This window comes from Cricetulus griseus, chromosome 7 (assembly GCF_003668045.3).
Source record: "Cricetulus griseus strain 17A/GY chromosome 7, alternate assembly CriGri-PICRH-1.0, whole genome shotgun sequence".
Classification (NCBI taxonomy): Eukaryota; Metazoa; Chordata; class Mammalia; order Rodentia; family Cricetidae; genus Cricetulus; species Cricetulus griseus.
Window position 1 is genome coordinate 23,911,824 of NC_048600.1, and position 139,113 is coordinate 24,050,936.

Here is a 139,113-nt window from a genome sequence, read left to right on the forward strand (position 1 = left end):
GTGTTACTTTCCTACATCCTCCAGCTTGGGGAGTAAATCCTAGAGGATTGACTCTGCTTAAGTTATGGCAAATGGATGTTACTCATATTCCTGAATTTTGGACATTAAAATATGTGCATGTATCTGTGGATACCTGTTCTGGAGTGATACATGCTACCCCCTTAAGTGGGGAAAAAGCAAGGAATGTAATTGCCTAATGCTTGGAAGCTTGGGCTGCATGGGGCATGCCACAACAACTGAAAACAGATAACGGACCAGCGTATACCGATGTATCCTTTTCTGCCTTTTGCAAGCAAATTCATATAGATTTGAAGCATGGACTTCCTTATAATCCTCAAGGTCAAGGTATCGTTGAACGATCTCATCGAACCTTGAAGGAATGCCTAATAAAACAAAAAGGGCGTGCTTCCTCCTTCTGTGGCCTATCCGGGATTGCCAGATGGCATGAGCTGATTGGGCACTGAGCATCTACTTAAGGGCTTGCGGGGTCTGGGAGAGGGGAGAAGCTGAGAGAGAAGCTGATGTACAAGATTCCTGAATAAACTCCTTGAAGAAGAGTCGTGGTCGTGTTTCTCTTGCTGGTGGAGATAGACGCAACACCTTACTACCTATGTCTATCTTCACAAAGCTCCAGCTTAATTCTGATTCTCCTCTTGTGGTGATCTTCACCTTGGCAGGCCACATGTGGTCTTCCAGAGGGTCACAATCCCTGTCATTCAAACTCCCATCTCATATCTTCATCATAAATGCATTCACATCCACTAAAACCTCTTTTCCATGGAACAGGTACTGGTGGTTGAAACCTCTTCCCAAGGCTAATTCTCTTTCCATAAAGGAGGAGTTGGAGGAGGGTAGGGAACCCATGGCATTTTAGTGCATTTTTGTTTGTCAGGAAATAATAATTCTGCTTCACTCGAACAACAGTGGAACTTGAAAGGTTGGTGGGGTGGGTCCCAGTGTTTGAAAGGTATATTAGAAACAGTTTTAGCTTTGGGCAGGAAAACATGTTTGAGTGGTTTAGAAGTGAGTCAGCCTTGTGAGTAGTAATGAACTGAGCCTCTAGTTTTAAAAAAGCATCCATTCCTTCAGAGAAAATTCTGGTAAGGTTGCATGTTTTCTATCTTTCTTATATCTGACCGTGGGAAATGAAGATCTTCATAACTTCAGGGTCCTGGGATGAATAATTAACCTAGAAGTTGGGAAATTCTTTCACATTGCAAACGGTTGCATCCAGTAGGTCTATGGATGTTTTTTGGAATTTGCTGTAGAATTTTAATTTTTGTTAAGATAAAGCCAGGACTATACTGATGGCTGGTTCTTTTTCCTCTAACTTTTATATACATGGCTGTTAGCTCTTAAGGAAAGTTGTAGGATTATAAAGAACATGAGATTTCAATCAAGATGAGGTCTTTAGTCGATGATTTGCTATGGATTAACTCTGTCCTTGGGGCACATGTCTTTATCCTTTATGGATCTTAATGGTGTTAGTGACATTACTTTCTGCCTGAAAGACTTGCAAAGATCTAATGACATTATATTTGTGGGCTTTGTAAACTGTAAATTATGAAAATATTAACAATTATTTCCCCTTTTTTCTTCCAAAATCAGAAATATTTTGTGGTTTAATTTATAAATTGTTAGATATGCCTGTATTAGGCATTACTTGGGAGGCAGAGGTAGAAGGACCAGGAATTTAAGGGCATCCTTGACTCCATAACTAATTGATTGACAGTATAAAGTAGTACATGAGATGCTGCCCCCCAAAAAGTTATAAGCTGACTTAAATGTTTCTTTATTTCTCGTTTTTAAATTTTATATTTTGAGCATCTCATGCATATGCAATGCATCTGTATTATTATACTCTCCAACTTATTCCTGTCTCTTCTTCTCCCTCCCAAATTCATGACTTCTTTAAATTATTATCATTAAACTCATGTGTATACAATTTATTGAGTCCATTTAGTTGCTCATAAGTAAAGATGTCCAAGATAATCACTTTGGATTGATCCCTGGGGGAAACTGATCTTCTCTCTCTCAACAGCCACTGACCACCCATTAACTCTCCATCTAGGACTGGGACCTTAGGAAATTTCCCCTATCCACATTGATACTTCAACTGGTATGTTCATTGTAGTTATCCTGTCCAGGCAGCCATATTGTTGAGAGTTTATGGATGCATTTTTCTCTGTCATGTCTAAGTAATAATCTATGATTCTCAATGAATTAAATCAAAGTTTACTGAGATTGATTCATCTTTCCATTATATTTCCTGTGTTATCAAATCAGATAAGTTAATACTGTATACTGACTGACAGTGATATCGTAAACATCTGGATTTGGGAGTATGAATAAGGAGTATTAGAACTAAAGCAATCTCAAAGAGCATGGCCCAAAGTCACCCTTTCCTGTGCCTATGCCTTAAGGCCAGCAGAAAGAGAAACACTTGTTTCTAGTCACTAGTTCACACAGAGTGAACCTAGATATGTTCCTGTTGCTCAGTTTTACCCTTCATAAGTCCTGTGAGTTTTCAAAGCATGAGAATATGGACGACACACACAATAGTTGAAGATGGTACTTCTTTATGGAGAATCTTAAGTATTTCTGGCCCTTACTGCTTCACCACATATGCCCACAATTCATTCTTGCATATTTTGTAGATTTTTTTCTTTGAGATGGAGAGTGCTGTCCCAGACATGCACCTGATTAGCTGTCCTAGAAAGATCATTTTCAGTGATGTACACCTGCTGAAATTCATTGTTTATGAGTAAGTGTATTTTAGACGTGTGTGGTGTGTATGTGTGAGTACTTGTGTGCATGCATTTGTGCATAAGTGCATGTTGGAGGCTAGAGGTAAACTTTGGGTCCTTTTTTCCCCCATTTTTGAAACAGGGTCTTTCTCTCCCTTTCGAATTCACTGACTAGTAAGACTGATTGCGTAGTGAATTCTGAGGATACACTCGTCTTCACTCTCCAACACTAGCATTTTAGATGTGTGTTGCCCTCCCTGGTTTTTATGTAGGTGCTAGAGGATTTGAACTTAGGTCCTCAAGTTTGCCCAAACAGACACTTTATGAACTAAGCCATTTTCCTATCCCCTATTTATTTATTTTCAACTGACAGATTTCCAGTTCCTCTATGCCTCCTTTGAAAGAATGACTTACACCTAAAGGAATATTTCATTTCTTTCCATTTTGCCTTTATACCTAAAAGTAAGAATATTACATGTTGTCAAAGGTAATAAAGGAAAGACTTGAAGACCTATGAAAGTCTTCACTTCCTGCTAATCATGCCAAGCCTTACAAAGGTTACAAAGAATTACAAAGGACAGACAGGTGAGTTCCTGGCTGACCTGTGCCTGGCTACCTAACATCCTGTGAAAGGCAGGGCTGAATGATTTTTCTGCTTCTGAGTGATAAAAATACTCACTGCTCCCCCCCTGAAGTTTCAGCAGGCTTCTAACTCCCCTAAATGCTAGCTGACAATGCTTTGATAAGAGTAACAAAGTCATAATTGCACAGAAAAGGTCCCCAAAGGAGAGTTTCTAAGACATGCCTCCAAGATTCTGTGCTTCTGGCTAATGGGCTTCATTCAGGGTTTTCTCAAAATGAATAATGGCCTCACTCCATTCTCATGCTGACAGGAGGAAGGGCAGTATCTGGGAGCTAGACACAGCCACTAATATGGTGTGATTGCTCTCCTACCTGGAAAGGTAATGATGCCCAAAAAAGTATGGCCAGTGTTCAGAGTATTTGACAGGGAGCTTGGACATTTGTCAGCTGAGAGATCTTTTTAAAAATTTATTTAATTTATGTGTCTTTTACATCATGCATATAGATCCTTTGTCCCTTTGCATCTGCTTTCTGCACCTGCATACTCCCCCCCAACTAAAAAAAAATTAAGAGAAGAAAAGGAAAATAAAATAAGAAAGGGAAAACCTTAAAAATCCCATTCTGGAAGTTGCAGTGATACAGTGACTCACACAGTATACCCCTTTATCCATAATCTTTAAAATTTTTATTTAAATTAAAAACAATCTTATTTTACTTATCAAATCCCGGTTCCCTCCCCTGCCATCCTCCTATTACCTCCACCAATCCCCCATCAACCCCCTTCCACTCCTCAATGAGGGCGAGGCCTCCCATGGGGAATTATCAAAGTCTGTCACATCATTAAGGGCAGGACCTACACCCTCCCCCATGTATCCCTCCATAGGGAATGGGCTCTCAAAGCCCATTCGTGAACTAGGGATAAATACTGGTTCCATTGCCAGAGGCCCCATAGACTGGCCAGTGCCCCCAACTGACACCATGTTCATGGGGCCTGATTCGGTTTCATCCTGGTTCCCCAGCAGTCAGACTGGGGTCTGTGAGCTCCCACTTGCTCAGGTCAGCTGTTTCTGTGGGTTTCCCCAGCATGGTCTTGACCCCTTTGCTCATCACTCCTCCCTCTCTATAACTGGATTCCAGGAGTTGGATTCAGTGCTTAGCTGTGGATCTCTGCTTCTGCTTCCATCACTTACTGGATGGAGGCTCTAGGATAGCACATAAGGTAGTCATCAATCTCATTATCTGAAAAGAGCATTTAAGGTAGCCTCTGCACTATTGCTTAGATTCTTAGTTGGCGTCTCCTCTTTCTCCTATCCACCCCAATTTACTCAGGAGATCTTGTCCCTTGCCTTTTCTCCTGGGGGGGGGTGTCCATAATCTTCACTTGCAAGTGTTCATTGCAGAGTCATTTGTCTGGTTCATGACCTCTGATTTCTACTACCCTATCAATGCTCAGTCCCAACTAAGACTACTGGATATCCTGTTGTTGCCCTGTGTTGTGGAGATCCTGCAGCTTTGGGTCAGGTCCCTTCACATTCTCCAGAAGATCATAGATGGGGTGGATGATGGGGCAAGCCAAGTCATATCCTTGGGTCTGGGTCTGGGCAGCTGTGGTGTTGGTCTGCCAGATGTGAAATGGGGACAGCTCTTCCATGCTTACAGCTTTAGGACTGGCTCACCCACACCTGCACTAACAGAGTAGGCTCTCCATCTTTTATGACCACAGGGCCAGCTCTCCCACCTGCCCCAGACATTGATTGGCAGGGGGAGGGGGAATAATGACTGACTCTCCCCTGACCATGCCACCACAAGACAAATGGGTAATGGGGACAGCTCTCCCAGGGTCACAATTTCAGGGCTGGCTCACCCACACCTGAGCCAATAGGGCTGATTCTGTTGTACTGCCCTGGTGAGGTGCAGAGCCTCCTCCAGAGTGTTGCAGCTGGAGACAGCTGTGAAATCTTAACTTAGACATTTGGAATGTTTAATATTGGTTGTAAACTTGACTCTAGAATTCCCCATGAGACAACCTTGAGGGTATACCTGTGGTGACTTGCTTAGATTAGAACATCCTGTGGGCATACCTGGGAGGGATTTTATTGTTTATATTACTGAAATGGGAAGCCTTACCAGGAATACCAGTGGCGCTTTGTTCTGCTGGTTCACATACATAGAGGACCAAGGGAAAAGCTCTTGTTTGGTTCTGCTGTCTTCATGTCTTGTTTATGAGTCAATCCACTCTGTTGCTGTCACTACCAATGACATCAGAACCTAGCTGCTGACTTCCTCCGACGACATCAGAACCTAGCTTCTTCAGCCTTCCAAACTGAACTGAAGACTAGTGAGTGTTCAGGAATCCTATAAGCATTTAGCATCACAGTATTGTCACTCCTAAGATATCCAGACACCCTGGCTGAGCAGCAACCAGGTTTTCAGTCACTCTAGTTTGAAAACTGCTGCATTGTATGTCAATCAATCATATAACACCCCACCCCCAATATGTTTTCACTCCATTGGCTCTGGTCTAGTGAACCCTGACTAATATAACATGTTATTTAACATTTTCTGACTAATGTTCCTCATTTCTCAGGTGGCAACAGTTTGCATGAATGGATAGGACATAGAGTTCAGAAGATGGCCAAAGCCAAGGTCCTGCCTATAACTAGTAGAGTTGTTTTGGATCAGGCAAAGCAATATGAGCCATCTTTATCACTAAGTCTCCTCACAGTATCGATATCTAGGACTGTAAGCACACAATCTTAAATAGATACATTAATTACTGCTAGTTTCCCCTCTGCTGGGTGGAATAAAAGAATGTTTAGAAAGTAACATTTCAATCAATTACCTTTCCACAAAACAAAAAGAGTATTTTATACTTAGTATAACCATGTGATTGCTCTGGAGGTAACAATATTGGATTTTTCTTCTAAACAACAGAAGTATCATACATTTTGCAATAAGCCATCTTGAACTTCTGAAAGAATACCCCTTAAAGGATGAATGCCCTGTCTTTTACTGAGTGCAGCATCTTTGATGGGACTGAGAAGAGAACAAATGTCTCCCATTGCTCATGAGAACTCTGTGATCTTAGGAAATTACAGATACACTCCTGCAGGACTTGATCTATTGGGAGTTGGTGGGCCTAGCAATTCTTGAGGATTCCTGACTTTTTGTTTTTAAATCCAGGAACATGTAAACTAAGACTGCTAAAGGCTTTAAACTTGGATAGCCTACATTTCCTTTCCCTACTGTGTGTAGCCAATGGCACTTTACTTTCATGTCTATATAAAACTTTTCAATCTGGAACCTGAGGAGACTCACTTAGCTTTCTTACAGTTTACATTTGCTTAATATTACTGTGCATTTTTGACTGAGGAGTTGAATATAATAAAGGAAGAACAAGTTTACACTTAGCCAAATTAAACCTTTTTCCCATGTGAGATTAATTGCTTTCCTTGGCCAGGATTTCAGAACTTCAAAATTTTGGGCTAGAAATCTAAATTAGCATAGCCATGCTTTGAATCCTTAAACCAATCAAAAAGACAGCAAGATCACCATCAACGGTTAAGGTAGGAAAAGGTAGATAAAGAGCTTTCTACTAGTAAAAGAAATCTAATTTCATTTATTTTTGTTTTAACAAACAAAAATATTTTCTCTCTTTGTTTGGTCATGCTTTGTTCTTCCCTTGACTCATTTCTAGGACCTGGTTATTGGCTTGTGAGTTTTCATTTCTAATACAAGCATTTAGTGTTACACAGTTTTTCTTAGCATTATGTTGGCTCTATTCTACGAATTTGGTAAATTTTAATTTGACTTTCATATATATATATATATATATATATATATATATATATATGTATATATATGTGTGTGTATGTTTGTAAACATATATATATATATATATATATATATATATATATATATTCCAATTCTATCAGATATTTTTGTTGTTGTAAGAAATGATCATTTCCACTACATCCCATCTTCTCCTATGTCTCCCTCAACATCCCCTCTCAAATTTATGACCACTTAATATATACTACAACATACCAAGTTCAGTTAATATTGCCTTTATTTTGACTTTATTTGAGTATTTTGGGGATGATCACTTAAGAATGGGTTCCTTTTCCTGAAATGGGGTAGAAAGAGAGCTAGTTCTTCAACCCTAAGAAACAATTGGCTATCTTCAGGTCTTTCTCTAGGTTGGGGCCTTGTGAAAATTTCCTCCATCCATGATGGCATGTCTGTCTACTCATGTGGCTTTTGACAGTGTTGTGCAGGCAACTAGATAGTTGAGAGTTCATGGGTAGAACATTCTTGTCCTTTTGAGAAGAAATTATCACATAGGCTTGCTGGTTCTCTACAAGGTATTTCTTTATGATCAAGAGATGTATTAGAATTTTAATGTGTTCTAAAGTTTTTGTGCTATGGATTATTAATTGATTTCACATGTTTAGAAAATGCATTTAATCAATGCCCTTCAAATGTCATTGGTGCCTTGTTGGCTGGTGTTGTTGAAATTTTATGTATTCTTAAATATTTTGTTATCAGTGTATGTGTATAAAAAGTACCTCTGAGCATCACATACCTGTCAAGGCCATAAAAGGGTAAAATATCCCCTGGAACTAGAGCCAGAGATAGTTGTGAGCCACCAGGTGAGTGCTGGGAATTGAATCCAGGTCCTCAGGAAACACAATCAGTGGTCTTAATTGCCGAGACATTTCTCCAGCAGGGGAGTTGACATTTTAAGTCTTTATAAGTCCTTCTATTCCTTATCTGGGTTCTATCATAATACCATATGTCTTAGCTCTGGTGTTTGGTACACACATGTTTAGATGTGCTGCATCTTCTCAGTGTGTTGATCCTTTCATTACTCTCTAAGGCCCTGATCTGCCCCTATAATTTTATTTGTTCCTAAGTATATGATAGTGATGTAGCCAAGTGATATGGCCAAAGTATATCAATGAAATATCCCATGTGTTTTTTTAATTTTATCTATATCAACCTTCTCTGCTATTATTTGAAGTGGATTGTTGAGTCTCCAAATTCTTTCTAATTGGTGCACTGAGATGTTTGCATTTAATATAATTTTTGCTACACTAGAGGATATAATTTTCATTTTTGTTCTTTTATGTTTATCATTATCTTCTCTCTGTTTTGTTTTCATCCATTTTTCAGTAGTCAGTCATGTGACTGTTTTAATTTCACTTAGAGTTGACTTGTTGGAGGTTATGTGTTTACATGGCTGTTGGTCATTGTATGAGGTATTCTGTTGAAAAGAGATCCTTTGAATACAGATTTTCATACCTTTTTGCTCATCTGAAATACCTTTTTCTTTGTTTTCTAATGCTGGAAATCATACCACCAAATATGCTTGCTTGGGAAGTGCTCTGTCACTGAGCTTCATTTACTGCCTCTGAAAGTTTCCTAGCTATTCTTTTTCTTCTATTCATGTGTGTGTGTGGGGGGGGTGTGGTATGGGCACATGTGTATGTAGGTGCTCATGCATATGTGTATATGATATTGATATTTGGAATAGTCTGTTCTTCAACCTAATTCTTTGGGGCAGGGTCTCTCTGTTGAATGCAGAACTCAGTGATCTGGCTAATCTCACTTGGCAGTTTGCTCTGGAGATCCTCAATCTCTGTCTTGCAAATCTAGAATTGTAGGTGAAATCCCACACCTACATCAGCCCCTGCCATGTACTTTCCTGAGTTTTGGCATCTGAATTCCTTCTTTCATGGAAACTGCATTAATTTCTGAGCCATTTCTCCAACCAGTTTAAAAGCATGTGTTTATTTTTAACTTACCATGTATAGAATTCTGAGTTGTTCTTTGTTTAACAAAAAATATAGACTAATTTCCTTTTACTGTGTTTTCTTAGGAGAAATAAGATAATATTTGGTGTTTTTCTGTGTGAGAAGATATCATTTTTCTCATTTCCAATGTATTTTGCTAGTGGTTTGTTGTTGTTGCTGTATGTTTGTTTGCTCTTTTCTATAAACTGTGTAATCTAAAGAATAACACCCCTCCTCCCTGCCGTCTACATCATATTCACTGAAATCTGAATGTGACAAACACCTTTGCAGACCTGTTTAAGGATCTTCAGAAAGGAAGATTAACAAGGTTTGTCTGGGTGGATCCACATAAATAGCAAGAGTTCTTCTTAGCTAGGCAATGGTGGTGCTTGCCTTTAATCCCATGCCTTGGGAGGCAGAGGCAGGTGGGTCTCCGTGATTTCAAAGACAGCCTGGTCAACAGAGAGAGTTCCAGGACAGGCAGAGCTATACAGAGAGACCCTATCTGGGAAAACAAAAACAAAAAACAAACCAAATCAAATCAAAACAAAACAAAATAGTTCTTCTAGGAGGAGTGGGAGTGAAGTGGAAGATGCTAGATGCTAGACAGGAAATCTAGAAAGCATGAAGTGCAAGGTGAGAGGGAGGGCAGAGGAGGGGGACCAAGCTCTGGAAGAGAGAAAAGGGATGGAGCAGCTTCTGTGAGTTGAAAGGTCAAGGAAATAGAACCTCCCATAGAGCATCAGGAAGGTATACAGCAGGCTTGATTAACCCGTATTGGTGCTGGTGCGTTTATGTTTTTTTTTAGGACACCTGATCTATAGCATTTTTAAAGTCTTATGATAAATTATTAAAACAGAAATTGAATGTTATTGTAGCATAGTTTACATAATCTGTTAGGGTTATGCACAACTTCCTTAGGGAAAACTATTTTCTTAAACACAGTGTGTCCTCTAATGTCATCCCAGTCTCTCTCTCTCTCTCTCTCTCTCTCTCTCTCTCTCTCTCTCTCTCTCTCTCTCTCACACACACACACACACACACACACACACTAAAGGAGGGGTAGTATTTTTCTTTTGTAGTTCTGTGGATCTCTGACTATCTATAGCTAGTCTAGTTCCTCCAGATTAACCAAATTCTTTCTGTTGTTAGTTCCAAATTTCTTATTGTTTTCCTGATGGAGGAAATACTTCTGTGTATGTTTATCTTATTGATTGTTAAATAAAATACTGTTTGGCCAATGAGACAGGAAGTTAGACAGGACTAGGAGCCAGAGAGGATTCTGGGGAATGTAGTAGAGAAGTGGTGGTCCAGGCAGGAAGTGACATAGCAAGGAGACTCATATTTGAGCGAGGAGAAACAGGAAGTTCCCTCTTTTCCCCTCCGATCCTGCTCCAGTGGCACAATGTGATCCACCAGCAAGGAGGTACACCAATAAGGCATCCGATAAGATAAGTCTTATAAAATATATAGATTTATGATAATTAAGACTGAGCTAGCAGATGAGAAGTCCTAGTCATTGGCCAAGAAGCTTTGTACCTAATACAAGTTTCTGTGTATTCATTTGGGCCTAACTCGGTCAGGTGGCTGGCCTAAAGCGTACACATGGCGGTGGGGCTCAGCGGCTTTTGGCGGAAAGATTTATCATTTTCCTTTGATTTTTTTCTGTTATTTTGTTCTTGCTCTTTGCTGAGTTTTAAAAAATGTAGTTATTATATATAACCAAAGATAACTGTAAATATATTTTACATGGTCTATGGCTTTACTGAGTCTTTCTGTGTCTCTCTGCCTCTCTCAACTGATGTATGTCTATTTGTATGTGTGCACTGAATAATTTTTATGATATTTACTTGTCCAACAATTCTAGGATTACTATTGTCCTAAAGTTGGTGTCTATTGTGTTTTGAGTTGATTCATATTTTTGTATCAAAATATGAGCATTTTCATTAACTTGTGAGGTTATGGATTTTATTAATTTTCCTTTAGCTGGCTTCTTCTGCTATCCCTTCAGCAATGGCAGTGGGGCCCCACTTTATTAGTGCCAAGTGATGGTAGAAGTCTAAATTCTCTAGTTTTCATTCACAGATACCAAATGGTACAGAAGCTTATAACTGCTGGGCATGGCTGGCAGTTCTGGTTCTCTGGCTGTCCCTGCAGATACAATTCTTGTCACCACTCCCCATCTGGTCTCCATTGATACCATCTGGTTTCCACTGAATTCTGGGAGGTGATCAAAGCCCTCCCTTCTCTTTAGTCTTATATGTCATCAGCCCAAAGTGATGGAAGGAGGACCCTTGGTAATTCTAGGTAGGAATGGAGTTCAGGATCCTCACTTGATCCAGGAACACCATGGGAGATGCTGCTGCTGACATGACTGCCAAGCCTTGGGAGAAGCCCTGGTCCCTGCAGCATGATCTGCTCTATCCCAGGGGGAAGCACTGAATACCTTCATACAGACTATTGGGGTGGCGTTCCAATCTTCCCACACAGCCTTTTCAGGTATGAGTGCAAATAAGACAAATCCTTTGCTTTTCCATCGTGGTTTGGATTTTCTAGCCTGACTCTCCTCTTTACTATTTGAGTGGAGTGAATAGGCATTGGTTGAACTTCTGGCCTGCCTCCATTGGCATTTTCAAGTTGCAACATATTAGGGGAAAAAATACGGGGACTTTGCAATGTATTTTTCATTAGAACCTCAGGTTATTGCTCATCTGACTGCCTGTCTCCACTTCTCAAGTGTGTTACTTAGTATTAGTTTTGTATATGTAATACCCAGGGATTTGAGCTATAAAGTCAGGGGACACAGAAAATATATTTTCGTTTTTCTAAAACTAAAACTTACTCTCAGCGATTGCTTTATTGTCATGGCTAAGTTTATTGCTTTTCAAATCTATTTTGTTTTAGAATTCCTATTCCAATGTGTAGTTTTATGTTTGAGTGCCTCTTTGTTTTTCTGCTTCTCCCTTTAGCAGTATATAATTTATTTATCTCTACCAGTGAGATTTGCTTAGTTGTCAATGGTTCTTGGTTTACTCTTTCAATGTACCTGTTTTAAGGAATTGAAATGGACCCTAGTAATATATTCCACTTAAGTATCTGTCTTCAGAATTGTTGTACTATTGGAATTCTTAATTATAGTAGGCTAAGGCTAAAGGCTTTTGCTACTCTGTTTCCATGTTCCCACCTGCTCAGGTCTTGGCTCATGTCCAGTGGCTACAGCTACAGCTATTTGGGGAATATGACTAGTGATAATTTAAATTAGAAACTATTTTGTTTGAGCTTAGTTTAAAATTATGAGGTTCTCAGACTTCCATGGCTAATTGTAATTAGTTTAGTATATATGTGGATTTATCAAGGGAATGTAACAGAGGTTGAGGGTCTGAGAACTTACTGGGTGGACACTGTTCCTACTTGAAGGTGGTTGTCCCAGGAAGTAAGCCAATGATAGAGGGAAGGCAAGGTTATAATAGCTGTTACTGGATTAGGAAAAAAAGTAGTCTTCCAAATCTGGGAACTCATATTAAAATTGTCTTTGATAAAATACTTCTTAAAAAGTCTTTACAGTTTAAGTGACATTGCCAGTAATTCATTTTGAAGCTAAAAATAAAGCATGTAGATTATTAATAACAAAGAAAAATTAAATTCAGTCAACCATTGCAGAAGATTAAATTATCTTTCTATATGCTAGCCACAGGCACTACAATCTAAGCCCTTCTTTCTATCAAAAACAATATTGTAAAATTGTTGTCTTGTGAAGTCTTATAAACAATGAGTATGTGTCCAAAATGCATAGGATGCAAGCTTCATGAAGAGATGCCATACAGTTTTGTAACCAAACATTTTCTTTAGTTTATGGGTTCTCTGGTGTTTGTGGTAATATTTACCTTTTGAAAAGCTTGTAGCTTGCACTTTCATTCTTTAAAAAATATTCATGTCAGTGCATAATTTTATTACTTTAAAAATGTTTGTAAAATGACTCCCAAATAATAAGGCTTTAGGTTTTGTTAAACTGGTCTGTCTCTAGAGTCACCTTTACATCTGGCCCAACAAGCAACTAAGAGAGAGGAATATAAATTCTTCTAAAGAAAATAGTAAGGTCTTTAGACATTTTTCTTTGATCCATCACATTTCATTAAGTACAATATGTTATTAGTTATAAAATTTTTCTAATACCAGAGATGCTAAATGAGAATATGAGTTATAAATCAATAAAATATGGTATATTGATGTGCATAGCTCACAGACATATGGAGACATATTTCTTTAATTGGAAAAGATGTTTTAGGAACTATAATTTTGAAATGAATAGTTGAATGTATTTGGAGAATTTAAAGAAAATTTACTCTTAAGCATTGTCACTTCAGTCACTTTTAAATCCTTTAAGTAGGGTATAGTCATACATGTTCAGAACTGTTGATTGAGGAGTTTTATACTTCTATTTTTCCTTCAACATGTGAGTTATTCTTTCAAAGAAGGTTAAAAACTGTTGATTTTAAATATTAGTAGCAACTGGCATTAATTTCCTATTGCACCTCTAGTAAATCTCCATGAAGTCAATGGCTACAAACCACAAACACATTCAATGTGTTGCTTTATTATTTTCTTAGATATTGTTAAAATGTCCATTCCCAATTGAAATCATTGATCCCTTTCCTTACCAATAGTCCCAGAGGCACATGACTCCATCTGAGGAAGTTAAAAAACATAACAGACTCTGCTTTTTCACATGGTCACTAAGTTGAGAGAATTCTCTAGGACCTTGTCCAGGTGGCTCTAACTGCTCTTTTTGTCATAGTTCAAGATAAGCACCTCAAATCTAATTCCCTTCTCAAACCCTCTCTTCATCACTCTCTGCTGATGACCTAGCTTCATATTTCAAACTGAAAATTGAAGCCATCAGATATGAATTGCTTTATCATTTCTGACATGGAGGCCCTCTTATTATGTACTGTGTGACAGCTGGTGTTCATCTCTCAGGTGTATACTTCTAGGACCATAAATTCTAAAAGTGAGCACCACCTCTCTTCATACCTTCCAAGTTGTTTGTGTGTCCCTCCTACATTTCTCTTGGAATCAGTTTCCAAGGGGAGCTAAAGATGGTCTTTTGCCCAAACAAAGCTGTTCCCTCAAATTCCTGGTTAAGACTTCATTTTCTGGAAGCACCCATTTTCAAGAGGGAGATATTACAGTACACGAAGTCGACAATTGTCTGCACAGAGGTGCAAATGTGGACCTCAGAGGGCATAGCAGTGTAAGGCCATTAGTGCTTTTTGGACTCCCTTCTCTAACAAGCACCCCAACATATTATTATTTCAACTCAGCATCCTGTGACAGCATCCTGTGAGTCCCACCAGAATCAATTTCAGAGGCAATGATAGAAGATTCCAGCAGCTTCCGCTTTCACCGGAAACAAAGGCACGATGCAAGCTTATATCTCAACATCTACCAGCAGACTCCAAACATGATTTTCCAAACTGTATAAACCTGGCCCACATTTTCTTTCTGTTCTTGGTATATAACACATTTCCCTATCGGTGGCTTTACTGCTAAATTGAACCCGTTTCTCTCTTGCTTTTCCATACCACCTGTCATTGACTCGTCATTCTCTCACCTGAATCATAAAGTTTGCAAGTGAATTGTCCTCAGTTTCTCAGGAATGTTGCTTAGCATTAACCATCTGAAAAATAGACCCTTTGCCTCTCAACCACTCCAAGTTTTATTTTACAAACTGTACTATTTCTGTGGTCACCATTAATAAATTTTTCAAAGACATAGTACACATCTTGTTTACCAAAAGTTAGTACTAGAAACCCATTTACCTTATGTACAGAATCAATAAAAGACCTCACTTTTCCAATAATTATTATATTTCTAGAATACCAGTTATAATATGCTTCCTCTGCTGCACAATTTCACTTCTACATTTTCCCCTCAATGTGGCTAACTTGGACTTGCTTTTCCTTACATTCCACTGTGCTTCAAAGATCTCATGTGTTCGTTTGTATGTCACCCCAGAATTACAATTTAATATAAACAAAATTGTTAGCATATGTTAATTTCATAGTATTTTGCTATGCAAACTTACTTCATTATTTGTGCTGTTCTCGGCTCTTTATTACTTTTCTGAAGTTTTATAAGTTCAAACTTTGGGGCTGGATTTCAGTGGATTTTAGATGTATGTTTCAGTTCCTTCAAGTTTTTACTCCCCAAATTGGTTTTATAAATGTCAGTTTTATCAGTCATTTGATACATGCACAATAAACTCTCTTTGCTTCTGTACATATTTTAATGATTTCCCGTGAGTCAGTGAGATTTTCATATTTCTTAGTTATTTTGTCTTCTAGTATTGCAGGTAACCCTGTTCAGATACCCTCTGGGGAAGGGAGTGAGAAGGTCTAATGACTCAGGCACTGGGAGTCAGTGAGTAGCATAGTGTGCAGCAGACTAGTTTATTAAGGAAGTTAGACCTGCTTTTATACCCCCTCCCAAGGTTCTATTGGCTCAGGAGGCTGACTCTGCTGTGATGTCTTTTCCTCATTAGTGTCTCTGGTCAGGTGTCTTGTCAGCAGTCTCTGGTCATAGTGGCAAACTTGGCTCAGGGCAGGGCAACTGCAGCTTTTGTAGGCTGGTCAGTAGTTTCTCCAACATTCAAAGAATGATCTGTTCAATTCAGTTAAATCTTTTCTCTTTAAATTACTTTTTCTCTAAAATCTTGACTTGCTGGCAGTCTTGTTTTATACAGACTAAATTTCTTTGATATAAACTCATATATATATATGTATATGTATATATATACGTATATATATACATATATATTTATATATATACATATATATACATATATATATATATATATATATATATATATATATATATATAATCTTGTGCCAATTATTTTCTTAAAATTGACTGTGGACATGCTTTATTTTCTGTGTTCCATAATTTGTTTACACACACAAAATATCTGGTACAAATTTTGGACCATGTGAAACTTTGTACATGATAAAAATTTATATTATAAACATAAAATTGTTTCATGATCAAGCATGTCACTTTTCTTTTTTTACTATCTTTGAAAAAATTTGCTTCCACAGCTTCCTAGAGATATTTGGTTAGATGTTTCTAAAGCACATCACAGAATTGGTTTCCTAAGTTTGATAGTCAAAGTCTTTGGGGGTTGTTTCTTCTAGTGTTGTAAAACAATGTACTAGATTTTATTTTCCACGACTAGATAACTGAACCACATCTTTTTGTGTGTGAACTTTTCATCTCCACATTGCTCATACACCATAATCCCCACACGAATGTTTCTGGCTCTAGTCCATTGTCATTACTTTTCTGCTCCTCAGGTCCTATGTAAGTGCTACACTTACTGCAATCCTTTTGTTTGGGGTGAGGCTAGAGACAGGGTTTCTGTGTGTAGCTCTGGCTGTTCTGGAACTCATTCTGTAGTCCAGGCTGACATGAACTCAAAGATCCACCTGACTCTGCTTTCGTGTGCTGGGTTTAAAGGCATGTACCACCACTGTCTAGAGTTTATTACAACCATATAAAGTCCCAAGTCTAATAGGAAAATGTACCTTGTAGCTAGTTTGTGTTTTAGAATTAGTTTTGAAATATCAAGCAGCTATTGATTCAACTAATGTTAGAATTAATTTGTGCCAGGCGTTGGTGGCGAATACCTTTAATCCCAGCACTCTGGAGGCAGAGGCAGACGGATCTCTGTGAGTTCGAGGCCAGCCTGGTCTCCAGAGTGAGTGCCAGGATAGGCTCCAAAGCTACACACAGAAACCCTGTCTCGAAGAACCAAAAAAAAAAAAAAAGAATTAATTTGTTTAATTCCAAGAAAAATTATATTTTTTCTTGGAAACTAAATAAGGTTTTGCTATAAGTAGCACAAATATAGAAATTGTTCTTAGGGAAATTGATCATTTTAGAATGGTGAAATTTTATGCTTATGAATGAATTATATATATATATATATTATTTTATTTAACAACTATTAACAAAAAAATTAGTTGTATTTACTGTATGTGTGAATATTTATGTGTGTTGTCTGTTTTTTTTTTTTTGTGTGTGTGTGTGTGTGTATGTGTGTGTGTGTGTACATACCACAAAGTACTTGTGGCGGTCAGAGAACAACTTGTGGGAGTTGGTTTTTTCCTTCCACTATCTGCATCCTGGGGACTGAACTCAGGTTGTCTGACTGAGGGGTTGCTACCTGTACCTGCTGAGCCATCTCTCAGTCGTGAATTTTCTTTTTTGTCTTTCCATAACATTTTATAATTTTCTTTCTTTATTTTTTGAGACAGGATTTCTCTGTGTAGCTTTGTAGATCAAGCTGGCCTCAAACTCACATAGATCCACCTGCTTCTGACTCTGGAGTTCTGGGATTAAAGGTGTGTGCCACCACCATCCAGCTTCATAATTTTCTCAATATACCTCTTCTCTTTATTTTGTTATATTCATTTCTATGTACTTTATATTTGAGTTGCTTTTGTAAATTATATTTTAATGAAATTTATTGCTTTTTACTGAATACAGTTTGTCTCTGAATTCTGATTTTAAAGTTATCAGTGGCTCTAACTTCTTTCTAGTTTATTTTAAAATTTGCAAAAGATTCTGTGATAATATTTTCCCTTTGTTTTTGAGTTATGAAACTCTCTTTACTGATAAATAAAAATGTGATACGATTTTCTGAATGTTTAAAGTGGGGACAAGGATTTATAGAGATGCATAGCCTAAGCGATGGGCCTCCATGGATAAGCACAGAGAATGTGTGCGTTTGTGTTTCTTGTGACTGCTCATCAAAGGGCATCCACTGAAAAACAAAGCCTTGATAATTAAATGGACAGAATATCTCTTTGTGAGGATATTAACTTTTTTGCTTCTACCAACCCTATGCTTTTAAATGTTCATGTGAGGACTGTGGTGCAGAAATAGAAATAGGAGCTGTATATAGGTCAGAGGCATGAATTATCTCACCAAGGATGGTGTGGCTATTACCATTTCTGATTTCCTCACTTTCCAACAGCACAGACTGGTACTGGGATCTGGTAAGTGGAAATGTTCTCTAAGAGAACCAGATGGACATCTAGTAACAGCTTGATTGCAATGGATTCAATCCAGAATGGAGTGTGATTAGATTTCCTATTTGTAATAATTACTTTAGAAATGAATTGACCTTTCTAGACCTCTACATTATGCAGACCTTATCATATGGGATCTCAAAAAAGTCACACTTGTTTTGACCAAGAAACTAGGTTCAAATATAAGAAACACAGGTACCAGGCTAGAACTTCTAAACCACACTATCCTTTTTATATACTCTTTCACTCTACAGACCTTGAGATGAACAGAACATGGAATGACCCACCACAGGATTAACTATGACCAAGCAACAGTGATGGCCATCTTAGAGAACAGCTAACATATGACACCACTTCAAAAGCAGAAACATTGCTTAGGAAACAAGCAGCAGATGGAGGGTAACTCTCCACTTCTCGTTACGGCTTATTTATTTGTTTGTTTTTTTCTTTGTATTCTAATAGCTTCCAATCCCTTCTTGTTTCACCCCAGACTTCAAGGGGAAGAAACCCTTCTGACAAGAGACTAAACAATGGTTTCATTGGTTAAATTGTCATTGGTTAAATATGACCTCACATAGCGCTACTTGGGGAGGACTGATTTTATTTCTGATGAGTAAAATGGGTGAAGAGTTTACATATAAGATTCTTCAGGAAAAGAATCCTAAGCAGGTATTAATCAGGACAAGAATGAAGGACAAACTTAGTGGTAAAAGAAAGAAGTTATTCTTCACTAGGACTTTGTCAATAATTATGGGTGGGAAATGCAGCAGTATGTTCTTTCTTATTTGTTGTTTACATATATGTGTGTGTGATGCATGATTTTATATAATTATGTGTAACTCAATTGATTGGGTATATGTTGATTCAAGTTTTATCTGGCAGGTTTTGTTTTTCACTCTTTAATTACTACTTATATTTACATATCCATCCCCCTTCTAGCCCTTGCCCTCCCATCCTCCTATATTCCCCACCAACCTCCCCCCAGTCGATCCCCCAACTCCTCCCCAGGGATAGTGAGGCCCTCCACAGGGGACCTTCAATGTCGTCATATCATTTGGGGGAGGGCCTAGGCCCTTTTTGCTGTATCTGGGCTGCAATAGTATCCCTCCACAGGGAATGGGCTCCCAAAGTCTATTTGTGCTCCAGGGTTAAAGACTGGCTCCACTGTTAGAGGTCCCTTAGACTGCCCTGGCCTCCTAGCTGGCACCCACATGCTCATTAGGTCAGGTCAACTGTTTTTGCGGGTTTCTTCAGCACCATCTTGGCTCCTTTGCTTATACCTCCTCCCTCTCCACAACTGGTCACAAAAAAATAAACATAAGCCTTTATCTGGTAGCTGTTTGAAGCAGAGACAGGCACCCACAGCTGAGCACTGAACCATACTCCTGGTATCTGGCAGTTTTGAGATCTGGAAGATGAAATAGGAATTGATTACAATACTCACATTTATAGTATGCACACTAAAATTGGAAGGATATAGAGATTAGCCTGGCAAGGTAACAGGTTGTACTTTCATGTCAATTGTGTGATGGTGAGCTTTTATTGTCATAGGGATTGAATGAAGAAAGCACTAGTGTTATAATGAGGTGTGCTTTGGCGTGTGTCTGTGAGTTCTTTTTTAGAGATTAATTGAAGGAAAAAGATTCATCTTGAGTGTAAGAGACATCCTCTTATGGGAGGGGCTCCTGTACTGAGTGAGGTGGAAGAAGAAAGCCATCTAGGTGTTGGTCAGTTGGTCTTTCTCTCCCTCTTCCTTCCCTCTTTCTTTCCTTCCTTCCTTCCTTCCTTCCTTCCTTCCTTCCTTCCTTCCTTCCTTCCTTCCTTTCTTTCTTTCTTTCTTTCTTTCTTTCTTTCTTTCTTTCTTTCTTTCTTTCTTTCTTTCTTCTGTTTCATAATCCATCCAGATGACAGCTGGCAGCAATCTGAACCATGACAGACTGTGCCCCAAACCATGAACCCAAAATATCCTCATTCGCTAAAGTCACTTCTAGCCATACATTTGGTCACAGCCATGGGAAAAACAACTACAAAGAGAAGGGATTTTTTTATGTAACATCTTGTTTTCCATTATAACAGCTTTCAAGGGAGCAGGTGTGTAAAGATGTACTCCTATCATTATAAATTTTGTTATTTGCTTTTGGCTGGATTTCCAGTATCTGAACATTCTTTACAGAAAAATCCAACCCACCCTTCAAAACCCAGTAGGGATCTACAAATATCTGCACTGACAATACTCTCTGAGCTTGTGCCCTGCAGTGGCTCCGAAATGTGCTCTGTTTATTGACTATGATATCTTAAGTTTTTGAATTTCTAAGTATGGTCTTACTGCTTTTAGTTAAATATTGCTTGCTTTATAAACAAACATCATTGTATGATCAGCAAGTACATAGGATACTTTTCAAATAGAACTACTTTTTGATGTTAGGATTTGGGCTATGAGAGTCTAAAATAAGGCAAGTATTAGCTCTTTTTTAGTAAAACCTTAATAAATAAAAACTAACTCTGGGCATGGTATTAAGTTAATAATCTATAGTTGTGCCTGAAGCTGAACACAGCAGTATAAATCCAAGTTTTCCAGAGGAAGGAAAAATAGATTTACTACTGTCTGTGCTCCTATATGATTTAAATTTTCAAAATGTTAGGCTTCCTACCTATAGAGGACTTACATATTAGTTGGTTGTACAATTTGCTTCCCCTGGAGACAAAAGAGTTCTATGTAAATAAGTAGGTGATTGTAAAGTATGGCATGGCAGGACATCTCTCCTGTATTTCCAGACCTGGAAAGGGTAGGGCTAAGCATAGACTGTTTCATTACACCATGAAAGAACAATGAAGAACTATTGAATGTTTATATGTCTAAATAAAATTTTTGAATAAAGTGATTACCTGAAGGCAGTATTTGAAACCATTGAATGATGGGGTTTACCAATCCTCATATACTCAAAGCACAGAGCACTGTTATCCAGGAGGATAAATTGGAGACATATGGATGAATAAGTCTGAGTTACTGAGAGAATGATAGCAGGGGTATGAAATGTGAGAATCCAGTGTCCATGTGCTGATATTTCCCATTGCAGTCTGCGATACTCCTATAGAGTTGGAATGCTTGTGGCCATTTTATTAAAATCACTTCTAAAATATTACATTCTTTTCCTATTTTTAAAAGAGAAGCATAGTTATTAGTAGATAATGTGGGGAGGTCAGAAGAAAATAAAAGTTAGAACTCTGATTGTCCTTGGCCAGCATTATTTGTTTGTTTGTTTGTTTGTTTGTTTTGTTTTGTTTTTTTGCATGAACAATGTCACGGCATGTGGATCACATATAGTTAAAATTTGGGGAAAGTGATCCCTCTTACTCATCCTTATATCTCTAGTAATGGCAAATTTCTACTTGATTTTCTTATGGAATCTTTGCCTTATTTCTGTTACTTGAGTCATGCTGTTGGCTTTATGTTGCTAGCAAATATTTCATGGTGGAAAAAAAAAGGTTTGATGAATTTCTTTGGACATGACATTTTTCTCATTTTCAGATTGCTACACAGTAGTGAAATTACCCAGTCAAAGCCAGCCACCTCTTATCTGATGCACTGGCTGGCTCCTAGAAACTTAATCATCTCCAGCGTCACCTTTTTAATAATAAAATATATAATGCCAATCCATCTTCCAGTCCTGAAAACAGGTGCCCTCTACTTGTAAAGGACTTTCATGTTATGCATGGCATGGGTTAGCTGAAGCGATCACCCTGTTAACCCTCATGCAGGCAACTTGAACATAAACGTTTCATCTCTTCCCCCAAGGAGCCTTGCTTGACAGCAGCAACATGAGTAGATTTCTACCCAGACATTTCCTGGCAGTCTCTTCACTAGCAGAGATTGTAAAAGCAGTCGTGCATAAAGGGAAAGAAAAAATGACTCTATAATCTGAATCCCTTTTAAAAACTAGTATATAACAATTTTACACAATAGTGGGGCTCCTTATGACATTTTAAGACATGTACATAATGTATTTCAATTCTTATATTCTGATAAGTATATTGCTATCATTTTTCATACCATGTATTTTTTCAAACAAACCCTTTTATATTTAATATAAGTGTGTGTGTGTGTGTGTGTGTGTGTGTGTGCGCGTGCGTGCGTGTGTGTGTGTGTGTGTGTGTGTGTGTGTGTGTGTGTGTGTGTGTGTGTATGTGTGTGTATGTGTGTGTGTGTATGTGTTACGGACTTTTGTGAGTGGAAATGCAGGTATCCATGGATACCAGAAGAGGGCATTAGATTCCCTGAAGATTGTAGATGAATGTATGTACTTGATATTGAACTTGGGTCCTCTACAAGAGCAAACATTGCTTCCAACTGCTGGGTTGTAACTACAACCCTCCCCTTAGCTTTATCTATTTTTTTTGAAGTCTAGATTTCACATGAGAGAAATAGTCATTTGTCTTTCTTATTCATATGTATTTTATTCAATATAATCAAAATTTCCTTTCATTTTCTTATAAATATTATATATATTTCTCTATAATTAAGAAAGAAAATTTCATTTATTTATTTATTTATTTATTTATTTTGTTTTTTTGAGACAGGGTTTCTTTTTTTTCCAGATTTTTTTATTTGAATTAGAAACAAGATTGTTTTACATGACAATCCCAGTTCCCTTCTCCCTCTTGTTCTCCCCTACCACCATCACCCCCAACCTTACCGGATCACATATCCTTTCTGCTCTACAGGATTTCTCTGTATTGTTTTGGAGCCTGTCCTGGAACTCGCTCTGTAGACTAGCCTGGCCTCAAACCTCACAGAGATCTGCCTGCCTCTGACTCCTGAGTGCTGGGATTAAAGGTATGTGCCACCAATACCCGGCAGAACATTTCTTTTTTGAGTACTTATCTTTCATTTCTCCTGAATAGTAACTAAACTAAAAAAAAAAAAATCAAACTATTCGTAACTTTACTACTCTATACTGTGGGTTTAGTAAATTGTCTTTCTGTTTAGTGGTAAACCAATTCAGAACATATGGTAGGACATATGTGTATTTGTGATATATGTATTATGTATATCAGCTTTCCCAGTATCCAAACCAGTTTTCCCAAGTCAACCCTTATCATATTACTTACGGGGCTCTAAAATAACCAAGCAGAATCATGTTGACTTGTAATTTTGACACTTAGCAGTGATATATATATATATATATATATATATATATATATATATACTCTTCTACCGAATTCACATTTGTAATAACATATAGAACAACAGTAATAGCATCTCTCGTTCACTATGACCCCTGCATTCCAAGTTCTATCCAAACTAATTTTATTAAAATTGAATTACTTCATATTCCTCAAATTCACATTTTTAACATTGATATGGTATTAAGCCTGTGTTGTTAGTTTATTGATATTTTATGTTTCAAGGAATGAAAAACCTAGCTTTCCTCCTGTCACTCCTCTGGTCAGGCTTTGTCACATGTCCCTCCCTCACCATTATCTGACTTGATCTTAGGGGTGTTAAACATACCAGATTAGTATAAATACAAAATGTTGAATTTAAAGCCTCCTTCTGGCCTCTACTCCATTCTAGCCTGCAATTTAGAACTGACTCAGGCTTGCATGTTTTTAGTTGGAATATCCTGGGTCAGTTTATACAACCCCTAACATTTTATTATCTTTTATTCCTCTGCAATGCTCTGTATATTGAACTATTTGAAACAGAAGCAAGAATCACAAATATTGACAATTTTTTTCTTAAGATAGGCAGTTTGCTTGGAGCTGATGCTCACTGAGCAATACAAGGTTACAGATGCCACTGACAGGTTGTCTTATGTAACTGGTTTGTGTGTTCCTTTGAAGTCCTCTTACTAGACATCCATCTGGGAAATCACTCCTGAATTCCAGTGATTGACTAATGATGGCCTTTGCCTTCCTCAGTTTCAGCATCTAGAACACAGCTGCAGCTTCTGAAACCAACTGGCTTCTGCCAAGAGACATATGTGGATACAACTCCAAAAATGACTAATGGGGATTTTCCCACCAGATCCACTGGGCTCTCTCCCTGTCCTTTTCTTTCTCTTGCCACCTTTATGTGCATTTTGGGGTTCAAACTCAGGTCAATAGGCTTGTGCCACAAGCCTGTTATCTACTAAGTCATCTCACTAAACCCCATACTTGGATCTTATGTAAACTCACAGGTGATGATGCAGTTGGAGGATGGACTGAAGTGTTAGCACCATAGATCTCTCTGTTTAGCTGGTTACCTGAGCAGCCCCATTGAACTTCTTTGGCTCTGGACAGTAATGTTGGAGAAAGTGTGCTCCTTCCCAGAGTCTAGGTGACAGTGTATTCCCATGTCTCAAATATCACATGGTCCTTTGCTAATGTAAGTTTAAGTTGTATGCACAGAGTAAACAGGTAGAGAGGTGATGCCCCCAGAATTAAAATATGCCAGGTAGTTGTGATATTGTAAATCATCAACTTGACAAAAATCTTGAATCACCCACAGCATGGGAATTTGAGCATGCCTGAGTAAAATTATCTTATTTTAATTGAAGTAGAAAGAGTCATTTGAATTGTGGACAGTACTTAGGTTGTACAAGTGGATAAAGTGAGTGGGATATGAGTCTGCATTCATTGCTCTTTTCTGACCTCCACTCAGTGTGTGTGATTATAGTTGATTCAAACTTTATGCCCTGACTTCTCTAGGGTGGATGGTAACCCAAAACTATTAGCTAAATAAACCCTTCTGCAAATGGCTTGTGGCAGAGTATTACACTACAGCAGTAGAGAAGAAACTAAGGCAGCATGATGTCACTGAGAATGGACTAGGCAGAAGTAAAACTGAGTTTAAGTCTGGCCTCTACTGTTTTTGCATTTCATGATTTGAATGTTATTATTTAATCCTTCAGGCCTTGGTGTTCACAGAAGTGGTGTCATGCTGATTCCAAAAGAAAGGTGGCATAGGAGATACAGTCTCACAGAGACATGTTCTTTCACTATCTTGCTGGTATTTTCCTCCACCAAGTACAATCCACCTGTCTACTTCCAAGAAGGACCTTATCTTTTTATGAGAGAACCAGTTCTCCTCTTCTAGCTTTATCACATGCCATGTCCTCTTCTAGTGCAAGCACTTCTGTGGAATTGACTCAATGGGTTTTAACATCTGAGAATGAAGTCCCTCATCTGACAGTCAATGCTATCCAGGCTGAAGTCTCAAATCCTCATAACTTTGAACACAGAATAAAATGAGTGTGCTCTAAAATAAGTGTGAGGAGTCCTTCATCTGATAATGCAGCTTCTTTGGCATATTTGACATAGTTATTCCTTCAAACATTCTTCTTGGGACTGTTTAGAATTAATATCATGGAAATACGAAGTAGGAGGTTCCTTTCAGTATTTCACCCATCTCACAGGGTTGAAATTAAACTGTGGGTTTGACCAAGGTCGTTGGCAGTGCACAAATGAACAGAACCACACTCTTTAGAGTCAGAACATTTTATTTATGTAACCTCTAGTGATGAAGGACACTTTTGTCAATCTGTTTCATTAAGACTAGGCCTGTTTATCTTTAAACATATTTTCCTTAGTGCCTTGGTCTTCCTGTGCCAATCGGTGTTCACTGAGTATAATGAAGGACACTTAACAAAGGAAAATTATTCATCTATTCAAATGTGGCCTGTGTATCCTCATGTGTGTTCTTTTGTTTGCATCATTCTTTCTCTAGAATGCTTGGTCCATTATTCACTTATTTTTCCAATGCAAACGTATTAAGAATAGACTCTGTTACTGGCTTCGCTGTATCCAAATTCAATAACTTTTTTAAGAGACTGAAAACTCATTACTAGAATCCTAGAATCTGGGAGGCAGAGGCATGAGAATTAGAAAGTTGAGCCCTGCCTGGGCTACATAGTGAGTTCAGTCCTGCTGAGTGACATTATGTGATCCAGTCTTAACTAAAAACAAGAGCGACAGCTGTGTTTCACTGGTAGAACACTTGCTTTGCATCATGAGGTCATTGGTTAGATTCCAAAAGGCCAGTAAAATGGTTACCTCTTCTGTAAGTTTAATCTTTCCTGCTTAACTGGAATTAAAATTTCCATTTTGGCCACATGGAGGTGACACATGCTTAAATCCCAGCACCCAGGAGGCAGAAGCAGGCAGACCTCTGAGTTTGAGTCCAGTCTGGTCTTCAGAGCTAGTTCCAGGACAACCAGAGCTTAAGAACCCTGTCTCAAAAACAAAACAAAACAAAACAAAACAATACAAAAATTTCCTCCTTTGTTGTCCAGGTGATAGTTAGTCTCTTTATACAGTTGTGTGGTTGTGCCTGCAATATAAAAATACTCTCAAATATGATTTTGTTGGAATTTTCATTCTCTCCTTTTCATTCCAATGTAGTTCAGAGGTTACATCAACAAAATAAGCCTGCTCAAGATCTAAGCACAGCTTCTCTTGTCTTGCAGCACATAGACACAACTCTCATTTATTTACCACTATCTTGCAAATCTTTCCCATTCTGTAGTCCATAGGAGATGTGGAATACACCATGTTCTTTTAATATCTCTTTCTTCCTTCCTTCCTTCCTTCCTTCCTTCCTTCCTTCCTTCCTTCCTTCCTTCCTTCCTTCCTTCCTTCTCTCTCTCTCTCTCTCTCTCTCTCTCTCTCTCTCTCTCTCTCTCTTTCTTTCTTTCTCTCTTTCTTTTTTTGTTTTCCCAAGACAGGGTTTTTCTATGCACCTTTGGAGCCTGTCCTGGAACTAGCTCTTGTAAACCAGACTGTTCTCAAACTCACAGACATCTTCCTGCTTCTGCCTCTGAAGTGCTGGGATTAAAGGTATGCACCACTACCACCCAGCTGAAATACACCATTTTCTAATGAATGTGTATGAATGGATCTTTCATGAATTTGGGTTATAGAATATGCCAATATGATATAGGAATAGCAAAATGAAGAGAACCCACAGGATTTTCATAGTACAAGAAGAGGTATAAGAGACTGGTTATTATTGACATTGTTAGACCCCCTGAAAACTCAAGTATTCGGGGTCCCAGGCCACATTCGCGGTCACCCCAATCACCAGGCGGATTCGAGAGCTTGCTGCAAACTGCTCGAGGCTTTATTGTAATTTAACGAGCTAACCCCATGTTAGCTCGGGTCTTTCATCCAACCGCCATGGCGGATAGCTAGAAAGACGGTTTGAAGCCGCTGTGTACAGATCTTTATAGGGCAGCATAAGGGGAGTGTCTAGGGGTACGCACAGGCTCACGATTGGTGTGCCTCCAGGCTTGGAGGGCTTGCCCTGTGTTGATTGGTCAACTGGTTGTTATGGCTCATAGGCCCTCCCAGGGTGGTTGCTATGCTCTCTACGTCATTGCTGTGCACTAGTCCGTAAAGCACACCCAGGGTCGTAAAGCATAGCGCCACCCACCAGCTAACTTCTGATTGGTTTCTTGTCACAAGGCAGGCATCTGACTTTCTAGTGACTAGGTCAAGGTCATAGAAGCACATGTTCGGCTGTTATGGCTGCCGAAAGGGAAGCTGGTTCCTTCAACATCATCATCATCATCATCATCATCATCATCATCATCATCATCATTATGCCAACATACTCTTCCTTAAATCCTTGGTTAACATACACTGTAACACAGGTTGTTTTACACTAATTGTAAATTTTAATATGTATTGGTTTTCCCATTAGCTTTAACAGGCTCTATATAAATCACATTTTATATAAATGACAAACTTCCTAATTATTGACCAGTGTCTTGGCCTGGAATGTCTCAGCCCCAAACCACAGGAGCCACAAGTTCGGCCTGAGTAGGGGAGCATGGACTTGGAAACTCCTAGCAACCTAATGGCAATAAAGACCAGACACAGATATCTTGTCATCTTTAGAGAGCTCGAAGTTCCATGCTGCAAAACTGGAGTCTCTTCTTTATTCAGCATCTTCCTGGCTGTAATCTAACCATACTTCCATGACCACGAGGCCATTTCTCTCTCATCTTCCTAGACTCTATCAGCAGATCTCTCTATGGTCTCTCCTCTACTCGACCTCTCTGCCAGATACCTCCTAACTATCTGTTCTCACTCTCAAGTAGACTTAGCCCTGCACCCTGGTGCAGGCCTATTCAAATGCTTAGTTCTGTAGAGATGCAAACGAGGAGACATTCTCCACTGAGGCTATGCTATTCAATAGCAGATTAGCTAGCATCTGCAATACAATGTAGACTGAAGCTCCCCGTTACTGGAACTGGAGGTTTTTTGGACCCCAAGAAACTCTCTAAAAGAATAGTTCTTGGCTCCTGACAGACCAACAAACATATTTGATTGCCAATAAACTATTATGTCCGTTGTATTTCTAACAGCATAAATAGAGATCATATGAATTCTACCTGATTACTGTAGTAACAATCCTCTTAATTTGACTGACCAAAGAGGAAGCAATTGTACAAAATATTACATGGAGGAACTATGTTTTCACTGGGACATCTCTGTTCTATCCTCATACTTCAGTACATAATAGGTATTCAATAAAGTCAGTGGCTTTACTTTCATGAAGGATTTTCAGAGTATGATAACTAAATACCACACACCTTCTATGAATAGATATTACCAAGAATAACAGTCCTACAGTGCTGCCAAAATACTAAGCCAGGGACCTTGAAAGTTTATCAGCAATGATGGAGACAAAAACTGAAAGAAATATTGAAAACCAGATGAGGTCTATACATTGAAACCACAGCTTTAATTCTAAAACAGCACAAATCTGGGGGAGTAATTTTTAAAAGCTCTTAAAACCCTATCTGCTCTCTAAAATTAAGATGTGTCTTAGATTTATGGAAAGTAGCTTCAAAGTTCACTTAATATTATAGAAGATTTCAAGTCATTACCAAGGATAAACATACCAAGTCATAAAACAACTTGTAAACATTTCAGCTAAGAACAATTTAACACAGACAACAGTCTCTATAAACAATTTAAAAACAATAGAGGGTGGACAGATTATCGGGTCCTTTCCTGATAAACTAAAAATTTTGTTTTGAAGGGACCAGCTCCCTATTTTAGGAGCCATAACAGCCTAGCACGTGCTTGCCTGACCTTGCCTTGTTCACTAGGAGGTCAGATGCCTGCCTCCTGGCAAGGAACCAATCAGAAGTTAGCTGGTGATGCTATGCTTTACCGCTCTGGGTGTGCTTTATGGACAAGAGCACAGCAATGACGTGCAGAGCATAGCAACCACCCTGGGAGGGCCTATGGGCCATAACAACCAGTTGACCAATCAGCAAAGGACAAACCCTCCAAGCCTGGAGGCACACCAATCTTGAACCTGTGCATACCCCTAGATACTCCCCTTATGCTGCCCTATAAGATCTCTATGCCGTGGCTTCACCTCATCTTTCCTAGCCATCTACCATGGTGGATGGATGAAAGGCCCGAGCTAACATGGGGTTAGCTTGTTAATCAACTGCAATAACCTCTTGCTGTTTGCATCAAGCTTTTGCCTCCGCATGGTGATTCCGGTGGCCGCTTTCCTGGACTGAGATCCTAGGGGCCTGAGCCTCCGGGGGTCTTTCAGTTTTTGGATAACTCAGCCACTTAGACTCAACTACAAAGTTATTTAAAAATGCATGTTCTTTAAAATAAAAGCATATTTGCCCTTCCCAAAGCATACAGTTTTGCAGGTACATATCCCCCCACACTGTGCCTTAATACCATTTATCCTTAAAATGCTGTCTTTTTAAAAGTGACTTTTAATTATTGAGATTTGTTATAATATAAATTAGTTTTAATAAAACACTACTTCCTTGGTGACCTCTCTATCTAGTGTAAGTTCATGAGCTTACCATTACAGGGGACAGTGGTATGAGGGATTTTTGTCCTCAGAGAGATAACCAGGGAAATAAATACAGTTGCTAACATCTGAGAGATATTATGGCTTAAAACACACAAGTCTGTCCAGGTCCTCTTCCTATTAAATGAATGCAGATGTATGTTTATAAAAATCTTTTTAGATTCACACCTAAGTTCTTGTCCACAGAGAATGCATTCTGGAATTTGATGATGCAGAATAAAATGGCAGAGTGTTCTATCAAGAGGGTGACAGAACCAAAAGTTCGAGAAGTCAGGAGAGTGAGGCTCAGAGTTCAGAGAACAGACAATTGTTCATTGGGCAAGTAAGGATAACCAACAGAGTAAAAAGAAAAGTATGCAAGCATTGCTGGTGGGTATTAATTGAGACCCTGTTTTATAGAGATGTAAATGTTGCACTGGCAATAAATTTTTCTGTAAGGCTGTGTTTCAGTCTGACTTAATTAATAGATGGATCATTTAGTGGGCACCACCTAACTTGGGTCTCATTATGGCGGCATTCACTTTGAAGTTGCCTGCAGTGCTTGCTGGTGAGAGTACAGCTGGACTTTGCTCCTGGCTGAAATTGGCTCTGTGGTCCAGCATTACCCACCTCCCATGAGTGCAGCCCAGACTAGTTGTTGGTAAATATAGAGTGAAGTGTTATACCTGGCTTCTACTCACAGTTCTGGGCATCCAGATGCTTGTGTGATTGTCTACAACCTGTGGTGAGACAACATCCTTGTTGTCTCTGCCCAGGGTTGCTTTGCTCAGATCAACACAGGTGACAGTATCAAGGGCATCACTCGTCATCTGCATTCAAATCTCAGTGGCGTTAAGACACCAATAATAACACATTAAGACAGTGTTTATATATAATTCCATACATTTATCCAATGCATAATGATCAAATTAGGATAACTGGCATTTTCATCTCAAATATCAAGCATTTCTGTGTAGGGAAACATTAGTTCTCCTAGCTGTTTTGAAATACACATTATAGTGAACAGTGGATTACCAGAGTGTATTCCACCTACTTTGTTGAGCTTTGTCTAATTGCTTTCTGTCTATCCTCTCCTTTTGTATCTTACTCCATTCCAGTCCCTAGTGACCATTATTCTTCTCTCTTCTGAGAATGATTAGTTCCTACATGTGAGTGAGAACAGTGGTTGGTGTTAGTCCTTTGCTCCTCATCTATGTTGCTAGATAGGATGTTCTTCAATTTCCTGATGTCTCAAATGTATGTATTCTGTTACATACATTTAGTCTGTTGTCACATTTTAACCATCCATCCACAGATAGATGCCTTGGTTGATTCTGTGTATTGGACATTGTGAATACTGCTGCAGCACAAATACCAGTGCAAGCATCTTCTCAACTTGCTGATAGCATTTCTTTTGAGTATATATTTCCAGAGGAGTTGCTAGATCATAAATGATTTTCCCTTATTAACTTATCTGTGGTGCTGGAAATTAAACCCAGGGCCTTGCATACACTAAGCATGCACTGTGACATTGAACCAAATCTCCAGGTCCACTTACAAATATTTAAAAATGAAGTTCAACATTGTTTTCCATAACACTGAAATAATTTATATGCATTATCACCAATGTTTTATAGGAGCTCTCCCCTTTTCACATCAACACCAGCATTCATTGTGTTTTGTGTTTTTGATTATAAGCATTCTACCTGGGGTGAGACAGTCTATGTACTTCCCTAACAATCATGATAGTCTCCAGTTTTTCATGTGCTTGTTGCTATTTACATGTCTTCTGAGAAATACCTATTAAGAATTTTTGTCCTCATTTAAATTTGATTATTGGAGGTTGTGCTGTTGAGTTCTGTAAAAGTCATAAGTGTTCTAGATATTAATTCTTGTGTTATATGAATAATACATTTCAAGTTTGTCTGGCTTGCAGTTTCTTCCTCGCTTATTTTTTGAAGTGTGAATTCATCCTTATGTCTTCCTAGCAACTTATTGAAATTATTTAAATTTTTGTTTTATGGTCATAACATTAGACAAGGTAATCCCTGACATAAGTAAATTTTTTTTTCTGGGTTGTATTCTTCTATTGTTTTTAATGCTGGCTCTCCATACTTCTTTGCCATTGTTTGGGCTCTCAGGTAGTTTCCCACTTATTATTTTTATTGTTTTTTTTGTTAAAACTTAATGAAATGCAACCAAGGTGTGTGGTGTCTTCAATAAAAAGTCTTATTAATTCTGGAGGGCAATCTGAAGGAATGGTAAGACTTTGCACTGTTTTTGGGGACTCTGTGACCTCCCCAACAATCAACTACATATAAGGTATTTCTGGTACTAGGTATTTTATTTTAATAACTCACTACTGCTTTTCGGATCAGGTTTATCAAGGGTCTCTTGAAGGTATAGTCTTTAGTGTTTAATCTCTAACATACATGCTTTACTTCCTAACACCTCTACCATTTCTCCTATTTTATTGAACTTACTTCCTTCTTATTTAAATGTACTTTTTTAAAAGTTAAAACATCCATTTGTCTGTTGAGATAATAAAATATTTCCCTCACAATTCTTAGAAATCAGGACCATCGGCACAAACATGTATAAGTGAGATTTTATTTCAAAGTGAGGACAAGTTTTGTTTTGGGTGATCAGCTCTGCCATTATTCTTTTATGTCTTTAATAATTGCTTTCACCAGTTCCATAGTTAGCATCAGCTGTCAACTTGACACAAATCTAGAGTTACCTGAGAAGACAGACCTTCCTTCAACTAAAGAAGTTCTCAGGCTTTGTTTATGAGGCATTTTCTTAATTGCTCAATGATGGAATGAATAGTGCCCAGGACACTGTGGGTGGGGCCATCCTTAGACAGTTGGATCTGGGCTATATATCAAAGTAGTTAAGCAAGATAGAGGGAGCAAGCTATTAAACAGTATTTTGTTATGGTTTCTGATTCAAGTTCCCACCTTGGTGTCCCTAGGTGATGTTGAAATAAACCCTTTCCTCTCCAAGTTGCTTTTGGCCATGCTATTTATCACATAAACAAATGCATTTAATCCATTCTATTCTTTCAGAGTGCTTCCCTGAAGACAATGATTTCCCCAAGTCTGCCCATGATGTCTAGTCTTTTTTAGGGACTTGTGGTTTGGATAAGAATATCCCTAACAGACTCTTGTACTGGGACACTGCATCCCCAGTTGGTGGTACCTCTTGGAGAGGTGTTATGGCTGTGCTGGAAGTAGTACATTAGTTGGGCAGGATTTGTGAATCAACAACCTTGCCTCACTCCAGTTTTCTCCCTCTTCCTTGTGCTTTTGGTTTAAGACATGATCTCCCAGCTTCCTTCTACAGCCCCTGCTACCATGCTTTCTCACCATATAGACTCTTCCTCAGAAACCTTAAGCAAAAGTAAATTATTTCTTTCATGATTCACTTACAGTCATGATATTTTATCATAACAACAAAAAGCAATGATATAGGGTTCCTATATTTTTCCTCTTTGATAATAATGGCAGTGTTTGTTTTTCTCAGTGTTCATACTGTTATGTAATGAGAGGTAATATGCTGATTTTTAAATCAAGCTCTTTCTGTCAAGAAATCTTTGCTATAGCTGTTTATTCTCTTCTTAAGACCTACCAACAGATAGTTTAATCAATTCAGTACCAGTTTAAATGTTTTAAGGTAGAAAAGGCTGACATTTTGATGTTTTCCATTTAATTAGCTTCCCTTTCAGTCTTTTGAGTAAATATTTCCCTTCCTATATTTTTATATTTCTTGAATATTGTGCTATTCTTGTTATTAGTTCATGTCTGTATGGATCTGAAAATGCCAGTTCTGATGTCATTGTAGACTTTTTTAATTATAATGGGTCGCTATATTTTTGTGATAGTGATGACAGGGATCAGAGTAACCACAAACCTCTCCCCTATACAGACTGTTCAGAAGGGTGGGTGGGACAAATGGTCTACCTGTGTTCCTTGATGCAAGAGTCTGTTGGAACACCTAGCGTTAATGAACACGTTTTAATTTCTTCACTATCAGTTGGTCCTTTCTTTAGCATTGAATGGAAAGGTTTAGCGGCTGCAGCTGATGGAAACTGAAGGTTCTGGGTATAGGGTGGGAGTGGTGTAGATAGAGAATGTGCAGTTTCCTTTTCTCTGGTTCATTAAACTGCCTGTAGCATCACTGCTCTTCACCATGTCTTTTCTTTACAAGTTCTTTTTCATTCTCCTTAAATTTTCTCTGCCACCTCATAGTCATGTTATCAGCATTAACAGTGTGATGTGTTTTAGATAAATTTTAATTGCTGGAGAATTATTCAGCTTGCAGAGTTAAGTTGGCAAGATGTTAACAACAAACCATATTCCTTTGCAGCTGTGGGATGTGCCACAATTCTATCTTCATGGGACGAAAATTGAGGTAAAGAGAAAAGGCAGTACACTTTGGCCTTTTGTATTAATAAGAAAATTTCTTATTTTGTTTATTATTAAACAGTTTCAGAATAATTTGAGTTTGCAGGGGGAAAAAAACCTTCAAATGTAGTCTGCCTCCCCAATTATTAACACCTTCTGTTTGTGAGATAATGCATTTACAGTTAATGAACCAACATTGGCACACTCCTATTGACACATGTTCACACTTCATTCCAATCACCTTAGGTTTCCCACATGATCTTATTTCCCCTGCAGGATCTCATTCAAAATATCAAAGTAAATTTTAATAATGTCTCTGTAAAGTCTTCTCAGTTGTGACAGTTTTTCAAACTTCCTTTGTTCTTGTCACTTTGCCAGTTCTGAGGAGCTAGATATGTAGTCTTAGAAATTCCTAATTATCCATTTTTGCCTCATAGTGCTCTTGGTTTGACTGGGGTTGGATTTATGGAATGGGGAGCCCAAAGGGAAAGTGTTAAAAGCTCATACTTTGATTTGTGACTCTGGTCACATCGTGGAGGCAGAGTCTTTGTCAGGTTTCTCAGCTAGAGTTGCTTTTATGATGTATTTTGTTAGTAATTTTAATTTCCCTCTTTGTCATGTCTTTGTTGGAGAAGGAACTGTAACCAGCCGGTATGAATGAGGCCAGCAGTTCCCTTCCTTCACAAGGGTAAACTACTTCCAAGAAATGTACCGGATTTTTTTAGCTGGGACATTTATCTCTCCTCATTTGTTTATCCATTTATTCAATATTTTATTATTTGTATTGAATACGTATCTGTATTTTTAAACTTCAAGCTCTTTGACCCTCCCTACTTTCTTCTTCCTCACCCATTCTTTCTTAATTTCTTCCTTTCCTCCTCTCCCTTCCAAACTCTTTCCATATCCCTACTTTCTGGTACTTTGGAAATATTCCAAGCTCATTTCACATTTCTTTGTCTAGCCAAAAATCAGTCATTTCTCCATGGAGTTTTGGCCTTCTTCATTGAATTACTATTTAAAAACCAGGATCTGGGTGCTGAGTATGTTATTTGGGATTAGGGTATTGCTTCCAATATCTCTCATGTGATGAAAGGTTCTTAATTTTCATATGTAAATAATCCACATATAGTTAACCCAATTGTAAGATTCTGTAGCCTGCCGCGATTTCTAATTGCAACCAAGTTAATGCTCAGTGCCAGCTTAAGCTTCTTCAAAAATGAAGTGATACTGCAGATTTGTCCTATGAATTCAAAAATCTGCCCCATAGAGAGGAATAATATAAAATGTGGAAATCACCTTTCTCTGGCCATCTCAAATAAGTAAATTGGGACTCTGCACAAGCTTTCATTCCTAACTTCTTTTTCAGTATTGGCTTCCTTTCTGTGCCTCCAAGCTCCCATTTGCTACAATAGTTGCAAGTTAGCAACTTGAAATAGTGGCTTCTTTGATCCTAGAATATTCTTCATTTGCATACTGACCCTTCTCATTGTAGCTTGGAGTGATGCAATTTTGGATTGCTAACCTTCTGTTGTTTGTCCTTCCCTTCAACACCTCACCAGATGTTTGGGCTCCCATTTCCATCAGCTGTTTGTGGCTGTGCCCTTCTGAAGAGGTTGCCCAGTGTGGCACAGTTTTATAAGCCTAAGTTTAGCATCCTTTGAGTTCATGTAAAAATATATTTTCAGTGATCATGCATTTTGTAACAAGGGATTTTGAATTTATTCCTTAACTTTTATCCCTAAAGAATAAATACATCTTAATAGAAAGTTCTGATGGATAGCTGAGAATTTCTTTCTGTTGTTCACATCTCATTTTAAACCAAAATCATGAAAATTTGAAATGTACTGTAAATATTGAATCAGGCTTACATCAGTACTAGTTTCATTTTGGGTGTTTTTGAAGCAAGAATAACATCAGGATAATGATCTTCTAATTGTTTGTGTTTAGAAGCTTACTTGTGCTGTTGAAATATCCATGTGCTCCTACTAGGTCAGGTCAACTGTTTCTGTGGGTTTCTCTTTGGCTCCTTTACTCATCCCTCCTCCCTTTCTACAACTGGATCCCAGGAGTAGGTCTCAGTGCTTAGCTGTGGGTGTCTGCTTCTGCTTCCATCAGCTACTGGATGAAGGCTCTAGGATGGCAATTAAGGTAGTCATCAATCTCATTATAGGGGAAGGGCATCAAAGGTGGCCTCTCCACTACTGCCTAGATTCTTAACTGGGATCATCTTTGTGGATCTCTGAACATTTCCCTAGTGCCAGATTTCTCTTTCAACCTAAACTGTCTCCCTCTATTAAGGTATCTCTTTTGTTACTCTCTATTCCTCCCCTGTCTCAGTCTTCCTGATCCCTTTTCTTCTCCTCCCCCTCCTCTTTAAGACCATTTCAGATAGAGTAGTTCTCTGTCCAAATTGATATGGCTTTGAGATTTCATTCTTATGTTTGATATGAAGAAAAATGCTTGCATTGTTGCTGTGTATGTTGCTTGGTTTTCAATACATTTCTTTCTTTTATGCTAAATTTCACTTTTCTTTCAAGGTATTAATGGCTTCATCAAAGTCTTCAACTTCATAAAGAATAATAGGTCTGTGTAATTATACCTTTAAAACAAACCAATCTCTGATATCTCAGAATGCCTCAAACCCTATAGACTAGCCAAGATGAATCACTACCTCTGTAATCCAATGCAATGAGATTATTTTCCTGGCTAATGATTAAAAATACTGATAATTATCTTATTGTAACATCAGCTATATGATTCACATTTCTTTAAGCACAATAGCTTTGGTCTTACAACATAACCTTTGGTCTGATGTTGAAGCATTCAGCTAATAGCATTAGTGCAACAAGTATTACTTGCTCATCTCTCAAATCTCTTTGTTGATATACCCTAACATTTAGAATGTCTGAGACCCCATTAAGATATCTGTGATGGGAAATCTACTGTGTATGTTTATGTTCATCTTATTGATTGTTGAACAAAGTACTGTTTGGCCAATGAGGCATGAACTTAGATGGGACTAGGAGTCAAAGAGGATTCTGGGAAATGTAGTAGAGAAGTGGTGATCCAGGCAGGGAATGACATAGCAAGGAGACTCATATTTAAGCAAGGACAAACAGGAAATGGGCCCTTTTTCCCTTCTGCTCTTCCTCCAGTGGCGCAATGTGATTCACCAGCAAGGGAGGGCACCAATGGAAGGTGTCCGATAAGATAAGTCTTATAAAATATATAGATTTATGATAATTAAGACTGAGCTAGCAGATGAGAAATCCTAGTCATTAGCCAAACAGCATTTGTACCTAATATAAGTCACTGTATTATTTTGTCCATCCATGTGGCGGGCAGAACTTAGGCAGCTGGCAGAGACCACCCATGTGGCGGTAGGGCTCGGGTGGCTTTTGGCAGAAAGATTTATCCTAACATATCTGTATTCTTTTGTAAGATTTAAAATAAAAGTAAAAGCTATGTCCAATCAAATGCCGGCAAATTTTTCTATTTTTTACCCTAAGTCTCTCATTAGTGTGTAATGGAGATTTCTGGGGGCCACATCAGAAGTGACACTGTAGAATGTATGAATGGAAATGCTTATCTTGATGCACACTTTTATTCTTAGAAGTTAACATTCACTATAGCCAGTCTAGGTTTCATAAAATGCTATCTTGATCTTGGCATTGGTGGCACACGCCTTTAATCCCAGCCCTCTGAAGGCAGAGGCAGGTGGATCTCTGTGAGTTTGAGGCCAGCCTGGTCTCCAGAGTGCCAGGATAGGCTCCAAAGCTATACACAGAAACCCTGTCTCGAAAAACAAAACAAAACAAAAACAAAAACAAACAAACAAAATAATAGAGAATGTGAAGTGGATACTAAGATGCATACATTCACTGATGGCTTTTTCTGAAGGCATATAAAATGTGACTAGATCTTCTAAGCTCTGGATGCTGTCTGTAACTTCCCTGTCAGGAGATACTAACCTGTAACTGTGAGATAAATAAACCCATTTCCACTTAAGTTGCTTTATTGTGGCATTTTGTCACAGTAATATTAAAAGTAATGAAGAAGTCTTCCTTAGTCATCTGGTCACTGCAGAAAACACTTGCAGTCATCTATTTAAGGATGTAAAAGAAGAGGCAGGAGAATATCATAGAGATGGGACAGATATTACTGTATCTCAATCAGCAGAGCACACAGTAGATTTTCAAGGCTCTGTGACAAGAAAGTATTTGTTGTTACTACAGTGAAATTGTGAGGCAGCCTGCAGTAGACCAACAACTGACTACAGATCAAAGATAAGTGTTAAAAGCTTTGTGGGATCCCATAACTAATCCCATGTGTAAAGAGATGTTATTTAAAGGTTTGTGGGTATTTGTAGAATCAAACTTGCCTTTCAAATCCAGCATTAACAGAAGGGAATAATTAAATATATAAATAAATCTGGAACTTTTGAAGGATGCTTGCTGATAGGAAATCTTGTAAGTCCTGCCAGGATCAGAATCTCTACAACCCCACATAGCAATGACTGGTTCTACAAGGACTTCTGCCTAGCATATCTGTGTTTCACCTTGGACTCATGTCAGCTTCTGCCATTAATTATGGTATTCAGTATAATTTTTTCAAAGTATGCTTTGTACTATTCCCTACTTTTCTTTAAAGGCATCTCTTTGCCTCAACTCCTTGAATATATCTATAGTTGACTATAGCAATGCATTTTCATTACAGAGCTCCAAATAAGTATCCTTGTATCATTATTCTTTGGAGAATCCCTTCTTGATTATATTTACATTGATGTACTTAAATTGGAAGCAGATTGATATGTTCAGTTTTGTCATTTAGAACGGTAATGTATCCTACAAAGTTATGTGTTTTATCCATCAAATGTCTTACTTTGTAGCCTAAATACTTCCTTAACAGAGAAAACTGACTTTGTTTTTTGTTAAGTCTCATCATGGCTCACTCCTTATTTACAGATTTATTAGTTAGCCTCTTAAGAATTCAAATAAGCTAAGAAACAAAGCATAGTATTAGTGGCCTCTACTTTCTTCTTGCAGATGAATGTGTGCAGGAGACTGTGTATGCATGAATGAGAGTATACATGCATGTAGGGACTAGAGGGAAATACCAAGTATTGTTCCTCAGGTGCTTTCCATTTAATGGAGACTAGGTATTTCTCTGATCTGGAGCATGCTAAATTGTTTGGCCTTTGGCCTGTTATGCTTATTGGCCTGTGATCTTCAGGAATTCACCTAACTCTACTTTTCATGTCCTGCCATGCTCAAATTTTCACATGGATTTGTGGGCTGAACTTAGTACTCTTGCTTTGAAGGAAACCATATTACTGAGTTAACCATCTCCTAAGCCTTAAGAGTATCATCTGATGTGAAGCCTGAAGATAGGTAGATCAGGTATTCATTGTCTTTAATCTTTGGAACTCCCATCTTCAACATGACAGTAGAATTCCCCTCCTTAGGTCTACCAGATGGATGCTACAAATCTAAGCATGAAGACTCTACCCAGTAGACATGAAAGCATAAGTGGCATCTCATCCTCTCATCCTTGTCTTTCTCTTTGATCACAGAAACTTCCCCAGAAGTCACTTTGTAAACTTATTATGTCTCCAAGACAAGAAATGCAGAGCTTCTACTTTCTAGAATAATCACTCTTTATACAAATCATGATTTATATTGAATGGGAACTGGATAACATCTTGCCTGAATAGAATCAGAAATCCACTGTCAACAAAAAGGAATGGATAAGATTAGATGTTACATAAACAGCAGTATCCTACATTATGCTTCTCCAGTTCCTGAGTAGATATATAACCCTTTGATCTTGACCCTATAGCCAACTTACCCTGTATTAATTGTATTTGTTTGTTTGCTACTGTTGTTTGTAATAATTTATTTTGATTTTGATTATAAAAATCTGTCTCACCTGATTTACTACTGAGACCTAACTGTGTGGCCTGGCCACATTGCAACATCAATGCTTCTCATTCTATCCAACTCAGTCTACACTCATAAAGCCAGGTGTCCCATTGCCTCACTCAGTAGATTCCACCTTTGGTCTTATCTTTTGCAGTGCTTTTCCCTTGGGTATTTGATTGTTACCTTTACTAGTGTCTTAAAATCTTTATTCAACCAAGAAACTAATGCATAATTTTAGTGTGAGCTCTCTAATACACCTTACAATATATGCATAAAACTCTATGAAATTGTATAGTTACTTTTGTTGAGATTAATCATTGCAATCATGACTTCAGCCTTTACTTTTGAATGATCGACTATTTGGAAGAACATAGCACTACTAGTAAATCATGAGCCTTGGTCTTATATTACCATGTGATATAGCAGATCTCCTCCAAGTGTGGTTGCTAAAGCAGCAGCAGCAATGGTACCTAGAAGCAGATGATGTGCAAACGCAAGACATGAATCAGCATCCCTGGAATGGTAGTCATCCCTGAGGCTTAGTAAGCCTACCTGGAAATATTGATAGACATGCCAAATTGAATGAACATAGAAATAATGTTTCCATAAATCTATAATTGACTCATATGGTCTGTATCACAGCCATGAAATGTTCTGATATTTGGTTTGAAACTGAGAAAAGAATACCTATTGATAAAATGTCAATTATATGAAGATTTAATAAACAACAACTTATAAATGTCACTTGTTATATTTTTGCACTTGTTTTTTGTTTATTTTGAATGTTATTTTATTTTGAATCATCCTTTTAATGTTAGTCCTAGCTACTCATAGTCCAATTATTCATAGACAATGACTTAACCTAGCCCTTCCTTGTAAAGATCATTATGTGTTCCTTGCTGAAACCTTTTCTTCCTTTGTTGCCCCCTCTCTAACCTGCCTTTTCACTCTTCAATATCCAGTTTGTTGGTGAGATCAGGTGGCTATGATTTGGGGAGGTGCATACAAATGATTCTCTAAGTTTCATACTTTCCCTTTCTACTTCTCTCTCATCTCTTGTTTGGGATTCATGCAGCTGGTATTTAATTTCCTTAACAGTCATTTTTCTTCAGGGTAAAAATGATGCCTGGGTATGCCAAGTTTCATGGCTGTGGGATCGCAGTTGAGAAATATCACCGTCTGTTCATATCCTGCCAGAGGGTTGTTCTCCACTTGGTGTTGATGGTGGCTGCAAAATGGTCTCAGTTAGCAGGACTGTAGGGCTTCATTTATTGGCGCCCGATGTCACAGCATAAAATGGGCATCATTTCTGGTGCTACACACATGTTTCCAAGTAATTTCCAGTTCTAACTCTCCTGAGCAAGATGCTGGCTCTTCTCAGCATGGGTAATGAGTGATGCTGTTTCCAAATACTTCTAGAGGAAAGACTAACTCTTTTTTCTTGAAAAAGAAAATTATTGAAAGTACAGCATATTGAAAAACCTGCATTTTCTAAGCCCTTACTATATATAGATATGATTATACATGCTTTTAAGAGACTGTCTTACTATCTACAATAATGCTTCAAGATAGGTGCTATACCCAATCCTAACCTAACCAGTATTCATAGAAAGGGTAAAGTTTTCAGAAAATGTGCATAAGCAATTCACACCTACTTTTGTAAGGTTCTGATTCACCTTCAGTACAGATCCTTACCTTGGTTCTGCAGATATCTGCTTTTTGTTTCAGATAATTCTTTTTCTAGAATCCTTGAATCTGCACAACACCCACTTCTTCCCATCTGTCTTTGATGTCACATTTCCATCCAGATCCCTGCCTTAGGTAGCATTGCTTCCTGGCATAGGAAATGAGCCATTGTAGGCACCTTAAGGGCCAGCCCAGAAACTTACTGAAGTGCAGGAAAAAGAAAAGTAGGCAAAACTAATAAAAGTTTCCTTAATGAAATACCATCCTTTAAATTATTGTTTAATTCATTTATCATGTTGCATTTTTACTTAATAACATGGAAAATGTTCAAGTTCATTTAAGGACAGAGTAGGGAGATGTAGTGCTAAAGACTTCTATCCAAATAGATATCTCATCTAAGTGGGGCTTCCTTCAAAAGAGATAACTTGTTCAGGGTAATTACTTCATCTTACAATCCCAGAGACGTACTTGCTACCATAACTATACCATAATTATGACTGAGGAATTTCCAAAAGCTATCCATGTATTTCCCTATCCCATTTGATAAAATAATGGTGATATTAAAATTGCATATATTGATTTGTTTCCCAAAGTCTCATTTATACTTTTTTAGTATAAATCTCATTAAATGTAAATAAAAATTCTGGTTTACCTCCTTAACTATAGATCAGAAAACATTACTGGATACTGAAAGTATACATATTCAAATGGTTCTGCTTCTAATTGTCTGTCACTGTTAACTATAGACCAAAGACATGTGTACTCCTCAATATTACAGCTCTTCAAATGGATTCATCCTGTATTTCCAACAAGCACTGTCGGTTGGCTGATTATCTATGGGTATTCCAAATAAACCACACATATCTCAAGCTTAGACACTACCACTTCTGAGTGATGGGATTGTCCAAAGTGGGTTGGACCCTCCTACATCAATTACCAATGAAAGCAATGGTTCACCGACATGCACAAGCCAGTCTGATGGAGAGAATTATTCATTTGAGGTCATCTCTTGCTGAGGGTACTAGTTTGTGTTCAATTGACAAAAAACAAAAACAAAAGCAAAAACAAAAACAAAACAAAAAAACATTAATGTCATCCTTTCCCTGAGTGTGAGTTTTTTTCCTCTGTTTACTCTGCCACCATTTCATTTATTATATTGCTATCATAGTTGTATAAATACCTCCATATGTTTTACTTATTTTTATTGAAATGATGAAAGAGTATGTTTAAAACAGAGAAAGGAGAAAAAAGAAAGTAGAAAGGAAATTAAAAGCAGTATCAAGAGAAATTTTGGGATTTTAAGGAATTTTCAGAGAGTTAGTTTAGCCACAATTTTCCTGGATGCAGATATCCTCATATCAATGTTCCCCACAATACTCATCAGTTGTCCTCAGGTTCATTGTTAGAAATGATAAAATCATCGCCTCTCTTGTTCCTTCAGAGACAGCTCACTCTTTTGAGGGACAGCCTTGCTTATCTGTAAGGTCACTTTTTTGTTGTTGTTCTGTTAAAGCTTCCAGTGACAAAACTTTCATTTTCAAAACCAAAGCTTTGAGTTTTATTTACAGTCATAAACACAGGGGGTATGGGTGGGGCAAACAGATTCCTTTCTTTCTCCCTTTGAGATGACATAAAGCCCAAAGCTCAGTTGTTAGAACCAGAGGTGTTAATGGGATCTGGAAGAGAGGCACACAGTTTGATATGTTGAGCCAAAGGCAGACTCGCTGCTTTGTTTCCTCCATCAAATCTTCACTACCTACCACACTGTGTCATTACTAGCCAGCTTTAGTATCAACATGCAGCCCCTCTCCCCTCTAGTAATAAATGTTTATTGATCAGTAATGGCCATATAGGAGGCTGATGGAGTCCCTGAGCATAGTAGCTTTCTTTATTAAAGTTGAGTATAATCTACAAAGAAGTGTTAATTCCCCGTGGATTGGGGGTCATTTATATCTTTCTCTTGTAATCCTTCATTTGTAACATTTCATTACACAATCTCTAATGGGGCTTAGGGATATTGTTGTGTGCTGAAGGATTTTTCTATCATGTTGTTTTTTACCCAATCATTAAAATGTTGATAGAAGGTCTACAGGGAAAGATGTAAAGTGCAACCATGGATGTCTATGAGCTAGTGTGGGTGCAATTATATTTGCTTTCATTTGTAAGGTGATTTGTGACTGAGTTTCTGATCCAGAGTTTAACTATAACATCCGTTCTTTAGTGTCCTTGTGTCTTATCTATCATTTTTTTATTTCACATCTCACAAATTATTTCAGATCCTTATTTCTCCCATGGTATTTAAACATAGGTTTTAATTTCACCAAATCTTGCTTGTTTGCTCATAGTCTCTCTTTCTCTTGTCTGTCTGCTCTTCCATCTTTGCCTTTTCTTGCATAAGCCAAGAAATGTGAGCATGCTATGTCATGCCACTACATAGAGTTCTCAATGCACAGAAGCCCAAATCAAAATTCATTGTCCATAACTCAAGATGTCTCTCTCAGTTCTTCAGGTCAGTATCTGGCCAGTCTCCCGCCCTTCCTATCATACAACTTGTTCTTCAGTTTTAGTAATCTCACAATGTTCTTCATTGTCTGGTGGCTTTGTGCAAACACTGATTTCTTCTTTGTCTGGATGACTGCATTTATCCTCTTGGAACTGCCTTTTCCATGGAATTTTCTTCTTCCTCTTAGTCTTCTGCATGGTTCCCATGTATGTGTCTACTTTTGGAACACGTAACACATTTGAAGTTTCTGTCCAAGACTTTGAGGCTTAGGGACAGGGAACACTTGCCTTATCATTCCTTTATTGTAGCTGGAGGATTTGTGCCTTGCACACTAAGTACACTCATAAAGTTTTACTGAATTGTGCATATGAGAAATAAATAAAGGCATGAAATAAGATACCTGTGCATCAAATAGTTTTTAAGCCAGAAAGAAAAATTATGTAATAAACTTGCTGATAAGTGAGATGCATGACTTTTTGAATGTTGATCTAGAAACTGTACTAGTGGTATCCTAAGGAATATAAGTCACATCATTCAGCTTGTTAAGTTGATAGGTATGGGCACTGGGTTGTAAAGAAGATATGGGTTTTCCTGGAGTACAAACCCTCAGAACAGGAGACCAGAACTTTCAACTCCTATTTGTGTGTTACTGTGAAGGTCCAGTTACTCCATTTTCAGTAAAATTCCATGGCACATGGTTATTTTCTGCCTTCACAAAAGTCTATATCACACATCAAGCCATATGGTTAGAAGCAGGGAGTCTAAAAGAAGACTTCAACCACAGGCTCCTGCAAATATTCAAGTGTTACCAGGAAAATTTCAACAGTTCTCTGCAATATACACTTGATTCATCATGAGCTAAGATGGCATCAACAGTCCCACAAAGTGCAGCTAAGTGCATAGTTTTCGCCCAGAGGTATATAATCTAATTAAAAGACATTAAATCTGAATATCTGAGTTTTCCCCTCATGATTGTTTTCCTTTCTGTTATGAATATATGTCAGTGAATTACTTAGGCCTTCAGAATGACTATTAGGAGACAGTTAACTCTCTTACCTCCTGGGAACCATAGCAATAATTTGTAATATAAATTGTTAAGACTTATTAATGATAATATAGGAGGCCTTAGAGATTTTTTCAGTATTTTTTAATACTAAAATAGACATTATATATGAGTTCTCAACAAAGCCATAGACATTTTCCAAAATGTCAAATTGGCTAAAATATTTAAAACTGGAATGAATGTAGAGATATGAACTATTATAAGCATACACATATTTCTTTGTCAAATAACAACCAGAAGTAAAAAGTGTTAATGATTTTGGACACAGGTGACAACTGGAAGGCATCCATTTTCCAAACATTCTATTCATAACACCCCTACACCAAAACAAGGACCAAATAACAACAGTAACTATCCTTAGTAATCTCTTTTACTGTCCATCCATCCATTCACCCTGCACCGATGTCCACAGTTGTGAGAAGTTTGGAGTACTTGATAGTACTCTAAGATCTCATAATTTGAAGAAAATTCTAAGGAAGGTAGCCTCAGATGTTATTACTTCACAGTGGCTAGATCTTAAAGAATTGAAGCATTTAAATGACTGAGCAGAATGCTGAATTGGATCTACAAGGATCTTTAAGGTCCCAGATAACTGTGTTCATACAGTTATCATGGATTTTGAAGGACTTTGGTAGGGTGTCATGACTCAGCAAACTAGTACAAAATTGGAGAGCCATTGTTAATAGTTATACTTCCAACATCAAATGTAAGTAAGTGAGATGGTCGACTTTCTTTTTTTCTTTTCTTTTTTTTTTTTTCTTTTTTTTTTTTTTTTTGGTTTTTCGAGACAGGGTTTCTCTGTGTAGCTTTGGAGCCTATCCTGGCACTAGCTGTGGAGACCAGGCTGGCCTCAAACTCACAAAGATCTGCCTTCCTCTGCTTCCCGAGTGTTGGGATTAAAGGCATTCGACTTTCTAATTTGCATATATTCTCACAGTTAATCAGTGGCAGAGCACAAACTTAACAAAGACTGGATGCCCAGGGCCTGCAGTGAAGAAACTCTTTAGTTTTATAGCAAATGCAAGGCACGGCTCAGTGAATGCAGAGTTGCTGAGCTTTTGACACTTTCCAGCTCATGATTTGTAATGAATACAAATCGGGCAAAAAAAATGCATTTTTTTTTCTAATGAAGACGTGATGTAGAAAGATAATCTCAGGATGAGGGTGTTAATAACTGCCTAGTTTGATCCTCCTGCTGAGCTGCTGTGTGATCTTTGATATGTCCTATCACCTCTCTAGTCTCTAGGTAATTTGCTACCTTTCAGATTGAATGGGGTATGGCTAAGTGCACTCGTGGGAGACATATGGAACCTTTAAAGTTGCCTCAAGAAAAGGATGAAGCAATTCTACTGTAACGAGGCCTCATTATCATCTCTTAAAGGCCGTAGTCACAATATCCCATTTACATACTTTCCTGGCCAATTACTCAGCTGCATTTTCCTCTTAAATGCTTTCAAGTTAGTGGACACTTTGAACATCTAAATCTTATGGAAATGAGCCACCTCCTAAAACCATGGGCATTTTCCTACTAAGGTGAATTGTTAAGATTTTTTTTTTTTTTTTTTACATTTCCAACTCATGATATTTCCTTTCCTACTCTGATTGATTGGTGACGGCAGAAAATAAAATTAAAAGGTGTCCCCCAACTGTGAAATAACTCATATGAGTGGTTCAAAGTGTTCCACTTTGAAAAGTTCTTTGATTAGGCAAATGCTTTATTGCCTTAAAATAACCTGAGTGAACTGCCCAACCCACTTAGACTGAGCTTCAGTTAGATACAGAAGGGCCATAGTCTTACTTTCTAAGTATCTTTTTGTGGAGGTAAATTTGGAGCCCCAGGTTCCTTCCTGACTGGAAAGAGGAACAGGACAGAAAAGAAACAGCTCTATAGGACATTGTGCTCTGTATTAATAATCATTTCTTATCATTATGAAATATTTTAATATTCACAAACCACTTCCTTTCATAATCCTCACTAACCAATGAGCTGGGCAAGATAGTTTATTGGTTCCAGAAAGAATGTTGTCTGTAAAACCTGGATGAACTCTATATGCCCAACTGAATAGAGGAGACCCTGTTACATGTTCAAAAGATGGAAAGGCCATCAATTTAGATCCATAATATTTGTTTTGTTATTGTATTTGGTAAAGACAAGGTTTCATTGTGTCACACAGGCTAGTCTAAAACTCACCATCCTTCTGCCTTAGCCTCTCAAGTTCTGGGAGTTCAGGTATGTGACATTATGCCGAGCATCCCTGTGGATCTTATTGTTGCCATGGTTAAGAGGGTGTCATTGAACCAGTTAAATTTATATTTGATTTACTTCGACAATTTGTGGAATAGCTTTATGAGATAGTAAAGGGAAATCAGTCTTTTATATTTACAAATGAAGAGGAGGGAACTCAAGGGGATTATCTAATTTACCCATGGACATGTGGTTGTCAAGTTGATACTCTGAATTATCATTTGTGTGGTTTTCTCCCTAATGGGAACCTACAATCCATTAAGCCATTATATGTTGTGCACTGGGGTAGACACATGTGAGTCTCCTCACTCAGTGGATGAAGAGGGTGTATGTTCTCCTGGCTTTCTAGGACAAATTTGTTTTAAATAAAACTTTATTCATCTATTTTTGTCTTTATATACCTAGTGATTAGTGATTTAATTTGCCCCTTTCTGGGCACAGAAAAACACAGAAGGATCAAAGCCACACATTGAGACAGTGACCTCACAAAATTAAATAGTGAGTAAATATATGTGAATTTTCTGAAACTAGACAGTGATGTGAATTCTCATAACAACAAAAAATATTTGAACATACTGGTATTCATATTTTTTCCCATATTATAATATAAAGCAACTTGGAAAAATGATTCATAGTACTAAGTTTTGGGTGCCAAGCTTAGCTCCAAGCACTGCTCAGTTGGGTTTCCTGCATCAATTCCAATATGGGCTCTCATATGCCATGGGCCTTGAAAAGCTTGGACTCATCCTTTGGATTTGTCGGTGCTTGGGAACATGGAAGCATTAATGTTGACCTTTTGGTTCAGGAAAAAAAAAAAAAAAAAAAAAAAAAAGACATGGTTAGGATTACTGTCTTCCCTCTTTGGTAGGGAAATTAGGAGATCAGGACAGATACTCTCTCCAGCAATGAAAACATTCCTTTTCTTAGGCATGCGTATTTGGGAGATGGAGTGTAGGTAAGAAAGGAATCTAAAATGTGGTTCAAGAAAGGGATGGTTTGCCCTTTAGGAAGAGCTAGAGACAGACACAAAGCTCTGGGAAAGCACTCTGGCTTGTGTGTTACTCCAAGCCTTACCACTATCATCCTAGAACCCCAGTTATTTGGGTCCCAAGTAAAAAGCACTTAGCATATAATTCACAAGCTATAATGGGTATATTTGAATTTTAGCCTTTCCACTGTCTACCTGTATCCCCTGAAAAATGGTTGAGCTTTCCAATTTACCACTGTGAAGACAGCTATGAAAGCTGATGGAAATTGTAAGCTGTTTAACCCCTAGAAGTTAATTGTGTTAAACTTACTGGAAGATGCTGTGGAACTTTTTTGGTTAGTCTTAAAAATAACTCCCATTTACGGGGAGTGAAAATTGAATAATTTATTTATATCATTCTCTAAAATGTCATCCTTCTGAGTAGTAGCATAAAACAAAAATTATACCAGTTATCACTATAGTATTACTAATAGTGATATGGAAAATAGTAACAGTTAATTTTTATTGTGTTTCTGTAATAAGAGAGCTCAAACTGGCATGTAAGATAAATATATATTTTCATCACACACACACACACACACACACACACACACACACACACACACACACACACAAACATTATCATTATACCCAAGAGCAATTAAGGAAATATCATTATCTACATTTCTTCAATTCCTTGAGAAAACTGGGACTCAGAAAGAAAAGGCACCTTGCATAATACAGTCAGCCTGTGGCAGAGATACTCAGTAGAATATTTTGCTCAGTAGAATATTTTGGTAAGTCTTCTGATTCCTAAACTATGCACGTTCTCCACTGAAAAATGTTATAACTTGAAAGTAAGACATTTGGCTCTTTAACTTTGAAAGTCCAAGACATAACAGATTAAAAGTCTGCAACAGATGCTTAGGAATATTTATCGAGTTGAATTTTCTCTTTGAGCTCAGGCAGTGGGGTGTCTTTCATCCCAAAAGCTGGAGACACAGAGGCAGCATGAACACATGGAAAATGTAAATCAAACCACACTCTAAAATTGTTGGTAAGAAAAAGTAAGTGTCCATTTAAAACAAGACTTTGTATGTGTGCGCAAGTGTGTGTATGTGTGTGTGTATGAATGCGTATGTGTACATGCCTACGTGCATGTGAGCACATGTACCATGTATGTGTGCCTTTGTAGGCCAGAATAGAATATCAGATCTGGAGTAATATTCAGTTGTGAGCCATCCTTGGATTCTGGGAACTTAGGTCAGGTCCTTTTAGCTGTTGAGTCATCTCTGCAGCCCCACAATAAGTAAACCCCTTTTAAGGATTATTTAGCAAACAGTGATGAAACATAAATATTAAAGTATTTGGAGGCTCATGGGTTCCCCTCTTCCCTCACTTTAGTATGGCAATTGACAGCTTCCTGTGTTGTTCAATCAAGGCAGTTGTATTATTTGGTTGTCCAGGCTAGACTCTGAGGTTCACCTGTCTCTGAGGCAGATGGAAAATAATGACCTACAAGATCTCTTTTGCCTTTAGCTCTCTACTCAGTTTCAGGAATCCCAGGAGGCAGGTGGTCAATTCTCTTTGGAAGGGAAATGGAGATTTTTGTGTCAGAATCAGACTAGATGCTGCAACTGGAGTGGGCTCATATTTTCCCCTCTGACCTTTTTCATGATACCTCTTACAGGTCTTCTACCCACACAATATGACTAACATTACTCAGCTTTGGAAAGTATGCATAAATAGCAAACTTCATTGGCGGATCTGTGAAGCTTTGGGTGAATGGGTAAGTTGTTGATTAGAGAAGAGCTACAAGGCATTATGTAAGCTAATCACAAGGAATGTAACATTTGCTTAGCTAAGGATGAAGAAATATCTCAAATTAGCAGTTTTTTTCATTTATTTAATATCCTGTTGGAACAAACTGTTTTCTGAATATTTGTGTGCTCCCCATCATATACTGAAACTTTCAAGTTGATGACTGGCTGTGTATTATTACTTTAACTATGTAAAAGGATATTATATTAATTATGTGCTCAATTTATTTAGGCAAAGATGTGTTACATTTGTTTATGCTGCGTTTGTTTAATTATGTAAAGATGTGTTGCTGTTTCACCTTGCCTGCCTAAGGCACCTGATTGATCTACAAAGAAGCTGAATGGTCAATCTCTAGGCAGTAGAGGGTGGGTGGGGCTGGTAGACAGAGAGAATAAGTAGGAGGAGAGCAGGAGAAAGAAGAGAATGAGAGAGAAAAAGGGGGGGAGGCTGCTCAGGGCCAGCCAGCTAGTTGCCAGCCAGCCAGATACAGCAAGCTGTAAAAGTATGACTTACAGAATTAAAGGTAAAAAGCCTTGAGGCAAAACATAGATGAAGAGAAATAGGTTAGTTTAAGTTACAAGACCTAGTGAAACAAGTATAAGATAAGGCCTAGCTTCCACAACTAATATTAGATCTCCATGTAATGATTTGGGAGCTCTCTGGTGGCCCAAAAGAAAGCCTGTTACATTGACTTCCAGGGGATGATACTTTGGGGAAGTGATTAGGTTATGGCATCAGTCCTTGTAAGTGGAATTAATGCTCTCATAAGAAGAAAGCAAGCTGCTTGCTCTCTCTGCTTTGTCCTTTATGGACAGGGAACACAATGAAAAGATTGTCAATCTAGCAAGAAGGCTGTGAATAGCTAACAACTTTTCCAGCCAGATCTTGGACTATGAAATGTTGTTTATATGACTCCACTGCATATAACATTTTTTGCTACTATATGCAATTGACACCTTCTCTTTGCTGGACACCAGTGTGGAAGATTATAAGTGGCTTCTCGATTTTAACACACATACATACACACACACACACACACACACACACACACACACACACACACACACACACAGAAAGAGAGAGAGAGAGACAGAGAGAGAGAGAGAGAGAGAGAGAGAGAGACTTATTTAAAAGTGTATAATTTTTACTATGTGTCAGCTAAAACTTTTTTAATCAGCATTTGGGGAAGGGGCTTCGAGATTTTCTTCTTCATGTCACTAATAGGAATTCCTGTTAGTGACACTAAACCATGTCTTTTTATTTGCAAATATTGATGTTTATGGAAACATGATTTCCTCATAATCAGGTCATATATTGAAAATACTTATTAATATGCAAAACTAACCAGTAGCTTCCAATTCTATTAGAAAGGAATATATGATAGCCTTTCTTTTTCAATTCATCATTCATTCATTCGTTCATTGCCTACATGCATGTGTGTACTGCCACAGTAGACCTGTGGAGGTAAGGGACAACATGCTGAAGGTTAGCTCTTTCCTTCCATCTCTTGAATCCTCTGGATTGAGGATAGCCATTGTCAGCATAGCCATCAGGAATCTTACCCCCTAAGCCATGGCATTGGTCTTAACTTAGCCTTTCTGTTTTCAAGTCTCTGGTTTTCATTCCTACAAGTGGGGTGATCTTTTGATCCTAACCTTCATACTCCATGACCTTTGTCATGAAATTAAATTCATTCTGCTTCCTCAATTCCTCAATTGCAGTCCAGGTGATGTGCTCCTTGGGGATGCACAGGCAAAAATATACATGTCTCTGAGACGTTATAGTATATTATTTGAACCTAATCTCCTTGTATTTTTGTAAACATATATTCTGGCCTGCTGACTTCTGAGCTGGTTTTATTGATCAGAGAAATTTTAACCTTAACAAGGTAAGGCTAAATGAAGGTCATACTTTTAGAAATCTGAGGTAGAGACTTTTATAGTCAATAAGACAAAAACAAACAAACAAAAAACAAACAGTTAAGCAAGTGAGCCAACATGAAATAAGGAAATGGCAATGAATCTGGTGTTTTGCCGTTCTGCTACATGTCCCCACATATACATACTCTAAATAGTTAGGAAATGCAGGAGCTCAACTATACCCAGTGTCCACCAAACCATGCCCTCCCTCAGAATGGAAGGAAGCAAGAAGAATTGGCACACAGGGTAAAATTGTGCCCCTGATGAACAAGAAACCAGCAGAAGGCTGAAAGCAGGAGTACCTTGGGACAGGTAATTCTGATGACTCACTTCTCTTGGTCATTCCACTGTTGCTTCTAAACAAATCCAGAGAAAAGTGCTTTTGGCAAATGTTAATAACTACAAACAAAGCCTCAGTGTTTCTCAGCACTTCATTTTCTCAGTTCCTGTCTGAATCAGTAGAGAAACAAAGAAGCAGGCTTTACGGGCCTGTAGCTATTCTTCTTGTAGAAAATGAAAAAGAAACAGCAGTCCTAAGGTAGAGAAGAGGCAGTCCCTGCCCTCCTGATGCTCTCTGCAACCCAAGAGAGCTAGAGCCAGTCCTCCTCTACCTTCATGTCTGCACCTGAAACCATGCCCAAAGTGTGTGGCCACCACTACAAGTTCACTGGCAAGGCAAGATGCCACTACACAGCCCTGTATCTGTTCTGTTCCTATCTGTTTCATAATGATTGAACCAGGTGGAGTGATGAAACATAGGGAGACTTGGGGACCATTTTCAAAAGTAGTTTTAAAGTTCTTTTTTAAAGGGGGATGCTGTATTTGGGGACAGTGATTGATACACTTTTTCTCTACAGGGTATTAGTACTTAAGATGTTTGTGGTCCAAAGGGCAGATGCAATGCATCAGCTACACTAACAGAGACAAGAAATACAAATCCACAGATAGAGCTGTTTGCCCAGGGTGGTTGGTGACCAACAATCAGGGTCTAGCTAGAATCAGGAATTCTTCAGAATAGGGACACTTCTGGCCAGCAATTCAGGCCGAAAGATGTGCTTGCCTCAGTCTCAGTAACTTCAAGATCCAGGCATGCACCTTGCTCATCTTGTAATGCACAGCCTTCTCAACAAGGCCATCTGGCTAGGATAGGATGATTCACTGAATATTGATTGTCGACTAAAGTTCCCACCACCCATCGTTAATAGTTGCCAAGCAGAGGAAGATAAGAGTATCTCTGCAGCAAGGCTTAGCTGTATCCTGGCCAGCAAGGCATAGGGGAGAGTGGAGAATAAAGGGAAGGAAACCTCAGCTTGGTTCTCCAGTTCAAGTTGCTAGCCCACTGGGGGCAGTCCCGGTAGACTGTACAAACGTAAGATGTAGGGTGGTGTTTGGTTAAAAGTAATCACCTCTAGATTAGATCATTGCTGGTGATGGGCAGTGGTATACTTAAGAGGCACACTCCAAGGATGTAGCAACCAGAAAGTGATGCCCCTGTAGAGACAGATGAAGCTGCAGGTGGCTGAGTACAGAACAAAAAGCAGAATTTAGACATGGAACATGATTAGTACCACAGACACTGACATAATGCATGAGGGTAATTTCCTAAGCAGGAACTTCAAAGGGCCAAGAGCTTAGAAGTCCTGTTTCCTAGTATAAGCCTGTACATTGCTCTCCATTTACCTGTGGAGTGATTATCCATTCCTGTTTAGTGCTGTGTGAATTGTGGGAAGCTCTCTATGAGGAGAGAGTCACTGCCTCATTATTGAATTTGGCCATACAAGTTGCTTTGACTAATGAAGGCTAAGCACAGATGATGTAATGCTAGGTTAGAACAAAATTCCTCTGAATCTATTTTCTCCTCTGTCTGTAATTATTTTTGTTCATCTTGGAATTAGAGGTGCTGCCGAAGCATGCTGTCACTTAGCCTGCGGATTTGAACTGAAAGACAAATCTTGTTTTGTTTTGTTTGTTAATCTGCTGGGAATTTTATGTAACTTGCTATTGCAACAACACTTGGACACAAATAAATTTATAAATTGATTCGTTTTTCTTGTTTTAAATTTTTTCACTTTTCTAATTTTATGCATATTTACAATGTTCCTAGATCATATCTACTCTCTACTTTCTCTCCTGAGCACTGCCCCCTCCAAAGTTTATGTTATTTTTGTCTTTTCTTCATAATCTTTTTATTACCCAATGAGTCCAATTGGTGCTGCCCATATATGCATTGATATGGTCTATCTGTGCCTAGACTACTCTTTTTCGTTTTGTTTCGTTTTTTGAGACCAGGTTTCTCTGTGTAGCTTTGGAGCCTATACTGGCACTCACTCTGGAGACCAGGCTGGCCTTGAACTCACAGAGATCCACCTGCCTCTGCCTCCCAAATGCTGGGATTAAATTCGTGTGCCACCAAGGCCTGGCAGTGCCTAGACTACTCTTAAACTCTTTCTGTAACTGGGCAAGACCATGATTCTCAACCCTTCTACCTCTACCCTTAAAGAACTGGAATTACAGCACTGGCTATCTCTATGCCCAACCTCACTGTAACAATTTATAATATAGGAAAGGTTGTGTTGGTGACATTTATTGCTGGTTCACAAGTTCTTGGGTCCCAGGCTGAGACATGAATATAGGGATTTTGTTCAATAATAAGATGTACTGAGGGTTTATTCCCTACTTATGTAGTATTATGTCTGGGTAGAGATTTACATTTCAGGAAGATATTATAGCTGAACCACCAGATTCATATTAATCTTGACCCAAAATTGATGCATTTGTCTTTTCATTGAGATTCACCTAGTCTATATCATGAATTTAATCTATAGCCAGGAATCAGAGACAGACTGATCTTTGAGGGCTTCACACATTCACACACACACACACACACACACACACACACACACACACACACACACACACACACCTATGAATGCATGTATGTGTGTTTATGTTGTGTATGTGTATTTGTGTGTAGATAGATAAATAGAGATAGATATAGATAGATAGATAGATAGATAGATAGATAGACAGACAGACAGATAGATAGATACATAGATAAACTCCCCATATATTCTATTAAATACTATGTACAAACACTATGTACAATAAGGACATGAAGGTAAGGATCTCATGATGAGGAGGCATGAAGTTTCTATATATGAAGGTGCAGTTGCTGTGTCTGGATTGGGTGACTAGCATGTACAGCAGTGTGGAGATTTAATGAATTCCAAGCTCCTTAAATCCCTCTTGCCTAGTTACAATTAGTGCAAGAAGTTCTTAGAATGTGGCTTATGGGCTACCTACATCAGAAGCAATTTCACAGCACAGTAGATTCTGTGTCCCCAACATCCCAAATCAGAATTTTTACATCAGAAATTTCATAGTATGCTGTCCCAATGCACACAGGGTACTGGTATACCAATCTTACAGATTTCTTGTTGAATAATGAAGCCGGACATCCTTGAGAGACTCAGTTATGTGGGCCTCAAAACTAACTTTGTATTTTGTTATTTGGGATGTTTCAAAACATACAGATGTCTAGATTCCACATAGAAATACTAATTTGATTTGTCTGAAGTGGGGCTTAGATAGTAGCATCTTTTAGAAGTTTTGTATGTATATTTTGGCGCATCATCAAAGAACCATTAACATAGAAGTGAAATCAACTCATCTTACCTGTGGATCTATGCCATGAAAGATACCACCCAGGACACTGTAGGTGCTATGCCAATAAAATATATTGTAGGGTTTATTGAAAAGAAATTTGAAATAAAAAAATGCTTTAGTTGCAAGATTAAGCTTGGAGCAGTGTATCCTTTCAAAGATACATGTCAAAGGACTGAATGAGATTCATCCAAAGATGCTTAGCTGCTTCATTAAACATTCTGGCTTGTTCTCCTGTACACCAAGCTCCATAAGCTCATAGAGAGGGAATCAGAGTGTTGTGGGGTAGAAAAGAAAGATCCTGAATATGTCCTGGACTCCAGTTGAGGGCACAGGAACCCATATGACTGAAAACCATACAGATCTTGACAGGACAGTGTGGCTGAGAATATCCTCTCCACCTTGGGGAATTAAAGCTTTCCATAGTCTAGCCTTGATATAGAACTTATTCTTGGGACACATGTTACCTGCCAGTTTTTGGTTAAGCTCATTGCTCTTTTGTTGATGAATTTTTAAGAACAATTGCTACAATATAATTTTGTGAACTTGGAGAACTGAATATTTCTAATTAGGTTGCTGTAGCCTGTAGCCAAATTACCACAAATGTCATCTCTCTGCTCTCTTTTTGATGTGAAAATGGAGGACAGTCAGCAATATACACAATTTAATCTTAATGCGGGTAGACGATGATCAGGATGGCAGAAGGGTCTGATTTTCATTAACCCAAATTCTACTTAGTCAAGCAGTTCCCTCATCACACAGCTTACTTCCAAAATGATGTCTCAGGTTTTCAAGTACACTGCTGCTTTAGCAATGAACTGTCCATACTAATGTGAGTAATTGCCTTCTCTCAGGATGCTTAGTGTGATGGTTGCATCCAACGGCCATCCTTGGTCCATTTGAGTGACTATTGTTCGCATGGTCCCAGGCTTCAGAGGTCCTATGTTTTCAAGATCATTGACAACAAAAGCAGTCGCTTTCTAGTCATGTTATTGACCTCTTCAGTGTTGCATTAAAGAGACTATTAATGTGTGGATATTTCTATTCTGTCCACTTAGTGACTGAGTTCTTCCTTGTATTAACTCACATCCTAGTTTTCCCAAAAATAGATCATATACAGTCCCAACACCCTAGACTAGAATAATACATATTCAAATAGTACATAGCAAAACAAAATGAAAATGATTGAGGAAAACAGTGGTGATATACATATATCCCTGCAATATTTCTGTATAGGGCATCACACAGGCCTTAGGAATCTGTTCGCCCTGTTAATTGTTCATAGAAAGTGCTGTACTGGTCCCACAATTTACAGGTGAGGAACTCAAGTCATTGGAAATAAGGGACACTCCTGATATCCAAACCAAATCATGAAGTGGCTTATTTTTTATAAGTTTGATTCCATAGCTATTTCTTTTAACATCTTATGCATCAACCTGATCTTCAACAACTTATTTCACACATGGGATCTTGAGCCTCAGATCAAATCAATGAGCAACAAAGTTATATGTGTCAATTCTGATTCCATGTTTTCTCAAGAGGAAGGATGTTATAGGGAGTTTTCTTGGAGAGAGGATGGGGTTTCTTAATATACAGGAAATAAGTGTAACTTACAAAACTCAGTAAATAAGCAAAGCTCCTGAAATTTATAGTATTTATAAAAAGCTTTTTACTGAGATTACAAAATCAGTAAACACTGTTGGGATGAGGGAGCTGGAGTTACTGTCTATGGTGAGCCACCTGATATGGATGATGGGAAGCAAATTTCAGTTCTCTGCAAGAGCAGCAAGTGCTCTTAATCACTGAGCCACCACAATGTGATTGTGTTCCAAAGATAATAACCCTCTATTTTGAAATCCTACATTGGATAAGTAGACTTACAGGAAAAATCCAAAGCCCCTTACAATGTATATCGTATTTATATCTTACATTTAACTCCCTTTTCAAAATCCAACAGGAATAGGAATATTAGCTTAGTTCAAACTATTGGCAACCCACTCTGTCCATTGAGAGCACTTATACTTACATATCATTTGTTAAGTGGTTTTATAACTGTTTCTATGAAAATGATTCTTGCAACTTGAGATTCTTTGCATATTCAATGGCTGTGTGTAATTAATTGGTCACCTCTTCTACTTCTAAAATAATGCAAGACACTGAGTATTTAGTTTGGCAGAGGTTTGCTAAACACAGATGAACCAACCAATCAGGAAAACCTAGGTCAGCATTCTCTTCCCCTTCTTTCTTGCTCCAGTTGCTTAGTAGAGTTTTTCCACATCCCTCATAGGATAACGAGTGATCCTGGAAAGACCAGGGGAGCTGCAGAGATTCTCTCAAACCACCTATAATCCAAACTCATGTCAACTGGACTTTTATGCCAGGAAAAAAAAAAAAAACTCTCCCTCAAAGCACGGACTTTTTAAAAGTAAAATTTGACTCTGCCCCAAGATTATGAAAGCAAGAAGACACTGCAAATCATTATGAAATTGGTTTTTGCAACTGCAGTAGATAGAGGCTAAAAGCAAGGAGGTTGATAATGTTGATTCTTCAAAGGAAATGAAAATTTGGCTATGAGTAGAGCCGGGAACAGTGAATAATTTCCTACTATCTTTAATCTCAGTGACTTTGGGACAGGGTAGAACTCTGAAAGTCCTGGGGGGGTTCTGATATCAGAATTACAGCAACTACTTATTGAATATCAAGCTGTGGAGGGCACTGCAAGAACCTTTAAGAATAAAGAACCAATCAAGATGTGCACCTTGTTCCTGGAGTGCATGTGTGGGAGGGGAGTCGAGGCACACAATAGATAATTATAAGGCCATCTGAAGTTTCAGATATTTGAGAACAAACACAATACTCTGGGCTTTAGAACAAAGTGCACTTCAGGTGTTAAAGACTTCCTTGAGGCCCTGAGAGGGCTTTGCAGAAGTGACATTTGACTGAGATGGGACAGTGTGAGTAATACTTTTCTGAATTGCCTTGGGGAAAATACCACTCCAGATAGAAAGGGGGAATGTGTCATAGTCTCATGAAGTGAAATAACATGGTCAAGTAATGATACAGGGTGTTAATGGCCTGGAGACAGTGCTGCACATGCCCTGTGGAGAAAGCTGGGGAGAGTCACTAGTATTCATATGGTGGGAATAGGGAACCCAGGAATGATGTGAAAGAGGACACTCACCTGGGAATTCTAATGTAGTGTGTTCAAGCTTTAAGCTTGGGCAAATTTGATATTCAGAATTAAAGCATATTCTATACTTGTATTTTGTAGTAATGTTAAACTAATAACATGCCAATGAAAGATAGGGTCTCTTAAATTATAGTGCATCAGTTTCAAGGCAAATGCTCCAACTGCCTCTTGGAAGGGAGACCGTATTGATGCAAAGTAGCCTCAGTCTCCAGTGACTTTAGAGGCTAAATTCAGCATTGTTTTTGTCCTTATAGATGGAGAAAACAAATAGAAACTCCATTTGGAAGGGGTGTGCTGGTCTGCAGAAAGATAACTTCTCACTGCTTCCGAAAATGTATTTCCTCTTACTTTGTGTGGGAATGGCATTGTGTTTCTGATAATCCAATGATCCTGTAAATGGATCTACCACTCCTGAAAGCTACACTGAGTCAATAATGTAGAAAACCAGATGTATAGGGCTCTACAATTAAGGTTCACCAAGAATTCTGTGTATAAATAGATGACATTAACGTTTCAGCTCTTTGTTCCACGAAGGAAAATACCTTCCAAAGACACTCATTCCATACCCATTCTCCTGGACATGATCTGTAATAAGTCATTTGCACACTCAATTCCTCTCTTTATCTACATATCTCTAGGAAGAAAATAGATGTAACTATTATTTACATCTAAAATTTTATGAATCTTTTGTACTTTATACCAGACATCTGCTTTAGATCTCTGATACCTTATGTATCCTTAGAATCTGTGGGATGATTTGCTATCTAAAACACTTTCATTTGAAATACATCAGAGCATCCTAAAGTGATAGATAATTCTTTGCATGTAGATAAAAGAAACTAACTTGACAGAGTCTCCACAGCTCATAAACAATCCCTCTTAGCTGAGAACTCAGTCTTACAAATGCCCCAAACCATTATTTTTTCAGCAAAGATTTTAATTTCTTGAAGGTACCATGTTTTACAAAAGTGTGTGACATCATTATTGACATTACTTGGGTACACAAAAATTCTAATCAATTTTCTTTCAGCTGATAGTCTTTTAAACACTTGGCAATTTGCCTAATACTAATCATGAAAAATTTTAAGAATCAAATAGATTTATTTTTCTTCACCTGTCTTTCAGAGGTCATACTGTTCCATCAATTCATTGTAACCCCATATCCTGCACAAAGCAACTCTTTTTATTTATGAAGATCTGCATCTGTGATGTTTTATGAAAATGCTGTATCTCAACTACTCAATATCATATGGTTCTTATCAATATCACACACTAATTGAACTGTGTAGTTACATAATCTTATAGATATTTACCAGAGTCCTTGATCGGGGGGCACTTAGATCCTTTATTTCCATTTCCATTCTGTGCTAGGGTCAGTACTTGCAAGCCATAATGCCTTTAAGCATGTGTAGAGGATTCCTTGAGTCATCTTTTTAAAATGCATCTCCTATGATTGACTGCAGCTTCTTTTACACCTGGAAAATCTTTGTATCTCCCTATCACAGAATACAACTCCAATAAGATGTTTTAGTTGCTAGAATGAATGAGTAGATACATTAGGTTCAATGGTCTTTGATAAATCTTACTGCTACTATAACACATCTGCACTGTGGAAGTCAACTAGAGACAGCTCACAATTTTATCAGATCTTTCAATTTCCACACTCCATGTTCATTCTTAGCTCTAAATGTGATTTATATATCTCAGTGTTATGACAAGGAGAGATTCATCCATATAGGTCATTTCACATGTCTCTTCTTCATGTGACAGGCAGATATAATCATCTCCTTCAAGGGGAAGGAAAAGCAGATTTTTGAACATTAAGAATTTTAACTCAAGTGCATGTAAATTACTAACATCTTTGTTATAGATTAAACCTCTATCCTGAATGACTTCAGGACAAGGCACAGTTCTGGGAAGGTCCTTGGGGGTGTTCCTGTGATCAATTTTCTTTCACTTTGACAGATACCCTAAAGTACTTTTTGAGAGTCATATATGTAGCTATAAAGAAAGAATCCATCCCAATTCAAGGGAACAGATGTTTGAACACTAAGGAATACTTTCCTGGATGGATAAAAGCTAAGGATATTGCTATCTTCTCTCCCCATTTCCATAAATATGACAAGTCTTATCACCAACAAAGAAAAGGAATTTTACTTTAGGTGTTTAATGGACATAGTTTTGCTGAGAACACAATTTGGTGAGAATTGACTGTTTTTTGAGGTGGAGGAAAGATTCTTGGCTTATACAAATGTCACCCTGACCATGTTTTCACCCATTGTTCTTGCTGTGTGTACATCTCCATTTCAAAATGGAGTCATACCAGATCAGGGGCCAATCAAACACCTGCATTTTAACTAAGTGCAAACCACACATCATTCCAAATACCACACTCTAGGGTACTAGAAGTTAGAGTTTCAAGGTATTTGTCTGCAGGGAAACCATTGAACTTACGCGTATAGTACTTACAAACATTCAAATAATCCTAGAGTTCAATCAGACTTTCTCTAAACTTTTGTTAATGGCAAACAGATATTAAAACAATGGCAGTCATATTAGTTAGTCTTGCTGCTGCTGTGACAAATCCCTAATAAGAAGCTGTCTAAGGTAGGAAATATTAATGTTGGATGACAGTCTAAAGATCTTTCATGGCAGTGTAAGGCAGCTGATCAGATGAATACACAATCAGGAAGCAGAGAGATATAAATGCTGGGCTCAGCTCTTTTTCTCCTTTGTATTCAGTCTGGGACTCCAGCCTATGGGATAGTACTGCCCAGAGTCAAGACTGATCTTTCCATTTAGGTTAACCCAAGATCATTAATCTCTCACAGTCATGTTCTGAAGCTAATCACTCACAGTTGTGTTCAGAGTCTTGTCTCTATTCTAGTTGATTCTAGAGCCTGTCATGTTGACAATATTAACTGCCATTGTGGTGAAATGGCAAAAGTAAGTTTAAAACTGGTTCATTTAACACTCAAAGAAAAGGAAGTGTGCAGCACTGTCAAAGCAACTTCCAGAACTCAAGCAGTGACTGTTTCCTGTGCCTTCACCATTTGCACATAAATGCACCTCGTTGTTGTCAATTCAGCTAGTGTCTTAACCTTTGGAAGGGAAATAGTAATTGTAAAACCTATGTCAATAAGATCCCCTTTCTATGAAATGGATTTTGCCTGATAGTTTTTCATTCTATCTGAAGCTTATCATTGCCAAAAAAGCCATTATCACCAAAGTCTTGCATTATAATAATGTACATGGAATGAACTGTGTCTGTTAAGCAAATCAGTTGATAACTTTAAACCACAAGATGAGGTATTGTCACATTAAACTTTATATATAACATGCACATTTATATATACCTGTATTTTTTGTATCAGTGCAGTTACCATTAATGAAAGTAAATTAAACCAAAATCCCAATGAAACTAACTCCACTAGATGAAAGCAGACATCAAATAATTTTCCATCAAATTAATGGAAAAAGGGAATTTACTGAAATAAAGAATGAAGAAATTGACATTGTTTTAATATCTTGTTTATTAAAATTAATTATTATGGATGATTTCAAAAAATCACTATCAGATTTCAAAAGAACATTAAGTTCTTGCTTCTTTGTCTAAGATAATGGCTTTAGCATTGCTTTTTTGAACTACAAAATCACTCTTCATTAAATCAACTCAGTATATTGTGATCAGATGTAAGGAACTAAGAGGACATGACATAAAGCAAAAATCTCAGAGAAGCAGAGTGAAGATGAATGTTTGCATACCACTTTTGGCTGTAACACACAGCAAGTTTCTAACCGTGGCCTCAGCCAGAAACTGTGAGCAGTAGGAAGGGCTTATCATTTCTGAGGTTTAAAATGAACAAAAGGCTAAGCAACTTCAGAATAAAGGATAAGAAAGATAAACTAATTATCTTTTTCACCAGTTTTTTTCTTTAGAAATGATCAACTCATTGGAAATATAAAAAAAAAATAAGTGCTTTATGGAGGAACATTAAAGCACAGTCATTCTAAGTAAGCCCACTTATCCAAGGAAATGTCACACAAGGATATTAAAGACTTTTAATAAAATGCTGCAGTAAATTTAAAAGCAGAATTTGTTAAGTAGAAAAATGTCAAGCAGTGAAAACCAGATAGCAGTACAATGAGTGCTCAAGAGCCTGTATCAAATATGAGTGATTATCAGATAATTTCTCATGTCTCTGTCTCTTTTTGGGCTCTTTCACTGCCCCAATTATGATAATGACAATTCTTGACAATCTCACCAAGCCTATAAAGATGTTCAATAATGAGTGTTGTTAGTTAGTATCTCATGATGGTCATATATCCAGAAAATTTCAAAAGTTGATAGACAACAATGAGATACTGCTTTGTATGTAGACTAGAATGACTACAATCAAAATGACAAAATAATAAATGTTGACAATGATCTGGAGAAACTGTATCCTTATATTGGTGAAAATGTAAAGTTGTGCAGCCACTCAGGGATGCAGCAGTGAACCTCCTTGAAGTGTCCAATGCAGCTACCATATAATCTCATAATGCAATGCACATAACCCACTCACATATACACACCCACTCAAGTACACAAAGACACAAATAAGAAAAATGTCCACCACTTGAAAACATGGATCAATAACATATTATATGACCATACAATAGGATGTTACTCAGGAAAGCAAATGAATGAAGAGTTGCTATGACATGATGAACTTCGAGATACTTGAATACGAAAATACAAGTCTGAAAAGCAACAGATGAAAAAGTCACTTCTGTGAAAAGTCCTGATTGCCAGAGAATGGAGTGAAGAGGTTATGAGAGGAAGCAGAGACTATCCAAGTTTCAGTTGCCTTCCCCCCCCCCTTTCACTTGAGAGTGAGTATGTTCAAAACTTTATTATGGCACTGATTGTAAATACCATGAATATATTAAAGTCCACCGACTTGCAAAGTTTAGATAGGTAAATTTCATGGTATATAGCACCACTGAATTGTTGTCTTTACACATGTGGGTGTGTCCTAGTGGGGGCTATATCTCAACAACACTGTGGTTTTAATGGATGACTAGAAAGGAAGACTCAGCAATGAAATAAAAGCATGCCATGCTTTCAGTTCCTAAATGTGAAGGAAGTGGCGAGGACCCCAAAGTTGATTATTATATATTTAGGTTGAGTTAGATATATATTTTAAAGAGTGAACGAGTAGGATGAATTTTGCTATCAGTCCTTTTCTTTGTCTTTGGTTGCCAATTTACGTAAATCCACACATGTCCACTTGGTGAACTTCTCACCTTTAGGGTTCTGCTGAAAAAAAAAAAAACAGTTTTGTTGAAATGGTCACCAGTTGTCCTATCCAGTCACATCACTTATTTATGTTCCCAATAATAACTCTGATCTCAGCCACATCGCCACATCCTCAGGGAATGTGGAACCATTTATAGCCATGTTGTCTCCTTAGGACAATTGCTGTCAGGTGTGACTCAGGTAACTGATATAAAATAAATCTTGAAAATTAGGACTTGGCATTGTATCTGTGCTTGTTTGCAGTGGCTTGCAAGGCAGATCATTCCAGGAAAACCAAATCTGAATTTTTATCCCTAGAGCAGAGTTGTTGTGGTTCCAGTTGGCTTATTGCAGCCTTTGTCTGTGCTCTGTCCCTCACCCGGCTGTCAATGAATCAGTTCTGGCAACTGTGCTATGGGGTTCATTTATGAAACATAATAAATGCTGTTATGCTCCTAGCTGTTTCCATGCATATATTAATCTAAGAGGCTTCAGGAAAACGCTTTTTGTATTTTTAAGGGGCAAGCAGAACCTCCTTAGCAGGTACCCTGCTAAGGTTAGAATCTCTACATTGGACATTGCAATCTAAATGACATATTTGTCCCCGGCATCTTGGGAGCTAGGACAAGAGGTAACTACCACCTCTCTCTTAAAAGAGATGCTGGAAACCCTTCATATACCTGTTTCTGACTTCAGAGTTAGGATTAAACCACCTGAGACCCTTATCACTCTGCTTAGGCCCTTCACAACCTTATTCGAACCACATGACCTTAGACTCCAGCCCTGTTACCTGGAAGGGCTCCAAAGTCGTATCCCACTCCTGTCTTGTTTTAACAAAGAAACAAACAGCTAGCAAGTAAAAAGCAGACTTTTCTGATATAGGCCAGAGAATTTGCTACACAATTTTTGGCATTATTGTCCTTGAGTGTGTCAGGTTAAGCTATGTCCTGTCCAAAAAAAAAAAAAATCTTTTTAAGCTATTTTTCTCCAACTAGCCCTTAGACAGGAATACAAGTCAGTGTCTATAGTTATATGAACTTATATTTTCTAGAAACTGTGGATGCAGAAGGCATAAACTGACTTAAACTGATTCTGCATGTGAAATGGCTGCCTGCTTCTCTGAAGGCTTTTATTTCACCCATAAACACTTAGTAGAAGTTGGTGGTCTGAGGCCTTTGCTAGAGGGAATGGTTCTCATTCCTATTGACTGATTACCCAAGTGGCCCTGAATAAAAACAGAAATGGCTATGAGCGATTTCTTTTTCTAACACAGGTTTGTGGTTGTATATTACCCAGGATGGCCTGGAGTCACTTGGAGTATTCTCCTGTGCTTTGGTTTGATGTGTGCAAAATGGTAAGAGTGTTTTCTCTTTTGTCCCATTGATCTCTTGGAAGGCATGTCATGCAAGGAAAGATGCAGCTGTGAATCCAGCAGCTTTGTTCACAGAGCATTCTGTAAAAGACAGAGTCAGAATATAGCCATAGGGAAGGACTGGTTCTAGGTGGAGCTTGGGAAGTGTGACTCCATATCTCCGATTCCCAAAAGGACACTGTGACTAAGTCTCTTCTGAGCGTAAATTGGTTTCTAGAAATTCCCACCAAGTTCAAGGTGCACAGGGTGAGTGGTATCCAGGAAGCAAGATTATAGGTGACAATGCATGCTCAGTGTCTGCTGGCTTTCTGGTTAGTTAGTCTGGATCTTTGGTTCCTCAAACTAGCCAGCATCTGAGAGATGTGTGTGTGTGTTAGGGGGAGGGAGGGAGTTAATCGTGTATGTGTGTATATGTGCTTATGTGTGTGAGAGAGAAATGAAGGAGAAGACAGAGTGGGCATAGAGAGGTAGAGACAGAAAGAGAGACAGAGAGATAAAGATAGAAGTTGGGAGGAGAGAGACATAGAGATAGAAAGAGACAAAGAGAAAGAAAGACAGACAGACATAAAGAGATGGACAGAGATAGAGACACAGACAGAGAGACAGACAGATAGGGGGTGGGAGAAGAGAAGAGAGCAGAGAATGTATATATGGTAAGAGAGAGAGAGTGATATAGAGAGAGACAGAGACACAGAGATATAGACAGATAGGTGGGAAAAAAGAAGAGAGAGAGAGACAGAGAGACAGAGAGAGACAGAGACAGAGAGAGACAGACACACAGAGATATAGACAGAGATAGGTGGGAAAAAAGAAGAGAGAGAGAGAGAGACAGAGAGAGAGAGATACAGAGATACAGAGAGACAAAGACAGACAGAAAAACAGAGAGCAAGATGAGACAGTGACAGACAGACACAGAGACAGAGAGCGGGAGGAAGAGACAGGAGGTGGGAAGAGGAGAGAGGAAGAAACAAGGATAGACAGACAGACAAGAATTCAGAAGATGCTAGCTGTCTGGAACAGAGACTAACAAAGCTGAAGTGGTATGTTCAGTCCATACAGGAGAGAAAGAAGATAATGAGATTCTAAACAAGGGCTGAGGCCCAGAGGAGCCATCATAGGAACGAACATATGCTTAGCATCTTGGAGAACAGAAACAAATTTCAGGCCCTGGTGGTAGGTTTGGGCTGTATAAACAATAGTCACATTCAGTTCCATCTTCTTAAGGAACATAGCAAAGCCAAGCCTCATGGCTGAAAGTCTTTAGGGCCACTGTGATGAGAAGCAGAAAGACTATAGCAGAGGACTAGCTGCCTTCATAGAGGAATAAACAACATTCCCAGGAGGGTATTTTCAAGACTTAACTATTGGCCTCTCAGTGTCTTTCTAAGTTCATTTGGGCCTCACTAGTCAATAAAATTGGATTCTTGCTTTTGTCCTACAAATTTTGATAATTGCATGGAAAATCAGATCTTTAAAAGAACTAGACAAATGCAAAATAGAACGTTTATTCTATTGAGTAGAGCTCTGGGCACAAGCTACCTTTAGAGATTTAATGATGAGCATATGCCATCAAGGTAAAACTCTCAGAGGAAAATCTATTCTTATCTGGATGTGTTAATGCTGGGGATAAAAGGTAAATGTAAAGTATGTGCCTGTGTCAATCATTTGAGAACTTCTCACCCCAAGCATATGCTAATGCATTCACATGCCTCACAGGGTCTCTAATATAACAACAGGGAAGGTGGAATGTGAAGCATCCAGGGCAAGAGCAAATATCTGTGGTTCCTGTTCCACTTGAATTGCTGTCTCTCTAGTGTTGCCCTTGGCTTTTGGTCTTTGTGATATCTCATCACTGGAAATATGAGCCTCAGGCTGGAGAGCCGGTGTGGTATGATAGATTCTGTCTCTAGTTCTTTGCTAAGGCAAACACAAAGAATTCTGAAAGGCCAGGAATAGGTGCTGGGCATGGACAAACAGGAGGGCTAGAACACAGACATCTGGAAATAAAAGAAGCCAATATCTAGGCACAGGCAATGTCTACTGGACACAATATCGAAGCATCAGTTTATGAGACTGAATGTAAGAGGCAGTGAATATAGTAACAGCTCCTGCCAAGGGTGAGAGGGGCACATAGCAACTGGGCAGTCTTTTAGGTCATAGATTCTGACATAGGAGAAAAGGTCAATGTGGAGGATGAAGTCACAGCAAGGGCCAGCAAGCTGGTTTGGGGAAGGTCAGGGAAATCAGGGAGGTCTGTGGTTGTAGAGTTAGTCACTCTGCACATTTCTTATAAAGAGCAGAGCCTTCCATCTGTGCAGAATGATGCAGGTCAGAGAGTTCACAGAAGAGCAAGCAGTCCTGGGGTAACAGTGAGGCTTATGGTGGCTACAACAGGGAGCTCCTTTGCACTGATATTCCTGCCACCTTCAGTGAAGTCTGTGTTTCTGTTGGCATTGTACCACCTGGGTTCTTTTGATCTGAGGTCTCCTAGGTGACTAGATAACTGGCATCAACCTGGGCAGGTTCACATTTTGTTGTGGGTAGCTAAAACTCACAGTTGGAAAAAAGGTCAATGCTTCTTCCTCGGGAAATCTCAATAGTGGACCTTTGTAGTCAGTGTAAACATGGTACTCAAGAGTTCACCTGAGGAAAATGGTCCTTCAAAGTGTGACACAGAGCTGTGACTGGAGGAATAGGCCCATGTTCCAGGTTATTTAGGAATCTGAGGCTTCCAAATACCTAGGAAAAATTTAACTTTTTCTAGGCTCCAGAGCAAGTTCAAGACTAACCTCAGTGACTTTGTGATACCCATCCCCTCAAAAGTAAATGTAAAATAAGAACTAGTGATACAGATCAATGGACTTGTACCTTATAGCTTGTATGATGTCCTAGTTTAACCCTCATTGTATCAAATACAAGAATAATACCTAAATGAATATTTATTCCTGAAATAAATCTATTCTTATGACTTTTAGGAACCCAATGGGCATCACTGAGGTTTTCATCATGAGCTAATGCAGGCTTTTTCTTCTTCACATCGATCCATCCATCCATCCATCTTCCATATCTATCTATCTATCTATCTATCTATCTATCTATCTATCTATCTATCATCTATCTACAAACACAAAATCTGTTAATGAGGCAGGCAAGTGTGTGTGTGTGTGTGTGTGTGTGTTATGTACAAACATACATGGACATATATCATATACTTATATATGTATTTGTGTAGTTAATTTCAGATTAAAGTATAAACACTCCAACTCTCTCAGTAGTACTACTTCTGAGTTAGTGTGGCAAAGGCTCTTGCTTTTCTGAAATTTACTATGTAACCCAGGATAACCAGAATTTAGAGTACTCCTGCCTCAGCATCCTGAGTTCTATGATTGTAGGCATGCATCATCATGCTCCCCTGTGAGAATCCCCACTTTGATTTAATTTGGTTTACCACTTCATAAATGCTCCTCTTATTGGCAGTCCTAGAGCCTCACCCCCAAACTAGATGGGTTCAATTTGATCTCTGCTTACAGAGAAACTACCTAGGAAGGGGAGTCATCTATTTTTATGCACTCTTACTAATGGAGTTTTAAAAATTGGTGCTTGAATTCTTAGAATATTTTAAAATTATTTTAAACCATATTTCCCTAGAAAATTATGCTGTCATGACTGAAACTGAGCAGTCTTTTCAAAGGTGGATAACAAACCATTATTTGTCATATAAATCTTAATAAATCCTGCCATACATGTTGAAGAACTTTCAAATAAATTCAACGAATTTCAGCTTCAATGATTATAAAGTTTGACTTGACAATTATATGAAATCAATCATACAATACATACTTAAATCTAGCTTTATCAGCTTCTAGCAGATGAAGAAATGGTGTTTGTTGACTGTCAGTAAACTGCTCAGAAAGTGTCAATATTTCAAACAGAGGCAATTTCCTAGGAAGCTGAGCCTTCACCATTTAAACCTACAGGAATACACTACTTTGAAAGTCTGAACATCTTACTGGGATTTAATCACCACCAGATAAAACAGGTATTATATGAAATTTTATTGGGTACATGAATATATAGACATCATAGATCAGGCACCAGTGATATACCAAATGATGATTCCAAACAAATCTAGACTGTGAATCAATTAATTTATAGTTACTAGCAGTATGAGTGAAGAGGTACTTAACAAATGGAGGGAAGAGATTATTTATAGGAGCATACACAATTTACGAAGAGCTACCACTGAAGAAAATGTTTCTTTTTGACTAGCAACATTTAACAGCATTTATGCTCTCAGTGAGGGGTAGCACTTTGTAAAACAGTTTCCCAGCTATTGTCAACTATACCTATACCCTGAATGAGGGGCAAGGCTCACATGAACACCTGCCTCTTCTCTGTAATAGAACATCAGTGTCCCAATCTTTTGTGGGTCTAATGCTGAAAGTCAATAGCTACTGAGCATACAAGAGAATACAGCCATGCCCTGTCAACAGAATTTCATACTAGGTAACAGAGGAATCTGAAACTCAATCCAAATAGAACAAGGACTACTGGCTGTTTCAGGAGGGCTCCACATAGCATTTCAAGCCACCAAATTAAACAATCTCATCCCTCCTGGTGTGGCTTGAGGGCATTGCTCACCTGTACCTGAAATATTACTACTATCATTTTTGTATATGGTACTAATTTTAAAACAATATCCTCACTTCCTCTGAAATTGCATTTTTGATATGTTTATTCATTGTTCAAAAGGAAAATGTGTTTATTTCTAAGTCAGTGGGTTGTTTTTTAATACAGACCTTGGAGAATGTCATGATTAGGGACAAAAATACTTTGTGACCCCAAGTGCTCAAAAATGGAGTTTAATTTGGGCTATGACTTCTGCGTGAAATGTCAAAGTCAATAGCTTTCTAAGTCTTGAGTTCTTGACTCTTAATTAATTTCCTTACAGGTGAACCTAAATCAGGCAGGAAGCCTCTGTTGCTGAAGAAGCTCAATCAGGACCATTGCCTGAAAAGGCTTTGATATGTTTTCAGTCATTCAACCATGTCTATTGAGTGCTCTTGTGCCCCGATACTCCCCCACCCCCAGCATCTAGTCTGGCACAAAGAGGAATAAAAGTAAACCCTTCCCCTGCTAGTGTTGGCTAAACACTAAATACTAAACACTGTATCTTCAAGGATATATAGGCACATCCATATTGTTGCTTCCTTAAAAAGAAGCTCACTGGGGAGATTGTTGCAGACATCTAGACCATTACTACCCGAAATACTCCAGCAAGTTCCTCCTAAGAATAGTGGCACCTCCCATCGAACCACAAGGCCATCATTAGTCCCATAACTCCATTGTGTTACTTAGCAAACAGATCATATTTCAATATCCTAGTTTATTTCAAAGTTATTTTCGAGATGATTTTTCTGTTTGTTAATTCCAATCCAGAATCCAGTCTTTTTATTCTTACACTCTAGAATAATATCCCACATTTAAAATCTGTTTTTCTTACTTTTTTCCAGTCCAGGTAGGTGGTATCCTGGCATGTCTCAAAATATGAATGCACCTGTTTCCTCTTGAATATATTCATGTTATTAAGTACTTGGAAGTTTTCTCTACAACCTTTCCTTCAGTGCTATATCACTTACATAATATCGTTTCTTCATGTACCTTATTCTTAACATGAATTTATTTTGCCAGCATCTGAAGTTTTAAACCTATCCTTTATGCCATTGGTGATAATAGTTCCTGCTGTTGGCTGTGTGGCACAGAGTGCCTCTTACCACACAATGCTTGTATAATGCTTTATTTATGTGTGTGTGTGTTTGTGTTCCTGCCTATGTGCACAATTCATGCAGTTCCAACAGAGGCCACAAAAAGGCATCAGATTCCCTGGAGCTAGACTCACAGAAGGTTGCAAGTCACCCATTGCAAACTGGAAATTGGACTCTGGTTCTCTATAAACCCCATCTTTCATCCATTCTATGAGTAACTGTGAATTCAAGATTCTGCGTGCCTTTGGGGCTTAGGAAACTGGTATTTTTTATAATAATATGAACATCAACATTCTACAACTATGGGGTGACCATGGAAGGAAACCTTTGCTTGGGCTATAAAGAATGCTGCTTATGGGTGCCTGGATTCTATGGCCTTCATGTTTATTCTACGTAAGTCTCACATACCTTATAATGTCGGCCAAAATATCCAACTGAAATATTTTCTCAGTTTATAAAAATATGTATTGTATATGTGTATGATGGGGGAAGGGTGTTTGCCATGGTATGCCTGAGGAGGCCATGGAACAACTTGTGCATTCAGTTTCCTTCATCCATATTTATATAGGGTCTAGGGGTTGAACTCGGTTATCAGGCTTATGCAACAAGTGTTTTATTTTTTTCCCACACTGAGGCATTTTCTTTAGATATCAGAATTGTATATTGTCCTTTTTGATTAAAAATGACAAAAAAACCCTTAATTATAGTATACCAGGCCTGAATTCTGAGATGAATGTGTGACAAGGTTTTCTAAGTATGTTGCTTCCTTCCTATGTCTGTTACCATGATGCTGTGTTGGTCATTAAAACTATGAATGAAAGGCAAGTTTGTAAACCATAAAACTTGGGAAATGATACAAAACAGGACATTTTTCTTTCTTTTCTATGATAGCTGTTGCTGACCTCTAACATCGTGATAATGGATCCCAACTAACAGCTCTCCTGAGTGCAGCCCAAAGAAGAGAGGGTCCTATATGGGTGGTAGTCTCAGGCAGAAGCCAGTGGCATTCAAACAAGAATGCATATCAGAAGGATTCCCTTGGGGGATTTGGTGACCTCCAGTGTGTCATCTAACTCTGAGGAAGAAACCCTTTGGGAATGTAATTAGACTGTTTCCAGGTCAGTCAGCAGGTGATTAGGTCCAGAGTGAGGCTCCCTCAGAACTGAAACCTTTGTTGTCTCTTGTGGTTCTGTTTGGTTTTTGAATGGCCAGTGCTAAGGAGGAAGAAGATGCATAGTCCAGGTCAACATGGACTCTGGGTATGCAAGGGGAGCTTCAAACACAGGGTAGACATGGGAAATCCTGGTTCAAGACCTATCATATCTGGAGAATATTCTGTGAATGAGTTAAGGTTATGTTTCATTAAAATCTTCCATCACCCACCTCGTAGCATCTGGAAGCCTCTAGGGAGCTGGGGCTTCTGCCTTTGCTTTGACTTTCGGGTGTACTAGAACTTTCTGAACTTCATTTGCATGATATCACAGGTGGAATCAGAACCAAAGGGGGCAGAGGGCATGAAGGGAAAGTAAGTTTTACCTTAGCATATTTATTCATGAAGTCCCTAAACTGGAACATGCTTCTTTATCTCCTGGGTAGGAGGCATTGGTAACACAGCTCACTTAGAGCCAGATTCCTGCTTTCTGATTTGGTAGGTCTAGGGTAGAGCCAATTAGTTTGTATTATTTTGTCTCTTAATTTCCCATGATGCTGATGGTAGAATGGTCCATTCCAGGAGATCTACTGTATTAGTGTAATCAGATGGAGAGCAAGGTGGCTGATGGGTTTTTTTTTTATAGCCATTTTATCCTAATTGATCAACAGGAAATGAAGTTTTATCTTTTATGGATTGTATTCTGTGTACACCAAACTGCATATTATTCTGATGGAAACTTTTTAGGACATAGAAGAAAATGTCCCCACCTTCACAGGCAGTATTCCTAAATATGAACCCCAAAAGAAACAGAACATTCACTGCAGTGAACTCACTTTCAAGGATAACCAGGTGCAGTCAATACCACAAGTCTTTCATAATTATTGAGCACCAGCCAAGAATTCTTTTACTTTCTGACATTCTAAAGTCATGGCTTCATCATCATAGTATCATCTTTATTTGGAGTCATTTGCATTGTAATAGCTTCAAATTTTCAAATAGCCCCAGATTTTAATAACCCCATTCAATTGAATTCCATCAAGAAAGGTGAAGAATCTTTTTAAGACTGAGAAAGGTGCTTTTCCTTCTCTTATACCTTCCTGTGCAATTGTTTTGTAGTTAAGTTTCTGTAGCTAGACGCTGCTAGATCCTTGTCTGAGAGCTAGAATAACATGCAAATCTACTGTTGTGCTTACATGTACCTCCATCCTTTCTGTCAGCCATGGTCTTGTGTTTGAACTTTGTCTAGGACCTGCTCAGGCTTGACTAACTGATCGAATTATCCTTCTCAATGCCGTTGGGAACTTGAAACCAGAGTTTTCAGCCTTTTAACATCTAGAATATTAACACTGGTGACAGGATGAAGATGAAGAGAAATAGGAATTTTCTTTTTTATCATTTAGTCTTAGTGTCAATTTATTTTTTTTAGCAAGTTAAGCTTTTGTTAATACCCAATATGCCTGACACAGAATCAGATGATTCATATACATTGCTTCAGATAATTATACATGAATATGATTAAGTGAAATTTGCCTGCAAATTTTCAGAACTAGTAGGTCTTTCCACAACCTGGAGAATTTCTAGTACATCATGCCAGATAGTATCTTAATCTAAGGACATCTTCAATATGTCCTTAGATTACATGGAAAACACAAACAACAGACATACTAAATATACTCTATTGGGTACATTGAGTCTGAGTGCAGAAGGAAGTAACATATTTCAACATTTTTCAAATGAAAATTGATTTGCATTTTAATATCTCAAAAATTGAGATCTCACAATGAAGGCTGTATTAAAATAATAAGTATCCATTTAATCATTGTTACAGTTATCATTGCTTGCTTGAATATGGATATTCACAGTGTTAGATTTAGTGGTGGTTTAAATGAGCATTGCCCCATAGAATTATATATTTGAATACTTGTTTCTGGGTTGGTAGAAATGTTTGAGAAGGACTAGGAGGCATGGGTTTGTTGGAGGAAGTGTGTCACAGGAGTGAGCTTTGTGGTTTCAGAAACCTTCTGCTGTCCCCAGTGCAATCTTTGTCTCCTTGTTCTATGAGAATTGAGCTCTCAGGTATTTCTTTCTTCACTATCATGGATTCTAATCCCTGAAATCATATTTCTTTTATAAGTTATCTTGGTCATGGTGCTTTATCACCACAATAGAAAGGTAACTAGACATCCCTTTTAGTCCCAAACAAATGTGAAGAATTCTACCTCTCTATAAGAAGAAGACTTCTAGAGGGCAAGAAAGTATGCTACCACATTCATATTTAGTTCTTGTATTTTACTTGTGAATCATTAAGGATCCCATTAACAGCTATTCAGCTTGTATACAACTATGTCAATAAAATAGTATTTCCCCCACAGTTTAATTGACAGGTATTTTCCTATATTTCATCAAATGCTAGGATCATTAATATTGAAGACTGTCTTTGTTTCTATAGAATATGACAGCAGTTCAAAGCACCTTTATGTATTAGATAGTCAAGAGAATGGGCAGTTTGTGGGATGGCAAAAAACTCGTGAGGATTTTGTGTAGAAAGGGAGAATTTTTAGAGGTCTTAAATTGCTGGAAATTTGCCCCAATACTATTAATATGGGCTTTCCTAAACAACAAAGGGCAGGTGAAAACATTGCTTTATATTTCTGAATTGTAATCAAAACTTCTCATTCCAGGAAGTTCAAGTTTTACCCGTTTTTATAGACTATACCAATCCCTGAGATAATTTACTTATATGGGAAGAACATGCATTTTGTTGTGACTTTCTACTTTTTTGATTAATTATAGTTATTGACACATATCTACTGTATAAATCATCTGGACTCACTGTTTACTTTTCTTACAATTTTGGAGGTCTTTATGGTTGACTGCTGGTCCATTGCTTGTGGGCCGGTGAGGAAGCAGCAGTGGATGTTAGAGCAGAGAAGCACTACCTGCTTCATGACCTGGAATAGAAAAATGCAAGAATCCCACAGTGCCCTTCACACACAGGCTCCTAATCAGCCAAAATTTGCACCAGGCCCTCTTAAAGTTTCTACTACCACCTACAGAGTGGACTTTGCCATGAACACATTGGCTTTGGGAAACATTTTGGGTTCAAACTATAGCAATAAATGTAGATATCCATATATATCCATGTATGTTTCTATGTGTAAATACTAATGTTATATGAAATATAAACACAAGAAACATGAATACATGTGTGTAAGAACTTTCTTATTCTGATATCTCTTAATACCTATTCCTTTGATATGGGCAAGGAGCTAGATAAGAGGCAGCCAAGGAAAACCACAGCTGTATCATGATAGCTGTCTCTTGGTGGTCATTTTCTTCTCTGAAGTTAAACACCCTTGAGGCTTCACTTGACTATTCCTGTGATGTCCAGAAATTCAAGCACCTGGACCATTTTCCAGTTGCTGTACATGTCTACTAATGAATGGTCTGTATCCTCAGAGGTTCCTGACCCCAGTAAATTATCATTTCCATTGTGAATTTCATCCCATACCTCATGGACTTTACTAGAGGGTAGTTGCCACTCATTCATAAGTATCCATTAGAAGCTTTCTAAACAATCCTCAATGCAAAGTTCACTGGATTGCTATTCTGCTTCCACTTCTGGCAGCCTACCCCAATTTCTTTTTGGAGTGCTTTGAAGTACGCTTCAACTTGAACTGTCTCTTGGCTGGGTTCTTCCTTTCAGAAAGACAAGACTTGAAAGAAGCTCCTAACACTGTCACTCAGGTATTTGTTTTCTCTATTCCCTATCTCTTCCTATACCCCCCTCAGAAGACTATAATTTGAAACTCACAGTTTCTCTACATTGGATGTTTACATTATTCCTTAAGGAAACATGAACCTCACTGTGTATAACATTAAGGAAACATGGACCTCACTGTGTATAACATAAAGTAAGGTGAGCTGGATCTTTCCTCACAGAGGCAGAAATTGAAAGTTAGATTCACTAACTCAAAACAGCTCACTGGGTTCATCCTTTGCTAACTAACATGCAGGGCTGGAGAAGCCTTGTTTACCCAGATGAGATTTTTCTTCCTTATTGAAAAGAAGCCGTGCTTGATGGACTGGGCACATTTCTTAGTCTCTTTACAAGACACTCATATGTCACCATTTTCCCTTGTGTATCATTAAAAAAGGATTTGAAAAAGTTAATGTATCTTTTTAATATTCAGGCAATAAATCAGCCTCAGGTTTAGCTAATATGTGAGGTTGGGGTGTCTGTTAGTGACGAGGAAACCCTGGAGCACCCTGGTCATTGGACAAGGTTTGTGGAGACTTCTTGCCGCCAGGTGCCACCTTTCCTGTCATCCCTGCAGTAATGCTGGTCAGAGGTTGACACCAAATCTAGATCTTAGTGGCTGTTTTGTTCCTATTCTTGTTTTATTTTTATTGGTAAGTGCAATTATGACTATGGAAAACTGTCACAACTGTCACAGGGTGGATTTCAAATGGAAAAGAGAGAAACACAATCACATTTGGATTTGACACAAGAGTTATTTGTTATAGTGGAAAAGGCAGGAAATTATGAATATGAATTTTATGTGTTGATTTGGTAACAGTTCAATATCTCAACTTCTTTTTCCCTAACAGACCTTGACCAATTACAACTAACACTTCTGTGAAGATCCTGGCATTAAAGACACTATTTCTAGTGATTATGCACTTAATCGTAATTCTTATCACATTGAAATAAACTATTTATAAAAATAAATAAGTATTAAAATAAAATATTTCAGCTATTTTAAGGCAGCTACCAAAATGTTTAAGACTCTATCCACAGCTTGGTCTATAATAGCAGAAACACTATTTCATACAGCGTTCAGAATACTTGCCTCAAAATATCCTATGGGGTTAACATTATTAAATCCATTTGTAGATAACTAAATGGAGGCTCAGAGATAGCAGAACACTCCCAGCCATCCAGCCCTTGCCAAGTCCCTTTTGTGTTCTGACTATAAGCTTAGGGAATTCTCTTTTCACCCAAAACAGTCTCCCCATGTCAGCCAATATTCCTTCTCTAAGGCAGTGTAGGAACTCAGGCTGACATGGTGCTACCTCACCAGACTGACCAGAATTGGAAGAGTAGAAGAGGGTTTTCTAGGAAGCCATTTTCTTGTTTTATGGGAAGATTCAATAACTGATTCCCAGCTAATGAGGATTACTCCAGATAAATCTAAGAAGGAAACAGAAAGACTTTAGTAAGCATGATGGATCATGATGGTATTCAGAGGAAAATGATGTTAACCATTTCAGTATTTCTTAACAGCCTTCATCTCATTAACAATGATGTGACCCAAATCCCTGAGCAACTCGTTTGCTTGAATAGCTGGAAAGTAACACTCTACCATCTGTGGGAACCAGCTCATTGCAGATATGGTTGGGAGAGTAGTTACTAACTCTGTGCAACAGTCTGCATAGCTAGGGCAAACAGAAGACAATAATTGCCCAATTTTCCATTTCCCCAAAGATTGAGAACCACCTAGCTCACGCATTTATCATTTTATAAACTAGTCTATAAATGTAAAACAACCTGAATACAAGAAATTGATGGGTTTTAACAAATAAGTAAATTAATATTTGCTTATTAACCCTTATATATAATACATTATATTATCCTATATATGCATAATATACAATATATTGTGTGTCATATATACATAGATATATTAAAGTCTCCTCTATATCATATATATATTAAAGCCTGGGCTGTACTGAAACTCACTTCATAGCAAAAGCTAGCCTTAGGTTGTTTAACATTTTCCTGTCCCTATCTCTTATCTTGAAATTATAGAGTGTGCTATAATGACTGTCTGCCTATTTTAGTATAATTGGGTCTTTAAAAATCCTCAACATATTTAATTGTTAGTGAAATGAAAATTAAAATCACTTTGAGATTACATCTCATGCCAATTGGAATGGTTATTGTCAAAAGAAAACAAAAGGAAAAAATAAATGCTGGTGATGATTTGGGGCCCCAAATGTAATGGGGATATAAATTATACAACTTATTACAAATGACAGAAGGAAATGTATTACATTTTTTTGTGTTGTGGGACATTGAACTCTTCTCTTCATGGTCTTTATAAAATACTATGGTGTAGTAAATGGAGTCATTCTATAGTTCATATATAGCAGGGCAATGTGAGGAATTTTTTTATATACCTACATCTTGGTCCATTTATCCAGTCACTTGTTGTGTTTCCCCTGAGAGTCTCCAGTAACCTCTAATATTTTGTTTCCTATGTTAACAACTTTGTACCTTCCACATAAAAATAGACACCAGTTGTTATTTTTTTGTCCCCAGGTTATTTCAATTAATATAATGACATCCAGTTCCATGTTCCATCCAACTTATTATCAATGACAGGCTTCTATATTTTCAAATCCTAACCCTACCCCATATATATATATATATATATATATATATATATATATATATATATTCTCATCCATTCATTACACATTAACAGATAGATAGATGACATGCCTTGGCTATTGTGAATAGTATTTTAATAAAGATAAGCCTATAGGTATTTCTTTAAAATCATTGCTTTTGTCTCTTTTGTATATGAAGGAGAGCTGGGTCATGTAGTATATTCAGTTTTAGTTCTTGGATTGGATCACAAAAAGGGAGAAAAACCTAGGAACAATGTAGAAAAATGACAACAATGAGTAATCAAGCATGTGAAACTACCAGGTACTCAGATTTGAAGGTTAGTTGCTAAAATCATTCAGGGTTCCATTAATCGGGAAGATGGGGTGGTTATTTTAATACTAAAACTTCATAGTTGATATGTCATTTTATTCTTATATTTTTATCATAAAATAATAGATAGATAAAACATATACATTCAATTTATAAATTCTAGAGTTAGCTCTTGGCAAAGCTCAATGCAAGTTTACAACAAGCTTGGGAGTAGCTCCTACATTCCTTAGGATGGTAATCAGCTTCCTCTAAATCTTTTATCCTCAATATATATATCATGATATTTACTGCCTTTCTTTTATTTTTAACTGAGACAAGCAATAATCATTACTTACCCATGCCTGTGACATACAACTCAGTTTCTGTCTTTGAGCTGTATACCATCAGTGTGTGTTCACTTCTTGGCTTCATTCCATCCTATCTTCAGGAGGTAAGCAGACTTTTCTATAACTAGCCCCATTTCTAGGATGTTGGAGACAGGGATGCTATTGTTTTTGGTGACATTCTACAGAGGCACAATTATCAGGCAGGAGTTTCTGAGGAAGGAACAGAGACACAAAATCTATGCAGGGACCTCAAACCATTGTCCCAGCCACAGAAGAAGTCTTGCCTAGTTCTCTGTTCAACGAAGTGCTCCTTGTTCTTTGTTCACAGATTGATGGAAGTCACATGGTTTGTGATTGAATTCCCAAGAGGTTTGTGGCAGTGAATTCTTCCACTGTGTGTAGTCTTCTCAAAGAAGAAATGAAACATAGGCTCACTAGACATACTGGGTAGGGCCCAGGCCCTATCCCAAAGCATGCGACAGATTCTGAAGACCCCCTATAGAAGGACTCACCGTCCCTTGGGAGCAGAAAGGGTGATAGGATAGGTAGGGTGTTAGTTGGGGGTGGGCAGGGGAGGAGGGGAAGGAGAGGGAACTGTGATTGACATGTAAAACAATCTTGTTTCTAATTAAAATAAAAAATGGAGAAACATAGGGCTCAATGTTACCAGGATACTTAGTGATTCTCCCTCTCCCCCACTTCTTCCCTCCCCCTCCCTCTCTCTGTCTCTTTCTAACGATGAAAAATGACAAGCTCCATGACCAACAATGTCTCTACCTGACATTTTTAGTTCACTTTTCCATTCTCACTAGAATGTTTTCATTTCATTCTGGCTTCTGAGTGGAAAGTATAAGCAGAGACATGGATGGATTAAGGAGTGAGCCCAGCATACTGTAACTATCTTGAGGTGCATGGCTGTGATTTTTGAGGAATGCCTTGTGATGGATTTTCAGTTCTATCAATAGCTTAGTTAACTGAGACAAGCTCTTTAGACCCCTTGACCTCAGATTATCTGTAAAAACAGGGAAGGGGACATTAGAAGATATAATACAAAGGAATTGGAACTTGAAGATTAAGCAGAATGAGGTATAATATCATGTGACATTGTAGATAGCATGCAGAAGAGGTTAGTGAATGATGAACAGTACTTAATAGTAAAACCAAGTCAGAGACCAATCCTACTGTTGGGCTCTAAATTTTGTGTCACATCTAGTACAGAAAAAAAAATGCAATCAGGTATATTCTAATGTGAACTATTGCTACTTCATTTCAAGTCAGACCATTAAAAAATATCATGAGCATCATAATTGCCTTTCTCATAATTGAATGCCAGTCCTTTCCTGCATAAAGACTCTTGTACTCTTATGATGCCTTCTGCTTCTCTTATTAGACAGTTTCCACCACAAATACAGTAGGTGACTCTATGTATTTATCATGCACAGTGTAACTTCTGGAAGAAGTGATAGTTATGTTTAAGGAAAAGAAACTGATTTTAGTCTATGAATTCAATGTGTTTAAGTCTCAGCTCTTTCATTATGGAGCTGTACCATTTAAATTCAATGAACTTGCATTTTCTAATGATACATGGGATAACATTACTTTCCCAGAGATGACAAAAAGATTAAGTGCTATCCAAAAGATGATATTAGCTGTCATGGAATTAGGTCATTCATACTTTAGAATGAGCTTTTGTATCCTCTGCAAATGTTGGCCAACTGACTGAGGATAATGTTTTAAAATAAATGTATATTGATGAGCCTGTACTTGGCTTGTGTCACTTATTAAACAGACAAATGTGTCTAATAAAGTCTGTGAGCTCTTGGTACATAGGGGACTCTAACTTCTAAATCTTGTCTAGCTTTTTGGAAGCTTGAGAGATGATTAATTTATTTAATCATTTCACCTAGGCTATTTTTAGTCTAAAATAATGAATTATTGGTGTCTACCTTGCAGCAATGGAGGGGGGTTACATTTTCTAGTTTCATCACATTTTGTAATATTTGGATTTTAAAACTGGTTGTTATGTTTACCATTGTGGATCCTAGTATTGTTTGTTTTCTGAATGTACTTATGAGAAACAAAGGTGGAAAACTGACTGACCATACTGAACTTCAAAATTATCAACTTTGTAATACAACTTTTATATGAAATTCCATTTACCCCTTGAATGTATAACTGAATGTGATATTTCAAGAAAGGATTTCAAGTCACAAAACAAACATTAATCTGAAGGAATTTTCAACACTCATTTTAAAAATATAACTCTATTCTTTATATAGTTATGTCATTGACACAAACATTTTCCCCAGAAAATCACATTTAAAATAGTCAAGTCTGTCAATTGTTCATGCAGTTTGTAGGCATCTGGGTTTTTTATTTTTTGAGTGCTGTCCCACTCATACACCTGATTTTTTTTAACACAAACTTTGTAGTGTTATCTTACTCTTTGATTCACCTGTCTTTCTGGACAGAGAAAGTAATTCAGAAATCTACCAACAACATAGCATATTCCATCACTGATGCTTTTGATCATATTTTTCCCTACACAGAATTCTCTAGATGACTGCTTTTGCTTGTTAAAAGTTCTTACTATGTCTCCAAGGTTCAGTGCAAATGCCCCCTCTCCAAGTCTCTATTGTGCCTCCACAACACACAATGATCCTTTAATGTCATTACCCTGGGACAGTGTTCTAATTGAATTCTATTGGCAGTAACACAGGAGAATGATTGTGTTTCCATGCAAGTCTCTACACCACCAAAAGAGGCATCTGGGAGAGATGCTCTCATGCTCATCTTTTTCAGTGATTAACTAGTAAACATTCAGTCAATTTTGTTTAATCTGCCAATCAATCCAAGACAATCTAGATACAGTCCTTTGGAGGTATATTAATTCTTGGCAGAGAGTTATAATATCTTAAACTAGAAGACAAAATCAAGATTGTAAATTGTCAGTTACAGTATTCAAGAGGAACTAGGGAATGGATCCAGAAAAGATGTATGGGAAAGACATAAAGGGATGGATAACATAAAGACTTTATCCCAGGTCATTTGGGAAATAACATATGAAATGGGAAGGTTAGTATTTTAATAAAACCTAAACTGAGTCATTACTGTACCACACTTACCTCTTCCCTATAATTTGATCATATGTAAGATACTATTAACTTTATATAAAGTACTTGTAATTTTTATGAAAACAATGGAAAGGATTAAATTGTTAATGAGAAGATACACTAGATTATTGGGAATCTTGTAACTTTTATGTATTATTTATTTTATTTTAAAACAACTGAAGAAATGTCTAAGAAAAGTTCTAACTTATTTATTTGTTTGAAAAGTTCTCCTTATAAGAGAAGGTATTTTAAGTTCAAATATTTTCTTTGGATTTCCTAAAGACATCAAGATCCTACACACATAATCCATGCAACACATCATGGGAACTAATAATTTACCATTATGTTGCAACTGGCGCTGTCCCTAAATAGAATGCAGAATTTCTGATAACTCATATTAATATTTGGTAAGATGTTTGTTCTTGGGATCAGATGGGCTTGATATAGAAAATTAGTAATGAATATCTGGGGGGATGTTTGGTGGATAAAACCCTTGCAGGGCAAGGGTGAGGACCACAGTTCAAATCCTCATAACCTACATAAATGCAGAGCAGATGTAGCAGCAAGTTGGCTGGCTGGACTAGTACTGGAAAAGTTCTGGGTTCAGGTGAGAGACACTGTCTTAAGAATAAGTTGAAGATACATTAAAAAATACTACTGATGTGAATCTCAGGCTACCATATGCATACCCATATACACATATTTGCATATTTGCACCTGTGCACACACATGTGCCTACACACATGTGAACTCACATATGCACATTCTGAAATCAATCAGTCATCAATAAATAGATGGTGTGTTCCATTTTAAAGATATCTTTCTGCTTCACTATTTTACAAAACAATTCTTTACCCCTCTCTCTTCAAATAGTGTGTCTGATTTGTAATTAAACCTCACAATACTTTTGGAGACAGTGATAATATGTATGTTAAAATCCATGTATTTGTCACCAAAACATCTATGACTTCCTTGGAACATGAATTTAAATTAGCCATTTCAAAAAGGGCTTGTATGAAAGTCATTGCAATAGGAACAATTTTGTTACCTGGTCACACTCTATGCCCATTCATATGATCTATCTATGGAGAGTGATTTTTGTGGCTGACAGGGTTATGGAATTTGGCACACTAACTGGCTGAAATTGCATGGTGACTTTGGACATGCTGCAATAAACAAAGACGGCATTTCATCATTTGAGTGAGTGTGGAGAGTGGCAACCATTAAAGAAGGCCATTTTTTCTGGCCATGTAATGATTGTCTTAGCAACTACAAATCAGTGCTCTAACTTCAGGTGTAGCATGAAGTTTGGTCTTAGGTTTGATCTGATTTTTTTAAAATCTTTTTGTCTTCTTGACTCAGATGTTCTAGCAGATACTTTTATTCACATTTAATAATTTTTATTTTTTTATAGTTTTTGGTGTTATGTTCCTGGACATTGACAAACTTATTTAATTGAGATTCAAAAATGAAGGTCATTTGTATTCACTGCTTTGATAAAAGGTTGGACCCCAATGTCTCTGCTCCAGTGTTTTCACTGAAAATTATTAGCATCTATACTTCCAGTGGTAGGGAATTCTGCACTGAAATTTTTATCCATCTCAGACATCATTTATTAGGAATGTTGTTCTAGAATTTCTTTTAATTCTGTATTATAATTTTCTTGAAACATAAATTGACACTAGACATATCTTTAGGGCTTTGGCTAAAACATGGGTTTAGGGCCACGTTAACCAACTGCCAACAACCACTATTGATTATTGATTATTTATTGTAAGAAATCCACTCCATTTAAGTATTGAGAATACATCAGTGCATGAGAAACTCACACTTTCTGTTGCTGTGGCGGTTTGAGTGAGAATGGCCCCATGGACTCATATATTTGAATGCTTGGTCCCCAGTGGGTGGAACTGTGTAGAAAGGATTAGGAGGTGTATCCTGTATTGGAGGAGGTGTATCACTGGGTGTCATCTAATTATTCAAAATAATGTATGAATCCAAAGATTACATTGTTTCTTACTTGTCAACTATAAATAACAGTAATGAAGCAAAGTGATTTCTTTAAAGAAACTTTTACAAAAGAAAATAGTAAATGATAGGAAGTATCTAATGGATAATTTATCAATATACAGATAAATATAATTTTAATCTTAAATGTACCCAATTCCAAAATTTTAGATTTTCTTTGCTATCATGTTGTTTTATACATCTTTATATTACCTTATGTTGAACCTTCCTTATTAATCTTTCCATATTCCATTTGTGTATCTTTCTATTTCATAATGAGCATTGTCTGTGTGCTGCTGCATGTTTCTATCCCATTACAGAATTTCCACTGTAAATTTACTTTCAGGTCATCTTAGATAAGGTAAATGTCCCTTCATCTTGCTGTCTTTTTTACTTTCTTTTCCTTCCAGTTTTAGTAACTGATAACTTTTAGGAAAGCATAGCTCTTAAAGTAAACCACTTATAGTAAGTCACAATGGGGCTATAATATAGTAACTGTCAGTGACTATTGAGTAAGTCCTAGACTTGATCATTTTACCTTGGGTGTTTCAGTAGTTGCCCCCCCTTTCTGAAAGCCTAGGCTCAGTCTCAGTTCATAATCTCCATCCCAATGAGGGCCTCTGCATAGGGATGTGTAGATAGATGTCCTCACTACACTGTTTGTACCACATCAGTTGCATCACAGATTTCTGCATCCTTCATTTCTTTATGCATACTATTATTTTTTCTTTTAATCTTTTATTTATTTATTTATTTATTTATTTATTTATTTATTAGTTCTAGTTAGGGAACAAGCTTGTTTCACATGTAAGTCCCTTCTCCCTCTCCCTCCCCTCACCCCCATCCCTCCTCCACCACCCCAACCTATCTCCCACCCCATCCACCCACCACTCCCCAGGCAGGGTAGGGCCCTCAACGGGGGCTCTGGAAAGTCCACCAAATCTTCCTGTGCTGGTTCTGGGCCCTTCCCCATGTGTCCAGGGCCAGAGTGTAACATTTCACATGTAATTGACTCTCAAACTCCCTTCTTGCACCAGGGAAAAATACTAATCCACCACCAGAGGCTCCCTGGAGTGCAGAGGCCTCCTTATTGACATCCATGTTCAGGGGTCTGGATCAGTCTTGTACTGGCCTCCCAGACAGCATCTGGGGTCGATGTGCTCTCCCTTGTTCAGGCCAATTATTCCTGTGGGTTTCTCCAACCTGGTACAGACCCCTTCGCTCTTCAATCCTCCCTCTCTTCAACTAAATTCCCGATTTCAGCTAAGTGTATATCTGTGGATATCTGTCTCTGCTTCCATCAGCCACTGGATGAGGGCTCTAGGATGGCATAAAGAGAAGTCATTAATCTCATTTTAGGGGAAGGACTTTTAGGTTATCCTCTCCACCATTGCCTGAATTGTCAGATTGTGTCATCCTTGTAGGTCTCTGGAGATCTCCCTGGTTCCAGATCTCTTCTTGGACCTATAGTAGCTCCCTCTGATATGGTATCTCTCATCCTTCTCTCTGTGAAAAACTGTATTGGGATTTTATTGGGGATTGCATTGAATCTGTAGATTGCTTTTGGAAGGATTGCCATTTTTTACTATGTTAATTCTACCTATCCAAGAGCATGGGAGATCTTTCCATTTTCTGGTATCTTCTTTAATTTCTTTCTTTAAAGTCTCAAAGTTCTTATTGTACAGATCTTTTACTTTTTTGGTTAGTGTTACCCCAAGATATTTTATGTTGCTTTTGGATATTGTGAAAGGTGATGTTTCCTTGATTTCTTTCTCATTGGATTTATCATCTGCATACAGTAAGGCTACTGATTTTTTTGAGTTAATTTTGTATCCTGCTACCTTGCTGAAGGTGTTTATCAGCTGTAGGAGTTCCCTGGTAGAGTTTTTTGGGTCACTAATGTAGACTATCATATCATCTGCAACTAGTGAAAGTTTGACTTCTTCCTTTCCAATTTATGTCCTTTTGATCCCCTTTTATTTTCTTATTGCTCTAGCTAGAACTTCAAGTACAATATTGAAGAGATATGGAGAGAGTGGACAGCCTTGACTTGTTCCAGATTTTAGAGGAAACACTTTGAATTTCTCTCCATTTAGTTTGATGTTGGCTATTGGTTTGGTGTATATTGCATTTATCATGTTTAGATATGTTCCTGTTACTCTTGTTCTCTCTAGTGAGATGATCATGTGGTTTTTCTTTTTCAGTTTGTTTATATGGTGGATTACGTTGATGGATTTTCATATGTTGAACCATCCTTGCATCCCTGGGATGAAGCCTACTTGATTATGTTGGATGATTTTTCTGATATGTGCTTAGATTCAGTTCACCAATATTTTATTGAGTATTTTAGCATCGATGTTCATGAGGGATATCGGTCTGTAGTTCTCTTTCTTAGTCATATCTTTGTGTGGCTTGGGTATCAAAGTGATTGTAGCCTCGTATAAAGAGTTTGGCAATAACCCATCTGCTTCTATTGTGCAGAACAGTTTGAGGAGTACTGGAATTAGCTCTTGTTTGAATTTCTGGTAGAATTCTGCAGTGAAGACATCTTTTTCGTTGGGAGGCTTTTGATGACTGCTTGTATTTCATTAGGGGTTATAGGTCAATTTAAACTGTTTATCTGATTTTGATTTAATTTTGGTAAGTGATATTTATCCAGAAAGCTGTCCATTTCCTTTAGATTTTCCAATTTTATGGAGTACAGGTTTTCAAAGTATGATCTGAAGATTCTCTGGATTTCCTCAGTGTCTGTTGTTATATCCCCCTTTTCATTTCTGATTTTGTTAATTAGCATGCTCTCTCTCTGCATTTTGGTTAGTTTGGCTAGAGGTTTGTCTATCTTGTTGATCTTCTCAAGGAAACAACTCTTTGTTTCATTGATTCTTTGTACTGTTTTCCTAGTTTCTACTTTGTTGATTTCGGCTCTCAGGTTGATTATTTCCTGGTGTCTACTCCTCCTTGGTGTGTTTGCTTCTTTTTGCTCTAAACCTTTCAGTTGTTCTGTCAATCTCTAATGTGACTTTCTTCCAATTTCTTCATGTGGGCACTTAGTGCTATGAACTTCCCTCTTAGCACTGCTTTCAGAGTGTCCCATAAGTTTGGGTATGTTGTGTCTACATTCTCATTAAATTCTAGGAAGTCTTTAATTTCTTTTTTTATTTCTTCCTCAACCCAGGAATGGTGCAATTGGGTATTATTCATTTTCCACGAGTGTGTAGGTTTTCTGCAATTCGTATTGCTGTTGAATTCTAGCTTTAATACATGGTGATCTGATAAGATACAGGGGGTTATTTCAATTCTTTTGTAACTGTGGAGGTTTTCTTTGCTTCCAACTATGTGGTCAATTTTTGAAAAGGTTCCATGTGGCGCTGAGAAGTAGGTATATTCTTTTGTGTTTGGATGGAATGTTCTATAGATATCTGTTAAACCCAGTTGGGTCATAACTTCTGTCAGATCCTTTGTTTCTTTGTTAAGTTTCTGTCTGGTGTCCTGTCTAGTGGTGTAAGGGGGGGTGTTGAAGTCTCCTACTATATGTGTGTGTGGTTTTATGTGTGGTTTGAGCTTTAGTAATGTTTCTTTTACAAATGTGGGTGCTTTCGTATTTGCAGCATAGATGTTCAGGATTGAGACTTCATCTTGATGGACTTTTCCTGTGATGAATATGAAATGCTCTTTTTCATCTCTTTTGATTGATTTTAGTTTAAAGTCTAATTTGTTAGATATTAGGATTGCTACACCAGCTTGTTTCTTGAGCCCATTTGATTGGAAAATCTCTTCCCATCCTTTTACTCTGAGGTATCGCCTGTCTTTGAAGTTGAGGTGTGTTTCTTGTAAACAGCAGAAGGATGGATACTCTCTTCGTATCCATTCTGTTAGCCTATATCTTTTTATTTGTAAGTTAAGACCATTGACATTTAGGGATATTAATGTCCATTGTTCATTGGTTCTTGTTTGTTTTGGATTTATTGTTGGTGGTGTCATTGTGTGTGGATTTCGCCCTCCTGTTTCTTTTTGTGTTTGGTAAAATTAGATTACTATTGCCTGTGTTTTTGTGAGTGTAGTTATGTTCGTTGGGTTGGAGTTTTCCTTCCAGAACCTTCTGTAGTGCTGGATTTGTGGATATGTATTGTTTAAATCTGTTTTTGTCATGGAATATCTTGTTTTCTCCATGTATAGTGAATGAAAGTTTTGCTGGGTACAGTAGTCTGGGTTGACATGCATGCTCCCTTAGTGCTTGTAGGGTATCTATCCAAGACCTTCTGGCTTTCAGAGTTTCCATTGAGAAGTCCTGTGTGATTCTGATTGGTTTGCCTTTATATGTTACTTGGCCTTTTTCCTTTGCTGCTCTTAATATTCTCTCTTTATTCTGTAGATTTGGTGTTTTGATTATTATGTGTCCAGGGGGACTTCTTTTTGTGGTCCAGTCTGTTTGGTGTCCTGTAAGCTTCTTGTACTTTCATAGGCATATCCTTCTGAAGGTTGGGGAAGTTTTCTTCTATGATTTTGTTGAATATGTTTTCTGTACCTTTGAGCAGTGTTTCTTCACCTTCTTCTACACTTATTATTGTTAGGTTTGGTGTTTTTACGGTGTCCCATATTTCCTGGATATTTTGTGTTAGGGATTTGTTGGACTTGAGGTTTACTTTGGTTGATGAATGTATATCCTCTAGCGAGTCTTCAATAGCTGAAATTCTCTCTTCCATCTCTTGAATTCTATTGGTAATACTCACATCTTTAGTTCCTGATGGTTTATCCAGCCTTTCCATTTCCAGCATCACCTCATTCTGTGTTTTCTTTATTGTGTTGTATTTCAGCTTTCATGATTTGAACTGTTTCAAGAACTTCCTTCACTTGTTTGGATGTTTTTTCTTGGGTTTCTTTAGATTCTTTAAGAGATTTGTTTATTTCTTGAATTTTTTAGTTTGTCTTTTCCTCCATTTCATGTAATTTTTTGTTTGCTTTTTCTTCTATTTCTTTAAGGGATTTTCTTGTTTCCTCTTTAAAGGTCTCTATCATCTTGCTGAGATAATTTTTAAGGTCCATCTCATCTTCATGCTCTGTGTTGGGCTTTTCAGATCCTGCTGGAGTGGAGTCCCTAGATTCTGGTTTTGTCATATTTTTCTTTCTGTTTTTGAGCAAAATCTTATTCTGTCTTCTTCCCATATCTTCTTCTAGTGGGTGCATGTGTGGTCTCTCTATCTCCTCTTGTGACCCAGTGGTGTGTGGGGGCCAGGAATTCAATGTCCACAACTCTGGATGGTCTTGCCTCTCCTGGTAGTCTCCTCACTCGTTGTGGATCGGTTGTTGGAAAGGGATGGAAGAGTGGGGTGCTACCAGATTCAGGGAGCAGGGAGCTCCTCATGCATATTATTATTGTCTGCTATATACCATTACTATTTTTTTCTTGAGGATATTTGTCTTTACTCATCTCAAATATTACCTCCAGTCTAATCCTAGCTCTGCCATTTTTATTATAATTAACAGCTCCTCTGCCTGCCTATACACTTATTTCCTCTCAGCTCCCTAATGAATGTTAGTGGATCCTCTAACCTTGTTGGCTCTCTCTTTATGTATCAGTTCTCAGTTTTGATATCTGTGTTCATAATGCTTCTTCCACCTGGAAGAATCCACCTCAACCTGTTTTCTCCTTGAAGGATACTATATTACTTACACGGTAGAATAATTGACTTCTGTGTTTCACTTTTGATGATTGCTGTGATGTAAAATTAGTTCTTATATCCTATGTAAAGCAAATACGAATATCATCGTCCATATAACTGGATCACACTTAAACATATGTATCTTATTATGAAATCTGAAGGATCTTGCAGGAAAAAAAAAACATGTATCATCCATGGATATATGGTGTAGATTGGATAAGAAAATATGACGTAGCATTGTATGTAGAAAATAGGATTCATTCAATGAATACTGGACATATTGAATGCCCAGGTTAACAGTGAGATAGAATATGAGAACTGATGGTTTTGTGACAGCAAGTAGTCAGGAATGAAAGTGTGGTTTACAAGCTTTTTTGAGTATTTTCACATCAGTGTTCATCAGTAAAATGTCTTTTATTTTTGCTATTTTTTTTTTACCTTGCTTGGGCATTAGGGTAACTGGCTTCATAGGAGTTTTGGAGTCCTCCTGTTTCTATTTTCATGGCCATTTACCTTATGTCCAGCCTGTCCTGCTATGTGAGTTATCTAACACTTAGATTCCTTGTAGTTCATATACACACTGGGTATGTATGAACACAGATTTCTACAATGGCATCATCACAGTGAACATACCTTCATTGGCTAACTGTTTCTCCTCTCTTCTCATTAATTTTCATTCTGAATAATTAGAGGGCTTTTAAACACTTTTGTTCTGATTTTTCCCTAAACAGGCCTTCTGCATATGGGTGACAGTTTTGTAGCCTGTTCTGTTTTGGGGAATCCCTGGCAGTGGGACCAGGATCTATCCCTAGTACATGAGCTGGCCTTTTGAAGCCCATTCCATATGGTGGGATGCCTTGCTCAGCCTTGATGGTCTTACCTCAACTGAATGTGCCAGGTTTTGTTGACTCCCCATGGGAAGCCTTACCCTATCTGAGGAATGGATGGGAGTGGGTTGGGGGAGGGGGAGGAGGGGAGAGAGTGGGAACTGTGGTTGGTATGTAAAATGAATGAAAAAAAATCTTATTTTCTATATGTAGTAGAAGGTTCAATTGTGTGCAGTTAGTAAGTTAATGTACTCATGGAAATGCATTCTTTTACTCTCATTAATACAATGTTGGTAAATTTCAAAGCTATAGTAGATGATCAGCATTAGTTGTAGGTAAAGGGCAAAACTGCAGTCTTATTTAAAAATCTCCTTTACAAATTTCTGAGTTTCTTTTATGAATCAAACTTCCTTCAGTGTCCTCCATTACTCTTTTTACTTATTTTTTGCAGGGCCTAGATTCTCCAGACATATATTCTATCACCTCTCTCTGACTCTCTGTCTCTCTCTACCTAGCTCTCTATATCTGTATATCTAATATATATATCAATCTTCTACATATCATCTGTCTAATACAAGGCAATATGGAGATTTCTCTCTCTCTCTCTCTCTCTCTCTCTCTCTCTCTCTCTCTCTCTCATACACACACACACACACACACACACACACACACACACACACACACACATTGTAGAACTTGCCTGAACTCTATGGTCACTGGGTCACTGATTTCATGTTCATGGTTGTTTTGATATTTGTCAAAGTGAGAAAAATGACACTATAGGAATCAACTAATTGCTAGAAATCACTGATAGGAATTTATTGTTTCTAGAAGTCATAGGAAATCAGAGTAGCAATATAGCTGTGGCCCCAAAACCCATTATTCTTGCAGAAACAGAATGCAAGGTGTAAGAGAAAGACTTGAATATTGGTGAACACTGATAATTAAAATGTAATGGATGGGATAATTAAGAAGTGAGCAAGGGGACAGTCCATGCTTTGGGCCAAGTACTGTAATTAGATGGAAAACACTGCTTTCCCATATGAAATAGCAAAACAGAGAATGAAACTGGAACTGCAATTCTCAACATAAAGGTGATAGTGTCACCTTTGGTCAATGTCAGTAGGTAATTGATATTTCGGATGTCTTCTTTTAAGAACCATGTAACTGTCTTCATACACATGTACATATATATCTAGATTTATGTATGTTTGTGTACACATATACATATATAGTTCATGAATACGATATACAGATATCTCATGTGATATATATATATATATATATATATATATATATATATATATATGGTTTACATTAGATATCAAAATTGTATACATATACTCTTACCACTTTTATTTATATAAGGTTGATATTAATATGTATACCAGTCTCTTATTAGTAGTCTTGCATAAAGACTTGGTATATATTCAACAACATGGTAGGGTTGTCAATTCACATTTACATGTGGAGAAACTTAGAATTTAGTAGGCACTGACAAGGCATGCCATAGCTCTAAAGATATGTGAAATGAGTGATTTCTCCCTGGTATTCTGGAAGGAAAAGCAACTAGGAAACAAAGTAATGTAATGAGTTCTGAGCACACACCATGTTCATCCATTTCCTGCAACTACTGTTAAGTCTGCAAAGTGATCCTACTTATTCTCACTTATGGTATGGAATGAAGAATTCAACAAATATAAGAAACATTCTCATGATCATATTGAAAATGAGTGTCAGAGGTGTTGGTGAGAGAGCTCATGAGGTGCAGTGCTTGCTGCCCTGCTTGATGGTCTTAGTACAGTCTTCAGTAGTCATGGTGTGGAAGGAGAGGACCATTCCCACAGGTTGTTCCCCCACTTGCATAACACACACACACAAACACACTCACTCACACACACACACTCACTCACACACACACACACACACACACACACACACACACACGCACACAAACACACTCACACTCACATCACAAATATAAAAAATTGAGAAGAAAATTGTAGTGCCAAGGTTATAAAACATATTTGTGTTTATGCTCCATTCACTAAACAAATGTTTTCTGCATGCATGTTATCTACCAACAAAGGGTTCTTGGGTGTTGAGGGAAGTGGTTAGCATGATACTAGCCCTGTCATCAGAGGAAATATTTTTCCTTTTTTAAATTTTTTTTATTTAGAAACAATCATATTTTACATATAAATCCCCCCATTCCCTCTCCCATGCCCCTCCACTCACTCTGAAATGATAGTGAGGCCTCCCATTTGGGGATCATCAAAGTCAGTCACATCATTTGGGGGAGGGCCTAGGCCCTCTTCCATGTATCTGGGCTGAAATAGTATCCCTTCATAGAGAATGTGCTCCAGAAGTGCTCCACATTTGTGCACTAGAGATAAATTCTGGTTCCACTGTTAGAGGTCCCATAGACTCCCCAGGCCTCCTAACTGGTACCCACTTTCAGATGACTTGGTTCAGTCCAATGCTGGTTCCCCAGCATTACAATTAGGGTTTGTGTGCTCTCACTAGTTCATGTAAGCTATTTCTGTAGGTTTCTTCAGCACAGTCTTGACTGCTTTGTTCATCCTCCCCTCCCTCTCAACAACTGGACTCCAGGAGCATGGCTCAGTGCTTAGCTGAGGGTATCTGCTTCTGCTTCCATCTGCTACTGGATGAAGGCTCTAGGATGGCAATTAAGGTAGTCATCAATCTCATTATTGGGGAAGGGCATCAAAGGCAGCCTCTCTGCTACTGTCTAGATTCTTAGTTGGGGTCATCTTTATGGATCTCTGAACATTTCCCTAGTTCCAGATTTCTCTTTAAACCTATACTGTCTCCCTCTGTTAAGGTATCTCTTTTCTTGCTCTATGCTATCCCTTAAGAAAGAGATACATATAATAAATTAGTGATTATAACTCCTTGCATAGATGAGGTATATGTAAGAATTTATAGAAACTTTTGAGTTTTGGGGGACTCTGATCAACATGGGCCTTAGAGTACAGTGCAGGCATTTGGGTATATTCTAATTTATAATCTAATGATGAGCAGGTGATAAGCAGGTAGAGTGATGAACATGGAGAGTAAATAGCAAAGCAGGAAGAGAGATAAAATGCACATGGTTTGGACCAAGGGCAGCATAGCAAGTTCATCGTGATAGTAGACAACAATTTATTGATCACTTCAAGTGATTTATTCTTTAAAGCCATGAGAAGACATAGCAATAATAAATGATGTTGCTTGAAGTCTAGGAATGAATAGATTGTGAATTTCCATTTCATTACAAGAAGGCTGTAATTTCATCTGGAATGTGGAGTATTCCAGACAGGAAATAATAAAATCAGAGTCATATATAATTCTAGTGTGTATGTATGTATTGCTCTGTGTGTGTGTGTGTGTGTGTGTGTGTGTGTGTGTGTGAGAGAGAGAGAGAGAGAGAGAGAGAGAGAGAGAGAGAGAGAGAGAGAGAGATATTGTTTATGTGTATGAATTTAGGCACACACATGCCAGAACATGTATATCGAAGTCAGAGGACAACCTCCAGTGTCAGCTCTTGCTTTCCACCTAATTTGAAGCAGAGTCTTGCTGTTGTGTTCACCAAGAGAGCTGGCCACGGGCCTTCTTAGTCTCCTTTGTCAAACCTCTTTTGACATGTGGGAGCATGTGGGTCCCAGAAATGTGCTATTTCGTCTGGGGATGCAAAGATGTGAGTGACATTCACTTTGCCCACTGACCTATTACCCTAGCCCCCGGATTCATATTTTGGAGATAACACCCAGTCAGCTCTCTTATTTATAAAATCTCTTTCTCTCATTGTATTGTACTTGTAGGTAAGAGCAGTTTGATATTGTTTGTTGAGATCTAAATAGATTCCTGAGATATGTGATGAGATCTAAATAGATCCTGAGATGTGAGTCCTGCAGAGATGGCTGTCATGACTTTGGTTGTCCTCTGCTGCCCTTCAACCCTGTTTCTCACTTCTCTTCTTGGGCTATATCATGCTACTGACTTGAAATGATTTTTTTTTCACATCAAGCCTCCTTTGTCCTTCTATGTAATTTACCTATTGAACTCCCAATACATTTTCATCATAACAGAAGTCAAACTAGAAACAGTATCTGGGAGAATTGGTTGCAACATCCACATGGTGGGGTTCACAGATAGAGGGGAGTGGCATGGGTTTCTCTAGATAAGGCAGCCAAGAATCAGTGAAAACAGTTATAGGTTATGAAAAGTATCCAGCACTGGGATGGTAGAATCCTGGGATGACAGGAAACATTTCGATTTCCTTACTGTTTGCTTCTTACTTTGCAGACCCGGAAGACTCTTAATTTGGCAAAGTGTGAAATCAATAAAAGAGGCAAAAGTAGGGAGTTCTGTTCTACTCTACCTCTATTTAGTTAAGGAGTGTCTCAGTACCCTTTTGCCGCAAATAGATGCCATGGTCACAGCAACCCCTATAAAGGAAAATGTTTGAGTGAGACAGTTCAGAAGTTTAGTCAATTATCATGGGGTGGGGCATGATGACATTCTGGCACACATTGTTCTGGAGAAGGAGCCTAGGGTTCTACATCTTGATTGGCAGGCAGCAGGAATAGCAAGTGAGCCACTGGCCTGGCTTGAGCTTCTGAAATTCTAAAGTCCACACCCTTTCTCTAGTAAGGCCACACTTCTTCCAATAAGGCCATAATTATTCCAACAAGGCCACAAGTCCTATTCATTTCACATAATGCCACTCCCCATGAGACACATTAAACTGTTGATAATTAGTTGCAATAAGAGTTGATAAAGGATCTCTCTCTCTCTCTCTCTCTCTCTCTCTCTCTCTCTCTCTCTCTCTCTGTTTTTTGAGACACTGTTTCTTTGTATAGCTTTTGGAGCCTGTTCTGGTACTTGCTCTGTAGATAAGGCTGGCTTTCTCATAGACTTGAGACAATGCTGAAAACTAAATGTGAGCATTAAGCCTGTATACTCTCCCTCTTTGATATCTTTAAACATTGTCTCCTTATAACAGGTCTTCTGGACTGGAACATACAGTATAACTCAGGATGAATGCAAACCTAAAATGATGCCCCTGTGTTTGTCACCTGACTGCTGAGATAACAGGCATGTACCCTCCTCTTGTATTATCTGCAGGTGATTAGAGAAGTTGAAGAATTGAAAGCATTTGTATACAGCGAACTCAATAATTTCTTCACTGAGTCGATTTTTCTGTGAAAAAAAGTAGGGAACAAAATTCAGTCATATTTTTATTATGTTCAATCAATCATACACTTTTCTATGCCTTAAAAATAAAGACTTTTTTTTCTGTATCAAACTCTAAGGGGTTGATTTAAAATGGTGGAGAAATAAGGAAAGATGACAATTTTTAGACACATAATGTCATGGTAAAATTTTAGACCTAAATTTTCTTTAAATGATTATGTTGAAATAAAAATGTGGGAAAAAGAAAATGCATAATTCATGAGTGATTCACCAATACAACATTAAAGATTAATCAGAGAGGTCGCAAGTCAAAGACTCAGTGATTAGAACATCAGGGAAAGGGAATTGAAGCCACTCATCTTTTAACTCATCTGCCTTCAGAAACTCAAGGCTTTGTAGTTTGGTCTTCCTTCTCCCTGACTCTTTAATACATTTAGGTCCCTTGCAGAATAGCCTATGCCAGTCTAGATACTGCCACTTAGCCACCTCATTAGAAACCTCATCACCATACCCTACTGAGCACCTTTGCATGTACATGTGTTTAGGATAACTGGTCACCAAGTTTCCCCAGGAAACTGGTTCCCCTCTCTCAGCAGACATTCATTGACTAAGATCCTTCATCTAGAGGTAGGACCTTTTAGGATATCCCTGGCTATGTTGTCATGTCCACTGGCATTGTTTAGAAAACTATACTGTTGAGATCTCATGAGTTCCACTTCCCAGACATGTGGCTCTGATAATCTTTCTAATCCCCCTCTTCTGTGACTCTCTCAGCCTTAGTGGTAGGGAATCTATTGTATACACACCAATTGAGGCTGGGTACCCCAAGGTCACTTCTTTTCTCCATTTTGACCAGCTGTCTCCATAGACTTTTTCTTTACTTCTTCTTATTTAAATTATAAACAAGATTGTTTTACATTTCAATCCCAGTTCCCGCTCCCTCCCCTCTTCCCCTGATCCCCACTGACCCATATCCCATCGCCTTTCTGCGCCCCAGGGAGGGTGAGGCCTTCCATGGGGGAATCTTCAAAGTCTGTCATTTCATTTGAAGCAGGGCCTAGACTCTCCCCATGTGTCTAGGCTGAGAGAGCATCCCTCTATTTGGAGTGGGCTCCCAAAGTTCATTTGTGTACTAGGGATAAATACTGATCCACTAGTAGAGGCCCCATAGATTAACCAGACCTCCAAACTGATATCTTTGTTCAGGGGATCAGGAACAGTCCTATGTTGGTTTCCCATAGAAACAGCTGACCCGAACAAAGGGGAGCTCATGGACTCCATAGACTTTTAATTCATTTATTTTACTTGTTTGGGCATATTCTCCCACAATGCTGAAACTTCCTTCTTCCAAACTTTGAATTTTCATCTGTAACACATTGCTTTTAGTTACAAGGCAGCCACTTCTCAGTTTGCCATGTAACAGGAACTCTCTTTGGATCACAAAAATGTGGAGAAGGGTTCAACATTTACAAGCAGTCTCTGAGTGTCAGGAACAATTCTAGGTGTTCTGCAAAACATCTTATTTAATCTTCCAATCGACCTTGTAGCAGAAATGATCCTCTCCATGCTACAGGTGAGTTAACACTGGCTCAGTAAGTCAATTATCTCATCCAGAAGGACACTGCTGCTAAGGCTGTAAAGGAAATCGGGTCTGAGTGAAAGCTCATTAGATTAGTCTCTAATATGAAATTGTAACTGGAGTTGCTTTATTCCTGAGCCTGAATTTTTTTCCTTTTCTTGATATACTGATTGCATGGCAGCCCTGTATCCTTTTGTATGTATTATCCTATGCTTATATTTCCTTTTCTTAAGATTTTATTGAAATGGTCTTGGGATTAGTCAGTAAAGTACTGGCTACACCAGCACTTGGTTCAGATCCTTGGTTTTCATGTAGAAAGCTGGGTACAGAGGCACCCACTCCTGAATCCCAGAGTTTGGAAGACAGAGACAGATGGAACCCTGTAGCAAACTGGACAACGAGCTTACACAGATTTGTAAGTTTCAAGTCCAGTGAGAGACACTGATTAAAAAAATAGGGTGAAAAGTGATGGAGGAAAATGCCCAGTTCAACCTCTGACCTCAACATGCAATCCCATATATAGAGATGGACATATACAAAACAGACACACACACATTTCATCACAGATGTGCATGTGGAATGGGTCACAAAAAGAATTCACCACTTATAATGTAGAGAAACAACATCAGAGGGGAAACAAAGGCTGACAGATGTGTGGCTGAAGACTATCCACTGCAGGGACTAGCCACATAAGTGGAGACACCAAAGAACCAATGGGTAGACTCAAAAGGAGGTCCCTGCAATCTAGCCAATGACTGAATAATAGCAGGCTCTAGATCACTGGGCAGCATCTGAAGCTATCATAGAAAACAAGTCACCTAACCTCTGTGAAAATGGTAATAGCCCATTTGCTGCTAAGAGAAGTAGTCTACAATCTTGTTTGCTGTTTCCTGGTTAATCTGTCAATGCCTGGAAAGGGTTATACTACTTAACAGATAATCTCTCTCTCTCTCTCTCTCTCTCTCTCTCTCTCTCTCTCTCTCTCTCATTATCCCTTGCTTCCTCACTTACTACAACTATCGCTCATGATAGCTCATATGTAATTGTTCCTCCTTTCCTCCCTACTCTCCTTTCCTACCTTTATTTTTTCTCCCTTCCCTCCCTCCATCCTTGCATGTTGGGTCTTTCTGCAATTACATTTGGATTCATTTTGGTCTTCAGTAAGTGACTCTCATTGGTTTCTTTTACTCTCCAGTGAAGGTACTATCTTCCATATCCATGTTACAGCATGTTTTAAGTGCATATCACAAATGCATGAAAGTGGCATCTGTGTTTGCATTATTAGCAGAGGAAGCTGAGTCCTTGAGAGATAAAGAAGACCTTGAAGTGTCACAGATCAAGTTAGTAACAGATGTAATAGTATCATAGTTCTCCTGACATTTTAATTAATGCTTTTCCCATTCAGTGTCTGTTGATTAAGAAAATAAATACATAAGCAAAATGAGTCATTAGTTGGTTTTTAACAAGCTTTATAAGCAGGGGGTCATTAACTGGAAGTTCTGCATCAATGATCTTTTTATATTATATGAAAGCTCTGCTGATAAAGATTTGAACAATCCAGAATAGTATGAGTTATATGAACAGTGGCTCCTGTAACGTACATCAGAGTTTCAAAAATTTTGGTATTTATCTAAATCAGCCATGCATATAACAAACTCTAGAAAGCAAATAGAAGCTGGTGTTTCTCAGTCTTCTATAGAATATCTGTAGTGGCAAATAGTGGTGACATTAAGGGACACTCTCATTCTATTTAAAGCATAAAGCTTTGAATAGGAGGTGGAAGTATATTTGACTCATGGTAGAAAAAGATTTGTTAGAATCTGTTTTCTTATTTTATCAGCATGCCTTTGGCTAGTGTTCAGTGATTCAGTTCCAAGTGAATGTCAGAAAGGGGTCATCCTTCAAATCCACATACTGGAGTTTTTAACCCCTATTCTTTCTTTTCTTTTTTATTTAGAAACAATAATTTTACCTATCAATCCCCATTCCCTCACCCTCCCATCCTCCCATGCCCCACCCCCATAAATCCCCCAAGCCACCCACCCCACCTACTCCCCAAGGATGGTGAGACCTTCCAAGGGGGTCATCAAAGTCTGTCACATCATTTGGGGGTGTATCTGGGCTGAAATAGTATCCCTCCATAGACAATGGGCTCCTGAAGCCCTATTGTGCACAAGAGATAAATACTGGTTTCACTGTTAGTGATCCCATAGACTGCTTAGGCCTCCTAACTGGCACCCACACTCAGAGGGTTTGGTTTAGTGCAAAGCTGGTTCCCCAGCTTTACAACTGGTATTCATGTGCTCTCAGCTGGTTCTGTGGGTTTCTCCAGCACAGTCTTGACTCCTTTACTCATCCCTCCTCCCGCTCTACAACTGGATTCCAGGAGTATGTCTCAGTGCTTAGCTGTGGGTGCCTGCTTCTGCTTCAATCAACTACTGGATGAAGGCTCTAGGATGGCAATTAAGGTAGTCATCAATCTCATTATAGGGGAAAGGCATCAAAGGTAGCCTCTCCACTACTGCCTAGATTCTTAGTTGGGGTCTTCTTTGTGGATCGCTGAACATTTCCCTAGTGCCAGATTTCTCTTTAATTCTATACTGACTCCCTTTTGGTTGACATTCAAACTACCAGAAGGGATTTCTCCAGAAGGCAGAGCCACACATTGGAGTCTGTACTCCCATTCTTTTTGTTTTGTTTTGGTTTTGTTTGACAGAGTTGTCCCTTTTTAAATGTAATTTAGAAACAAGCTTGTTTTTCATGTCAATCCCAGTTCCCTCTCTCTCCCCTTATCCCTTGCCCCCCACCTATCCCTTTCTCCTCCCCAGGGAGGGTGAGGCCTTCCATGGGGGATCTTCTATCATTTGGAGCAGGGCCTAGGCCCTCCTCTGTGTGTCTAGGCTGAGAGAGTATCTTTCTATGGGGAATGGACTCGCAATGTCCATTTGTACACTCGGATAAATAATGATCTGCTACCTGAGGCCCCATAGATTGCCCAGACCTCCAAACTGACATCCATGTTCAGGGGGTCTGGATCAGTCCTATGCTAATTTCCTAGCTATCAATCTGGGTTTCATGACGTCCCCCTTGTTCAGGTCAGCTGTTTCTGTGGGTTTCTCCAGCCTGGTCTTGACCCCTTTGCTTATCACTCCCTCTGCAACTAGATTCCAGGAGGTCAGCCCAGTGTTTAGCCGTGGGTGATTGCTTCTGCTTCCATCAGCTACTGGATGAAGGTTCTAGGATGACATATAAGGTAGTCATTAATCTCATTATTGGAGAAGGACATTTAAGGCAGCCTCTCAACTATTGCTTATATTTTTAGTTGGGGTCATTCTTGTAGATCTCTGGACATTTCCCTAGTGTCAGATTTCTCTTTAAAACTATAATGGCTCCCTCTATTATGGTATTTCTTTTCTTTCTCTCCTCTATTCTTCTTGTGACTCAATCTTCCTGCTCCCTCATGTTCTCCTCTCCCCCCTTCTCTCCTCTTTCTCCTAAACCCCTCTATCCTCCCCCCATTCTCCCAATTAGCTCAGGAGATCTTGTCCCTTTCCTCTTCTCTGGGTGACCATGTATGTCTCTCTTAGGGTCCTCCTTGTTTCCTACCTTTTCTGTCCGTGTATATTGTAGGCTGGTAATCTTTGCTCTATGTCTAAAATCTGCATATGAGTGAACTATACCCCAATTCTTTAGTTGACATTCAAACCACGAGAAGGGGTCCTCTACAAGGCAAATCCTTTATCTGTGGTTTTGATTATTCTCAAGTGACCAATCTTTGACTATCATATTGGGTAATGTGCAACCATCCCCTTAACTTTTGTCCTATGTGATGGTAAAGTACCAAAATTATACTGACTTTTCTCCCTATTTTCTTCTGAAATGTCTGGAGTGCTTTTATGCCAACAAATTCATTCTATTGACATGATTATATAATGCTACAAAAGCTATATATTATATAATTTAATAATAAGTGAAACAAATAACAAAACATTAAACATGCTCATTGTAATTTTGATTCCTTCATTTGCCTCCTGAGTTGTTTGGTCTTCTGAATTCTTTCACCTCTCCTCTGTGGCTTGTGAACTCTAGAGCTCTGTACACTTTAATACGTACCCAAATACACTTAAATTAATTTCTCTGTTTTAATGCTTGGCAATCATTTTCTGATTTTCTTTTTTACTCCTGTGTGTAGGAAATCCCATTGTTGTCTTTTGGAGAAACCTTGATAGTTGGGGAAACAGCTTTAATTTACTAAGGCTTACCCATATCAACTGCAGTTCTCCCAGACTTGATGGAGAGTTTTCCCTGTTCCTTGTATGGTCTTGATCTTCTTGCTAAGAACCTTCAAAGCTGTCTGTGGGTTTTTTTCTCTTTTTGAATTAATTTTCCACTCTGATTATTTCCCTAAAATGTCTCTGTTAATGTCCTAGCAGTCACTTTTTTTAATCAAGACTGATTTCCTCATCTCAGTTTTATCTCTGTATCAGAGTGCAATCAAAAAAAGTGCATGGTAAGTACAACAGTTTTAATATAAAGAATTATTATTGCTAACTTTAATCAGGATAACTTTTAAAGGTCACATAGAATGTTAAAAGTATTTTGAATTGGTCAGTTAGATGATGCAGTGGATGAAGCAGTTCCTACACAAGCATGATGCCTGAGTTCAATGTCTGCTTCCCAGCAATTTAGTTCATTATGTGTATGACTGATATAGATGTTTTGGGACAAGACTTTTTCTAAAAAGATGTACCACACACATTTACTCACCACAGAAAGGAAGCCCATGACAGGCCAAAGTATGGCTCCCAACAAAGCCCACCTAATTGGAGAACCAATTCATTTTATTGGGGTTACTTACATGAATGTGGCTGAGGGTTTACTTAGAAGAACAGAAGTGACTCAAGTCTACAGGGGCTGCATCACCAAAGCCCACCCTGTATGGGTGACAACTCATGAAATGTGGGAACCTGCAGCACAGTGTACAGCCTGCAGGCAGCTCAACATATTAGGCATGTCCTTTCCAGTTGTCTTGGTTGATCTAAAAATCTTCCTTGTTTTAGGGTCCACAAGAAGTCCTTCAAAAAACCACAAGTCCCTATGTAATGAAAAAGGGCATTTATTTTTCTGTGCATGCAAGGGGTCCACCATTCAGCAATTGAACCAATGGTGGTGACCCTGAGAGAAGCCCTAAGGTTCCATTTAAGCAAGATTAGGGAAAATACAGGGAGAGGAAGTTAGTCTAGGTTTTCATTGTGTTGTGCCCAATAAGAGAGGGACCCAAGGCTTTAAGGAGCCATCTCACCCAAATGCAAGTACAAGAAAGTTTTTATTTCCAAGGAAAACCTGCTGGCTGGAGCTTCACTCTGTCAGGAGAGATGAAGCCCTGAACCACAAGTGCAAGGTATAAAGAGCAAAGGGGGAAGTCAAAAAGGGGAAGGGGGACATGAGACCCATGATCTCTTGTCTCAAAGTTTCAAGCAAAATTACAAAGTTTCATGCAAGGTTACAAAGTTTTATGGAAGGTTACAAAGTTTTTATACAAGGTCACCACAAGACAATAGGTATTGAGCAAAGAAGCTGTAACTGTCGTTTGTTTTAGATGTGGGCTGATTAACATGTCCTGTGGTCTGGGGGATTTATGATTGGCAAATCAAGAGGCCATCTACTTCCTAGTTTTCTTAGAGACAATGATCAAGGGGCAGTTGTTTACACAGTTGGTGATTTGCTGACATTCCCTTTTCTTTTTTTTTGGAACTACTGTGGCCTCCTGTCTCATAGCTTAGGGTTAGAGGTTTCTTGCTTAGTTAGGGTCCTTTTAATTTCTTTATCACAGTTTGGTAGGTTTAAACACAAAGTTTGTGGGTTGCTAAAGGATTAGTTGATGGCTTAGATGTTAGGGACTTTCCAGCAGCAGGGTGGGAAAAGCTATCTTCAGTTATCTTGAGATTGCATAAGGTTGCCGGGTGGGTATTGATTGGATGCCTCTGAGTTGTGGTCCCTACAGAAACAGTTTGTTCAGTTTCAGTAAACAGAAACTGAGGCCTGGCCCCTGGCAGGGCTACTAGGAGCCTGTCCTGTCATTGGTTGGCTCCTTGACTTTCTCACCCTGCCGCTTAGCTGGTTTCTGCTTCTTCAAGGCAGGTGGTCTGGCTGCAAAGACTTCTTTGCATCTTGGCTTCCTTGTGTCTTCCTTGTAGCTTTTTATTTTCTTTTATTTTTTATTGAGTCTTCTTTTAAACTTTTGTCTGGGGTGTGCTCTCAGCAGGGTTTATTGTTTACTTTGAGAAGGATCGAACATCTGCTCAGCTTCAGGGATTTCCTGAGTTGTTTACCTTTCTGCTTAAGGGGCACCATTAAAGAAAGAATGTTTCAATCTCTGAGGAAACTGTTACACAGTGATTGGTAAATTCTGAAGATTTTTGGAACTCCAATTTGGTTACATCATGACAGGCAGGATGGGGCTGGCAAAAGTTGGGACCAGATACCACGTAAAAGTAGAGGTAAAGAATCCACTACACAAAGTTATCCTCTGACATGCACTCATGCCATGTTTTATGCCAGTACCCAATACACAGTGACCATTTCAAATACTATAAAACTCAAAACTTACAAATTTGGAATGGAATGACGTGTTCCTGCTGGAAGACCATGGATATAGGCTTACTCTGAGCACCTGGAAATAGTTTCAGCAAAGGTTTTTACCTCCTCAGGATAGTAAAATCCATATATTTAGTATCAATTCACTAAATTCCAGATTTGTCTACTAGAAGCTATCATAGCCAACTGAGGAGGAGTTTGCCTTGTATTTTTTTTTTTTTTTTTGGAGTTCCATACAAAGTATCATTACTAAGGATATAAACAACAAGAGAAAACAAATGCATCTGTAAATCTATCAGGTCATCTAAGTCTACGGGGCTTCCTGTCTGTTCTCTTTGTGAGTTGAAAACACCCAAGAAACAGCTGAGGAAAAAGTACCTACGTATGTCTTATTCTTTCACATGTTTTCTGAAGTTTTATTTCATGGTTCATTGCATTTGGAAGAGCATCATGATGTGGGAGACTGTGGAACAGAGCATCTTTACTTCTTGATGGACAAGAAGTAAAAAGCAAGACTTGGCAATAAGATTAATCAATTTAATTCATCACGGTTAAAGAATAAGGGGGAAACCAGTAGACTTTTCTCATTTGATATAGTAAAAATTCATTGGAAAATGTCAATATCTTTTCATGATTAAAATTCCTTATTAAAGTTGCCATTAGGAGAAAATCCTTTATAATAGCAAATGACATCCATGCAGCACTGCAAAAGGTGTGCTAGATACAGGTTGGGATATTGTTAATTGGGAAGCTTTTCTCTACTTTCCATAATCAGCAAACCTAAGCTTAACTTAGGGTATTCCTAAGAAATTGTTTCCTTGAGGTAGTTTGTATAATTTATCTCTGCATTTCAGTGTTTTTCCTAACTCACTGGAACCCAGCACTTTTACCCATCTGCTAGTGTTGGAGGTTGCAGGGGACTGAAACAAGCTGGCCTTTTCATAAGTCAAACCTTCTGCATGGTTTCTTCTCTCAACCCTTGAACTCTGAAGTTCTGCATCCCTTTTGCAGTCTCCTTACATCTGTGGACAGTCTGGAAGTTTAGACTTAATATTTTTATGAGGTTTTCCAGTAATTCCATGGCTAGGAAATGTTGTACTTTCAGAAGTATAAAGAAGGGTGTAGGGGAAGCTGTAGCCACGCCTTCTTAGGGGCTGGCTACAAGAGTACCTGAGGGCTTGTGAGGGCGTGGTCAGAGTGAGTAGGGGGACTGCGTTTTCGGTTTCGGTTTCTCTTTGCTTCTTGCTGTACAGACTACCACCGGCTGGCTGGTTCGCTCTGTAAGTAAGGCTTTTCCCTATTAAATACCCTTATATTTCTACCTGACTCCGTATTGGTAATTTCTTACTATATCTGGTGTCAGAAGCGGGATATTGGAAACCCACACCCCATTTGGGACAGGCTGTGGGTTCCATCGGGCCCTCCGCCTAAGCCCGGAAAGCACCCACTCTCCACAGGCGTTCCCGGCTAGCAGCCGACCCACTGCTGCTGAGCTGCTCAGAACCATCCACCCAGCTCAGAGACAGTTTCTAGCTGCCTAGAGTCCAGGTAGGCCTCCGCTTTCAGCTGTGGCTTCCCCTGGCCTGCGGGAAAGCCCGAATCTGTTTCAGTGGTTGTAGCCGCAAGGCCGTATACTCTCTAAGATAAGCGCAGCCGCTTTTGTGACCTCTCTCCACCGCTGACCGACTGCTGCCAAACACCTCGGAATAACTGAACGCCTGTGCTACCTGCTGATCAAATATATTTACTGCATCTGGAGTAGAAATCAGGTAAAATTATGGCGGAATATTTATCATTTGCTAAAATTGGTAATATTTTTGCTTATTACGTGAATTCACTGTTTGAGGAGGATGTTAATGTGCCAATTACTGGCCTATATGCCATAATGGCAGTTAGCTTGCTGGTACAAATAGTATTACTAGCCAGAGGACACAGGAATAGGGATAAGGATAACCTCACCACCTGCTTGCAGGAAATAACAGCTTTACGATTAGGTCAGACCACAATTGTGCAGCAAGTGGAACAGAAATTGGATGATAAGCTTGGCTCTGTGTCCAATACACTAAAGACAGAGCTGTCTGATGAGATACAGCGTATTTATGATAAGATAAACACAGAGAGATCCTCCATGTCTGAGGCCTTAGAGGCTAGGCTGTCAGAAGACCATGACCAGCTAAAGAATATCTGTAGCCAGCTAGAAACTCAGATAGGCAATGTTACTCATCAACTAGATGCAACGGTGCAAAATACCCAGCATAGGGTTGAAGAATTGGACAATGCCATTCAATCAGTCATTGAAGCATCCAAGGTAGCAGATCAGAAGTTTGAGTCTAGATTTGAATGTTTGGAAGATAATTTACAGTACAGGGCTGACAGATTACATAGGTCCATACGGTCGATTGCTGAGGACTCAAAATCAGCAAATCATGACCTGGAATCTAGACTCCAATACCTAGAAGGCAGTTTCCATGCCATCCAGATGCTGTCTAAGGATGATCATATGAAAGACCTAGAAAAACGTGTAGATGAGCAGTTAGAGCAATTTACAGATTCACTAACGTGCTTGGAATCTTTTATGATTAAGGAGATTGAAACTTTTCAAAAGGATATCATTGCTAGGCTTAAAGATCAGTGGGATGCCTCAGAAGCAGAATCACTCCAATCCCAGGCACCTACTCCACCCAGGTATCGTGACTATTCTTCTAAGGTTGTTACTCGTACACCATTAGTGTACCCAGCTACCATGGTAGAAAAGCCAGCTTCTAAGAAACACCCTCATGGACGAATGGTTTATGAATGGCAACCTATACAGCCGAAGGATCTTAAGAATATTAAAGAATCAGTTGTCTCATATGGTCTCCATAGCCCATACGTAAAACAGCTATTACATTCATGGGCAACCTTTAACAGGGTGACACCCACAGATTGGGAACGATTGGTAGCAGCTGTACTTGAGAATTCATGCCAAATCCAGTGGAAGGCATTGGTAAGGGAAGAGGCAAAGCTCCTTGAACGTCAGGGCATAAAGGAAGGTTTTGAAGCGCCTCTAGATAAGCTTCTTGGTCAGGGTATTTATGCTGACCCACAGGTTCAGGCTGAATATGATGACGATATACTGTCTCTTTGCAGGAAAGCAGCATTAAATGCCTGGGATAAGGTTCGTGAGCCAGGAGAACGTCTAGAAGCTTATACCAGAATAGAACAGGGACCTACAGAACAGTTCCAGGACTTCTTACAAAGGTTAACTAGGGCAGTAGAATTACAGGTAACAGATCCAGAAACAAGACAATCAATTATATATACAATAGCTTATGAAAATGCAAACCCTATATGCAAAAGAATACTTTTGCCTTTAAAGATCAGATCAGCTCTGCTAGAAGAATGGGTTTTGTATGCAGCCAACATTGACTATAATGTGCAAGATACTGGAGCTTGGGTAGGAGAAGCCATCTCCAAAGGTTTAAAACGGCAACAGGAAATTAAAAGGTCTAGAGGTGAGGATGTAAGGGCTTGGCAAGGAGAAGCACCTTACAGAGGTCAACATAGATACCAAGAGGCTAGAGGTTACTACTACTATGAACCAGAACCTTGGGTAGGAAGAGCCTTCCCCTGGAGACCACGAAGGCTCCAGGAACCTAGATGTTTCAACTGTGGTAAAATGGGACATACTAAGAGAAATTGTAGACAAATGAATTCTAACAATGCCTCATATGGAAGGCCACTGCCTTCTGGATTGTGTAGAAGATGTGGTAAGGGCAGACACTGGACCAATGAATGTAGATCGACCAGGGACATACAAGGAAACCCCTTAAGGTCGGGAAACCCCGAGGGGGGCCTCAAGAAGTCCCCCACATCGAGAAAGGTCAGGTCATTCCCAATAGCAGTGGAAGACAATCTCTCACAGGAACAATAGATAGTACTTTGCATATTGTGAAAAAAGATATTGCTCTAGATGGTAGTTTGAATAGTGATGAAGAATCAAGTGTGAATGGACAAAATGAGAAACGCATATTTTGGCAAGCTTCTATTAATGATAAAAGGCCTCAGTTAAAAGTTAAAATTAATAATAAAGTTATTTCTGGCTTAGTGGACACTGGGGCGGATGTAACTATTATTACTCAAAAGTCTTGGCCTCAGAAATGGCCTCTTAGAGAGGCAAATGTACAATTTTTAGGAATTGGAACTCTATCTAGAGTTCGACAGAGTGTTAACTCAGTGGTCTGCATTGGACCGGAAGGACAGAAAGGGATACTGAAACCATACGTGGCAGATATAGCTATAAATCTCTGGGGTCGTGATCTCTTACAGCAATGGAATACTCAGATTAATATTCCTCCAGTGTCAGATACAAATTATGAAAAAGATCTGGTAAGACGCTATGGAAAACGGTTACCAACCATCCATGCTGTACAGAAACTAGGTACAAATGATGGACCTTCAGAGGAGCCAAAGGCCCTGCCATTGAAGTGGCTTACAGATGAACCAGTTTGGGTAGGACAATGGCCTATGACCTCTGAGAAGCTAGAGGCTTTAGAAAAGTTAGTACAGGAACAGCTAGATGCTGGACACATAGAGGAATCTACCAGTCCTTGGAATTCTCCTGTCTTTGTCATCAAAAAGAAGTCAGGTAAGTGGAGAATGCTGACAGACCTGAGAGCTATAAATAAGGTAATTCAACCAATGGGCTCTCTGCAACCTGGAATGCCATTACCTTCCTTAATACCTAAAGGATGGCCTATCATAGTCATTGATCTAAAAGACTGTTTTTTCACAATACCGTTACAGGAAAATGATAGAGAAAAATTTGCATTTACTGTACCAACTCTTAATAATTCACAGCCAGTTAGGAGATATCAATGGAGGGTTTTGCCACAAGGAATGCTAAATAGCCCTACTTTGTGTCAACACTTTGTACAGCAACCTTTGGGAGTAATTCGTAAGAAATTTCCACAATCTCTTGTTTATCATTACATGGATGATATTCTTTTATCAGATTCTAATAAGGAAACTTTGGAACGTATGTTTGAAATGGTGAAGGAAGTTCTGCCTCGTTGGGGATTACAGATTGCACCAGAAAAGATACAAAGAGGAAATTCTATTAACTATTTAGGTTACAAGATAGACTTACAGAGAATCAGACCTCAAAAGGTACAAATTAGGAGAGATCGGTATCAAACTCTTAATTCTCTTCAGAAATTATTAGGGGAAATTTCTCAATTACAGACAATTATTGGTGTAGAAGGACATGACTTAAAGCATTTAAAAATGGCCCTTAAAGGTGATAAGGACCTAAACAGTCCTAGAATATTATCTGATGAGGCAGAAAAAGAGTTACAATGGGTAGAAAACAGAATATTGAATGCACATGTAGATCGGATAAACCTTAATTTAGACTGTATTCTGGTTATCTTGCCATCCAGAGAATACCCTTCTGGAATTCTGATGCAGAGGGAAGACACTATATTGGAATGGATATTTCTGCCACATAAACAGAATAAAAAGTTAAAGACATATATAGAAAAGATTTCTGATTTGATTTTAAAGGGTAAATTAAGACTTCGCCAGCTGACTGGAAAAGATCCAGCAGAAATTATAGTACCTTTAACTAATGAAGAAATTTCTTCCTTATGGAAAGATAATGAATATTGGCAAATAGCTCTTACTGACTTTTTGGGAACAATTAGCAACAACTATCCCAAAACTGACAGAATTAAATTCATAAAAAAGACAGTCTGGATTCTTCCACATATTGTAAGACAAACTCCCATTTCTGGAGTTCTTACCTTCTACACTGATGCCAACAAATCAGGTAAGGCAGGTTATAAAGCAGGTGAGGTAAGTAAAGTAGTTCAAAGTCCATATACATCTGTACAGAAGGCAGAATTATATGCAATTCTCATGGTACTTAAGGATTTTACAGAACCTCTTAATATAGTTACTGATTCTCAGTATGCAGAGAGAGTCGTGTTACATATTGAGACTGCAGAATTTGTTCCTGATAATACAGAATTAACTTCTCTGTTTTTACAATTACAGGAAACTATCAGAAACAGAAGTAATCCTATGTATATTACACATATCAGATCCCATACGGGTCTGCCTGGCCCACTAGCACAAGGCAATGATGAGATTGATCGTTTATTAATTGGAAGTGTGCTAGAAGCCTCAGAATTTCATAAGAAACATCATGTAAATAGCAAAGGTTTGAAAAAGGACTTCTCTATCACTTGGCAACAAGCCAAGGAGATAGTGAAAAACTGTCCTACTTGTTCCTTTTATAATCAAACTCCATTGCCAGCAGGTTGTAATCCTAAGGGCATTCGGAGAAATGAGGTTTGGCAGATGGATGTCTTTCACTTTGCAGAGTTTGGAAATTTGAAATATGTGCATCATACCATAGACACATTCTCAGGGTTCCAATGGGCTACTGCTCTTAACTCTGAAAAAGCTGATTCTGTTATTATACACCTGCTAGAGGTGATGGCAGTTATGGGTATACCTGCACAAATAAAAACTGACAATGCTCCAGCATATGTCTCTATGAAATTGGAACAATTTTTCAAATATTATAACATAAAGCATGTTACTGGTATACCACACAATCCTACAGGACAAGCAGTGGTTGAGCGATCTAATAGAACACTTAAGGAGATGCTCAACAAACAAGCTTGGAAGACTAAACCCCCCAAACATAGGTTGCATAATGCTTTATTAACACTAAACTTTCTTAATGCCAATGAAAAAGGACAAACAGCTGCAGAAAGACACTGGACTACGGAAAAAACTGCTGAACTCAATCAGCCAGTATACTTCAAAGATGTACTAACCTCTGCATGGAAACCAGGACATGTATTACGTTGGGGTAGGGGTTTTGCATTGGTTTCTACAGGAGAAGAAAAACTTTGGATACCATCAAAGTTGATCAAGATTCGACTGGAAAAGGAAAAACCTCTCGACAAGGACAAATGACAGGTATTCTACTAAGGTATATCTTATAAACTAAATAGAAACCTCCCAAAGGAAAGGGAAGTGTAGGGGAAGCTGTAGCCACGCCTTCTTAGGGGCTGGCTACAGCTTCCCCTATAATTTTTGCTTTTATCTTCACAGGAAAACTCATCTTCAGAAGGCAAAGGACACTGCATGGGTAGATACTTAAGAAGACAAGGTAGCTATAACCATCAAATAGAAGGAATGTGCCATACGGTAAACTTTACAGCTGTCTCTCAAAAAACTCTTTATTTCCTAGTCCCTATTCAATTAAACCAATGCTGGATTTAGAGGTGGATTTGGCTTTCCTCCTCTAAAATCCAAGCACATTATTTAACTAAGCTTTAGTGTTTCTGTGTTGTATCAAGAAGCCAATTGATGTAATACAGAATAAAAGAAGAATTTGGGGACTGTCTTTGTCTTTTCTTGGATCTTTCTCTCAAGGTGTACACCCTTTCATAATTGTTATGCTCTCATGGTTGCATTCCCTAGCATGTGTACATACACAAGCAAACATTTCTCTGCTAACTGTTCATGTTTGAGTCCCACACAGCCAATGAAGACCTGCCTGACAGCAATCCCTGGACACCCTGGAAAGAAAATGGGCCACAGCTCCTCGACTGCACTGGATCCAACTTGCTCCATTTCAGCTGACACTCCGGCCAGAGGTTCGGGTACTGACTTCAATCAAGTTGAGGATTTCAAGCGAGATCTTCAATCAAGTGAATCCCATCTAACATGGACTGGATACTAACATTTTCTTTCTACAGGACCCCACATGACTATCATCGTCCCATTTCAGCAGGAAGTAACTTGGAAAATGCTACGCCCCCTTTCCCCATTGTTGTCACTTAGGATAGTGTATATACCTAGTTAGGAATAGCTTCCTATTGTTTATGACTTTAGGGTTTAGTTAAAATAGATAGTTATCTTCTTATATTTTACCTTTATACTGTTAAGTTTTAATCCTCTTTTAGACTAAAAGGGGAATTGTAGGGGAAGCTGTAGCCACGCCTTCTTAGGGGCTGGCTACAAGAGTACCTGAGGGCTTGTGAGGGCGTGGTCAGAGTGAGTAGGGGGACTGCGTTTTCGGTTTCGGTTTCTCTTTGCTTCTTGCTGTACAGACTACCACCGGCTGGCTGGTTCGCTCTGTAAGTAAGGCTTTTCCCTATTAAATACCCTTATATTTCTACCTGACTCCGTATTGGTAATTTCTTACTATAGAAGGGAAATTTAATAAGGACACTGTTTCTTCAATTTTAAGCTTGCTTTAGAAGCTCCTTTTAAAATCTATTTCTATGTTTGAATGTTCCTGTAAACAATTCTTCTACCTTTCTGCTTACATCAAGTCTAACATCTTTCACTCTTCTCAAATCCCTTGCATTTGTACTGTACAATGCTTACCAGGGTTGAGGTTTTTCCACTGTGCATTTTCAGTATGATTAATTTGTATGCTTGTCTGCCTGTGGATGTGGTTTTTTCTCATTGCATCTCTACTGATGAAGTAGCAACTATATGGTTTGCTGGTTATATTGAAAGACCCACCCTTAGCTCTTTCTCTTAAGTTTGCCTCCTCCTCCGGTCGGCGGCTGGCGGGGCACGCACGGATGCATCCTCCCCTGTACTTCCCGATCCCCGATCCCCACCTCCGCCGGCCTGTACTTCCCCGCTGCCACGCGAGGCCGGCCCCGCCGGGCCCAGAACGTGAGCCGGGACCAGCCAGCAGCCCATGAGCACAGAACGGCTTAGCCCTTTCTCTCCCTCTCTTGCACACTCGGTGACACTCCCATACGCGCGCCCGGCCACCGACTTCCCCCCAGCCGGTTCACCCCGATGGGGCTCGCGTCCCCGGCACGCCTGCCTGGCACCGCGCCCCCGCTTGATGGGGAACACTCCGACCCAAGGTCAGCCATCTGGACTCGGAAGAAGGTAAGTAAAGCCAAGGCCGTTTCGCCTGACTACTAGACCTTGAGAAAGTGCTGATTTGAAATAACTTTGCACCTCATTAAATTGTCCAATAGAATCTCTGTAACTATGCTTTTCGCTTCTGTACTGTGCTTTTTTTCTATATAAGGACCCCTCTTCCTGGGCTCGGCGCGCTTGGCCTAACAGAAGCTAAGCTTCCCTGGGTACCCGTGTAATAAAGCCTCTTGCTTTTTTTGCATCCAAGTTCGTGGTCTCGCTGATTCCTGGGTGCGGGTCTCCTTCTACGAAAGTACCTCTTCTGTGGTCTTTCAATATATTACTACCAATTTGATACAATGGAGAGTTGCCTTGAAAGAGGGAACCTCAACTGAAGAATTGTCTAGAGCAGATGGGCCAGTGGCCATTTCTGTGGAGTATTGTTTTTATTGGCAATTGATGTGATGGCACAGCCCATTGTAGGCAGCACCATGCAGGTGGGCCCTGGCTTTAAACAAAAGCTTGCTGAGGAAACCTGTGAAAATATGAGTAAATATTCTTCCTCCATTGTCTTTGCTACAGTTCTGGCTATAGTTCCTGCTTTGACTTTTCTCAGTGATGGACTATGATCTGGAAGTACAAGTTAAAATAATCCCTTCCTTCCCCCCAAGTTACTTTTTGTCATGGAGTTTGTCAGAGCAACAGAAAACAAATTAAAACATATAGTATATGCATGATTATATGAGGTGGAGAGAGAGAGAGAGAGAGAGAGAGAGAGAGAGAGAGAGAGAATTCATGTTCATACCTGTGGAAGTCAAAGACCAATAAACAATATGTTACAATTACTCTTCACGTGTATTCAGGGTCTCTCACAGAACCTGAACGTCACTAATTGACTAGATTAACTGGGCAGCAAACCCCAGGCTTTTTTCTGTGTCTGCCTCCCCAGCATTTCAATTACTGGTGCCACTGTACTGGGATTTTTATGTGGGTGTAATGGGTCAACCTAACTCCTCATACTTGCTTCGCAAGTGCATACTTGCTTACCAACTGAAACATGGCCTAGATTGGCTAATTTTTTAAGTAAGAAAAGTAGTCTAAGCAGTTGCAGTGACCACATATAGTTAACCCAAATCCACGAGACTACATTATCTACTTGGGCTCTTATTTCAATAGCCATAGATAAAGGCCTTCTAGACTCTACTAGACTCAATGAAGTGCCTAGCATCTATCTAGTATTTAGTTTTTCATTCCTATTTCTTCATATGGCAGCTGCATTTTATAGAGTTGCCATCTAAGCCTGCTCTGAAAACTAAAGGAGAACATGTTGATTAGTACTCTCCAAGGACCCCCCACCACCACTTTCTCCTCTTTACTGTCTGGCATTACTAAGCAGGCTGTGATGCTCATCAAATATGTTCATTTTGGATTACCTTTGACCCTGGCATGAGGCCTTCATGTATAAACACCAGTGTTCTTGGAAAAAAATGCACAGAGTGATCAGTTTGAGGACCAACAGTGTCTCTTCCCTGCTGTGGACATGAGCCTGTATCTATCTTTAGCAGGGCCATATGCTGAGTTTCTCAACAGCCTTCTCAAAGTCCCAGATGCTCAAAGAACATTCAGGCAATGAGTTGCTTTTCTTTCTTGGTTGGTAGTGAAATAAATGTGTTTTAGTGAAAGAACACTGGGAGGGAGTCAGCAAGATAGCATTACCATCAGGTTTTGATGTTCACTCTGAGAGTTGTTTCCTCTCCAGTGAAACCAGGATGCTGTGCCATGAATTTGGAGGGAGGGTTTTGAGTAATCAACATGGTTTGTTTTTCTTTTTTCTTCCTTTTTTTGTATTTTGTGTGGACTTGGGAAACAGTGCAGTTTCAAAATCTAATGATGATGAGAGGTAATACTGGTGACTTATTGTTATATGTGACACAGATATTTTATACTTGCTTCACTGTTACTGTGGTAAAATACTATGACCAAAAGCAATGAAGGGAAGGAAAGAGGTTATTATAATTCCATATCATAGTCCTTCATTGAGGGAAGTCAACAAAGGAATCTGAAAGCAGGTCTGTCTTATACTCAGCTAGCTTTTTTACACAGTACAGGACCACCTGCCTAGAGAATGTTGCTGCCCACAGTGAGCTAGGCCTTCCTGCATCTATTAATAATGAAGACAGTCTCTCAAAGTTGTACTCACAAATCAATATGGTTTAGACAGTCCTTCATTTAAGATGATTTTTAAGGTTGTATACAAATGGGTTCAACCTAATGAGGATACTAGGAATTAAATATTTTCCAAGATGTGAAAAGATGTTGTTGGTCAAATTTAATGGCCTTTAAGGGTCTCCTAATTCATATACTCCTGAAGTCCCCACCATTTTAACTGTGTCAACAATGACCATAACTACCACCACTAGCCCCATGATTGTCATTTGTCTAGCACTTCACTATGTGCCAGGAACTACTTCATGTGCTTTGAGGAGGTTAATCTTTTGTCTTCTACAACAGAGTTTGGTTGCATTATTATCTTATTTTCTCAATAAAGAGACAAATAGTGACAAATGCTAAGTGTTTAATACCCAGAGTCACTAACAGTGGAAACAAGATTTGGATTCAGGCACCAAAAGTTCAGTCTTGACCAGTGTATATCTCATTTGGTATAATAAAAAAAAATCTGTTCATCAAGATTAATTATAGTCTCCCTTTCCCTTCCTGCTTCTCTGTTTTCTATTTTCCTATATAAAATAAGATGCATACCAAATCAACTCCTCAGATAGGGTTTTCACTCAGAACCTCATGCTTTTGGCGTTGGTTCCACAATAATATCTCAGAATATACATCCTTGATAGTATGCAGGATCATCTACTATCTCAATACTTTGTGATCATTGATTCTGAGCCAGGATGAAAAGGATGAATAAGACATGGTGATGATTTGTCAAATTGTCATAACCTTTGTGTGTGGTATATGTGCACATTTGTGTGAGGGTACAAGTGCCCATGTATGTGAATATACAGGAATTTATAGAGATCAGCAAGGAATGTCAAGTGTTTTCCTCTATGGTTCTCTACCTTGTGTGTATGAAAGAAAACCTCCCTCAATAGGAACAACAAAGATGACATCAAACAAAAGGGCACTGCTGATGCTTTGACAATTTAAAATGTTTGTGACCCTCAAGACTCTATGATCTACTATGACTCAAAAGGTCTTAGAACTTCATGTTAGAATACACCTGTAACTTGACTGCATAAACACCTGAAAAGTCTACTTAGGATATAATTATCATCTTTAAATTATATTATCATTTCTTTCATAGTCATACTGTCACCTTCCAAACCAGAACTTTAGTTGATAAATTTATGAATGATCAAGGTGTAAATCTAGAGTATATATCCCGTAATATATATGTTTAGTGCATATTGTTACTGTTAACAATATATGAGATATTTATTGATGCATACTTCAGTGCATTTTGCACTGAAGGTGCAAAATGAAGCTAGGGAAGTCTTGCTAACAGCCCAGAAATTCTACAAGTCTATATGTGTTTTTTATAGTTTGGCAAATAAAATATAAAACAGATGACAAGAGTCACATTATCAACCAGCTGTGAAGAACTATGCAAGTTTCAACGTTGAGAAAAGTGGGGAGAGTTGTTGAGACTTTGGGCTTAAATCTCATAGTGAGATGGTAAAGGAGGTCTATTTGCTTCATCATTCTGGATCTAGATGTCCTTATTTCAGAATTCAGTATGTGTTCTAGCCTTGATCTGTTCAAGTATGTAAGGATTTATCTAAATTCCCTGCTTACAAGTACAGGAATCTCTAGCTTGGATTATTGCCCTCCTATTTTGATTATATATACTAGACTTAGGGACATGGAAGTGTAAAGGGAAAGTTTGGTTACTCACAGTGAAGACACATGTCCCGATATGGGCAAGTGACTTTTGAAGTGGATATTTCAGTTGAGAATGCTGAAGTCCAAAGCTTAATGTCTTTGGTCCAGATTCAACATACATGCTTAATTACAGTCGTAAGCCTCGGGCTGGGTTTGGTGTTTTTGTTAAGTACCAAATGCACAAGTGTGGTGTGCATGTGTGTGAAAGTGGAGGCATGTGGAGGAGAGAGGAGTAAGAAGAAGAATGAACAAGAGAAATGGAATCCTTGTCTTAGGGTGTGTATCTACTGGTGAGTGTGCTGTGGGACACTGTGAAGGGATAATAGGCAGGAATAATATAGAGATGAGATGGGTGGGTGAGTGAAAACAATGCATTGTGTATGTGTGTATGTCTTAGGACAACGTTGAATTAATGAAAAAGAATAAATAATGTCAACATTACTTTAGATAGGCTCTTGATATTTAATGAGTTTCTTAATTACTCTTCTAGAATAATGCACTGTGTGCTATACTAATTGGGTGGTTGATGCTAATTGCATGATTTTTGTTTATTTAAGGACTCACAAATAGTCCTATTATTCCTTTATGTGATTAAATAATGCCAAGTTTTGGGTTCCTTCTATTGCTTCCATTTTTCTCTGGCCCATTTCCATCCCTTTTCTGTTTGCTCTTTTCATGAATAGAGAGGGATAAGAATTAGTGTTTGGAGATATTGCACCCCCAAACTTGATCATAACACAACTGATCATGCAGTAGGAAAGGCCAAGTGATTTAGGACTTCCAATCTGACTGTCTAAGTACTCCAAGTCAGTCCTTTAAATTCTACAGCTTCTCCTTTATTATGTACTAAAACTTGGCAGGAATGAAGCCAGATAAAATACAAGACTAGGGAATTCTGTTGTGAGAGATGGGGTCCACCACAAAAGAAGTGCTTTCTTAGACAGAGGCAGGATAACAGGAGAAACTACTGAATCTTCCAGGTAATTTCAGCATGGATCTGATGCCTGAATAAAGTCAATGACCTGACAGATTTCTATCTTTGTTCCACCTTTATTGGGAATGACTTCTTTCAATGTTTGCTCTGCCATTCCTAGATTGCAAACCACTCCAGTTTCTCCCTCTGGTTTCTGTATTACTTCCTTGCATTTAATTTCCCTAATGAGATCATGTAATTTGAAGTGGAATCTTAAATTATTCTCTTTCATTTTTAGGACAAGATATGGTTTTCTATTCTCCCCAACAACAGAATTCAAGTAAACCAAAAGAGCATCCCACACTTTTGTAGTTTCTTATAATGATCTCATGGGTATTCCAAAATCTTGCTATGGTGATGAGGCTCAACCTGCCTTAATTTACCTGGTGGTATATAGAACAACTTGCTGGCCTTGCTTATGTTTGTGTTATTCCACTTTGTAGAGCAGTGGTTTTTGCTGTCACTTCATTTTGAGTATTGACAATAAGACAGAATGGATAGACAACATTTTTTTTCAATAAAGATAGCCAACCACCATTTACAAGCATACCAAGAGATACAAAAATAAATCAATGATGCGTGCTAATAAAGAATTATCATAATGGATATATCAAGTAGTATCAGAAATGCCAGGCACATGAGCTTATTTGTCACACCAGATCTATTCTGTCATGTGTTGAATTTTCACTATGATCTGGTGTGGATCTCCACTGTTTACAGAGACAGTGGGGTCATTTTAGAATGTATCACAAATAAAATAATAATATTTCAGGATATATTAATTTAAGTAGATTATATAAACCTCTTTGTCCTTTTGATTTTATTAAATGTTTTCTACTAACAATAAGAATTTGCAAAGTATTTGTTAAATGGAGTTGGTATTTATAAGGATTTGGACTTCATGAATGATTTTCAGTTAAGTTTTAAGTTCGGATTGGTGGTTGCTTTATGTTTATATAAATTGGCTTTTGCTACTACCCTATAGCTTTAAACATCAAACTTTTATTCAGATTATGGTTTGTCTCTTCACTGAATATTGCTCATGTTCAGAGGTAGCTCAGGGATCTGTGATCAGCTGGCATATTTTAATGTGACATATAGACAATGGATCATGGCCATATACACATGTCATGTTGACACCAAGATGATGGTCATAGGGAAAATCATGATGGTGCATTTCTCCTGTTTTCTGAAAAGCTATGTCAAAACTTTCTTATTTGTTCATACAATCATCAAGAAAGGGCATGGTGTCACAATGCTTACATGACATGAGTTGCTCACTCTCTCTCTCCCCCTCTCTAGGTCATGTGTGTGTGTGTGTGTGAGAGAGAGAGAGAGAGAGAGAGAGAGAGAGAGAGAGAGAGAGAGAGAGAGAGAGAGAGAATGTTCAAGTGTAATGTGCATGTATAAGAAGACCAGTGTCATTTATTAGGTGTCATCTATCTTGTAATTTTAGTAAGAATTTCTCAACTAGCTTAGAGTTCAGCTCACATGCTAGGCTGGCTGGTGAGCAAGCACCACAGATTTGCCTGTCCATCTGTCCCCAGTGCTGGGATTATAAGCATGTAATACCACACACAGACTTTCTTTTAGATGAGTTCTGGGGGTCAAAATTCAACTTCTAAGGAGTACACGGCCAGCATTTACTTTACTGATTGATCCATCTTCTATAGTTCTTGAGCCTACTGTTTGATTCTGTGCTTGCCTCTATTTCTGTCACATTAGGGAACATATGCCCCAAGGAGAAACCAAGATTGAAAGAGTAAAAAGCCAAACGCCTTCCTTTGAAGGAGGTACAAGGTCACACTGTGTAGAGGCTTGCAGACTGGTGACATTTATGGTCACTTTTGCAACCTATCATAGTAAGAAGCAGATGAACACTCATTGAGTAGTTGAGCCAAATGGCATGGAATATCTTATCCTGTGTATTCTGTTCATTTATGTAACTCTTGCCTCAGTGTGTGTGCAGTATGGAAATAAATGGATTGTGAAACTGCAAACATAAAATAAAACAAATAAGCAAACATTCAGAAAACTACCTCTGACCTCTGCTTTCAAGAAAGTACATGACACATGCACCTGTGAAGATGGACTGACACATGCATCCCTGAAGATGACATGACACATGCATCAATGAAGAAGACATGATATATACATCTGTGAAGGTGACCTAACACATGCATCCAGGAAGATAGCATGCCATATGCATCCATAAAGATGACGTAACACATGCACCTATGAAGATGAACACTACCAAGCTGGGTGTAGAAGTATGTGCTTGTAATCCTAGCACTTGAGAGAGAAAAGTAGGTAGGTCTTGGGTTCAAGGTCATGTTCATGCTCATGTACAGGGATTTCAAGCCATGCTATGCTGCAGGGTGATAGGAGAATCTGTCTTTAAAAAAAGCAAGCAAAATATAAGTATTCAAGTTTATCTGATTTTTAAAGACACTTTTGAACCAGACCTTCACTTCTGTATATCTATTTTACTATAATTTTTAATGGAAAGTTTTGAAATACTGGATTATAACACATGTGTTTAACTCAAAAGAAAATAAAAACATTCTCACATGGGAGTGTGGACAGAAACTGTAAGCAGTTTCTAATCAGTATAAATGACACTGAAAGGCAAATATTTAACTAGGACAGGAGGAAGGGGCAGAGGATTCTTTCTCCCTGCTATGAACAATTGAAAGTAATTGTAGTACATGTAATCAGAAAAGACCTGGATTCTGTACTTAGGGAGAGTAGGAGGATTTTTGACATAAATGTGTTTTCAATCAACGACACTGAACTGAAATTACAAACCCAGCATTCTCTACTTAAGCGAACATTTCAGAGTGACTTACAAAGTCACAAAACCATTACCTATTCCAGACTGAAGGAATTTCTGCCTCCTCAATCATTCCTTTGTGTCTCTGACCAAGTCTCAAGAGATCACATCTGATTTGTTTTGTTTCCCAAGCTTCATACATGTAGAACCATCCTGGTGCCCTAATGCTTTTACTCAACATGATAGATTAGAGATCTGTCCTTTTGGTGGGTAGAAGTCACTCTTTCCTTGTTTTCTCTTGCTGAGTCATTTCCTCCTAAATGTATGCAGCACAAATTGTTTATTGACCCATTAAATTACTTTAGATTTCCTCTAGTTTTTAATCTATTATCCATAGTGTATGCTCTTATGTATCATTTCTTGATTGAATATATGGTTTAAGTATTCCTAGGGAGATATGTTAATCATTTCATTGTGCTTTTGTTTGCATTTGTTTGATGATTAATTATAGAGAGATTCTTAATAATTTTCTTGGATCCATCTACTTTGATCAAGAACATTTTTACTCCTTTTAACTTTTAAATGAAGTATCCTGTCATTGAGCTGTACATTTTAAAAATAGTAATCTTTATCCTATGCTCACATATTCACTAATGCTTAAATTTCAAAATATATAAGATAATTATCACACATTTTGCTTTTTCATTTCTTTTGGGGTTTCTCAGTCCCTTTCTTTCCTTTGCTCCCTGCCTCCCTTCCTTTGTTCCTTCCACTCTTCTGTAAGTCCCTTTGTTGAGAAAATGCCTGTGTGTGTGTGTGTGTGTGTGTGTGTGTGTGTGTGTGTGTGTGTGTGTGTGTGTACTCCAGTCTGGAGTTGGATTTACCCTCAACATTATTTATCAGTTTCACTCAAAGCTTAGAAGGCTTTCTTTATAACACAGCATGATTACTAATTGATTCCTATGGTTTGTCTATCTTGTGGGCCAAGAAATTTTTACTTTCTCCAAAGTCATGAATAGCTTTCCTGTTTCTAATTTCTGAAGATTGAAGTGAAGGCTGTGGATATTAGAACATTTCTTTTCTAATTCAAAAATTTTAAATAATAATTAGTGACTATGTACTGTTAATAGTGTCCCATTAATTTCAGTACAATCTCATTAGTCAAAATAGATTCTCATTATTTAGTTTTCCTTGAGACATGGTGTATCAAATAGAAAGATGTGTCATTTTAATAAACCTATTTTCTTACTGCTGTTTCTAAGTTTCATCATTTTATCACTGAACAGCGTATTTCATGTATTTCCATCTTTTAATATTTATAGAGAATAGTATACATTTGATTTTCTTTTTTGCAGATTGTTTTTAATTTGAATTAGAAACAAGATTGTTTTACATGTCAATCCTAGTTCCCTCTCCTCCCCTCCTCCCTTAGTCCCCCCAACTAAAACCTTACCTATAACATATCCTTTCTGCTCTCCAGGGAGGGTAAGGCCTTCCATAGGGGGTCATCAGAGTCTATCATTTCCTTTGGGATAGGGCCTAGGCCCGCCCCCGTGTGTTGTGTCTTGGCTCAGGGAGTATCCCTGTATGTGGAATGGGCTCCCAAAGTCCACACCTATGCTAGGGATAAGTACTGAACTACTACAGGAGGTCCCATAGATTTCCGAGGTCTCCTCACTGAAACCCATGTTCCTGGGATCCGGATCAGTCCAATGCTGATTTCCCAGCTATCAGTCTGGGGACCAATAGCTCCCTCTTATCAGGTCAGATGTTTCTGTGGGTTTCACCAGCCTGGTCTGGTCCCCTTTGCTCATGACTCGTCCTTCTCTGCAACTGGATTCCAGTTCAGTTCGGTGATTAGTTGTGGTGTCTGCTTCTACTTCCACCAGGTGCTGAATGAAGGCTATAGGATGGCATATAAGTCAGTCATTAATCTCATTATCAGGGCAGGACATTTAAGGTAGCCTCTCCTCTGTTGCTTAGATTGTTAGCTGCTGTCATCTTTGTGGATCTCCAGACATTTCCCTAGTGCCTGATTTCTCTTTAAACCTAAAATCTCTCCCTCTATTATGGTATCTCCATTCTTGTTATCTTCTATTCTTCCTCCTTTCTGTTCCCTCATGTCTTCCTCACCCCAACTCTTCTCCCCTTCTCATTCTCCTAGCTCCCTCCCCCTCCTCCCATGCTCCCTGATTGTTTACTGCAGTCATTTCCAAGTTCTGTAACAGCACATTATATACTGTAATTGTCATCTTCCCAGTTTGTGTTCCCTTATCTTTGGGAAAATTTTCTATATGATGTCTCTTAATATCACTTTTTCCAATGTCTTCTTTATTCTGTAACTATAAGTACTCCAGCTATCTCAACTCTTGGTACTGATTATCTCTGTATAGTGTTTATTTTAGACCATCCACAGTGGTACTCTGAAATTACCTTCCATGTAGCCAGCCTGTTATGTTTTGTTTTTATTGAACTGCTTGGCAGTTTGTTTTCTACGGCAGTCTGTCTTTTAATTTCTAAGTGTAGATTATCTCATGGCATTGATATTATTTGATTTATAATGACAGCCATGGCTTTTACTTGTTTCTTGTTCCATCTTGCTTTTTCCTGATAGGATAACTTTGTCATTTTAAAGATTATACTGTATCTCTATTGTTGCTTTTTACCACAACATTTCATGTCATCATTCTGGTTTCTGTAAGTTTAAGTAAATTTCCCTTCAGTTTGAATTTTACTTTCAAATGATATTGTCCATGTTTTCAACCAACAGACATAAAAGTATACCTGGATTTTGAGCTGTTGTCTGAGGAGTTAGATGCTCCCAATGGCGTAAAGTCTACATAGGAGAGTTGCCATTACTGCCTTTCAAATGCCTATAGTCCTACAGAAAATTTCAAATGAGAAGTACATCTTTGATTGTGTTTGTTTCTTGAAGCAGTTTCACAATTCCAGTATTGGTTCACCTCCAAGTTATGACAACCCTCTTGCCTCAGCCTCCTGAGTGCTACTTCTCTTAGAAGAAATACGTCTCACAGTGACCACATATTTATTGGATATCCTGATCTTCTGGTCTGATAGCATTTTGCATTGTTTGGAGATAATTAATTGTGAAATATGCCTTGGGGATAGGATCTTTCTCAGAATATTTATCTTCTTAGTTCCCTTTCATTTTGAATGGACATTTTGACTCATGTACTGTTATTAGTGTCCTGATAATTTCAGTACAATTTCATTAGTCATCCAAATAGATTCTCATTCTTTCATTAGTTTTATTTGAGCAAATTGTTGTCATTGTAAATCAAATAATATCAATGCCATGAGATAGTCTAAACATGGCAATGAAAAGATATACTGTCATAGAAGACAAACTGCTAAGCAGGATATAAAGGCAAAACATAACAGGCTGGCTACATGGATGGCAATTTCAGATTAACATTGTGGATAATTAAACACTATACAGGTATAATCAGTACCAAGAATTGAGAAAGCTGGAGTGCTTATAGTTACAGAATAAAGTAGACATTGCAAAGGTGATATTAAGAGACATCATATAGAAAGTTTCCCCAAAGATAAGGGAACACAACCTGGGAAGATGACAATTACAGTATGTGATGTGCTGTCACAGACCTTGGAAATGACTGCAGTTAACTATCCTCAAACTTAAAAGAAAAACAATTATATACTATCCTCTATGAAAATTAAAAGATGGAAATACATGAAGCATGTTGTTTAACGATAAACTGATGAAACTTAGAAGCAACAGTAAGCATGTAAAATGTCATAAAATGCCACACACTTCATGAAACGACACAACTTTCCATCAGCATCTCTTGCTTTCCAGTTTTTGATCATCTTCTTTGTTTCTCTGGACTTCTATCTATTTCTATAGATGATTCTGAGAGTTTTGGTCTTCTGTGTGGTTTTTTGGCAATTAAAATATGATTGTAAGTGTGTGTGCTTCTTTGGTTCAGTTTATTGGATGTCTTGGAAGTATAGTTGTACAATTCTTACCAAATAGTGATTTTTTAAAATATTGTTTTAAGATCCTCCTCTCCCTCCCTGTGGGTGTCTGCACTTTTCTGGTCTTCTTTGTGCATCATTTTCACCAATTATTGATTGTTCATTTTTTAAAAAAATATTTAATGCTGCAAATTCTTTTATGCCTAAAATTTTGGAGTCTATCTTTCTATTTTATGAGGATTTGTTGAGATCATTTCATTATATGCATGCTTTTGTTTTATGCCAATTACCAGGATGGTGATTTGTAACACATGTTAGCAAATCATGATGTATCCTGTTTCCAGATATGATTTTAAATATCATGAGCATTCTTAGAAAACGCATGTAGCACCCTCTTGTGCATGAACCACTCTCTTGCTTTCTCAACATACAGCACACTGTTTGGTTACAATGAAAGAGTTCCCTGTTCTTTTTTGATGTTTATTCATTTGATTTTGTGTGACATAAGATAATGCTTTGTAACTTAGAATAAAAATGCACTCACTGTGTAGACCAGATCTACTTTGAATAACATGGATGTCTCTGCCTCAGTCTCCTGAGGACTGGGAGTACAGACATTCACCAACTTAGTTATTTTTTATATGATTCCAAACAGTCAAATAACTATGTTGACCTCATTATAGTCATGTTAATTAGAATTAGACTAAATGTCATTAATAAATATCATTACTAAATATAATTTGTAGAATTGTTTATTAACTGTTGTCTTTTTGTTTTTTAAAAAATATTTTAATTTTACTGTTAATTGTGTATATACATGTATGCTAATGTATGGGTATGTACACATGAATGCAGGGCTTATGGAGCCCAGAAGGGGGCATCAGGTTCTCTAGAGCTGGAGTTATAAGAGGTTCTGAACTACCAAAGGTGGGTTCTGGAAACTAAAGGGGGATCTTCTGGAAAAGAAGGAAGTGCCCCTCATTGCCCTCTTTCCAGCATATAAATATTGTCATGTATTCTTATTTAAACTATCTCATTTTATTCTAACATTACCTTGTGAAAAACAATATTCCTTCCTTCTCCATATTCCAACTTTTCTGTTTTAGCGTCTGAAATTGGAGGCCCTGGGACTTATAAAATGCATATTATTTTAATATTTTAATGTCTTGTACAGTATTCTGCAGTCAAAGTTGCTTCATTATTGTATTAACTGAATTAGTGGGATATAAAACAACAGTCAGAAGAAAGCAGCTAACCATTTATTACTTGTTTAGATTGTTGTTGTTAGAAATGATTGAGATGTCATTAAAATTTCTCCAGTGTAGTACATGGCATATGGTAAATACTCATTAAGTGTTTTTATGATTATTTTGAAAAATTAAATGTTAATTAATATAAAAGTTATAAATACACAAAAGGAATTTTTGTTGATCAAGGCACCTAACTTGACATTAAGTGAGTTATTTTGCCCTTTTAAAACAGAGTCCATACTGAAGCATAGATAAATCAGGAATGTATAGTTCAATTATTCATCAGGGAGTGAATGCAGAAAAGAAACAGAACTTTCCATCCCACAGTTTCTTTAGGAGTACAACATATGGCAGGTAGAATTGCTTTTCTGCCTCTTCTCACATCATAGAGACGATACTCTCTGGTGTAATGATTCAAACTCATTAAATGTTGTCCTAAATTCGACTGATGAGGGATGATGGTCCTGATAGAGGAATGATGGTAAAGGAAGAAAAGGGGGTTCTGGGAAGTTGCAGTTTGATTAGCATCATTATGAGCCAGCTTCAGTTCCGGAGTGTGGCAGGTGTTTACATTTTTTTTTTTTCACACGGAATTGTGTTTGGTGATCTTCTGAGACCAGCTCTTTCTCCACCCCCTGATGAGGGACCACAGGTACTGATCCTTTGAAGTTTCCTTCCAGATGATGTTTTATCTTTTGTACCCTCTGTATAAGCAGTGGCTTACCTTCCTTACACAGAGGTCTCCATGAGATAGTCTTCAGTTGTCCATATACCCTGGATCCTCTCATACCATTTCAGATTGAGGTTCACTGAGATGATGTAGAGATTCCAGACCAGTATGAAAGCTGAGAATGTTCTGTGCTTTCATTGTTTGTGCATTTTGAGGTCACGTCTAGAAATCATGATGATCCATAGGTATATCAGTAGACCTAGAAAGGCAGCCATATGAGTCTGAGATCTTGTTCTGGATCCAAATATCCCTGAACTATTAAGAATGAAATGCTATCATCTAATCAGTGCTGACAAATCTATGGTGTTAATCCTAAAGAAGCTTAGGCTGTTAATGTTCAAAGGAAGTGAGGAGAGAAGGGGCTGTAGAAAAGCTCAGAGTCTTCTCAGTAGAAATTGAAAATGTTTGGTCCCTTGGCCAGCAGTCTTTGCCGAATATGGAGATAATATAACATGGTTTGAAGTTGATGCCTGTGACAATTTTCCAGATATTCATTTTATCTCTTGCATAAAGGCAGGGTTTCCAAATAAATGGATTTTCAGAAATAGAATTTTATTGATGAGATGGTGTTTCAGCTCTGTCTTCAGAGAAATTTCACAGAGCTCATCAAGGTGCGATTTAAAATAAACTGCACTCACACTGAGAGCCATCTTGAGAATCTAACCATCTTGTGTTTCTTAGCTCCATTAAATCAAATAGAGGAGGCATGGGAGAGCTTCGGGTGATGCTTGTGTTTTGTGACTAATTCTACTTTAGGCTGAGCCATGCCTACCTGGAATCAGATTCCAGATGTAGTGACTGCCACATGTCAGTTCCTTGAGAAAACTTCAAGCATTCTAGGAAGAAGGGATCACTGAGGATTCTTGGGTTAGGTTGGCTCTGATCAGGAGCAGCACCAATGCTGCCCATCCTGGGAGAATCAGTTGTAAAAGAAAAACAAAGACAAACAAAACACAGCAAAGGTATTCTGGCAATTTGTGGGTGGGAAGTCATGATTAAGTATTTATCCAAGTTATCTTTACTCCAAACATGTACACAAGTAAAGAGGGGTCATTGCAGTTGTTCAATGATGTGCAGGGGATAGCTTTGGAACAAGCATGCAATCTAAACTCCTGGTCTTATTTGTCCCCAGCTGTAACTATGTCTTCTAAGCAGTCTCTTGTCCCACCCCCCTGTCTATCTTGTCTCCATAAGATAAGTTGATGTGGCCTTGTTGGAGGATGTGTGTCACTGTGAGGGCAGACTTTGCTCTAGGTATGCCCAGAGTGGCACATAGTCTCCTACTGCTGCCTGCTTATCAAGATGTAGAACTCTCAGTTCCTTCTCTAACATCATGTCTGCATCTAGAAATGTATATTAAACAGAAACTAAAGATCTGAGTTCAAATGGCTTTCCTGAAATATTATGCATAAAGAACAAAGATACAACATTTTTTTAATGAAAAATTGGTTATATAAATTACATCACACAAATACCATGAATAAGAGCTAATAGAAACAATGGAGTAGGGTTTTTACCTGATTGCTGCAAAAAAAAAATGTTAACAGCTTTGAAATAAAATCTGTATAGATATTTTAAATTTTATATCACCTTTCAAAAATATGTGTTTATATTTTTACATTTATAATATATATGTCTGTATCTCAAACATGATCTGAGGAAAGGAAGATGTTGGCTTTCCTCACTCCAAATTCTTTCATATGCTTCCTCCTTACTCTTTCAAATTCACTGTCTTTTTTTTTCCTTTTAGTGTTGCTAGATGCATACATGTGTAAGTACAAAATGTATATATTCCTAAATAAGACATGGTTAGTCTGATGTTACTTGTATGTATGTTTTCATGACTGATCATTTGGTAATTGGTGTGCTGTATTCTGGAGAAGACTATTGATTGCTCTTACTCTCTGCTTTCCTTAGCAGCCTGTATTTCTTTGTGTAAGGTTAACACCACAGGGGGTTTCACATGCCCACTTAGCATGTCTATTGCTGTACTTGTTGAGGTCATGTTTAGGCAGTCATGATATTGAGACTTCATAGGTATAGATTCTGACATTCCTAGGAGACATTCGTATTGGGTACACACACACACACACACACACACACACACACACACACACACACACACACACACAGACAGCACCAATGCTGCCCATCCTGGGAGAATCAGTTGTAAAAGAAAAACAAAGACAAACAAAACACAGCAAAGTTATTCTGGCAATTTGTGGGTGGGAAGTCATGATTAAGTATTTAACCAAGTTATCTTTACTCCAAACATGTACACAAGTAAAGAGGGGTCATTGCAGTTGTTTAATGATGTGCAGGGGATAGCTTTGGAACAAGCATGCATTCTAAATTTTTTTAGAGTCTGGGGAAGATATTATGTCCAAGGTTCTTGACTCATTTTAAACTGATGCCTAGTATTTGGGTAAAAAGTACAAATAATAAAGTTGGATTCAACGCAACAGTATGTTTACTTATTGGTTTGAACCCTTGTTCATTTCATCTGTGACTTAATATAATTTACAATGAAAAATGTAACAAACCTGGAAAATAATTGAGAAATGCATAGAGCAGGGACTCCAGATGTACTCTTTCAGTTCTATTTTTATGAACAGTAATGAGGTCTCACATTGGGTATCTAGCAAGCCACTCATCACTGAAGGTTTTATGCGTTCAACCAGAACACTATCAATAGTCTTACTGGGTTTGGTTCTTGATTAATTTGCCTCATTTATCTCTATGACAGAGCAGCAAATTCTTTCACCTGGACAAACAGCAAAGCATTGTTGAGTATTGTCAAACTCAATAAGTCAATGGTAATTTCATGCAAGGAAAAAAATTCTTTATTTTAATTGAATCCCAGCAGAAGACCTAAAGAAAAAAAGGTCTATGGCATAAGAGCTTAATTGCTTCAATCTTTCTATCTTATCTTTTATTTAATTGGACACTTGAGTGGGTTACCAAGTAGAGGAAAACATACCATTGGGACATTGTCTAACTCTTTCTGGGCCATCTACAGGCTTCCCTCTGAAGACCACAGATTAAGCAATTTAATGCAGATCAGTAGTCTATCATTTATCTCCACATGTACCAAATAATAATTATGTTCTTGAAACTGATATGAGAATGTGTTAAAAGTGATATTGTTGGAGCAAGAGGCATATCTCAGTAGTTAAGAGTGCTTGCTACTCTTGCAGACGGCCTGAAATATTTCCTAGTATTCACATTCAGTGGCTTATGATGCCTATAACTTCTGCTTCAAAGCATTCTCTGGCCTCTGCAGACAACCACACCTACATGCACATACACTGGAATGATACATATACTTAATAAAATGATTTAAAATGTCCCCAAATAACATTGTCTGTGATGATGTTCCTCTTACATAACTTTTAGCAAAAATCAATGGGCCTCTTAAGGCAGTGAAGGGAGACTTCACTTTGGAAATCTCCTTCTCCTTCTAGTTACTAAAGCAGGTCTGGAAGCGTTACCTCTGGAAAGGGTCCTTCCACCTGTTACCAGAGCCTCCTTCTGTAACCACTTATGACTCAAGTGCAAACATCTTGTCAAGGTGAATGACATCATGGTCTCCAACAAGCCCAGATGTGAACTTAAAGACATGGTACCAAAGACTTGGAAAAAGGTTAACAAGTAAAATGATAACAATATAGCCTTGTTTTCTTTAAAAATATTAATAACTAAATAATAACAATAAAATCTTGTTTTTTTCTTGGAGAAGACAATAGTACCCCTGGTCTAGAAAGTAGAGGAACATTTTATGTCCAATGGTTTTGTCATCAATTCATCCTTTCTATTCCCCCACCCCACTTCCTTCTCTTTTTTCCTCCAGTATTTACCAAACATTTGTGGATTTCCTACTGTGAGTCAGGTACTGATCAATTCATTGCATACATAGATCTTTTCTCTTGTTGCTTTAATAAATTGCCACATACTGCATGGCTACAAATAACACACATTTATTATCTTTGGGATATAGAGGTCAAAAATTCCAAATGCATCTTAAACAGTTAAGGCGGGTATCCATAGGGCTGTGCTCTCTGGAAATTCTCCTGGGGAATCCCCCTCCTATTTACAATTCTAGCTTTTGGTGTCTGCCATGTTTCCTTGACTGTGGTCCTCTCCATAACTTGTTCATGCCTTGTTGCTCTTCTCATTCTGTGTTAGGTTTTCTTCTGTCTTCTTTTTCTTGTGGCATGTATGGTAGTAGCAGACTCCCACCCCAACTCAGATAGCTGCAACTTCATCTTCCCACTGTAAGGTTCTTAATAATGTATGTTAAGTAACTTTTGTCATAGAAGGTAACATCCTTGGGCTTCAGGAATTAGAAACCAGGGATCTGTATGGACATGTGTTAGCATGTCTTGGTGGATATTTAACACACTTGTGTTCTCAAAGATGCTCTCCCTAGGGACATGTAAAATTGAAATAATCTCAGAAAATATGTTAGATGCACACTTTTATAGTGTTTTCCTGATAGGAAATGATTTAGAATTAATTGCTTCCAACTACTAATTTTAGTTCCATTAAGTAAAGAATCAGTGACTACTTGGATATATGAAAGCATATTTTAATCCAATAAAAGTATAGGTGTCTTTTTATGTCTGTTGATAGTATGTGGTAGCCATCTGTGGTAGGCTAGACAATGATCACCCACCACACACACACACACACACACACACACACACACACACACACACACACACATACTCACCTATTTCTAGGTTCTATTCCATGGATTCTGTAAATATTTATGTGGCACCATGTTTTCTTTTAACCACTGATGCTGAGACAAGGTAATTTTACCAAATATGCCAAGAGATGACAGGAAGGTGAAGTGATTCTCCACACTAAAAATTGTGATGATAAGAAGCATCTGCCTCTAGAGATGGAGGAGGATGTTGCCTTGAACCAAGCCTTGCAAAGAATGTGGCTTGGGAATCTTGGTAGTGCCAGACAAAATATGTTCCCTAGGGTCTTTGGAAGGAGCAAAGTAATGACAACCTTGACATGAACCCAATGCACTGATCAGGGACATTTGACCTAAGGGAGTGACAATGAATAAATGTGTATAGTCTGAAGCCAACCAATCTTTAAAAATTTACTAAAACAGCAGTAGAAAACTGATGCAATTATTTTAAGGTCTGAATCTTTTCTGTAAATGGATGTACCAGAAAACATGCTGGCCTGAGAACTCTGGGGAAGACTATGTAACTGATGCTTTCTCACCAAGTATAAACCACTTTCCTCTTAAGCCCAAGTCTATCTCTACCATACGTAGCATGGCTTCATTTCATATCCTAACTACCTAAGTGGAAGAAATCCCTACATTTCATCTCCTATGTATTATAAATATTTAAATACCTAATAAGGAGTATTCCAAACAGGAAAATAGCACTGCTGTAATTTACCTATCCCTGAACTGAATTATCATCCAGAAAGAAAGCAGTAATGAGACAATCTATTCTGTTCTACACATTGTCTGGCGACCTAGTTCCAGTGCAGAGCCCAAGTCAGAACACACATTGCATCTCTTTTCATGGCTCATTAGTCTCCTTCATTCTGGAACAGCTCTTCTGTATTTCTGGGATTTTCATCACTTGTAACTTTTTAAAAGTACTGCCTAGTTGTTTTGTGCTGGGTCCCTCAGAGTGGCTTAACCTGATTGTTTCCTCATTATTATTGTACTTAGGGAATTCATTGAAGGCTCAAATGACAGAGAAAGGATACCATGTCCTTGCCAGTCATTATCTGAGAATGCACATTCAGTTACCTAATTCCACTGGCAGAATGTGAGTGAGGAGTATGTGAAAGTTCATTGTAAAAGATTGTGGTTTTGTCTAAGTCTAAATGAATTGAAACTTTACGAATTTATATCCTTACTCAATATTTTATCAATTAGTGAATTTATGTATATATATGTGACATAAAATTAGAGAATTAACTGGTTTTTAAAGCTACTTACACAAAATACTTTTGAAACCAAACTTTATGAAAATAAAGTTTGGAGAGGGGAACAACGGAGAACTGAGGGGAAAAGAATGGTTGACCAGCTAATCCTGTTTGACTTTTCTTGGCAACATGTGATGAAACCTCTGCTTATTCCAGATTTAAAAATCCACAATGGACTAAATTATTCCACCAAAATCCAAATAAATGAGTTTACTGGGCAGTTTGCCCAAGTATGAGTGATGGTTTACTTATAGAACATCAATGACACAAAGGCAACTGCATCACCTAAAAGCCCATCTCAGCATGTGTGACTACTCATAAAAGTTGTAATCCGGATGGTCTGTGAGCAACTTGTAGGCAGCCCAGTTGGCAAAAGTCTCCCATAATCAACTTAAAGATTCTTCCCTCATCAGCAGTCTTTACTCTGGGAGTAAAGACTTGCCTTGGAGTTTTATAAATTTTAGGAACTTCCTGAGACTTGTTAGTTGTTTATTTCCCTAGTCTTAAGGAGTCTCCTTATAGGATAGAATGTTTGAATTTGGATGAAATAGCTGAATGATAGCTAGTGCTCCCACAAGAAAGCAATGCTTTTCCTCTGTCAATAATGACAATAAATTCATATTTATTGATAATTGTTATATTCCATATGCTGTTGGAGTTATGTATATTGCTCCACGTAACCATTATAACAACAGTATGAATTTTATAATGCTCTTATTGATATTTTTAAATCGAGACAACAACAGCATAGTATCAAGTCACTCTAAGATGATCGAGATAGGAAGTATTGGAGCCAAGAATTAACTCACCTGACTCATAAGCCTTCTATGGGTCATTAGTGTTTACACACCTCTTCCATAGCATTGCTAACTATGTTTGTGATCTAAAGATGGAGGTAATAGCCTTACTTGTGTTGTAGAATCTATGACTTAACAAAGAAGACCTTTTAAATTTATGACTGTATCCTCTTAGACATATGATAAACAATAATTTTATTATTTTGTTATTGTGCCTTTTGAATTTCTGGTTGGGAGGGTGGAGAGCACCAGGAAGTTTAACTATATTCCTGCAGAAGCCTTATGCACAAATACAAATTCAAACAGTAACCAATAGTTCCTTCAGTTCCACTTTTCCTCCTATATGAACCCTTCTCTCTAAAGTGATTGCTACAGAGAGGTGGATCTTCACATAGTCATGCAATGACTCCATGTATGCCATCTGAAGATATTCTATTTTGAACTCAACAAGAATCTATTGTAGCTTCATCTAACAAGGGTAGAAAAAACTCCCTTTGACCTAGAGCTAATGAAAGCTCAGTGTAGTAGTTTGATTCTGGAAGGTGTTTCTTGATCCCTCACTGATTGCCTTTCTCCAAGATGAGACTTGAATTAGAAACTGCTTGAAGTATTAATCACAAACCAGTTATTTTCACTAGATCTTCTTCCATCAGCACAGAATGAAGGACCTGGGTTAGAGAAACTCCAATGCAGTTAGAAATAAGAATTGTATCATATTCCGGAATGCTTGATTTTTATGTTTCTTGTTAGTTTTGGCTTTCAGAGCAAGTGTTGAGAAATCAATCAACTATTAATTCATCTTATTCTCAGTGCTGCATGAAATAGTCATGTTTTCATAAATTACACAGTATTTTCACCCAAAGTTTGAGGGTTTCAAACACAAGTCTCCCTGGGCTTATTCTTTGCACAATGTTGTTTTGCAGTATTCATAATTTGTCCTTTTCTGGTTTCTTGTTGAAAGAAGAAAACCAGTTGTTCTACATATGACTTTGCATAAACTCTATCTGTTAAAAGGTGAAGTAAGTCTGCACAAACTCTTTGTTTCTTGACCTGCCTTGTTGACTTCCTGAAGCAATACTAAAGGATACAAGAAGTTCACATAAGTGCTTGGTGAGGCACCATTTTTTATTTTGATCATTTTTATATGCAAAGGTATTCAACAGAATTGAGGAAGAATGCATTTACTTTGAACTTGTTCGCCATACGCCAAGCATTTTAACACTAAGTTTAAAAACAAGAAACAAAGGAAATAGAAGATTGAGTCAATGAGATCGTGTGCCTCTTTTTTATGTCATGTTTTCAAAGTTGTAGTTAACTTGAAATTAATATCAAAGAAATAATGATAAACTCCAAGCTAAGAGGACTGTTGATGAAATTTTAATATAATTAGCTTGTTGAATTTTTTCAGAAACTGTTTCATAAATAGCCAAAACTCCTATTTTTTCTAAAAAAATCTTGTATTTAATTTGTTGTTTGACAATGTCATGCTTGTATACCATGCATTCTGATTATTATATCTCCCTGTCTTCCTCCACTACTATTCCAACTTATAAATCCTATTCCCATATGTTGTGGTAAATATTTGTGTAATGTTTTATTTCCAACAACTACTCTCTACTATATTCTTATATTTATACTTTCTTAGAAAACTTACTGAAAGTTTAACCAGAGGTCAGTTATTTTCCTTAAAGTTAAATGTCTTGCTTCCTTCTTTGATGAAAAATCTCAATGCCATTTTAATATTTTATTCATGTGATTTTGGCTCTCATCAACAAAAGAATTCCTGCACTTGTGATTGCATTTGGTGAAGAACATAAATTCTAATTGCATAACTGAGAATCACTGACATGGTGTTCTACATACAGAATTCTCTTAAATTGAGACACTGAGGACAGAGAGCAATGGGAACCAGCATGGGATAGACAGACACACACAGATTAACTGAGCTCCGAGTAAATGGTATCATATAACTTCTTAGATTCCTAGAATACATGGGATCTTCTAGCAGAAAGTAAATCTTTCTAACTGGGACATCAGGAAAGCCTTTTGATGTAGAAGAATATATAGGTTGTAGGTTTAAAAAGCTACCAGACTTGGACCTAGACAAATTTAAATAAGGACATTTGAGAGAGAGTAGATAGCTTAAGAAGCAAGCCTTTTGTGTCATTTGAAAACTGTATATAATTTAATTAGGCCACAGAGAGTAGAGGAATTCTGTCGGGGACTTTACATATGGTGGGTATAGTAATTTGAATCAAGTGGTTAGAAAGGATGGCTTCTAAGCCCACATTTTATCCTTGTGCTGTTCATACTGTGTTTGCATTGTTTATGTATTTAATAAAAGAGAATGAGGCACAGCACATAGACATAGGGAGAGATAGACATGATATGCAGTTTGAGCTGCCACAGTATTTTTCTCTAGGTCAAACTTTGTAATAAAACACAAGAGAGACAGAAGCATCTCTATAATACTCTTATAGGTAGACAGAGTATTGCAGAGGGGAAAAAATCAAATTCTAGAATTGTGATTACTTGCAAAGCAGCAGTGTCACTGGAGTTGTTCAGAGTGTCAAGCTTTTCTTCTGAACGACGCCCAAAGAAAGACAAAGTCGGAATGCAATTCCGGGAGGAGAATAGGTTTGCAGACCCTATCATCTCTTCATTTTGCCTCTATGCAAAGAAAATTGTATCTCATGTTCCAAGTCATAGTACGTTTGCCCTCCAATCATTTTATGCCATAGTCACCACTACCAATTTTCTGTCAAAATGTTTACATTATCTGGGGATCTATTTCAGAACCAACAAAAATTGTTAGGCTGACAGAAAAGGTTGCAGGGAACTTAGGATGTTCTTAAGCATCCTCAACAAATTTGAATGCTGCTTACAAACTGGGCAGCCCTGAGACAGTGTATATCTGATCATTTGAAAGTGTTCCTTGGAATACCAAATTTTGTTATTTTCTTATTCATATAGTTGAGAAAGGTGACCTTGAACTGGGTTGATAGGGATTTCACCTCCATTTAATGACTGATCTGTAAAGACAATTGTTTCTCTTTTTCCTCATAATTTGTTGAATAACCACTCATGTTTATATCCCTTGTCCTGTGAAGAGAAACTAATTTCAGGCCAATTGATGATGGATATGCTTTTCATGATCAAAATGTATACCTTCTTATCTCGGGCTAGAATAGGCTATGGCAAATGGCTGAACACACAGGGAACAACTGAGCCAAGGGTTGTTGACTTGTGTGGTTTTTAATCATTTCCTTTATTCACATCTCCTTTTTATCTTTTAAATCTCAATGGGTCCAAAAACTTTTGATTGAATGATTTAAACTTTTTGGCTCCAAAGTCCACTGTTTCATTTTGAGAATGGTAGGAAGTTTAGTTCACACTTAGACATGTCTTACATGCTCTGTTTAATCCTGATGCATGGATAATGTTGATATGTGGGTTGAGGCAGCCCTAGATATTCTATCTTCTGAGTATTACCAGGAGAAGGGAGTCTTGTCTTTGGAAAATTAGAGGAACAATTACAAACAGTTAAAGGTGTAATTTATGTTTTGTATATTTCTTTTTGTCTATAATAACTTCCAATAATGTGGTAATTATTTTATAGGAATAACCCACCCTTTGTTATTTGGAATTTCTTAAAGGAAGTTTACAGAATGAGAAATCTTGCTTATTAGAAATGCTAAGTGATATGTGTGTGGATATACACCTGTATTCCTGTCATTTAGGGGACTGGGGAAGGCTGTTGGAAAATTTGAGCCCAGCCTGGCCTACGTAGGGAGAATATCTTGAAACAACAGCCCAAAAGGAATAGTAATGCAGAAAAATACTACATGAGAAGATATAAATGCCATGATATAGAACTACAGACAAGTTTTTAAGAAGTAACTTTAGCAAAGACTTTCACAACAAGGTAGTATCATAGAAGCTATAATCACAGAAATGTGTTTCTATCTTCACAGTTTTCTTTTCTTTTCTAGGATAATTAGCATTAGCAGTGCACATAGCAAACAGCACCTTTTGTCTCCATCAGCCTGCTTCTTCTGTCTTAGCGCTATTGTTCTGAAAGTGATTCATTACTGCTCACATTATTCATTCTCCCATCATGATCTAATGTATGGCAGATTAGGACTGCTGCTCACCTTAGATGTTAATTGCTATAATTTCCTTGACATGGAGACTTTCTGCCCTTGGTACTTGTCTATCATTCTGAATCTCTCTGATTCAGCTCTGAATTCCTAGGGTATAAATTTTGACATGAAGTTGTTCAGGTGCATTCAATGGACAGAAGAAAGCTTTCTTGTGTTTGGTTGGAATCTAAAATTTCCATGGTAATACTTCTGTGTGTGTGTGTGTGTGTGTGAGAGAGAGAGAGAGAGAGAGAGAGAGAGAGAGAGAGAGAGAGCGAGAGTGAGAGAGAGAGAGAGAGAGAGAGAGAGAGAGGAGGGAGGGAGAAGGAGAGAGGGAGGCAGAGGGAGAGGGAGGGAGGAAGTGAGTGAGTGAGTGAGGGAGGCAGAGGGAGAGGGAGGAGAGGAGACAGAGAGTTACTTTTGGTATTGTATTATCTCTCTTCATTTTGGAAATCCTCTCCTCTTTGGTTGTTATTGTTTGAGCTGTGGAAGGTTGCAGGGTGGATAAAAGGTCTGCTGCCTGGATTTAGCAAGTTGAGTATGCAGAGAAGTTAGTTCAGGAATGTCTGGGTTGTCTGTGGGACAATCCAGTTGACATGTTTGGAGATTGGAGAGCCTTCCAGGTTGATTCGGAACCATTGAAATGTAGATTAAAGCCGGGGACCAGATGACAACATCAAAAGAAGGAGTAGAATAAAAGAAAACCAGAAA

The 139,113-nt window shown here is 38.2% G+C and overlaps 2 long non-coding RNA genes across 3 annotated transcripts; both read left to right on the top strand.

Annotated features, from left to right (window-relative positions):
• The first annotated feature begins 10,495 nt into the window (after positions 1-10,495).
• Positions 10,496-96,957, top strand: LOC103161500. Of its 2 annotated transcripts, XR_003486982.2 has the most exons (4): positions 10,496-10,550; positions 11,210-11,623; positions 18,468-18,612; positions 96,655-96,957. It is a non-coding gene; the product is annotated as an uncharacterized LOC103161500 (long non-coding RNA). The 2 variants fall into 2 exon arrangements; XR_003486981.2 differs by lacking the exon at positions 10,496-10,550 and having other exon boundaries at positions 10,604-11,623.
• Positions 22,986-25,465, top strand: LOC113836601. Its single transcript, XR_003486985.2, has 2 exons — positions 22,986-23,047; positions 25,110-25,465. It is a non-coding gene; the product is annotated as an uncharacterized LOC113836601 (long non-coding RNA).
• Positions 96,958-139,113: the final 42,156 nt, after the last annotated feature.